The sequence below is a fragment of the Narcine bancroftii genome, chromosome 13 (assembly GCF_036971445.1).
Source record: "Narcine bancroftii isolate sNarBan1 chromosome 13, sNarBan1.hap1, whole genome shotgun sequence".
Taxonomy (NCBI): domain Eukaryota; kingdom Metazoa; phylum Chordata; class Chondrichthyes; order Torpediniformes; family Narcinidae; genus Narcine; species Narcine bancroftii.
This window is the reverse complement of record NC_091481.1, coordinates 336,574-458,469: the sequence shown is the minus strand read 5'-3', so window position 1 is coordinate 458,469 and position 121,896 is coordinate 336,574. Positions and strand designations below refer to the sequence as shown.

Genomic DNA, 121,896 nt, shown 5'->3' with positions numbered 1-121,896 from the left:
CTGAAGCATCTGGAGGTAAAAATAAGTAAAGGTTCCATTATTGTCACATGATATTACATTTAGAATTTAACTTCGTCCAGCATAAGGAAGAAAGAGAGTCACCACTTTGTCAAGCGCCCCTCACAGAAATGAGGCCCCAGCGAGGAATGAACTCGTTTACAAGACCCTTGCTCTAACCACAGCCAGTATTTCCCCTGCCCAGCCCACCATGAGCTTTGTGCTGGGTTTAAGGCCTTGATCCTATCTCTGTATTGCACAATTTTTTTATATTTCTTTATTTGTTTACATGTATATGTTGAGTATAATTTTTTTGCACTGCCAATAAGTGGAATCCCAGGGTTGTATGTAGGTATTGAGGCAATAAATCTGAAATCCTCCCCTCTTCCTAAATGCGGACAATGAGTGAGGTCGATGATCAGGAACACTGTCCATTGCAGAGGTGTTGTTGGTGTCTGGTTGACTGATGGATGCAAGTTACTTCATCAACCATAGGGTCTGGGCCCAAGATGGTGATACCTGTGGTCAGCAGCAACTATGAGGGGATGCAAACTCCGGGGAAGCCAAGGACTGCCAAAGGGCACCAGAAAATGAGGAAACCAGCCCGCACCTCCTCCCCCTTCTGAGAAGGAGAAGCAGAGGAGACTGCCCAGGGGACAGTGGCCATGGCAGTGGACCAGTGAGAGGTTCTGCAGCTGAAGGACCCACCCAGGCAGTGGGCTACTGGAACCCATGCAGGCTGTGGATTGCTGGAGACTGGCTGAAGGGGAACCAGGATGTGAGATGGTGCTGAAGGGTTCCTAATCGTGTCAAAAGTTCAGATCTAGATCTCGGGCTGCTGATGGTTTGAACAGGAGTCTGTGCGGCTGCGGAGGCTGCTGGAGCACTCGAAGTGAATCCACGGACACTCGGAGACTCTGGAGGAGGGGGACATCATGTGATGGTATGCAGCCTCACAACTCCTGTGGGTTAGTAAAAAAAGAGTGCTTATTTAGAAAAGTTTTTTTAAAAGTAAAATAACTTAAAAGTTATTGTAAAGTATCTAACTAAACTTATAAGATTTCACCAAAGAAGGAAAAAACTTCTAAACTCCTAAGAAGTTGGAAGCGAAGAAGAAAAAAGAAACTGGGCCTACATTATCATCGAAGCAGGCCACTGAGGTACTTTCTGGATCTGCCACAAAGACCTAGGAGAGGGATCTTCCTCCAGAGCCCTCTTCGCTTCATCGCAAAGGTGGTGCCGGTGGAAAAAGTGTTTCACGCATGCATGAGAAGTCGGACATGCACGGGGCAATAGAACCGAGGGCTGAGAAAAAAAAATTCTGTCTCTTAAAGGGACAGTCCAGCATGTCAACCTCAGAGCATGAAGGAGTCACAAGCCCAGTGAAGGAAGCTTCAGAAGAGTTGGAAAGTGAACAAAATACTTCAAGTTCAGAAGAGGAACAGACTAGAGGGGGGAAAAAAAGACTTTTAGGAAAGAAAGAAATAAGATTGGATATAAAATTGAGAACTTCAAATTAAAATTAATTTTAAATTGCTATCAGAAGAATGGAGGCAAGATAAAAAAAAGAGCTGACAGTTAAAGTAGATAATGCATTGATGGTGATGAATAATGTTACCCAAAGAATGGATGTTGGAAAATAAGGCTGAAGGTATTCGAGAGGATATGCAGTGTATTGAAGGTAGATCTAATGTATCTGAAGATTTGATGAGTAGCTTCATTTCGATGAATGAAAAATTGTTGGAGCAAGTTGATATTCTGGAAAATTACAGTAGAAGAAATAACGATAAAATGGTGGGATTCTCCAAAGGTAAAGAAGGAGAAGATGTGATTCACTTCTTTCAAGAGTGGATACTGAAAATATTTGGAGAGCAACATTTTGAAGATGAGATGAGCCCAAAGGTGGGTCTGAACCAGAGTCCCTGATCTATCCTGGTGACCAGAATAAAGAGAGGCTTGTGGGTTTGTCAGTGACTCTGAGGAAACCCTCTTTTGCTTCACTTTCTCAAACTGTAAAAGGCATTTCAGGCAGTTTCTGCTGATGGCGAATCTGCCTCACGGCAGATAAAAGGTATTTTCATTTAATATGACACTTTTTTATTACACAACCATAAATTGAATCTTGAGATAGAGTCAAGGAGTGTCACAGGTCAGAACCAGCCCCTTCCCCACACTATATACATGCTGTGCGTATAATACCCAGCCGCATCAATCCCATTGAATAATGTCTGAGCTGTTGACTTTTGTCCTAGATGGCTCTCCTTTTATCCTCCTAAAACATGAAGAGTGACTCCTTCACCCTCCTTCCAGGCAGAGGGTTCCAGAGACAAAACACCTCGATGACCTTCCCACTTTCTCCACCTGTGTTGCCATCTCTTTGGATATCAAAAGATGCAGGAAAATGGGCCTCTGTGAAAACAAGATGTGCGTCCACTCGTCCCTGCCTTCCCTGCTCTCACCAGCTGTTTATGCTGGGAGCTGTTACCCCTCCTGCCTGCTGTGACTTCTTGTTCATCTTGAGATTCCTCGCCAACTGCCCTTGACTGGTTTAGCATTTGAATTAATCCACATTGTTCAAGTTAAAGGATGTTTTAAATATTTGTTGCTGTTTTAGCAAACAGGAAAGGAAACCATGGAGCTTGAAGGATTCCTTGACCCGTCATTTCTCTCCAGCATTTGATAATCAACAATCTTCTTCTCCAAGCCACTGGTCAGTTTTTGCTGATTCTGGGTTTTTTTTTGTCTGTTTTAGCTCATCCTCCCTTCTGGACAATTTCTCATTAGAACTTCCTTCACCAGCCACACAGTTAATTTCAACTTTATGAATGATTTCATTTCTTTTGGCCAGTATTCACTGTCAGGAAATGTCTCCATATCCCTTCTTACTTCTGCAGCAGTGTCCAGGCAGGGGGCAACTGGCCCAGCAGGGAAAGTCAGAATGCAGGAAAATACCTTCTCTCTCCCTCTGCCTCCAGATTTGCTGTGCTCCATATTAGTGAATGAACCACACACAAACTGTTCCAAATGTTTCTGTCCCAGAGAGACAACCACTCACATTACATTCCGAGTCATTTCAGCCAGCCTCAAATCTAGTCCCAACAATGAACATTTTTAATCCACTTAGTACTGTGATGAATATTTACAATTTCCTTTGCATGAAGAAGCAGAGATGAAGTAAGAGAAGACTGTAGGAAATGAGCCCAAGGACATTCCCCAGCCCACCCGCCGAACCTGTGTGCGTCAGCTCTTTGTGAGCACAATCTGATAGCTATCTTACCTCGTGGACCTGTAGCTCCTCTCTTTTCAGATATTTTGCCAAATGAATAACAGTACAGATATACATACAACTGTTTTCTGTGATTACCTGAGACATGCGTTGTCCTCTGTGCCAGTTTAACCACTATCCTGGAACTTGTCCTGAGCCAATCTCAGTAGGACAAGTACCTTTCCCTCATCTCTGACCTCACGCACACTGGCCAGTCTTAACTTGCTTGGACGTGCTTCAGTCAGCACAGAACCACTTTCCCAAATGTTCAGATCATCGTCTTCTCCAGTTCCTTCCACAGAGGAGTATGTTTGGCCTTGATGTTTCTGAGCCCAGGTTCTGTCAATCTCAGTTGAAATAATTTTTCTTTTCAAGTTAAGATGCTTTTGAGATTTTAACAATATTATCTTTCTCTTGGCAATCTTTAAAATGAACTCCTAACCTGTTCAATACAAAAACTTTCAGCAAATAAACCTGATCTTATTGAATGGCAGAGCTGGTCTGATTACCAAGCCACCTCTGTCTGATGTTTTTTAGTCTGTACTTCATGGAAAGTTATTATTAAAACTACAATCAGAATCTCCCCCCCCCCTCACTGGGAAATTCTAATTCACTCATCTGACTGAGGTCTTTTGAGGAGTTAACTGAGAAGACTGTTGAAGGCAGCATGGTGGATATTATCCATGTAGAATTTAGCAAGGCATCTGAGAGGGTCCTGAATGATAGGTTTAGCCACATGAGATCCAAAGTGAACTGGAGAACTCGATCCAAAACTGGCTTGGGGATAGGATGCCAAGTCATGATGGGAGGGTGCTTTTATGATGGGAAGTCGGTGGTCAGCGGTGTACCATGGGAATTGGTGCTGGGACTCTTGTTGATTGCGATACATCAACAGATTGGATGTGAATGTAGGAGGAATGGTGAGTAATTCTGTGGATGATGTGAAAGGTGGGGGGGTTGTGCAGAGTGAAGAAGATTGTCTAAGGCAGGATTTCCCAAATGGGGTTTCATGGAAAGGTGTAGAGGTTCCGCAGAAGAAATGACAGGGAGTAATAACATTTGACCTGTTTTTCTTTAAATCACTATTACATCTATCTTAAATTCAATTTGTTTCTAGGATGGGAAACATTGCTTCCACCCCACAAAAACAAAATAGCATCATGAGGCCTGATGCCAGCAGCAGAGATCAGGGCTGCACATTACCTTCAACCAACGAGAATCCGATTTCTCTTGGCGTGAAGATGTTTCACGTGTGCAATATTAAGAACCATGGATCATTGGATTAAAAAAGAAACTAGGAGACAGGATAATTCTTCTGAAGAAAGGACTAAGTTGCCACTGCTTTTTCATGAAGATTCTTCGATTACACCGATATCGGAAAAAAAATCAAGTGTTATAAAAAAAATGAAGGTATGACAAAATTTATTTGTCACTTGGATTCACCTCAGCCAGGAATAAAGAGGCACCAGGTGCATAAACATTAAGAGGATCTGCGAGGAGAAGAAGCAATTCCCATTAAACTTAAATTAGAGGCGACAAATGATTTCAACGTGGAGACTAGTGAGTTTATTTACTTTCTTACTGTGCTTGTGTAAACACCAGGTATTTTAAACTGTAATTGACAATTGGGGTCCACGATTTCCAAATGTTCCCCAAAAGGGTTCCATGAGCTAAAAGGTTTGGGAAGCCCTGGTCTCAGGCTATTGCAAGATGCAAATCAGATGGAAATTTGGCTGGAACATTGACCAAAGAGGAAAGTGTTCCACTGGACTCCTCCTTTGTATATTTATTTTACATTTTCCTTCTAATTTATTTTGGTTCATGGTAATTTACTGGGCTAAATGTTAATGAAGTAATTTTCCATGCTAAATTTTATCAATGTGGCTTGGCCCAAGATTAGTTTGGACACAAGGCTCAATATAAAATTGGAGGGGTCATCTATCACCTCAGCCAGATGCAGTCCGCAGAGGTGGTTCTGTACTGCAATATCCACCTGGGCTGACGGTAAGTGAGGACCCCAGCCCACACCCTAGCCTGATGGTGGGTGAGGACCCCAGCCCACACTCTAGCCTGATGGTGGTTGAGGACCCCAGCCCACACCCTAGCCTGATGGTGGGTGAGGACCCCAGCCCACACCCTAGCCTGATGGTGGGTGAGGACCCCAGCCCACACTCTAGCCTGATGGTGGGTGAGGACCCCAGCCCACACCCTAGCCTGATGGTGGGTGAGGACCCCAGCCCACACTCTAGCCTGATGGTGGGTGAGGACCCCAGCCCACACTCTAGCCTGATGGTGGGTGAGGACCCCAGCCCACACTCTAGCCTGATGGTGGGTGAGGACCCCAGCCCACACCCTAGCCTGATGGTGGGTGAGGACCCCAGCCCACACCCTAGCCTGATGGTGGGTGAGGACCCCAGCCCACACCCTAGCCTGATGGTGGGTGAGGACCCCAGCCCACACCCTAGCCTGATGGTGGGTGAGGACCCCAGCCCACCCTATCACAATGAGATTGAGATCAGAGACACAGAGATTACAGGTGCTTGAATCTAGAGATTTAAATCAGGCCAAAAAGACTAAAATATCTTTGAAACAATGAATGACAAAACCAAGTGAAAATCTAAGGTGTAACTTTGTGATTTAATGATAAAGACAGAGCAACTCTAATGGGATTGTGTGTTAGCAGTTGAGGGTCTCTAAAAGTGATGTTAGCATGGCATAGTTAGTGTGGCAGTTTGAGCCACACTATCATAGCACCTTCAACCAGGTTCAAATCCAGCCCTGTAACAGCATTGTGCTATCCGCTACCTTCTCCTCGTGTCTGCGCTGAATTCCTCTGGGTGCTCTGGTTTCCTCCCACCCTCCAAAACGTTCCGGGAGCTGTAGGTTAATTGGCTGTAATAGAGCAGCTTGGGCTTATGGACCGGAAGGGCCTGTTACCATGCAGTATGTCTACATTTAAAATTAAATCCAAGGGGATGGAACTGGAGTCCTTGTTGTGCACATCTGTAATTAGCTAAGAGTACAAATGACCAAAACATCATGACTTTAAATTACCCATGTAATATAAATTAAACCTATCCCAATGGCGTTGTAGATAGGTACAATTTGCATGATGTAACACCATACACAGTTGAAGATCCAAGCGAGGACTATTGATGGTGCCACACAGGGGAATTATCCAGACCACTGCCACACCTCAGCAATTGACCTCGTTTTCAGTTATCTGCTTGTTATGAATTTGCAGGGCTCTTGTGATTGTCTCACTGTTACATCGAACATAGGAGTTGGGACGTCATGTTTCAACTGTACAAGACGTTGGAGAGACTATGTCTGGATGATTGTACACAGATCTGGCTGCCTGCTGTTGAAAGATAAAAGGTAAAGGATCTATTATTGTCAGATAATACTACACTTTGAATGTAATATGCATGAAATTCTTTAACTTTGTCTACAGTAAGGAAGACAGAGAGTTGCCACTTTCTCCATCTCCCCTCACAGAAATGAGGCCCCAGTGAGGAACAAATTCACAACTCCTGGTTTACAAGGTCAGTGCTCTATTCCCTGAGCTGTCAGTGTCTCTGGATGTCCAGGGTGCTGGAAACATACATGAAGCTGTTATTGGTTCTGGAGGGTTTGAATTTTAAGTTGGGGCTACAACTTCTTTTTTCCTGAAGCACCAGAGATTGAGAGAGCACCTCACGGGACATAGATAAATTGAATAGTCACAGTAATTTCCCCAAAGTAGGAGCCTAAAACTGGAGGGCATTAGTTTAAAGAGAGAGGGGAAAGATTGAAAGGTGACCTGAGGGGTTAGCTTTTCATACAGAGGGTGGTGGATACGTGGAGCAAGCTGTCAGGGGAAATGGTTGAGGAGGGAACATTTATAAAGTTTAAAGGACTTTAAACTGACGGTGTCAGTTCTGCTCAATTGCTCAGCAAAAGGAGGTGAAAAGAGCTCCTTCCTTCCGATGGCCTACATGTCAGCCTTGGGCAAGGTGTAGGATCTGTTTAGCTTCCCAATCAGGGTCACGTGAAGCCATGGATTGCAGATGGTGGATGGTTTTTACAGGCAGATTCTACAAATTGGAATTTATGGTTGTAAAACAAAAAAACGCTGGGCAGATGACTGCGCCTCAATAGCCAGGGTGACCTGTCCAGTACAAACACTGCAACTGAAGAAGGCAACAGGAAACCACTTCAGTGTTTTTCCTTTGTATAATCATGAACTCAACATCGACTATGGTCTCAGCTAAAAGATGGAGCCTTCACTGAAGGAGAACAAGGGAGGCAACAACTACAATTCAGAGGGTCAGAAATCATGACGGATGGAGAGACAGGATCACCTATGCCAAACGGCAAGGCACCTGAATGATGAGACATGTACAGAGATAGGATAGAGGGATATAGAACAAATACCGATGGGACTCGCACAGATGGGCAATGATCAGCATGGATGAGCTGGGATAGGTTGTACAGCTCTGGGATGTTCCGAGTATGACTTGCTGCATCCCCTGTCATGAGATATGCTTCAGTTGATGAGGGTCAGCCTTTTGGGTAGGGAGACCCCTTCTGAGCATGTGTCAGGCCTGACTTTAAATTTTAAAATATGAATTTTAAATGTAGATTTACAGCATGGTAACAGGCTCTTTCAGCCCAAATTCCCCAATTAACCTACAACCCCCCGGTACGTTTTGAAGTGTGGGAGGAAACCCACGCAGACACAGGGAAAATGTACACTCTTCTCACAGACAGCGAAATGGTGTCCAGCTGTACAGCATACATCAGCTCACATTCACTGCTCCGAAGTTCTGATCACTCAGACAACAGAATTCATGTGGAGTATTTCAGTCTGCACTGAAATTCAATGTTCAGAAGCAGAGATTGGAATTGTTTCTCTCCTGGTGTTCATGTGAATGACTAACACACACACCCTCACACCAGGCAGACACAACTAATGATTGTGAGGTGACCTTTTGCCCTGCCTGCTCCTCTAACCAGGTTGCAAGGTGAAGATTTATAGGGCAGCAATCAGCAGGAGCTCATTACAGAGGCTGCAAGCTGGTGAGCTCATCCTTCACGGGGCTGCTACTCACTCCAACTGTCTCTGCTTGGCCTCTGTCAAAAGCCTTGTCTGAACGGTCACCTTTACCCTTTCACAACTAATTAACTGCTCTGTTCTTCAGTATGAACACTTCAAACTACCGGCAAGTAATCACTGTCCAGAAACTTGCCCATCACTCCATCTGGTAGAGAGTGAAAACTACCTCAGCTCTTGTGTGAGATATATTGATCACAAAAGAGGACAGCACAGGAACAGGCCCTTCAGCCCACATGTCTCTGCTGTACATGATGTTAAAATCAAACTAAAGCTCTGATGCTTGCACCTGATAGATATCCCTCCACCCTCTCCATATTCACGTGTCTATTTACAACCCATTAAATGCTACAATTGTACCAACTTCCACCACTACCACGGCAGCCAACTCCAAGCACCCACCACTCTCTGGGTAAAAAAGAATTTCCCTCTCTCATCTCCTTTAACATTTCTCCCCCTCATGGAATGTATTGGTTTTGCTCTGGGGAAAAGATTCTGATGTCCACTCCATTACTGTCTCTTATAATTTTATAAACCTCTATCATGTACAGACCCCTCATTCTCTCATTCTCTGGCCCTGCAGAGGAAGCAACCTCTCCTTTTGGCCAAATGTATTCAGTGCAGATTTGGGCTAATGGCCTGTTCCAATGTTGTCCTCTTTGAAATTTTATTTTATTTTCTAAAATTTAGACATACACCACAGAAAACAGGCCATTTGGCCCTTCTGGTATGTGCCAACTATTGTTCCAATAAACTGCTCCCATTCATTGACCTCTCCCATCCATGTATCTATCCGATTTATTCTTAAAACTCAAGATCAAGTCTGTATTCACTACATCAGATGGCAGCTCATTCCACACTCCCACCACTCTCTGAGTGAAGAAGTTCCCCAATATGCACTCCAAAACCTCTCCTCTTTCATTCTAAATCCATGTCCTCTCGTATTTATCTCTCCTAATCTAAATGGAAAGAGCCTACTTGCATCCACTCTGTCTCTACCCCTCATAATTTTGTACACCTCCATCAAATCTCCCCTTACTCTTCTTCATTCCAAAGAATAAAGTCCTCACCAGTTTAATCTTTCCCTGTAACTCCTGAAGACCTGGCAACATCCTAGTAAATCTTCTCTGCACTCTTTCAATCTTATTGATATCCTTCCTGTAGCTAGGTGACCAGAACTGCACACAATACTCCAAATTTGGCCTCACCGCTGTCTTATATAACTTCAACATAACATGCCAACTCCTGTACTCGAAACTTTGATTTATAAAGGCCAAGATGCCAAAAACTTTCTTTACAACCCTCTCCACCTGCAACATCACCTTCAGGGAAAAATGTACCTGTATCCCCAGGTCTCTTTGCTCCTCTGCGCTCCTCAGAGCCATACCATTTACCATGTACGTCCTTCCTTGATTAGCTCTTCCAAAATGCATCATCTCACACGTCTGCATTATACTCCATCTGCCATTTACTGGCCCATTCTCCCAGTTGGTCCAGATCCCTCTGCAAGCTTTGAAAATCTTCCTCTCTGTCCATATCTTGGTGTCATCAGCAAATGCTGATCCAATTTACCACATTATCATCCAGATCATTAATATAGAAAACAAACAACAATGGTCCCAACAGAGATCCCTGAGGCACACCACTTGTCACAGGCCTCCAGTCTGATAAGCCACCATCCACTGCCACTCTCTGCTTTCTCCCACACAGCCAATTTCGAATCCAGTTTACAACACCTCTATGTGTACCTAGTGTCTTAACCTTCTGAACTAACCTCCCATGAGGAACCTTGTCAAAGGCTTTACTAAAGTCCACGTAGACAACATCCCCAGCCTTTCCTTCATCTATCTTATAACTTCCTCGAAAAACTCTACAAAATCCATTAAACACTATCTACCACACACAAATCCATGCTGACTGTCCTTAATCAGCCCAAGGCTGTCCAAATACCCACATATCCTATCTCTCAGAACACCTTCCAATAATTTACATCAGGCTCATTGGCCTATAGTCAACTGGTTTACTTTTGGAGCTGTTCTTAAACTGCAGGACAACATGAGCTTCTCTCCAGTCCTCCAGCACCTCACCCATGACTAAGGACATTTTGAATATATCCGTCAGGGACCCTGCAATTTCAACATATGTCTCCCCCAAAGTCCGAGGGAATATCATATCTGGCCCAGGGGATTTGTCTGCCTTTTCTCGCTCTCAGGCAGCAATCACCTCCTCCTCCTTAATCTCCATGTTGCATGACACTTTTATTTGTTTCCCTTCCATCCATTTGCACTATTTGTCAGTTTCCGGAGTAAATACTGATGCAAAAAAAATCTGTTTAAGATCTCCCTCATTTCGTGAGGCTCCACACATAGACGACCACTCTGATCCTCGAGGGGACCAATTTTGTCTCGTTATCCTCTTGCTCTTAAAATACTTGTAGAAACCCTTCAGATTTACCTTCACATTATCTGCCAGAGCCCCCTCATCCCTTCTTTTAACCTTCCTGATTTCCTTCTTTATTATTCTCTTACATTTTCTATACTCTGCAAGAACCTCATTAGCTCTTTGTTGCCTATACCGGTTATGAACCTCTCCTTCTTAATCATATCACCAGTATCCTTTGAAAACTAAGGTTCCCTTTGCCTTTAATCCTGGAGGAACATGCAAACTCTGCACTGTCAAAATCTCACTCTTGAATGGCTTCCACTTGCCAGAAAACAGCTGATTCCAATCAACTCCTCACAATTTCTACAGAATTGGCCTTTCTCCAATTTGGAACCTCAACTCGAGGCCCAGACTTATCCTTATCCATAAGTAACTTGAACCTAATGACATTATGGTCATTGGACCTAAAATGCTCACCTCCAGACTTCTGCCACCTGACCTGCCTGGTTCCCTAACAGATTAAGTATTGCATCCTCTCTCGTTAGTACCTCAACATATTGATATAGAAAACTTTTTCTGTACACAGTTGACAAACTCCAATCCATCCAGTCCTTTTACAGTAAGGGAGTCCCATTCAATATGCGGAAAGATAAAATCCTACTACCACAACTTTCTGTTTCTTACAGTGGTCTGCTATCTCCCAACAGATTTGCACCTCCAATTCTCCTGGACTATTGGGCAGTTTATAATACAAGCCCATTAATGTGCTCACACCTTTCCCGTTCCTTAGCTCCACCCATATGGCCTCTGTAGGTGAGTCCACAGGACTGTCCTGTCTAAGCACAGCTGTGATATTTTCCCTGACTAGCAACGCCACTCCTCCCCCTTTCATCCCTCCCCCTCTATCATGTCTGAAACATCGGAACCCTGGAACATTGAGCTGCCAATCTTGCCCCTCCTGCAGCCAAGTCTCACTCATAGCAATAACGTCCTAATCCCATGTGCAAATCCACGCCCTAAGCTCATCTGCCTTCCCGACAATACTCCTCGCATTGAAATGGACACATCGGAGATTATTTCTATCACGTACAAACCTCTGCTTTCTCTCTTTACGTACAGTCCTCGCATGACCCTGACCCCTCTCCCACCTCACTCTCTGCTCTATCACTCTGCTTCCCCTCCCCCTGAAAATCTAGTTTAAACCCCCTGGAGCAGCACTTGCAAATCTACCCACAAGGATGCTATTCCCCATCCAGTTAAGGTGCAAACTGTCCTGGAACAGGGCCCAATGAACCAGAAACATGAAGCCCTCCCTCCCATACCACCTCATTAGCCACATGTTTAGCTGCATTATCTTCCCATTTCTAGTCTCACCAGCACGTGGCGCGGGTAGTAATCCTGAGATCACCACACTGGAGGTCTTCTGCTTCACTGTTGCACCTAACTCCCTAAACTCTCCCAGCAGGGCCTCCTCACCCTTCCTACCCATGTCATTGCTCCCTACATGGAACAATGACTTATGACCCCCGGTATGTTTTGAATGGTGGGAGGAAACTGGAGCTCTGGGGAAAACCCACTTAGACACGGGGAAAATGTACAAACTCGTTACAGACACCACAGGATTCTAACTCCAGTCCCAATCACTGGTGCTAACCGTGCCGCTCAATGGTCTAGGACCATTCTCTTTCCAACCATCTACTTAAGCAAGCTATGATTACTGTGGATAAGTTGCACTAACATCTACTGTGATTAAATGCTTCGAGTGGTTGGTCATGGCCAGAATTAACATGAACCTCAGTAAAGGTCTGGACCTACTACAATTCGCTTATCATCACAATTGCTCCACAGCAGATAAAATATCACTGGCTCTCCATATAGGTCTGGATCACCTTGAAAACAGCAAAAAAACAGCAACTCGTATATACAGTTGCTCTTCATCGACTACAGCTCGGCCTTCAACACCATTATCCCTTCGAAGCTACAAACTCTGGGGCTCTGCACCCCCCGACTGCAACTGGATCCTTTACTTCCTCATAGAAAGACCAGTCAGTATGAATTGGAATCAACGTCTCCTCACTGACTATCAACACAGGCGCACCCCAAGGATGGGTGCTTAGCTCACTGCTCTCCTCATTATATACCCATGACTGTGGGGCCAGGCACAACTCCAATGCTATTTACAAATTTGCTGATGACACCATGGTTGTTGGCAGAATTACAGAAGGCAATGAGGAAGTAAACAGGAGGGAGATTGATCGGCTCATTGAGTGGTGTCATATCAACAACCTTGTGCTCAATGTGAGCAAAATCTTGGAGATGATTGTGGACCAGGAGGAAGTCAGGAGAACACAATCCAGTCCTCATCAAGGGCTCAGTAGTAAAGAGAGTCAAGAACTTCAAATTCCTGGGTATCAACATCTCTGAGGATCTGTCCTGGAGCCCCCATGTCGATGCAATCACGAAGAAGAACTCAGCGGCACAAGGACAGCTTCTTTCTCTCCGCCATCAGATTCCTGAATGATCAATGAACCCAAGACACTGCCTCACTTTGAGATTTTGTGCCCTATTTTTATTTATTTTGTAATGTGGTTTATAGAAATGTTTCCACTGGTGATGCAGATGCAAAACAACAATTTTGTGACTTGCTCATGACGATAAATTCTGATTCTTATTCATTGTTAGCCCAGTGTATGGGATCATGGATCTGGGTGAGGACAATGAAGGATTGTTCTATCAGGTGAACTTTGACCAGTTCCTACTTTCATCCCTCCTTTCCTGCTTCTTAAATCTTTGCTGAAAAAATTAGTCAGTCATCTGGCATTCATAATATTAGGCCTCAGGGCAAGGAAACCAAACTCGTTAACTGGATAGCATATTCTTTGAATAGTCTATTGTTCAAGCAATATTCTTCAGAGTCGTGCAGAGAAATGACGAATTTAAAACAACATCCAGTTTTCTGGAGTTTGCAGTGGTCAGAGTTCAGTGGAACCACTTACTCTGCAGTCAGAGGCAGAGAAAGTTGAGCCAGCAGAACAAGAATTAAATAGGGCCCCTACTTCATCAGGGTTTGTGGAGCTTCAGATGTTTAGTCGAAAGTGTGCTGACCGACTGCATCATAGACTGGTATGGGGACAACAATACCCCTGAGTGTAAAGCCCTGAGAAAGATAGTGGACACCACAGGCAAAACCCTCCCCACCATCGAGAAGATCTATGGGGAACGCTGCCATTGGAGAGCAGTAGCAATCATCAAGGATCCACACCACCCAGCACATGCTCTGTTCTCACTGCTGCCATCAGGGAAGAGGTATCGGTGCCACGAGACTCGTACCACCAGGTTCAGGAACAGCTGCTCCCCCTCCACCATCAGACTCCTCAACATCAAACTCAATCAGGGGCTCATTTAAGGACTTTTACTTGTCCACTTTATTGATTTTTTTAAAAATTCTCATAGAACATAGAACATCGAACAATTCAGTACAAACTGAATTGAGGGCCATTTGGCCCTCGATGTTATGCCTACCCATATATTCCTTCCTAAAAAAATCCTAAACCCTCCCTACCCCATAACCTTCTATTTTCTTCCATCCTTGTGCCTAAGAGTTTCTTAAAAAGCCCTAATGTTCCAGCCTCCACCACCATCCCCTGCAAGGAATTCCAGGCACTCACAACTTTCTGTGTAAAAAAGACCCCTCCCTTCACTTTGTACCTATGTCCTCTGGTGTTTGCTATTCCTGCCCTGGGAAACAGCTGCTGGCTGTCCACCTTATCTATGCCTCTCATAATCTTGTAGACCTCTATTAAGTCTCCTCTCATCCTTCTTCGCTCCAGAGAGAAAAGTCCCAGCTCTGCTAACCTGGCCTCATAAGACTTGTTTTCCAATCCAGGCAACTTCCTAGTAAATCTCTTCTGCCCCCTCTCCACAAGCTTCCACATCCTTCCTACAATGAGGTGACCAGAACTGAACACAATACTCTAATTGTGGTCTCACCAGAGATTTGTAGAGCTGCAACATGACCCCTCAACTCCTGAACTCTCAATCCCCTTATTAATGAATCCCAACATCCCACAGGCCTTCTTAACTATCCTATCAACCTGTGCTGTGACCTTGAAATTTGTCAATTTGTTTGCATTCGTTATCTGTTTACAGCTCTTTATTTGTGCACGTCTACAGTATTTTTTACATTATCAGTAAGTGGTAATTCTGCCTCACCCACAGGAAAAGGAATCTCAGGGTTGTATTTGATGTCATCTACGTACTCTGACAATAAACCTGAAATCTGAACAATTGGCCCAGTCACATCTCAGGTACCCAAAAGCACCATCTGTAGATGTGCTGTGGCCACTGTGACAGGTGAGGATTGTCTTTTGTCATGTTTCAATGGTTCATGGAGAGGATTCCCTCCACTGGCACAACCCAGGTCTCAGGGGTGAGGATGAGGTCAGCAATGCAGCTTGAGTAGGACAGGCCTCAGCACTGGAAGGCAGCAAAAGTGGGCCAACAGCAGGCAGTGTTGATGATAGTCATCACATTAAAGGTGGACAGGGGAGAGAGAGAGAGAGATGGGAAAGGGAGAGGAAGAGGTGGGGAGAAAGGTATGGAGTGGGAGAGGGAGAGAGAAGAAGGAGGTAGAGAGAAAGAGGAAGGAGAGAAAGAGGTCGGGCAAGCAGGTGAGTGAGGTGGGAGGGAGAGGGGGAAGAAAATATCAAAAGAGGAGAGTGGGAGATGGGATAGATAGAGAGGGGGAGGGAAAGAGAGAGAGGGGAAAGAGACAAAGGGGGAGGGAGAGAGATAGGGAGAAGAGGGAAGGATAGAGGGAGAGGAAAGAGGGGAAAAAGGAGACTGAGAAAAAGGGGGTGGGAGAGAAAAAGAAAATGTGAGCTATTTTGAGATCATAACCCTGGAGATGAGTGTGGGCCTGGGAACGGTTTGTGTGTGATGGATCTGAAATATTTTGGTCCTGACACTGGGATCCAGTGGTGGTGATGTAAGCATGGATATTCTGGGATGAACACTGATAACCATGAGCCTCTGAACGACGTGGACTAATTTCTAGAAGGATGAGTAGTCGACACTATGGTTGAAGTAAAATAAAACCATATATTCCCCTTAGAGTTGACCTCCCAAATTGCAATATCTCACTCGTCTGGATTAAACTCCACCTGCCACTTCTCTGCCCACATCTACATCTGATATACATCCTGTTGTATTCTTTAATAGTCCTCCACACTTTTCACAAGACCATCGATCTTTGTATCACCCTGCAAGCTTACTAACCTACCCACTACTGTTTCATTCAAGTAAAACACACGATTCTGGAGAAACTCAGCAGGTTAAACGGTGTCCTTTATGTAGCAACGGTAAAAATACAGAAACAATAGCTGAGACCCATGCAGGTGCATTTTACTTGATGTCATGATGAGACAGAAATCACAATGTGATTACAAGCAGCATATCCACAGTGAAGCCAAGCATATCCAAAGTTGTCACCATTCAGGTGATTCAATAAGCCTTTATCTCTGATATCTTCATACTGAAACAAACATCGTGGTCCAATCTCATCTCCCTCTGGATGGAGAACCTTGCTGCTTCCTTCCTGAGTGAAACACCAAATTCTGCAGCTCTGTGATGGGAGGAAAAACACAGGAACTCAGCCAATCTCACAGTGTCCATAGGAGGTTAACACTATTTTTTGTGCTAACTGATGGAATGGTTCCTGCGGTTGGCATCGTCCTACTGTTGATCAAGAAAGCTTGCTTTGGGCTGCACCAGAGAGCTGCCTTGTTCTGTCTCAGATGCCTTGATTTTCAGATGAATTCCTTGTCTCTTATTTGAGAGTTTGCTACAAGAAAAAACTTTTCTGTCAGTCAGTAGAACATAGATCTTAGAACTATACGGTACAGGAAAAGGCCCTTTAGCCCCCCTTCACTGTGCTGACCACGATGCCAACTTGAATGTATCCCATCTCCTTGCATGTAGCCAATTGCATCCATTGCCTGCTAACTCTTGTGTCTATGTGGATGCTTTTTGAACAGTTCTATTACATCTCCTTCCACCACTCCCCCACCAGCCAGTTCCAGGCATCCAACACTCTGTGAACAAAACGTATCTCACAAATTACCTTGGTTATGTATAACCGTATAACAATTACAGCACGGAAACAGGCCAATTTGGCCCTTCTAGTCTGCACTGATCCAAGTTCCCTCCTCTAATCCCATTTACCAGCACTCTGCCCATATCCCTCCATCCCCCTCCCATCCATATACTTATCCAACTCTTTCTTTGCCGCCTTTCCTGGAAGCCCATTCCACACAGTAACCACTCTCTGAGTAAAGAAGTTCCCCCTCATGTTACTCCTAAACCTTTCCCTGTCAACTCTCAACCCATGACCTCTTGTATCCATCTCTCCTACTCTCAATGGGAAAAGCCTTTCCACATCAACTCTATCTATCCCTCTCATTATCTTAAACACCTCTATCAAATCCCCTCTCAGCCTTCTACGTTCCAAGGAATAAAGACCTAATTTGCTCAATCTTTCCTTGTATTCCAGATGCTGAAACCCAGGCAACATTTTTGTAAATCTTCTCTGCACTCTCTCTATCTTGTTAATATCCTTCCTATAAATTAGTGACCAGAATTGCACACAGTACTCTAAATGTGGCCTCACCCATCCCTTGTACAGTTTCATCATTACTTCCCAACTCCTATATTCTATGCCCTGATTTATATAGGCAAGCATACTAAAGGCCTTCTTCACCACCCTATCCACATGCACTCCTACCTTCAGGGAACAATGCACTGTTATTCCTAGATCTTTCTGCTCCACTGCATTCTTCAACGCCCTCCCATTTACCACATATGTCTTGCTTTGATTATTCTTTCCAAAATGAAGCACCTCACACTTATCACCATTAAACTCCATCTTCCATCTTTCTGGCCACTCCTCTAAGCAGTTTAAATCCCCCTGCAATCTTTGAAAACCCTCTTTATCATCCACAATTCTCCTTATCTTAGTATCATCTGCATATTTACTGCCCCATCCTCCAGATCATTAATATATATGACAAACAGCAATGGTCCCAATACCGATCCCTGAGATACACCGGCCTCCATCCTGACAAACAATTATTTACTACTACTCTCTGGAACCTTTCTTCCAGCCACTGTTGAATCCATTTAACTAACTCCAAATTAATACCCAAGGACTTAGCCTTCCTAACTAACCTCCCATGTGGAACATTATCGAAGGCATTACTGAAGTCCATATAGACAACATCCACTGCTCTACCCTCATCAACATTCCTAGTCACGTCTTCAAAAAATTCAACAAGATTGGTCAAACACGACCTTCCACACACAAATCTATGTTGAATGTTCCTCATCAGACCCTGTCCCTCCATATACTTATAAATACTATCTCTAAGAACGCTTTCCTTCAATTTATCTACCACAGACATCAAACTTGCATCTTTGCTGTTTAAAGGGCACTGTTTGACCTGCTAAGTTTCTCCAGCTTTATGCTTTTACTTCAATCACGACATCTGCAGACTTTTATGTTTTACTTTGCCTTGTAAATCTCCTTCCAACTTTCCCCTAGACCTTAAATCAATCCCTTCTATTATGTGACATTTCACCGTGAGAAATGATTCTGATTGTCTATCCCATCAGCGCCTCTCATAATTTTACAAACTTCTATCAAGCCTCCCCTCAGCCTCTGACGCTCCAGAGAAACAATCCAGGTTTGTCCAACCTCTCCCCATAACTTGTACCTCTAATCCTGGCCACATCCTGGTGCGTTTCCTATCTAGAGATCACCAGAACGTGAAGCCAAAGAAAACTTCTCAGGTGTGGTCTCTGCATTATTGTTTTGAAATGAAACCACAAATGTTTGCAAACCAAAGCTCCCACAATGAGCAATGTGACAAAATCATATTTGAATGATATTCAAGGGGGACATAAGAACACAAGAAACAGGAGCAGGAGTCAGCCATCTGTCCCTTCAAGACTACTCTGCCATGCACCTACCTTTTCCCCATAACTCAATTCTCCACCATGATAAAATCTATCCAATTGTGCCTTAAATATTTTTCATGAGGCAGCCTCCACTGCTTCCTTGGGCAAAGAATTCCACAGATTCCCTTCTCACTGGGAGAAGCAGTTCCTTCTCACCTTATTTCTCATATTTACTCCCTCACATCTTGAGGTCATGTCCCCAGTTTCTCGTCTTACCTACTAGAGGAAACAACTTTCCTGCTACAATCTCTCCTCACAGGCTCATCCTTTCATGTCCAGAATCAAACTGGTGGGGATCTGGTTCGGAAGAAGAGCGAGGTGTAGAGCAGATATAGGCAACGTGGAGCAAATGAGGAAATTTTTTTTAAAAACCTCAAGAAAGATATCAGGAAGGCAGAAAGAAGACATGAGGTTGCTTTGGCAGATTGTGTGAAGGAAAATCCTAAAAGTTTCTACAGGTATATTAAGAGCAAAAGGATAGTAAGGGACAAAATTTGTCCCTTTGAAGATCAGAGTAGTTGGCTTTGTATGGAACCAAAAGAGATGGGGGAGATCTTAAATGGTTTTTTTTTATCAGTATTCACTCAGGAAATGGGTATAGAGTCATGAGAGGCAAGGAAAACAAACAGTGAGGTCATTTTACATATACAGATTAAAAAGGAGGATGTGCTTGCTGTCTTAAAGCAAACAAGGATGGATAAATCTCTAGAGTCTGATAAGTATTCCCTTGGACCTTGAGGGAGGTTAGTGTAGAAATTGTAGGGGCTCTGGTAGGGGCTTAGCCACGGGTGGAATGCAAGAGGATTGGAGGGTTGTTCGGTTGTTTAAAAAAGGCTCCAAAAATAACCTTGGAAATTATAAGATGGTGAGCCTGACATCAAGAGTAGGTAAATTATTGGAAGGTGTTCTAAGAGGTCGGATATACAAGTAGTTGGATAGCCGGAGACTGATTAGGGACAGTCAACACGGCTTTGTGCACGGTAGGTCATGTTTTTGAGGCGGTTACCAGGAAAGTTGATGAAGGAAAAGCTGTGGATATTGTCGACATGGACTTCAGTAAGGCCTTTGACAAGGACTCTCATGGGAGGTTAGTCAGGAAGATTGAGATACTAGATATTCATGGTAAAGTAAACTGGATTCAACAATGGCTGGATGGGAGAAGCCAGAGAGTGATGGTGGATGATGACTTTTCAGACTGGAGGCCTGTGACTTGTGGGGTGCCCCAGGGATTGGTACTGGGACCATTGTTGTTTGTAATCTATATCAATGATCTGGATGATAATGTGTGGCAATTGGATCAGCAAGTTTATAGAGGACACTAAGATAAGATTGGAGGTGTTGTGGACAGCGAAGAAGGTTTTTAAAGCTAGCAGACCAGCTGCAAAATTGGGCTGAAAAATGGCAGAAGGAATTTAATGCAGACAAGTGTGAGGTGCTGTATTTTGGAAGGACAAACCAAGAACAGTCATACTCAGTGAATGGTCGGGCACTGAGGAGTGCAGTAGAACAGAGGGATCTGGGAATACAGATACATAATTCTCTAAAAGTGGCATCAGAGGTAGATGGAGTTGTAAAGAGAGCTTTTGGCATTTTGGCCTTCATTGCATATAGGAGTTGGGATGTTATGGTAAAGCTGCACAAGACATTGGTGAGGCCATATTTGGATTACTGTGTACCACACATAAGTGTGCCATTTTGGTCACCTAACAACACGAAAGATAGCAATAAGATAGAAAGAGTGCAGAGAAGATTGCTAGGATGTTGTCTGGATTTCAGGAACTGAGTTACAGGGAAAGGTTAAACAGATTAGGACTTTATTCCCTGGAGGGTAGACAAAAGAGGTGAAATTTGATAATTATACAAAATTTGAGGGGGTTCGACAGAGTAAATGTCAGCAGGTTTTTATTTTACTGAGGGGTAGGTGAGGACATGAGTTAAGAGTGAAAGGGGAAAGGTTTAGTGGGAGCTTCTTCACACCGAGAGGGGTGGGAGTGTGGAACCAGCTGCCAGCTGAAATGGTGAATGCGGGCTCAATTTTAACATTTAAGAAAAAATTGGACAGGTACATGGATGGGAGCGGTATGGAGGGCTATGGACTGGATGTATGTCAGTGGGCAGAAGGGAGTGGGGAGGAGGGAAATGCGGGGAGATGAGAGGAGGGAAGGGGAGAGAGAGGAGATGGGATGAGGGAGTGGGGAGGAGGGAGCGGGGAGGAGGGAGCGGGGAGGAGGGAGCGGGGAGGAGGGAGCGGGGAGGAGGGAGCGGGGAGGAGGGAGCGGGGAGGAGGGAGCGGGGAGGAGGGAGCGGGGAGGAGGGAGCGGGGAGGAGGGAGCGGGGAGGAGGGAGCGGGGAGGAGGGAGCGGGGAGGAGGGAGCGGGGAGGAGGGAGCGGGGAGGAGGGAGCGGGGAGGAGGGAGCGGGGAGGAGGGAGCGGGGAGGAGGGAGCGGGGAGGAGGGAGCGGGGAGGAGGGAGCGGGGAGGAGGGAGCGGGGAGGAGGGAGCGGGGAGGAGGGAGCGGGGAGGAGGGAGCGGGGAGGAGGGAGCGGGGAGGAGGGAGCGGGGAGGAGGGAGCGGGGAGGAGGGAGCGGGGAGGAGGGAGCGGGGAGGAGGGAGCGGGGAGGAGGGAGCGGGGAGGAGGGAGCGGGGAGGAGGGAGCGGGGAGGAGGGAGCGGGGAGGAGGGAGCGGGGAGGAGGGAGCGGGGAGGAGGGAGCGGGGAGGAGGGAGCGGGGAGGAGGGAGCGGGGAGGAGGGAGCGGGGAGGAGGGAGCGGGGAGGAGGGAGCGGGGAGGAGGGAGCGGGGAGGAGGGAGCGGGGAGGAGGGAGCGGGGAGGAGGGAGCGGGGAGGAGGGAGCGGGGAGGAGGGAGCGGGGAGGAGGGAGCGGGGAGGAGGGAGCGGGGAGGAGGGAGCGGGGAGGAGGGAGCGGGGAGGAGGGAGCGGGGAGGAGGGAGCGGGGAGGAGGGAGCGGGGAGGAGGGAGGGATCAATCCTGTGCAGTGTGTGCACTAGTTCTGTCGAGAACACTTCATTCCTTAGCTCATCATTCTGCATCACAGGCTTTGCACGTGCCCTTGCAGAGAGTATGTCGAGCCAAGGAGGGCTCTTTGCTTCCAATTAAGAGAGGTGAAAGGTGAACTGAAACCCACTGTTCTGGACCATCAAATCCTCGAAAGTGAAAGAACTGAGAAAACTCCAGGGAGCTGGGTTTAAACTTCCAGCAGAGTCGAATAAGAGAAGATTGAAATCCAAGGCACTGGAGAGTGTCTGACACTGGGATAAGAGCGAGAGAGAGAGAAAAAAAAAGCAGTGAGTGAGAGAGAGAGAGAATGAACATATTTCAAGAGTGAAGGATGAGCTGAGGGACTGACCTGCAGGAGTATGTCACTGCTGGGCACCGTGTGGCTTTTACTTGCACTGAAATTGCAATCTTCCAGCACTGGCGATACCAGCCACCCGAGGCTCCGTCTGTCATACAAAGGTGAGTGCATGTTTACTGTTGTCATCAGCTGGGTTCATGTGAAGAACAACAAAATGTGGTGAAGCTGTGAGATTTTGTTTCTTTCAGTTGTTTCATTTTACTCCAAGTTGTTATCTTGTGGTCACCACAGGACACTGTTGTAAAAGAGCTGGAGTGGATTTGTCATATTTTACAATGCATTGAATTTGAAGGCATTGATGCTAGGAGTGGAGGGGAGGGGAGTTTAGTCTCTCACTGACCAACATGGGAATAACAGCCATTTTATGAAGCAGACTCTTGGGGCTTTTTGCGGATTTGCACAGCTCAATCCTCTGAATGTGTCCCAGCTGTCTTAACCCTGCATTTCCCTGAAGTATTCAAATGAAGACTCTTCAGTATTTTATTGATGGTCTGTCACTGGAGGTGAAAGCTTTAGAGATCGCCTTGTTACAATTCTTTCTTCTCATAAGGGAATTGTTTACATATTTGTAGCTTTGCTGAACAATAGTTTTTGTTTGACAAACATAATGTGATTTTTTTTCCTGAAATTAGTTTATTTATGGGAAGGGGAAGGATGATTTATGTTATTATCTAGAGAAGAAGAGTTCATTTTAACTTTGTAATACTAAAAATCAACTTCTCAGTAAGCTCCGGATGGCTTTCTCTTGCTCCTTTCATACACATTCTCTTGGTTGAGAGAGAGGCACCATTCCCTGCACTTCACACCGGGCAATATTTTACCTGCTCAGTCACTGAGCAGTTTCATTGACACCGGTCGGAACCAATTCACACCAAGTGCTTAGTGTTGGCTGAGACAAGGGGGATTAGCTCAGCGATGGAACATGGTTTAGTCCTCAAATCCCCATCTCTCCCTGAAAATTAGCAATAGCTCAGATATTTGCTGCTTCCAACACCTCTCTCGGTAAATGTAGCTGAACTTTGTTGGACCAGCAGAAGGTTAATTTTTCTGAGTCAAGGACAAACCTGAAATTACCATCCCACAGGACTTTGGATCGGATGAGGATTCCGGAGCCCCTCGGGGAAGCTTTACAGATGCTGGCTGGGGGTCCTCAGGGTCGCTCCCAGGAACTGGAGTGAGCCCCCACTGCAAGCTGCCCTCCTCTCCAGCAGAGTCTGCACAGCAGAGTACACAGGGGGAGCAGAACACAGCAACTGGGAAGGTCAGAATTAGGCCATCATGCATCACAACACTTGACTTCAGGGAAAATCAAACCTGGCCCCAACCCTGTCTGTGTGGAATTTTCCCCATGACTGCATGGGTTTCCCCATTTCCTAGGTGCTTCATTTTCTTCCCACATCTCAGATACATTCAGGTGATAGACTGAATGTCCACCGTAAATTGTCCCAAGTGAGGGGTAGAATCTGGGGGATGGATAGGATTGATATGAATGTGGAATGTGTGTCAATGGATGGTTGATGGTTGACACTGACTTGATGGGCTGAAGGGCCTACTTCTGTGCTGTTTTATTTCCTCTGTAGATGCTGCCTGACCCATTGAGTAGCTCCAACATTTTCTGTACTTTAATTCAGGTTCCCCTCATCTGCTGTGTTTTGCTTTTGATGTTAGGTTTCTATCGTGAACACACACTGTTCCCATTTACCACAGTGCGTTTTCCATTTCACCCTCAGTCTCTGAGTTGTTGCACTTTTTCAGGCCAGATCCGAATGAAATTAATCCTTTATCTTGAATCAAGTAACTAGAATGGTTACATGAAACTCTGGAGTGCAGTCTGCAGACAAGAAGGGCAAATGCAATTTGTGTCATTGTTGTTTCAATCTGGTCCTGATGGATCCCAAATCAAATCCAGGTTCAAACCAATTTCACCAGCAAATCAAATAAATTGGAGGACTTGCTGGAGGCATCTTCACTGAAGGAGGTTTCTATCAATAGATGTGAACTTGCCATAGCATTAATTCGTGATATATTTCTGGAATTATCAGGTTAACCTATTAGCTGCAAGGGTTGCTGGGATTTCAAATCCCCATCAATCGATTCAATCATAAGGAGGGCAAGAAGTAGCACAAATCATTTGGCAGTTCTTCAAGATACTCTGCTGTGTTGATTTACTATGAGTGTCAGAACGTGAACTGCTCAGGACCTGAGACTACTGTCCATCAGTCTGACCCTTTCCCAGCGTACGGAGGGGCTGCCATTCCAGTAACCTTAAGGCTTTGCCAATGCAGAGGTGATGCCCACTGATTATGGACTTCAATTTAGTTAATAATGTAGAACGTAAAAAAAATGCTTCTGGTTCTGTGCTGTCCTCCAGGGAGAGAATTGCACCCTCACCCTGACCCTCTGAGTGGGGTTCATGTGGTCCAAGCTATGCCTTTCCTCTCTGTACATCCTTGATTCTCTGGGAGTACTGTGTAAAGCCTTTCCTGTCTGTACCTCCCTGTATCTCTGGGAGAGATGCTTCTATGAAGCATCAAAATGCAAAAATAAGAGTCTTTAAACGAGTCCCTGATTGAGTTTGTTGTTGAGGAGTCTGATGGTGGAGGGGGAGCAGCTGTTCCTGAACCTGGTGGGGCGAGTCTTGTGGTAATTGTTAATCTTGGGAAAATTTTATCTTTTAAAACATATTTAGATCTTTCCATAGATAGGAAAGGTTGAGAGAAATATGGGGCCAATGCCAGTATCAACATGTTGGGTCAAAGGGCCAGAACCCTATTACCTCTTCCTGTGCTTCCAGAGATTTCATATGGTTGTCAACTCTTACAAATGCTTCCAGGAAACACTTTGTAGTTGTGAATTATTGATTTTTAAAAAGAAATAAATGGATCTGCTCATGTGCAAATGTGGAAGAGATTTTTAAAAAATGTCTCTCCCAATTTGATTTGCATGAATATGTTTCACATGGAAGGCATGTGAAACATCAGTCATTGAAACAGAGCAGAAACATGCTTTACAATCTGTCTCGGATACACTGGAAATCACTACAATCCCTCCCCACTCTCTGAATTAAATCTACCTTCCACTGCAAAAATCCTGAGTCAAGTGATGAAATATTCAGGACGTGACACATGATTGACATTTTAGAATACCTCAGCTTGGATTTTGTTGCCCAATGGAAAGTATTTTCCTTCAGGGATCTGAAATTGACGCATCATGTTTTCATTAATCATTTCTCTCCTGGCTCATCTCCAATATCCCTCCAAACAGCCATGCTCGTTTAGTCAGCAGGAGGGGCTCTGATGTTGATCTTATCCACAGCACAAATCTTCTGCTCTTTGCCCCGGACCTGGTTTTTGGGACCAAGTCCACATCAGCCAACAGCTGTCAGATCCTCATGGCACATATCTGTTTAGCCAACACGCTCATCAAAACCGGATTTATTTTCAGGGCTGGAACCAGTGGAAGTGTAGAGGATGAAGGAAGGGCCAGAGGGGATGTTAGTGGAGGGGGAATTGGGCGTCTGTAAAGTTATGACTCCTGATTAACTTTGCTTGAGGCTACATCTTAATGAGGAGGCTGTGGTCTTGTGGGAGTGTTGGGCACGGAAATGGTGGTTTCTTTTACTTGCAATATAAAATTGGAAATTCATCAGGAAATGGGTAAGGTGAAGAACAATGGATTTCCCTCCCTCTCCTGGGAGATAGCTTGATAGTTTCCAAAATGTTCATGAGTGAGGATTATTGACTGACATGGTCGGTGGGAGAGCAACTTTGTGCTGGTTTCCATCAGCGAACCTCAGTTAAACCCAGTCTGTGCAAGGTCATCATTCCCCACTGCACCCGGAGCTTACACAAGCTAGCAACAAACCTTCAACAATGTGAACTCGATCTGAAAAGTGTCTTTCAACACTAACCCCATGCTCGCGCTCTCTCTCTCTCTCACACACACACACACACACACACACACACACACACACACACACACACACACACACACACACACACACACACACACACACAGAGGCCCCCCGCCACTGCATGGACAGGGACACATGCACACGCACACATACACATACACACATACACACACACACATACAGGCCCCCCCCCCCCACCCCCGCATGGACAGGGACACACACACACGCGCGCGTACTTTTCAGCTAGATGATAATTGATTGAAGATAATGGGAGAAGTTTTGTCTCTTTATGAACAAAGCTTGAGCCTACTTGCTGTCCCACCCAGTGGAAAGAAACAAACAGTTCATCACCAGATTGTGCTCCAGAGTGGGCCAGGGGCAGTGTTAGTGGTATCTCCCCAATGCCATGAGGTTGGAACTTAGTGGGTCAGCCAGTAGGCCCATTCAAAATCCTGTATAAAATGGGATTAACTGGGCTTTTTGCCTGGTTAGCACCCCTGTTAAGCAGCAGTTAGAAAGGGTCCAACCCGGTTAATCCCGTCTGAACCCCGGAGATAGTCAAGGAACCCAGTTAAACTTACCTAGGTCTCGTCCACAGGCAATTTGAACAGGAATATGGCCGACCCGCTTATTCCGGTGATGTCAAGCACTTGTGTGCATGCGTCAGTGGGAAGCCAGCATCTGAACATCTGGCAGTATTTCCAGTGAGGAAATGACATGTCATTGTGGGGGCAGGATCCCCCTTAAATCATCGGATTGGTGACTTAATGGATCGATCCCCTGAAGTTTTTCCAGCACTTTTGCCCCAGGAGGGCGACCAAGTGCTGCAATTTAAAAGAGGCTAGTAACTGTGGAGGCAGTGCGATGGTCAATGTTTCAGGGCAACACCCTGCATCAGACAAAAAACATTAACCATCCCTTTGCTTATTCAGATTCTGCTCGACCTGATGAGTTCTTCAGAGGTTTGGTATTTGCTTCAGATTCCAACATCTTTCTCCAGTTGAAAGAGCAAGACCTGCCCTGAAAGCAGTGCTTAAACCCATCCACTGCTCCAGCTGCTGTGATGTCTTTCAGGAATCTGTTTCCTCACCCGATTACTTCTTGTGGTTAACCAAAGCAGGCATTAGAAATGGAGATTTGGGAAATGCCTATTTTTAGAATGTGTTTGCAAATGACAAGGTCTCTATCACATCCCATAATACTGGCTGAAGTGTTTTTAATGTTAGAGCTCGCTCACATCTTGGTTGTAACTGCACTATGTCCAGTCCATAGATTCCAATTTCTATTAACACCAGGGATAATTAATGGCTGTAATACCCAGGAAATTAATGAGTGCTGTTTCAGAACAGAAACTGAGGGAGGCCCCAAAACATGGAGCATTTGCAAAACCTGCCAGGAATAATGAGGATACTGGGAGTTGTCTGAGAATGGTCTTCAATGCTCGTTCTTGCTGATTATGTTGAATTGATGTTGCTGCCTCTAGACTGGGGCCTGTCATGTCACTCTCAGAGCACTGGGGCCAGAGCATTGCTCCTTCATCTCGACATCAGGATCGGCAAAGTTCTTGCCTTACACTGCTCTCTGTGTGTTCACGGGAGACCCAGTTCTCATTTATCGGTTCCTGGACGTGACTGGCAAGAGCAAGGATGAAGAGACATTAAGACAGGCATATGGGCATGCAGGGAATGGAAGTATATAGATCATGTGCAGACAGGTGTGCAGTTTAAATTGGTGTCATGGTTGGTACAGACATTGCTGCACTCTTCTCTGTTCCGTAGTCTAATGTTTGATTTTAACAAGAAATATATCCAATGAATTAAATGATAAGAGTTGGAGGGGTTTGACAAAGATGGAGCATTGGGACTGAGAGATTGTTGAGATTGAGAGATTAATAAAGAAATAGTGTGTCTGACAGCCTGGGTAATTGTCTGGACCTGCTGAAGCAAAGTGATGGAGAATGAGGAAGGGGAATTGAGGAAGGGTTGAGAGGAAATAGTGGGTCTTGCAGAGGAACCAAGAATGGAAATGGAAAAAGGATTTGACACCAAACATGACACTGTATCAGGGGGATCTGAGATTGTATGTGAGAGGTTGATAATGTGAGAGAGGAGAGAGGAGAGAGGGATGGGAGGTACATAGGAATATAAGAAGTAGGAACAGGAGTAGGTCAAAAATGGCCCATCGAGCCTGCTCCGCCATTCAATACGATCATGGCTGAGATCATGGTGGGAGAGAAGAAATGGCCTGAGAGAAAGAGGAAGGTGAAGTTAAATGTGACAGGTTTTGGGCAACAGTCTTCACACAGGGCAGCACAGTTAACATAGTGTTTAGCGCAAAGCTGTTACAGTGCCAGCTACCTGGGTTTGAATCCCACACACTGTAAGGAGTTTGTACATTCTCCCTGTGTCTGCATTGGTTTTCTCTGGGGGGTTTCAGTTCCCTCACACCCTTCAAAACATACTGGGGAGTTATAGGTCAATTGGGTGGCACAGGGGCTGAAAGGGCCCTATTACTGTGCCATATGTTTAAAATTTAAACACAGTTGAGGGATCTTAATTACATACAATCCCTACTTCAATAAAGAGATGAAATGATACAATTGCAAACTACCATTAGGATTTGTTGCAAACAGTTCATCACCAGATTGTGCTCCAGAGTGGGCCAGGGCCAGTGTTAGTGGTATCTCCCCAATGCCATGAGGTTGGAAGTTGTCCAACTCTCAGGAGTGTGCATGAGGACAGAATTCCTGCTGTCCAGTAAATGATGGGATTTGTCCTTCTCCTATCGGAGAGCTACCATTCTTGGCCCTCTGTCCTCTTCCCCATCACTTGGCATTTTTTCCTTCTGTCCTCCCACCTACATGCGCCTCATCCCATCATTCTGTCCTCCTTCCCTTTCCTCCTTCCTCTCTTCCCCCCACCATTTTAACAGGCATCTACCTACTTTTTTCCTATTCCTAATGAGGGTGCAGGCCCAAAATCTTGGTAACCCTTTACTTTGTCGGGATACCGTGTGTTCTGCTGAGTTTCTCCAGGACATTTGATTATTGGATTTGTCCTGAGCTACGAGATTCTGATTTTCAGCTTGTCTTTTCCTCAGAGAGTTAAAATTTATGCTGGCACGTGAGAAGAGGCAGTGAATTTCATCATCAATGTTTGCCTTCGCTGGGAGATGGCTCCTGAGTCCTGGGACATTTATGTCATGGAGTTTTATTGTCAGAGGAAGGTGTGAGGCCGGCGCTTCAAACACCTCAGTGGATGAGGTGATGATGAGAGGAGCCTGTGAAAGTGCATGCTTCATTCAAACCATTTTATTTACAGCACGGTAGAAGCTGATTGCAGCCATTTAAACTCATGCCACCCAATTACACCCAAATTAATCTACAATCTCTTGTAGGGTGGGAGGAAACTGGAGCCCCCGGGGAAAACCCACACAGCCATTGGGAGAACGTACAAACTCCTAACAGACAGTGCGGGATTCGAACCGGGTTGCTGGTGCAGTAATAGCTTCGTGCTTACTACTAAACTCACAATGACTCTGATTGCCTTCACTGTGTAAGGGAGAAGAGTTGGGTGGTCGGTGACTAAACCTACTCCCCCACCAGGCTTGCCTGGTGTGGAGGGTGGTTTGACACCCTGCAGGACGAAAAACGAGACCTGTCAAAGGGTGGACGAACCCTCTCGTAGGGTCAATGCTCATCCAGCAAACGTGTCATGAAGCACAGAAAGGCCATCCCTTGCATTGAACTTTGGTTGGCCATTCACTGCAACAGAATTTCCCCCCAGCCGTCTTGGACCTCACCATTGCCACTGGATCCGGGAGGGGATGTCGAGAGAGTGGGTCTGGACCTGTGCAACCCCTAGTCACCTCAATCCATTCATGCACACACTGTTCCTTTCTCAGGAGTGGGGTATCCTCGTATCAAACCTATAAAGTATCTGAAAGGAACATCATCATCCAATGGGATGGATGGCCAGAAGAGGGAGAACTAATGGGTAGCAGGTTGGTGTAGTAGTTCGTGCAACTCCATTACAGCCCCAGAAATCAAGACATAGGTTCGAATCCTGTGCTGTCTGTAAGGAGTTTGTATGTTCTCCCCGTGTCTGTGTGGGTTTTCCCTGGGGCTTCAGTTTCTTCCCACCATTCAAAATGTACTGGGGTTGTAGGTTAATTGAGTGTAACTGGGTGGCACGGGCTCGAAAGGGCCTCTTCATGTGCTGAATGTCGAAATTTAAAATCTACATTTAAAATGTAAAAATTTAACATCAATGTGATTGGATTTACAACTGAACAAACGGCTTGGATAAATCAATCAAGTGGGAATGTGAATGGAGAGTTTCTGGTTTGCACTGGGGTCAAGGGAGCTCCGTCTCCTGGGCAGTAAAGAATCTGCTTATTGAGTTAGGACAAACAGTTCAGTGGGACTGGTATCAATGGGCACCCGTATCCCACACCTGATGAAAAGGCCATTTCCTGCTTTATTCCCCTGCAGTGAACAACCTGTTTACTTTAAGAGATTTTATGGTTCAATTAAAATTGCAGACAGGGCAATTATTATAACCCTAATAACCAGGAGTACTGAGGCAATGAAAGGAGGAAATTAAAGTCATCAATATAATAAATCCTGGGCCAAACATAACTTACCCCCGTGAGATAGTTACCAGTTAACTCCATGAAGTGTGATGGACAATGACTTTCTGGGAATACAGCTGACAGCCTCGCCTTCTCTGATATCATGGGAAGGGATCTTCATGTAAATGTGTGTCTGATATCTGCAGTCCTGGTTAAGGTTCATGGTGATTGTCACCAATGGGGACCTCTGTGGGACACATCCAAGTCCACCCTTTTCAGAAATGCCCCAACTTCCTGGTTCAGTCTGAATTGTTCTTGGATTTCAGATTTATTGTCAGTACGTACATGACATCACATACAACCCAGAGATTTTTATTCCTGTGGGTGGCAGAATTACCACTTACTGGTAGTACAAAAAATGTATACCACATACACGTCAACAGATCAAGGAATATAAACAAATGTTCAATACAGAGAGGAAAAAAAATCAATAAAGTGCAAAAGTAAAAGTCCTTAAATGAGATGCTGATTGAGTTTATTGTTGAGGAGTCTGATGGTTGGGTGATGCGAGTTTGACTGATGTAGAGTTGGACTACACTAAAGAAATCCCTATAATTCTGCTCCTGACCATGTGACCCCTCTGAACTCTATAGTTTCTTTCCACTTGGGCCCTCAAAACTCCAGGATCCAGTCAGGATATGCAGTCCCCTTGAGCCGCAACTCTAACCATAGTGCCAGCCTCCTCCCCAGAATTCTCCACTCTGCTCACATTTAACACAGCTCACAACCAAACGGTTTCCTGGGTTTTCAATATGTGCTAATTCAATCTATCCTTTGCACCAAAGTCTTGCAGCAGGTGAATATGCTCTGGTGTTTTTCTCCATCTAATAATTGTCCAATTAAATACTTAAGCTCACTTTTAAATCTATGGGTGCAATGATTTGAATAGGTCTTTGCTGCCCAATCAATTGGAAGGAGGCACCTGGATTCTTCAGGAGAAAAGTCGAGTCACGAGCCAGCATCAACACTCCTGCTACTTCAGGGTAAATCTTCTTCTTATTTTCTAAGATCATTGTTATGGTAGTTTCATAGTTTTGACAAGTGGGAAACACTGTGCCATGTACAACATGAAACTGCAGGAAAGGCAAAGCCCCAGAGAACCCTCCCCACAAACTTCCTTAATTCCATTTTGATGCTTCATAGAAATTTTTAAGTTGTGACTTGTATCTATTTGAATTTATTAATGTCCACGGCCCTGATCTGTTGTTTCGAGGTCTGTTTGTGGCTGAGGTTTGTAATTTGGTTCTCATCTTGCCATGACTGATTACTGCTCATTGATCTTATTCAAAAACCTTTATAGCTTTCAAATTATTTTGGCAACGTCTGACTGGCCGGTGTGGACATCGAACTGGCAGAGTGCAAAGCATGAAACTTTAATTCCTTATGAATGCAACAATGATTCAAAATGTTACTTTCATAATAAAAGGGACAAGATTTGTAATTCACAATTCATTTTGGCTGTTAGATGTGAAAAGTTTCCTCTTCCAGATGAGGTCTGTGATTTTGCAACAACAATTGGTGGTTTATTGAATGCTATTGGAATCCAGTAGAGAATCGATGAGGCAAGGTTTCAGCCAGAATTTTATGGAATTCCTGTGTTTTTTTTGTCTTGTACTCTTGACATTCATGTACAATTATGTCTAAACTGTTAAGCCATGACACTTCCATTTTTGAAATCCTCCCCACCATATTGTTGTTATGGCAATGGCTTGGATTGCATATTGTTTAAAAAGTTATCAAGAAAACATTTACAATAGAAATTTTACTTGCGCAATGTATTAAATTTGATAACCTTTGCATTAGTGAACTTTAGAAATGTTTCTCAAATCTTCAGCTGATGCCTGCTGGTTAAAGTATTAATGTAAACCTCCGGACATCGTGCAGCTGTGACAAGATCTTCTAAACTACCAGTCATTGGACACATTCTGTCTTCAAAAAGGATGATTGATGCTGGTTATTAATCTCTTCCCATTCAGTGTTACCATTTGGGACACAAACTCCTTCATTAACTTGGAGGAAATAACATGCATTGATTGTCTTGTTAAAACCATCACTTCTCAGTGGGAAATGAGGGTGATTTGCCTTTGCGAAAGTAGTGGCACTACAATTCCCAGAAGGCATCGAACCAGCCTTGTGATGTCAGTGTGTGATGATGTCAGCATGTGTTGAGCATGTGATTCTGGCTTTTAAAAGGTTGCGTGGGTGATGAAGAGTAAATCCATTTGATTCACTCTAAAAACGCCTTGTCATGGTCCACTGTGATTACAGTGGCCACACTAATGTCTTTTCAGAATGTAGTCAGAAAACCACTGCTAACAGGGAGAGTGTATCAGGTGCACAGAGAGGAGATAAAATCAGGCTCACCTACTGAGATCAGAAATTCCAATCACTGACGGGGCTATACTAGAAACCTCTCCAAAGCCACTAAGGGTGGAGGAACTACTGTATTAGGGAAAGTTGCAACATGTAGTAGGAGACTTCCATTTCCTCATTATTGTCCTTCGTGCTGAGATGGGGCAGAATTTGTCGAGTGCATCCAGGAGAGTTTCTTGAAGCAGCATGCAGATAACCTAACCAGGAAGTGATCCATACTGGACCTAGTATTGGCTAATTAGCCCAACCAGATGATTGGAGTTTCGTTGGGGGAACGTTGTGGGAATAGTGATCACATTTTAAGTTTCAGTATACTTATGGACAAGGGTAAGCTTTGGGCTTGGTAGAAAGATGCTAAATATAGCAGAAGGCATCAATTTATCTAATTTAGAGTTAGCCCCTTTCCCCTTGCTTACCCCTGTCTCTCTGGTCCCTTTCCTCTCACCCACCCTCTTTACCTGCCTGTCACCCACACCTTCCTCCATCCAGTCCCTCTCCATTCCCTTTCTTCCTCCCATTAGAATGCATTGTCCTCAGCCTTCTGCCTCTTCTTCCTTTCACCTCCTAGCTTCTGATCTTTCCTGTCATCATGTGCCAACCTTTATTTGGCCCATTTCGTTCTTTTTCTAATGAAGCATTTTGGCCCCGAACCTTTGCCTTCCATGGATGCTGCCTCTTCCTCCAGCATTCTGTAGGCTGTTGGTGTTTAAGAGGATTCTAGACGGACATATGGGTGTGAAGGGATATCGATCTGGTGCAAGCAGCAGAGTTTTAATTTGATTTAGACATTAAGATTATGATAGGCATAGAATGAAGTGGACACCCAGTGCCTTTTCTCAGGAAGAATAGCAAACACCAGAGGATGTGTACAAAGTGAAGGGAGGGAAGTTTAGGGGCAACGTCAGGGGTAACAGAGAGTTGTGGAATCCTTGTCAAGGATGGTGGTGGAAGTTAAAACATGATGGGCAATGAAGTGACTCTGTGAGATGTACGTGGAACTAAGAAAGATATGAACTTTTTTTTATATTTAATTGCTGTATATGTCATATTATTTGTTTTTTGAACAAACAAATAAAGTTTAAAAAAAAGAACGAAGAAATATAAGGGTTACGGGGTAGGGAGGGTTTAGTTTTTTTTCAGGAATATATGTGTGGACACAACATTGAGGGCTGAAGGGCCTGTACTCTGCTGTAGTGTTCGATGTTCTGTTATGTCCGTTACAGATACAGGAACTCAAGAGTCTGTTCCTGTACTTTATGTTCTAAGTGGGAACAAATCGCAATTGAAGTACTTTATGGATTTAGAAGGATCACACAGTTTATTTTGAAAAGGGAGTAGGGTGAGGGGTTAACTTCAAATTAAGGACATAATTATCCATTTCTATGACAGCAGAGTGATGAAACTAGAATCACAGCTGCTTCACTTGGTTCTGGTCTCTGAGGCAGGAATCGTTCTATGAGTTCGGATTCTTGCTTGCCTGACGTGACCAGCCTGAGTTAGTCCATAAGACATCATAATAGTAGATAAATTAAGGCTATTTCAGCCCATCAGGTCTGTTCACCATTTTCCCGCTCAGCTCCACTGCTTGGCTTTTGATGCCCTGGCTAATCAATAACCTATCAATCTTTGCCTGAAATGCACCCAATAACCCAGCCTCCACAATTTCCTGTGGCAACAAATTCACCCTCTGGCTGAAAAAGCTTTCCTTCACATCTCTGTTCTAACTGGACACCCTTCAGTCCTGAAGTTGTCATCTCTTGTCGTAGATTCTCCCACTATGGAAAGCAACTTTTTCTACATCTCCTCTGTTTACACCTTTCAAGATTCAAAATGTTTCAATGACACCTCCCCCATTCTTCTAAATTCCAATGAAAACAGGCCAAGAGCTTTCAAACACTCCTCACATGATAACTCTATGTTCTTTCTCCCAGTTCCATTAGGATCTTTGCGCACTGGTGAACACAGTCACACCAATGTCTGTTGAGGAGTCCAGATCCAATGGAAACAGGGTTGCAAATGATCAAGGGGAACAAAGTTGATGCTGAGATTTCCGAGGGTTTGACAAGCATTGGGCTGAAGGCAGCAGAGAGACTGAGTGGTAACGCTGACATTTGTCCCTGGTCCACCCATCCATTTGTTCACACATCCATGTATATGTTTTAAAAAAACTTCAAAGGTTCTCATTTGATGAAGGAAAAATGAAAGGTTGTGGGGATCAATGTGTTGAACACACACCTTGTGGCCCCTGAGTAGAGCTTCATGTGTGATGGAGAGAGCGTGTAATATCAGGTGGGATTGGAATAATGTCTTAACTTGTTCTTCCCTGTAACTCAACTCCTGAAAACTTGTCAACATCCTAGTAAATCTTCTCTGCATTCTTTCAATCTTTCTGATATCCTTCCTCTAGTTAGGTGACCAAATCTGCACACAATGCTCCAAATTTGACTTCACCAATATCTTGTATAACTTTACCATAAGATCCCAACTCCTGTACTCAATACTTTGATTTATGAAGGCCAGTGTGCCAATAGCTTTCTTCACAACCCTGTCTATGCATGACTTTCAGGGAACTATGTATCTGAATTCCCCAGATCCCTTTGATCCTCCACACTCCTCAGTGCCCTGCCATTTACCGTGTACCGTCCTACCTTGGTTTCTCCTTCCAAAATGCAACTCCTCCTACTCTGTGCAGGGCAGATTTTCAGACTAGAGTTCCATGACCAATGGAGTCCCTCATGGTTCAGTATTGGGACACTTGCTTTGGAAATACATAAATTACTTAGCCAAGGGTGTTTGTAGCAAGGTGAGTAAGTTTGCTGATTACACTAAATGATGTGCTATGATGAATAGATTACCTGGCTTTGCAACACATTCCAGGTTAGCTGGGGAACTGGATGAATGGCAGGTTTGTTCAACTTGGAGACATGTGAGGAGCTGCATTTGGGTAAATTGAACCAGGGAAGGACTTCTATAAACAGCAGTGCCCTAAGGGGTGTTAAGGAGCAGAGAGATCTAGGATGCAAGTTCATAGCTCTTCAAAGTTGGCTGCACAGGTTGATAGAATGGTGGAGAAAACATCTGGTATTCTTGTCGCTATCAGTCAGGACATTGCATACAAGTGTTGGACATTGTGTTGAAGTTATACAGACATTGGTGAGACTGCACTTGGAATATTGTGTGCAGTTTTGGGTACCAGCTAGAAGAAATATGTCATCATGTTGGAAAGGGTGCAGAAGAGATTTATTTAGTTGCCAGAATTAGGGAAGTTGAGTAATTGTGAGACATTGGAAAAGAAGACTTGGCCTGCTTTCCTTAGAGTAAAGGGAGAGCTTATTGAGATCTATAACATAATGAGGGTGATAGGATGAATTTAAGGGAAGAGGGGATAACTAAGGTGAGGGGGTACAGGATTTGGAAAGGAAGACAGGACAGTTCTTCACTCAGGGTGGTGGCCATGAGGAACGACCTGCCAAACAATTGGTGGCTGGGATGGGAGTGTGGAACAAAATAGGAGGGCATGTTTGTGCAGACCCACTAGACCTATGGAACTCCAACAACCTGCCGTCATGTATCATGATCCAAGGTTTGAAAGAGTTGGATCCTATTTTGTTTCCATTTGCCAATAGAGCCAATGTTTCTAGCCTTGGAAAGGTGGAACGGAATGAATCTGAAAGATTATGTCCTGATTGAATTGTTTCTTTGAGTGTTGATAGGCAGTTGCTATACTCAAGCTTCTGCTCTGTGTAAACTTAATTCATTCGTGAAGCTTCTGTTTATGACCTCTGCTATAATATTACAAACTTTAAAAACAATGTTAAAGAAATATTCCCATTTGGACCTTGCACAGACTAGCTCTAAAGCACTATTGTAAAATGTCAAGAAATCATTCAAAATTAAGGCAGCAAGACTGAAAGAACCAGATGTGTTCATCAAATTAACTTGCCCCACAATGTGCTTACAGCTGTAAGTAATAAGGGCACCAATGTTTGACGTTGCAAGGTAACTCACTTCCCCAATACTGCAACCTCTCCTCTGGGACACCAGCTTTGAAATGTAGCTTCTTGACAAATGCTGACTGGAAATCCAAATACACAACTGCAACTTTCCCCTCTCGTCCTGCTGTTGCATCCTTGAAGAACTTGAACAACTTTTTTGAGCGTGATTTACTCTTTATTAAAATCATGTTAGCTCTTCTAAATGACCTGTCGATTCTCCATATTAGGTTGTTGAGGAGGTTTATATAGGTTGGCTTAGCATCATGGGCCGAGCGGATTGGACTGTGCTGTAATGTTCTCCGCTTTTGATCAGAGACTCCGCATCTTGCCAATAACAGATGTGAAATTAACAAGCCTATAACGATCCATCTTTGTTCCTTCTTAACCAGTCATGTTTTCACTTTTCCAATCCATTGGGACCTACTAACAACTCAATAAGTTTACACAGGCATTAATCAATGGTTTTATTTCCTCCACAGCTACTTCACGAGTTTTTTGTGCCTTTTCCATTTTTATTTCAGATTTTCACCATCTGCAAACTATTCTTTATTTTCAGGCCTCGTATGCTGCTGGATCATGGTTTGCCCATGTTCTGTGGCTTTGCATGTTTAAGAATAATCAGGGGGAAGGTATCTGCTTGAACCAGCCTCCTGCCAGTGAGCTACAGGCTTCACGCCAATCATGAAGTGAAAAGATTCTTGCTCCAGTCCCTTGACACTCTCGCTCACATCTCTCCTCCAGGCTGACTTCCTCTTCAAGGTGTAAATTGGTACACCTCTGGTAAACCTCTCCTCACTCTCCCATTTCAAAGGTAAGGCCTAATGGTAGGTCTTCCAGGCTGATGAATCTCCCCTACGCACCCTCAGGGGGAGGTCGGGGAACCTGATCAGCAGTGGTGGTAGAGATGGGAGGAGGGTTTCAGTGATGGGGACCTGATGGTGATCTGGGGAAGAGTGGAGGAGTAAAGAGTTAACAGCACATATAAAGGGCCCAACCTGCAGGAGTACCTAGGTACAAGTGCAAGGCTGTTGGCCTGTAGGTTACAATCATAAGGATGATCTTGGGAATATGCCATTGAAGATCAATGTTAAACACTGTGTAAACATGGCGTGAAGACTATCAAGTATCCATGTGGATGTCCTTAGATCTCAGCCCATGACTCACTGAGGGCCCAGCCCAATCCAATGTTCTGTGAGGACCATGCAGTTCACTACATATCATAGAGTTACATAGCGTGAGAGGAGGCCATCACCCCAGCGTCCGCACCTGACATGAAGCACCCATGCACACAGATCTTGTGTGGATGATTTTATTCTCTCTTTGGTGTGGTCCTGGTGCAGCCAGTGTGAGGATAGTTTAAGATGCAGTCAGATTGAAATGATGATTGTGAACCTGATCTTCAGGCAATGCCAACATTAAAATGGCAGCACTGCGGATCTGTAATGACTGTGCTGTCGCTGGTACAGATCCATGGAGAACAAGGAGATTGAATGCTCTCCGCAGGGTCTTAATGCCCAGTCCAACTACTGACGGCTCCACACAGGCTTTAACTGGCCCATTAAAGGAGATGACAGTGGTTTAATATAAAACCCTGTAACTGTGGCATCTGGGCCTGACTTGGTGGCACCTGTGATCAGCTGCAGCCATTAGAGGTTGCAGACTCCAGGGAAGCAGAGAACTGGCACAGGGCACCTGAAAACAGGGAGAACAGCCCATGTTTGGGAGAGTGAAGCAGAGGAGATGACTCTACATGACGGTGACCACAGTGATGGACCAGTGAGGGGCTCTGTGGCTGAAGAACATTGGGCTGTTGGTGACTCAAGGTGAGGAACCCATGCCGGCTGCGGTTTCCTGGAAAGTGGCTGAAGGGGTACCAGGTATCGGAACTGAGACTTGAGAGGGTGATGAGGGCACTGAAAGTTTTCTGATTCTGTCAGAGGTTTGGATCTGGAGCTCAGGCTGCTTATGGTTTGGACTGGACTCTGTGAGGCTGTAGAAACGCTGAAGGTGAATCCACGGACACTCAGTGACTCTGGAGAGACTCTCTTTTGCTTCCCTTTCTCTGACTGTAAGGGGTTTCGGGAAATTTTGGCTGATGGTGAATCTGTCTTCCTTCAGACAGACTAAAGCAAAATCCATGTAATATTGCACTTGTTTTATTACATGACAACCAAAGAATCTTGAAGAATCTTCTAATTGGTGTAATAGCTGTGAAACTAAGGTGGTGATATGGAAACATGCTGCATAAACATTTGAATTCTAAATGCAGATCCAATTTCTCAAGGGAGTTCTGTTGCTGTGTATGAATTTAATGAATATCCACATTCAAAGCCGTAAATTAATGAAAACAATATCTTAGCTGTAATTCACAAAGAGTCAATGAGTCATCATCTCACCGGAGATCTTCAAGGAATGAGCAAAACAAAATCAGGTGACTGAATCAAAAAGTGGGGAGAGTGGAGGGAAGGGGGCAGGACATAGGCCACCTGCAAAAAGTGGGGAGAGAGGAGGGAAGAGGGTGGAACACAGGCCCCCCTGCAAAAAGTGGGGAGAGAGGAGGGAAGGGGGCAAAATACAGGCCCACCTGCAAAAAGTGGGGAGAGAGGAGGGAAGGGGGCGGAACACAGGCCCACCTGCAAAAAGTGGGGAGAGAGGAGGGAAGTGGCGGAACACAGGCCCACCTGCAAAAAGTGGGGAGAGAGGAGGGAAGTGGCGGAACACAGGCCCACCTGCAAAAAGTGGGGAGAGAGGAGGGAAGGGGGCGGAACACAGGCCCACCTCAAAAAGTGGGGAGAAAGGAGGGAAGGGGGCGGAACACAGGCCCACCTGCAAAAAGTGGGGAGAAAGGAGGGAAGGGGGGAGAACACAGGCACACCTGCAAAAAGTGGGGAGAGGGGAGGGAAGTGGCGGAACACAGGCCCACCTGCAAAAAGTGGGGAGAAAGGAGGAAAGGGGGGAGAACACAGGCCCACCTGTAAAAAGTGGGGAGAGAGGAGGGAAGTGGCGGAACACAGGCCCACCTGCAAAAAGTGGGGAGAGAGGAGGGAAGGGGGTGGAACACAGGCCCACCTGCAAAAAGTGGGGAGAGAGGATGGAAGGGGGCGGAACACAGGCCCACCTGCAAAAAGTCACAGCTGGAGATGGATGGGAGGGCAGAAGAGAAAAAAAATCTGAGAAATGTAAGAGGGAGGGGTAGCTCTGTGAATAGAAAGTGGAAAGGGTCAGGGATGGGGAAGAAAGAGAGAGACGGGGAGGGGCCGAATGGATCTTGGCTGTCATTGTTTTCTGCAGATAAATCCAAGCAAGTTGATACTGATGGTCACCTGAATTATATTAATGCAAACTTCATCACTTCATCTTGTCATTTCAAATGAAAACAGATCACGGATCAAAAAATGGAACTGCTTAAGTATAAAAATATTTAATAATAATGCAGTGCGGTTAGCACGACGACGTTACAGAGCTAGCGATCGTGACCGGGCTTCGATTCCCATGTTGTCTGTATGGAGTTTATATGTTCTCTCCCTGTCTGTGTGCATTTTCTCTGGGTGCTCTGGTTTCCTCCCACCCTTCAAAATGTAAAGGGGTGTAGGTCAATTGGGTGGCATGGGCTGGTGGACTGAAGGGACCTGTAAGCATGCTGCATGTCAAAATTTTAAAAAAAATTAAATTTAAAAATAAAATATTTCATAAGGAAATATCACCTTTTACTGTTTCTGACAGTGTCATTTAAAGTGTGAAATGACGTACAAATATTGTATTGTGGGTTGGAGTTCCTTTCAATCGTCTCATCTGTATATGCCGTGCAATGGGATTTAATCATACATTTTTGAAGTCGGGGGGGGGATCTAAAACTTGAGGCCACAGGTTAACGGTGAGAGAGAAAATGTTTAAAAATGGACCTGAGAGATAGGTTTTCACATAGGGCACAATGATCTGATGGTACCAGCTGCAGAGGACGTGGATGAGATGGGAACAATTACAACAGCCCAAAACCATTTGGACAGATACGTGGATGAGAAATGTTTAGAAGAAAATTTCCCACATAAGGAAAATGAGACTAAGTCAGGAAAGCACATTGGTTGGTATTGATGAGAAGGGTTTAATCAACATGAATCTTGAGGTGTGGTCTACAAAAAGACACAGGCAAGCACGAGAATGGGAAACTCTTGTGGATATGTTTTGGTGAGTTGTTGAATTTCCCAAGACCTGGCTGGCCTTGTGCAGCTTCAGATCTCTAAACCATGGACTGTACTCGCCCTCTATTTCTCAGCCTGGGACCCAACAATAATCATGGTCCAAGTGAGCAAAGAGATTGGATTCTTCCCTGACCACCCTCCAACAAAATGTGACCTGTTGCTGATGGGCAAACTAGTTCCCTTTGACTCCATAAACTGACTTTTTGAAATTGTTTGGAAATAGCACAAAGCTATAGTTCGACGGTTAGACGATTTATTCAAACATTCATTACCCTTAGTTCCTGCCTTTTATATCTAAGATCTCTTGCTGTAGCAAAACTTTGTCAGTTCAGATTAACAACCACTTATGAAGCCTCTAGTATCTGCAAATTGACGCCAACATAACTCTGATCAATACTGTACTTGAAAATGGGCTTTTATTGACCCAGTGACTGATGCCTTAAATTATTAATGTCACTAAACAAGTGCTAAGAATAAAAGAACTGAAGGCAGGAGAAGACGATCCGGCCCCTCCTAGCTACTGCATAATTTATCAAGATCTCAGCGAATCCTCCCCAGCTATCCCCTTCATCCCACTAATATCCAGAAATCTATAGATCTTTCACTGAGGTAAACTCGATAACTGAGCCCCACCAGGGCAGAGAATTATGAAGATTCACCACTCTATATGCATCAATCAAAATCTCCTCATCTCCATTCGCAGCAGCCAAGTCCTTATTGTGAGAATGTGGCTCGAGGGAGCAACTTTAATTTTAACCTTGGCCCATCAATAGATAAAACTGGGAAGACTACTAAGAAAGGGTCACGTGATGGAGTCGTGGCTGGTTAGGGAAAACCAGCCCTCCACAGAGAAAGATAGAAAAAAAGTAGAAAAACAAGGCAGAGAAGAAAAACAAAAAAGTCACGATAAAAAGTATGAGGAAGAACATGAGGATGGCTCCAAAGAGGGAAAAGACTACAATGACCAGTAAAGAAGAGAAAGAAATCGCGGGAGTAATCCCTCCCATGAGCAGGGAGCTCTCCCAAAGAGGATGGCCTGAGTGGCGAAGCTAGTAAGCGGGCAGCTGGGTGGCAACATCCCCCAGGGCAGTCTGGAGCATTGGTTTGCAGAGCCTGAAGAAGAAATGCCAGTGCGCATGCGCAAGGAGTCATGCATGCGTGGTACACATTTTAAAGAGAACGCCGTTGGGGACGGACGCCAACAGCAAGATGCTGATTCGGTAATGGGAGAAGCAGCGGAGAAGGCAATGATAGAACCAGGATCAACACGGAGCCAAGAAATGGAGCAAGAGAAAGATAAAGAAATACAAGAAAAAAAACCAGATAAGGAATACTTTGACAGTCAAATAAAGATTCTAATGGAAACAAAAATGGCTGATTCAGTACTATTTTTTAAAAAACATGCAAGAGACAGATATAAAAATACAGAGAATGGAGAATGGTATGGTAGAAATGAGAAAGCGAGGTAATGAAGTGGAAGACAGTGATGGGGGTGGAAATGGAGTTGAATGAGTTAAGAGAGCAATTGGATGATAGAGATAAGGAGATTATGAAGATGCATAGTTACCTCTTGGAGGTAATGAAACAGGTGGAAGAGACCCAGAATTTGCCTGACTCATGAAAAATGGCAATAATTACAGTAATTCCAAAAACGGGAAAAGATCCACTGTCACTGGCTTCATATAGACCAATATCTTTACTAAATACAGATTATAAATTAATAGCAAAATTACTAGTGTATAGATTGTGTACTGAAACTAGTGACATTAGATCAGACAGGATTTGTTAAAAATAGAAGAGTGGCAGATAATATCTGTAAATTTATTAATTTAATCCATACGGCACAAATAAATAAAACACCATCTGTGGCAGTTGCTCTTGATCCAGAGAAAGCTTTTGATAGGATGGAATGAAATTATTATCTATTATAGGAAAGATATTAACAAAATAGAGAGAGTGCAGAGAAGGTTCACGAGAATGTTGACAGGATTTCAAGGTTTGAGTTACAGGGAAAGGTTGTGCAGACTGGGGCTTTTTTCTCTGGAGCGTAGAAGATTGAGGGGGGACTTGATAGAGGTGTTTAAGATTTTAAAAGGGACAGACAGACTAAATGTGGATAGGCTTTTTCAATTAAGAGTCGGGGAGATTCAAACTAGAGGGCATGGTTTAAGATTGAAGGGGGAAAATTATAAGGGGAACATGAGGGGAAATTTCTTTACGCAAAGGGTGGTAGGGATGTGGAATGAGCTTCCGGCAGACGTGGTCGAGGCGGGATCATTGGTTACATTTAAGGAAAGGCTGGATAGTTACATGGAGAGGAGAGGACTGGAGGGGTATGGACCAGGTGCTGGTCAGTGGGACTAGGAGGGTGGGGATTTGTTACAGCATGGACTAGTAGGGCCGAACTGGCCTGTTCTGTGCTGTAAGTGGTTATATGGTTATATTTAAAGTATTACAGAAATTCAAATTACTGAAAAAATGTATTAAATGGGTTAGAGCACTGTATAATGGTCCTTTGACAAAAGTGGTAACAAATAGATAATGCATCAGATCACTTTAAATTAAGTAGGTCAACAAGGCAGTGATGCCCATTATCACCATCCCTGTTTGATTTGGCTATAGAACCATTGGCAGAGCTGGTAAGAAGGGAACCTATGATAAAGGGAATAAAAGAAAAAGAGGAAGAATTTAAAATCAGCTTATTTGCAGATGATATTATAGAATATTTAACAGACCCAGATAAATCAATAAAAAGGTTATATACAAAATTGAAAGAATATGGGGCAATATCAGGAGACAAGGTTAATATTGATTGAAGTGAAGTGATTCCAATGAACAAAATTAATTATACAAAATGTAAAAGGGAACCCCCTTTTAAATGGAAATCACAGGCCATATGTTACCTTGGTATCAGGATATATAATTATTTAAATAATTTGTAAAAATTAAATTACCAACCATTAAGTTAAAAAAAAGTACAAGAAGATTTGGAGAAATGAAAAGATTTACCATTAACTTAAATAGGGAAGAGTAAACGGCATCAAGATGAATGTATTTCCATGGCTACAATATTTGTTCCAAATGCTACTGATTTCCTTGATGGGAATTTTAAAATGAAATTAAATAAATTAATAAGAAAGTTGTTATGGAAGGGTAAAAAATCAAGAGTGGCTTGGGAAAAATTAACGTGGGTGTATAAACAAGGAGGATTACAGCTACCAAATTTGAGAAACTGTTTCAGGGCAGCACAGTTAAAGTATCTATTTTTATCAGATGGGAGAAAAACCAGATTGGCTCAAGATAGAATGATATAAATTAGGAGAAAAGGTCCCTGAACCTATAAATGGGATGAGAAACTGGTGAAACACAATAATCTACCAATCCTACATCACATACTAAAAACATGGAAGGGGATACATCTGGAGTGAAAGATGATAAATAATCAACTACCAAAAATGTTACGAGCGCAAAACCCATTAATTCCTTTTACAATAGACAATTTAGTTTTTAAGGAATGGGCAAGAAAAGGAATTAAAAGAATAAAAGATTGCTTTTTGGGAAATAGTTTATTAACATTTGAACAATTAAAAAATAAATATGGAATATCACATAGTACAATATTTTCATACTATCAGTTCAAAACTTATTTAAAAAGAAAAGTTGGGAACTACTCTAAGATTACCTGAGAGTAGTTGCTACGAATACTTAATTACAGACCCTGCGATAGTAAAAAAAAAATCACTACAAACATGTAGAGCAAATTGAAATACAAGGAAAATGATGAAGGAATATATAAACCCAAACAAGGTTGGGAAAAAGATTTAAATATGTGAATAAAGAATGAAACTTGGAAGGAACAATATGCAGGAACCATGAGTTACACAATAAATACTTGGTTTCATATGATCCAATACATTTGGTTTCATAGATTAAACGTTACACCTCAAAAGTTAAAAGAATGGAATCCAACAAGATGCTTCCATTGTAAACAAGAAATTGGAACAACATTACAAGCAATTTGGACATGTACAAAAGTGAAAAGATTTTGGGAGGATTTAAACCTAATATGAAATAGAATTACAAAATAGAGGATAGCAAAAAATCCAGAAATCTTCCTGTTAAACAACATAAAAGACAAAGAATTAGATCTAAAATTAGACAGGGCTCAAAAAAGATTTTATTATGATTGCATTCGCAGCCGCAAAAAAGTGCAGAATGAGAACTTGGAAAATGGAGGAAAGCTTAAAAGTACAACAATGGTCCATAGAAATGAACAAATGTTTCCATTAGAAAAAATTACCTACAATCTAAAAGACAAATATGCTTTATTTGAACAAATTTGGGAACAACACATGGAGCATATTAGAAACTGCCAATTTCAGACTCCATCTCTTGAAGTGAACAAAAATAATTAAATATGAAATTTTAGACAACATGATTTCTTTTTCTTGTTTCTTCTCCTTCCTTTGAGTTCTTCTATTGTTTGTTTATTTTTCTTCTTTCTCTCTTTTCTTTAAGTTATTTCTTGCTTTAAGTTAATGGGGTGGGGGGAGGAGAAAAATGAAAATGTCACTGTGCATATTTGAAGGATGAATATTTGCATATATTATTGTTAACATGGTTGACGGTGAAGTATTAAATAAAAAATTATAAAAGAAGAATGTGGCTCCTAATTCTGGACTTGTCTACTGATTACTGGGGAGGTAGTGCTGGGATGTTGACCTTTATAGTTTTGATCAGCTACCTTGTTATTCTAAACTACACAGAAACCAATCCTAGTTGACCACTTTTTAAAAATCTAATACTGCATCCTTGGAACTAGACATAACCCACATACGGACAATTTCCATTTAATTTTTTTTAAATTTTGACTGACAGCATGGTTACAGGCCCTTTTGGCCAACGAGCCCGTGCCAGCCAATGACACCCAATTAACCTACATTCCCAGGTACTTTTTTTTGGAAGGGTTGGCAGAAACCAGAACACCTGTGGGAAACCCACACGGACACGGGGAAAACGTACAAACTCCTCACAGTTTGGGATTCGAGCCCCAGTCCCGATTGCTGTGAGATGCTGTAGCAGCAATATCTACACTAACTATACAGAACAAGTGTATAAAAATAAATAAATATTATTTAATAAATAGTAACATCGCAGATGGCTAGTGTGAGCATTCAGCATTCTTACTGCACGTGGGAAGAAACTGTTCCTCAGCCTGGTGGTGCTGGCTCTAATCTTTCTGTACCTCTTTCCTGATGGGAGCAACTGAAATATACTATGTGAGGACAGTTCTCTTCAGTGGTTGGTTTCCTGATGGTATCCAGTCTCATTCTCTGCTTCTTTTCCAGAGCTGCAGGAACTGAACAGAACCAGAGTGTTCTATGGGTCCCAGGGGATGATAGAAATACAAACCATGCTGATGGATGAATACCGGGAGCAGCTGTTCCTTGGAGGCAGAGACCTGCTCTGTTCACTCAAGCTGGACCACATCACGGAGGATTACCGAGAGGTGCGCTGACTCTCTTATACATGGGAGAAGAGACTCTGCAAATACCCTCTTTAATGGTTTTACTGAGATATTGACTTCATTTTTAAATCCCTTCAAGCAGTTTTGACATTTGCAAAAACAGACTGGCATTCAAATTGCCAAGTAGGTCAATAATTGGTCTTGTAAATTTGGGGTTAGATGTGGTCAATATATTGTGGATGTCAACATTTGACTGTACCTTGGTAGGACTACACTCCCCCACACATTTTATGCTGATGCATCATACATTCCAGAAACCTCAACACAAAGCAGCTCTAGAAACTGTTGTATACCTGCCTGGTTCCAGGCATGGAGTGATCCCACTAGATGAGTTTGTAACCTTCATCTGATCATTTGGATTGGCTGCTCTCAAAGGATTCCCAGCTGGATGAAGACCATCCTTCTCTACCCCTTGTGGGAATATGGTCACTCTACAACAGGAGCCCATCCTGTAACTAACTCTACAGGAAGGGCCATGAATGTGTGACAAGGTCACACTGCCCACACAGTCACGTATGTCTAATCTCTTCATAGATGGTGTTTCTGTCTCCGCTGGCTGATCGCAGCCTGGCTGATTCATTCCCATCTGCTGTTTGACTCATCTTGATTGAGGTGAAGGATCTCCCCTGTGGGATGGGGCTTGGCTTGGTGATAGGAAGGTGGTGGTGGGTGGAATCCTGTGACCACTGATGTACCTCAGGAATCAGTGATTCAACTCTTGTCCTTTGAGATATAAATAGTGTGGATGGCATGTTGTAGACAGTGAGGAGGGTTGGCAGAGTTTAGAACAGGACATAAGTCAAGTGCAGAGTTGGGCAGAAGATTGGCAATTTGAAGAGTCAAATACAGGACACATATCATGAATAGCTGGGTGCTTAGGAATGTTGATAAACAGGAGGGCCTTGGGGGTCTGTCCATAGTTCTCTGAAAGTAGCAGTACAGGTAGAGAAAATGGTGAGGGTGACGTGTAGGAGGACTTGGTTATGAGGAGAGATTAGATGAGCTGGGAGAATGAAGCAGCTGGAGGAGTGACCTGATGGAGGCATATAAAATTATAGATAGGGTAGATGGTCAAAACTTTCTCCCATGATATCGCATCAAAATCAATAAAATACAGGTTTAAGGTGAGAGGAAGAAGTTTGAAAGGGGAAATGTTTTTCACACAGAAAATGTCTGGAACTCACTGCCAGAGGAGGTGGTGGAATCAGATACAGTCTGTGAGACATTTATACAAGGACAAAAAGGCAAGACTTAGAAGGATTTGGACCTAATAGGCATTTGGGAGGAGTCATTTGTCAGCATGGATGTGATGGGCAGAAGGGCCTGTTTCTGTGGGATGCCACTCTGTGACTCAATATGTTCAATATGGAAGACCAGGTCCAATATTGTGGAGACAGCATTTCAACAATTGTTCATGCTTGGTTTATTGGTATCGTGAACTTATCATTTCCCATTAGAGACTTCAGCTGTTGACATGGTGATAGTAAGCAGTATGAAGGGAAATGATGTGGTGTCTGTGATGAACAGCTCCCATGATGCCTGAAAAGTCCTTGTGTGATTGTAAGGGTTGAAATGTCTTCATCCACAGTCTCCACAAGTCCGCAGTCACTGCGGTGTGAGCTGGACAATGTCTCCACCCTCCACCCCCCACCCTCACCCCCACTACCACCTCTGCAATACTTGACTGAACCTGCAGGAGGGAATTTCACCCGCACTATGAATCCCATAGTAGCTCGACCTTGTTTAAATCTCGCTGCAAAAATAATGGGTCAAACTCTATTAAACTCAACACACCATGTTGTGCCTTCTCCATTCAAACCTCCCTCTCCTGGTCAACATCACCTCACATCATCCCATTCACTGCCTTGCGTGTGTGACCACCATGCTGTCCCTGCTCTCACCTATCCACCCCACACAGCCACTTTGGACTCCTGAGCATTGCCTCCGGCAAGTCACCAGTGGCAACTGGCCCTGTGCAAAACACACCTGGGCGTGAGATCACAACACGAAATGCCCAGGAGCAGAATGAGAAATACTCAGATGGTTCAAGGAGAGCGACTTCATCAGGGAAGTAGTTGAATAAAATCAAAAGCCCATGCACAGGAAGAAATGGGGGCTGCGAGGAAGGAAGACGATATCTTCACTGACAGAATCCCTGATATAGAAGAGTTTGGCAAAGTAGGGTTAGGGTTAGGGAAGTAGTTTAATAAAATCAAAAGCCCATGCACAGGAAGAAATGGGCTGCGAGGAAGGAAGACGATATCTTCACTGACAGAATACCTGATATAGAAGAGTTTGGCAAAATCTGTGGCATTGTCAGGGTTAACCTCGTTGCACACAAGCTCTCCTCCACCAAATAAGACGTTGAAAGGTGTGAGTAGTAATTTTGCATTTGACATGAGAATTGTTGATGGTCTGATATCCCAGATTACAGAATGGTATAGATGAGCAAAGTTGGGTGGGGAAGATCCAATGTACTCCTGAGAAGTTGGGGTGATATATTTTGCGAGGTCTAATGAGGATAGAAAATGGTAATGTCTTCAAGAGCTTTAAGAATCAAAGGGGCCTTGATGTATATCGGATCTCTAAAGGTGGCAGTAGAGGAAGCGTACAGAATGCTTGCCTTCACTACAGAGGACATGGAGAGGTTAGTGCAGTTCTGGTCATCACATGATAGCCCCTTTTCCACTGGCACCCTGTCTCAGGAATTAACTGGAAACTTACTATGACAGGTCCAGTGCAAAAGGAACATTGTTCAAATACCAGCATCAAGTGACATAATTTCACACTGAGGATTAACTGCCTCGACCCCTACTCATATCCCCGGCATTTGCTGACACCAGCGAGCTGATAAAACCAGTGGAAAAGGGACAGCAGAAAGTCACCTGTTTCCAGTTGAAGGTGGAACACTCTGATCCCCAGGGATGAGTGTATTCAGTGGAAAAGCAATTAGTGTCCCAGTTGAGGGTGGCCCAGAGGAAATTGCACAAAGGGCTGGGATGTCAGTGGAAAAGGGGCTTATGGGAACGATATGATTACAATGGAAACGGTGCTTGGGATGTCACCAGGATGTCACCTGGGGTGGAATGTTTCATCATTAGGAGAGATTAGACAGGCTGGCTTTGTGCTCCTTGGAGCAGAGAAGGCTGAGTGTGGGATGTGAAAGGATTCCAATCAATATTGATTGATGGAGCAACATTACTGGTTAATGGTTATTGTGTTAGATAGAGTTTTGTGAAATAGTGACCATTATAGAATTTTACAATCCATTTTAGAATGAAAAACCGAGTATAAAACTAAAGTCTTGTACACGTACAAAGGCAATTACAGAGTTATGAAGAGCTTAGATTAAAAAGCAGCAGAAGATATTGATTGAAATATTTCATAATTCATAGAAATGTCTGTTCCATTGGGAAATGTACACTCAACAGAGACATGATCTTCTCTGGAAGGTTAAAATTGTGATGAATGTCAATTGCTCTGAGAATTTTAGAAACCAGCAAAGGATGTCTACAAAACAGATCAAGGAAGAGAAAACAGAATTTGAGAAAAACCAGGCAAGAAATATCACAGCAAATGATCAGCATTTCTCCAAGTACCTTTTGGAGAGCGGCTAAGATAGATGTTGAGAAGCTGAGGTAGGTCGGGTAATTGGTCAGGGTGAACAGGAACAGAGAGGCCGAACAAATAATTTCTATTAGATTTCACAGTTGAAGATACACAAGGCAGAATGAAAGGAAGTTCAAGGGAAAGAAGAACAGGAAGAAGTTGAATAATATCCGACATACAATGGCCCAAACCAACGATGACACTTCCCTGCATCAACTTCAGACAGATGCTGAGTTGCAACCTTCTCCCAAAATTCCCTGCATTCTGGAGAGATGTCAGTGGATTAGGAAGCAATGAAATATTCAAGGCAGGAGGGAAGCAGAAAACAGTTAGCCAAGTATTGTCTGTCTATAAAACACCAGCAATGGGGCATTTAGAAAGGCTGAGGTCATTCGGCCAAGTTAGTGTGCTTATGTACTGATCAAACTGATTCACATACCATGTGCATGTAGGGATGAACAAAGGGGACTGTGGCTTGAATGGATTTGGATTAGTGAAAAGTCGCTGAAGGGTTGCGAGTGGAAATGTGGACTGTTAATTTCCTCCCCCCCCCCCCCCCCCTCCCCAACTGATGCTAAGGAGTTTGTACATTCTCAGTGTGACTGTGTGGGTTTTCCTGGGGGCTCCGGTTTCCACTCACCCTTTGGAATGCAACAAAGGTTGTAAGTTAATTGGGTGGCACAGGCTCATGGGCCAAAAGGGCCTGTTACCATACTGTATGTCTGCATTTAAATAAACATAAAATTATTTTCTGCTCCAAGTTCACAAGATTTGGGAGAAGAAGTAGGCCAATCAGCCCATCGAGTCTGGCCTGTTAAAAATAATTCCAGTATCTGCAGTCTCTCACGCCTCCAGGAGACAGGGAAGGACTAATTACTGACGCAGGTCAATGCTGGAGACTTGATTTATCAGCGGACAGTGAAAGGAGTTGGCTAATAATGTGGAAACAATGTTGGGGATATGAGTTATGAAGGGGCCACAGTTTACAAAGGGACTGTTGACCACAGGTTGAATGTGAGGTGAAATGATACCACATCCTGAACTCCACTGGTTCCTCTGTCTGATCAGGACAGACCCCATCCTGTCCCAGCACAACCATTATCTTGACACCAAGACCCATGCAAAGCCCAGAAAACTGACCTGGTCAAAGGAGCTTGACCCTCAAGCTGATTAAAATAAAGTCGCAAGGTTCTGGTCATTTATACACAGATCAGACACTTCATTGAACTGAATCCAACAGAGGATGTTCAGCAACCAAACACTAAGACTATTTGACTGCAGAGAGAACACAGCTGGTTCTGTGTGAAACATGAAAGTCTGCAGATGCTGTGATTGTCATAAAAATGCACAGAAATGTGAGAGGAACTCGGCCAGTCTTTCGGCGTCCAGAGGAGACAAAGATATGTTGCTGATGTTTTGGGCCTCAGTCCTTCTTCAAGGAATGAGCAGGTGGTTCTGCAATAACATTCAGACTAATCCAGACAGCGTGATAGACAGGCTGTGTTTATTAATGACAGGACGTGCTTCTAGAACATTTTCAATGAGGGCCTTGTGGGGCCACAGCACATTTAAGGAGGGGCCATGGATTGAAATCATAAAACATCTTTTATGTCGTCAGTAGGAGAGAAGTATGGAAGAAACCAACTAAACTTGACTGTCTCACAGGGAAGGGGGCCCATAAACTTTGAGCAGAGACCTTGCTGGGGGCCATAGCCACAAAAAGGTTGAGAATGGCTGTCCTAGAACTTGGACATGGAACAATGCAGCATAGAACAGACCATTCAGCTTACGATGTTGTGCTGACCAATATAAATTTATTCCCACATCAATTCTACTCTTAGCCCCGTTGTTCTGATATCCACATGCCTATCAAAGGATCGTTTAAATGTCCCTATTCTACCAAGCTCTACCACCTATCTTCTACTCTCTTTAGTCAATTCTCATCCTTCCTTACTCCAAATAGAAACATCCCAGCTCATTCAACCTTGCTTCATATGACAAGTTTCTCCACTCCAGGCAACATCCTGGTAAATCTCCTCTGTGCCTTCTCCAAAGCTACAACATCATTCTGAAAGTGAGGTGAGTAGAACTGAGCACCATACTCTGAGTATGATCAATACCCAAGAGCCTCGTGGAGCTGTACATTTCCTCATGTCCTTGTGCTGTTCGTCCCTCATGTTTCAGAAGGGACCAGATCCCATTTGGAGGAGATGGGATAGCTGATCTCAATCTGATCTTTTGAAGCTAAACTAAATGCTAAATGATTTGAAAATTCTGTTAAAAATGCCACTTAGAATTGAAATAAACATTTGCCAATGTACATTAGGTATTTTCTTAATTGTACGATAAGCTGGAAATTTGTATATGAGCATTTTGGTCATCTCCAGATGGTTCATTTAAGAGTTCAACCAATGGTACCTGCAAGTGTAATGGAAACAAAGCTCTGGGGAAGCAAAGATTAAGTCAATGGTGAGGAACATTACTGAAGGTTCTTTCTGGAATTGTACTTGTTCTTTTGACCTTAAAATATCCAAGACTCTGTAGAGGCCTTGATATGTAATCAGCAGATCTGGTTCCAAAGCCATGTGACACCACATAGTTACAGACCTTGTTTCTGATGTCATCCACAAACTACCCTGTATAGGCAAGACAGAAACAGCTGAAAGATAGCAATGAGAATTCCCCAGAAAAACCCAAAGGATCCCACCTCACTCAACAGCTTTGATTGCATTTTCACCAAATCCAGTAAAATCTCTGTGATCTGGAATTCAATAGGCAAAAAAATTGTGGAAAATAAATGGGTAAAAAAAATACACAAGTTTAAAATTGACATTCCTCACCATTAGTTCTCCATTCGTGCAACACTCAGTCTCAAGCAAATGGAAAACTCACTTATCCGGCAACTACCAATCCCCACAGGTGCCAGGTACCAGGGGTTTTACTTTACTTTGGAAGGCTGAGTAGAATTTAAAAAGTTAAAAGAGAATGCAGGTCACAATTAAACTCTTCAATAAATTCAACAGAAAGGCTTGAGGGTTAATTTCTCCTCCCTTTTATTCATGAATTCAACATGCTGAGCTGAGAATTGGAACCCCCATCTTCATACTGTGTGTTGAGGAAAGCAGCCTTACCCTGACTGGAGGGCAGTCAGCGCACCTTGTGGGACCTTGCATCAATTCCTGTACCCCACTCATTCTACCCTCCAGACTCTTCCCCTGACCCTTGAATATTAACCCTTTCCAGCTGCCACTTCCCTCCCCCGACACACACACCCCAGTCACCTGTTGACAACGCTTCCTCCCATGTGAAATGGATACAGTCTAGGAGGGCTCCAGTTTCATTACCTGGAGTTCTCATCAGTCCGCGCTGGAACTGCATCTCCTGGCTCAGATGGCCATGTCCAGACTGTGTTTCAGCTCTAATCCTCAATAAGAAAATAATGTTGACTTTGTGCTAACTGTGCATACTGTGTATGGCTTGATTAGCTGGGTTTCTCCGAAAACAAACTTTTTCACAGTTCTTCACATGTGACAGTAAACTTGAACTATTGTTTCAGATTTACTGGCCAAGCACAGAGAGCCAGACAGAGAGCTGTCAGCTGAAGGGCAGAGATTCTATGGTGAGTATCCATTTCTGACATCACATTGAGAAGTTGTATTTTGTTCAGAATTTCTGTCAAAATGTGGCCACATTCTCCAAATATCGAAAAGGATGGCACCAGTTAAAATTGGCGAGGTGGCTACTGAATTAAAAGCACTGTAGTTGGGAGTAGGTTGGTTTTCTTTGGGAATATACGACCTTTCCACTCAGTTTTAAATCTCAAGCCAGGTTGAAACTTTGCACCGATGTCTATCAAACAGTGTCATCTATGTTCATCACAGATGACCAGGATGAAGAGGATGTTCCCAGATTACTGATAAAGGAAATGACACAGAACATCTCACTGCCATAAAGATTTAGATTTATTGCTGTAAGCCAGTGAATAAAATTGACATTTCTACATCTGGATATGATCATTTCCAATCCTTAGTGAACCACTTGATACTCTGGGCACAACAGAACACAATTCCTCCTAATTGCTTAAGAGCAAGAGAACAAAGTGTAAGAACCTTCTGTGAAATTCATCAATATCACCAGTCTCCGACAATCTCCATTTTCCTTCACTATTCTGTGTCCCTTAATTCCCTTAATATCTAGAAATATTTCTATCTCTTTTTTCTATCTCCACAGCTAACCAGGGTTGGGAACTCCAAAGATCTACCAGCTTGGGTGTTGAGAAATGGTTCCTCCCTCAGTCATGTATGGTTAAACTCTTGTCCTGAGAGTCTAGCCTCTGGTCCTCAAATCCTCCTCCAGGGAACATTATCCATTGCCTATACATCCAGCTGTCTGATCCCTGTCTGAACTTTGAAGGCCCTCTCATTCAATTAAACATGAGAAGATACAGATCTAGTCTACTCATTCTTTCCTCATTTCAGGTTTCAGATTCAGATTTCTTGTCAGAGTACAGACGTAAAATCGCATACAAACCTGAGATTCTTTTTCTTGCAGGTGAGGCAGAATTATCACTTATTGCTAGTGCAAAATATAAACTGTCAGCCTGTGTAACCAATTATATTTGTATCATGTTTATTGTATTTCTCATAGCTTTTCTCATCGTTATTGAATGAAGATCTACCGGGACCAATGCCTGAAGAGGGCGCACAAAATCTGTGAACCGGTGCGGACTCGAAAGGCCAACCTGGCCTGTTTCCGCTCCTTAAATGGTTATATGGTTAACGTACACATGTAAACAAATAAACAACTGTGCAATAGGGAGAGGAGAAAAATAACAATCAACAAACGAGTCCCTGATTGAGTTTGTCATTGAGGAGTCTGAGGGTGGAGGGGAAGCAGTTGTTCCTGAACCTGGTGGGGCGAGTCTTGTGGCACCGATACCTCTTTCCTGATGGCAGCAGCGAGAACTGAGCATGTGCTGGATGGGGTGGATCCTTGATGATTCCTGCTGCTCTCCAATGGCAGCGCTCCCTGTAGATGTTTTCGATAGTGGGGAAGGTCTTGCCTGTGATGTCCTGGGCTGTGGACAAGTCAGCGCCTCTACTTCCTCAGATGTCTGTGGAGGTTTAGTATAACATCAGAAACCCTGGCAGATGTGTGGTGGAAAGTGTGCTGATCGGCTGCATCATGGTCTGGTATGGGGACATCAATACCTCTGATCGTAAAGTCCTGCAAAAGCTAGTGGACATAGCCCAGGAGGTCACAGGTTGTCACCCTCCCCACCATCGAGAACATCTACAGGGAATGCTGCTGTCGGAGAACAGCAGCAATCTTCACAGATCCACACCACCCAGCACACACTCTGTTCTCACTGCTGCCATCAGGAAAGTGGTATTGGTGCCATAAGACTCACACCACCAGGTTCAGGAACAGTTGCAACCCCTCTACCATCAGACTCCTCAACGAAAAACTCAATCAGGGACTCATTTAAGACCTTGGACTTGTGCACTTTTTGTATTTTTTCTTCTTCTCTGTATTGCACAGTTGTTTACATTTGTTTATTTGTTTACATGTAGACATTGTGTACAATTTTATTTTGCACTACCAATAGTGGTAATTCTGCCTGGCCTGCAGGGAAAAAGAATCTCAGGGTATTCTGACAATAAATCAGAAATCTGAAGTACCACCTAGAAACCATTCATGTCATGTTGTAAACAAATCTTTTGTGTCCAAATGTTTAGTTTTCTCACTGTCAATGCTGTTTCATTTTGATGTACCTTGACATTAGCATCCTGTTTTCCTCCCCCAGTCTGAATGTGCAAACTTTGTCCGTGTTCTACATTCTTTCAACCGCTCCCACCTGCTGGCCTGTGGAACTGGAGCCTTCGATCCTGTCTGTTCTTTCATTCGAGTGGGACGTTGGACAAAGGTAAGTCAAGCCCAAGTCATGCGTTGAGCTGTGCTGAGGGTGCTATGTCAGCATTGATACTTACACTGTCCCTTCCATGAATGATGTCGTCAAAGGCTGAGGGATGTTTGCTGGAGGCAGTTAGTGCAGAGGAACTTAGTCTATCTGAATTTGCTTGTGAGATTTTGTTTGGATTTACAGAGGTACATTTATTCAAGAATCAGAATTTATTGTCACGAACATGTCACAAAATTCATTGTTTTGTGGCAGCGTCACAGGTACAAGTAATACTATAAATTAAATTTTTTTAAATAGTGCCAAGGAAGAGAAAGGGTGGTCATGTCTGGGGTTCTCTGTCCATTCAGGAATCTGATGTTGGTGGGGAAGATCTGTCCTTGTGCTGCCGAGTGCTCAACTCCAGGCTTCGGTCCCTCCTTCCTGATGGTGGCAGAGTGAAATGGACGTGACCTGGGTAGTCGGGGTCCTTGAGGATAGAAGCTGCTTTGTTAAATTTACATTTTTAAAACTGAGTCAAACAGCATAGTAACGGGCCGTTACAGCCCGTGACCCTGTGCCATCCAGTAACACCAATTGACCTATAACCCCAGTATGTTAGGGTGGGAGGAAACTGGAGCACCCAGAGGAAACCCACAGACAAAGAGAGAACTTATAAACTCCTTACAGACCGTGCTGGATTCAAACCCCCGTCGCTGGCACTGTAACGGTGTTAAGCTAACCACTGCATGAACTGCGTTGTCCCAAGACACCGCCTCTTGTAAATGTTCTCAGTGGAGTGAAGACTGATGCCCATGATGGCACTGGGTGAGTTCACAACCTTCTGTAGCCTTTTTCTATCTTGTTTATTGGCCACTCCATACCAGACGGGAATGCAACTGGTCAGATGCTCTTCTCAGTACACCTACAGAATTTGTTTTAAAAATTTTATTTGTTAAAACCATGATACATATATTAAAAAAAATAACCAATTAATAGACAAAATGAGGGAAAAACCATTCATGGCATATTTAATACAAACTAACCCCCTACAACCGCCCACTCCCCCCCCCACCCAACCCCACTCTCCACTAATCTATCCTCCACAAGAAAGAAAGGAAGAGAAAAGAGGAGATTAACCATAATAACCAAATTCCTCAGTTAATTACCATGGATTAGAGAAACCCCACCACTGTGCAGCCAGGGGGTTAAAAAACTCAAACCCATATAATCCAAATACAGGCTCCAAGTTTTATGATAGAAAAAAGAATGATCATGTAGATCATATGTTATTCAATGGAATGCAGGACCCAATTCTATCTGCCATCTCTGTCTACTCAAGTCGGTCTCATTTTTCCAAGTAATTGTTAAACATTTTCTAGCTACAGCTAATGCTAATCTCAAAAATGCAATTTGAAATCTATTTAATCTTAATTCATACTTTATAGAAATTTGCAAGGGTCTTATTGTGACACCAAATCTCCTCAAACTCTCAACAGAAATAAATAATGCCAAACCAACAGGCACATCCTAACAACAGGAAGAAATGCCAGTGATGAGTTTATTGTCCTAAACATTGTACACATGCACCAAAAAGTTTACTTGCTACAGCCAAACAGGTTCTCATGAAGAAAAACTAATTGTTAACTAACTGAATTAAATTAAAAGAGACAACAAATGCATTAGGGAGATAATAATAAGTAAACCTGGAGCCAAAGAAGTCACTTGAAATAGTGCTGACAGTTGGCTCAGTTGCTGTCCGTGGTCAGTGTGACAAGGGGAGGTTTCAACATATAGAATCAGCAGGGAAAGGGTTGAAATTGCATTGATGGTGAGGGGTCATGGGAGTTTAAAACTGCGCAAGACCATTCAGAATTTCACAGGAATTAAATCATATTTGTACCATAGAATCTCACTGCATAAGCTTTAGCTGTAGATGTTGGAGCCAAGTTGGAAGAAACTGTCAGTGTCCTGAAGCGATGGATTATTGGTCAGATTGTACTGAGAGTATTGTGTGCACTCTTGATCACCATTCTGAAGAAAGGCCTGTGGTTCAACTAGAAAAGGGTGAAAGCATGCTCAATTTTAACATTGAAGGAGAATTTGGACAGGGACATGGGTATGGAGGGCTATGAACTGGGTGAAGGTCAGTGGGACTAGGCAGAAAAAAACTGATTCAGCACAGACTAGAAAGGCCAAAGGGCCCTCTTTCTATGCTGTAGTTATTCTAAAGAGTTCAGAAAAGATTCACAAGAATGTTGCCAGAATTAGGGCCTTGAATTTTAAGGAGGGGCTGGATTGAACCATAGAACATTACAGCACAGAAAACGGCCCTTTGGATTTTGCCTAGTCCCACTGACCTCACCCAGTCCATAGCCCTTCATACCCCTCACATCTGTGTAAATGTACATTTTTCTTAAATGTTAAAATTGAGCCCACATTCACCACTTCAGCTGGCAGCTCGTTCCACACTCCCACCCCTCTCTGTATGAGGAAGTTCCACCCCTCATGTTCCCCCTAAACTTTTACCCTTTCACCCTTAACCCATGTCCTCTGGTTTGTACTCACCTACCTTCAGTAGCAAATAAAACACATAGAAATGCTGGAGGAACTCGGTCAATCTCACAGTATCCATAGGAGGTAAAAATATATTACCGACGTTTTGGGCTTGAGCCCTTCTTCAAAAAAAGTGGCAAAAGCCTACTTGAATTTATTCAATCTATCCCCATCATAATTATGTTTACTGCTGTCAAATTGCCCCTCATTCTTCTATGTTCCAGGGGGAAAAGTCTTAATCTGATGAACCTTTACCTGGAATTTAGTTCCTAAAGTCTCAGCAACATTTTTGTGGGCTTCCTCTGTGGTTTCCAATGTTATTGATATTTTCCATGTAGTTATAGATGACTAAACCTGCTCGCAATTCTCCAAATTTATTTATTCAGGCATCTTCCTGATTTTTGACACTCCTGAGGGCTCAGGGCCTCAGGTCCTTTTGCTTGTCATGGATGCTACATGACCTGCTGACTTTCAGATAAACGCTGAAGCAGGCCATTTAGCCCAATGAGTCAATGCTGACCATCAAACTCTCACTTATACTAATTCCATTTTTATATTCTCGCCACATTTCATCAACCGCCCCAGATTCGACCACTCACCAACACACAGGGCAACTTACAGTGGCTGATTAAGAATATAGAAAAGTACTCCACAGGAACAGGCCCTTTGGTCAACGTGTGTAACAAACATGGTGCCCAAACCAAGACTCTGCCTGCTTGCACAGAATCGCTCCATTCCTCCATATGTTCGTGTACTATCTTATTGGCCTGGACATCTTTGGAATGTGGGAGGAAACCTGTGCTCCTGAGGAAACCCATGTCATCACAGGGAGAGTCTACAGAGGGGATACAGGCTCTTTGGCCCAACTTGTCCATGCTGACCACACTAATTCCATTTGGCGGCATGCATCTTGCTTCCCTCTTACCCTTTCCTACCCATGTATCTGCCAAATGTTACAATTGTCCCCACCTCTGCCTCTTCCTCTGGCCCCTTGTTCTACTGATCCATCTCCCAATGTGTGAAGGATAGGCCCTTCATTTCCCCTTTAAATAATTTCTGTCTCAAATCGATGCTCTCTGGTTTTAGATTTCTCTACCCAGGTGAAAACAAAACCTAAGACTATTTACTTTATCAATGAGATTCATGGTTTTATAAACCTCTGCAAGGTCCCCCGTTAACTTCCAAAACTCTTGGGAGAAAGATCCCAGCCTATCATGTAATTGTGAGGTTGTACATTACATTGTTGAGGTCAGATTTGGGGTATTGCATGCAGTTTTGTTCACCTAGTGACAGAAAAGATATTAATAAGATTGAAAGAGTGCACAGAAGTTTGACAAGAATGTTGCTGGGTCTTAAGAAACTAAATTACAGGGAAAGTTAACTTTATAACTTTATTTAAGGGCAACATTAGACTGACTGTCAAGCAGAGAGTGGTGAGAGACATGTCAGTGTGGCAGTGGAGTGTGGAATTGAAATGCTTGACCACTGAGAGGTTCCCGCTATTGCAGCAGAGAAAGGTACTTGACAAAGTCATCTCCCAGTCTGCATCCAGTCACTCAGCTGGGATGGCCACTTTTATCTTGTCTGTGAAATTCCCCAACTCCCAGCCTTGTTCTTCAGTAGGAGCCCTGTGTACGCACAGAGATGAAAAGTTAGAATGAGTAAGAATTGCTGCATCAATCAGAGTAAATATGATAATATTTCACCCATCATTTTATAGAGAATCATCAGTTAATCTGGGAGATTAACTACTGTTCTTTGCAATGAGTTATGACTCAAGTCTGTTGATTAGATCAGCTGTGAGTTCAAAATATTTTGAATCTATGTCAATTTGCCAGAATTTCTTTGAATTATTCCAGTCTGCTCTACATATCACAGGCTGCAATAAATCAAAGTATTCAGGCAAGTTGAACAGATCCATGTTCAGTGACCCAATGGATTCATTATGGAGCCTCAGCTACTGGATCAGTGTGAACCCACTGCAGGATACATCTGCAAGTGAACACCACGAATACAAGAAATAGGAGGAGCGGGAGTTGGCCATCCAGCCTGTCGAGTCTGCTCTGCCATTCAGTGAGATCATGGCTGATCTAATGAGTGGCCCTTGATTTCACTTCAGTTGGAGCAGGAAAGACGAAAGCTTTCTTATGAGAAGAAAATGTATTTATTTTAAAACAACCCATTGAAGGGCAGTGGTAGGGCAGGTCCCATTGAGAGTGAGCCATGACAACAGCTGACACAATGTTCTGGGCATGAGATCTGTCACTGATTCTGGACATTTTCCAGGTCCTGAGCAATGGGATCCAATGCATTCGGTATCTGAGCCTCAGATTCACAGACCTCAGAGCAGCCCCTTTCATTTGAAGGAGTCCTCGATGGAAACATGCTGAGAGACTCCAGAATTTTCTGGTTTCCAGCAACGGAAGTCTTCTGATTTTTATTTACAAATGAAATATTTTCTATTTACTCTGGGTGAATGTTTGGAAGATTGGAGTTCTTAAATGTAAATAATTTATTTTTAACATTTTGCAAGGAATCAGTATTTTTTAAACTCTCTCCAAAGTTTACCAGTGATAATGGAAGCCTCTTTTCACCTGAGGTTTCAGTATCTGGTGAGAGGCAGCTGAATCCTGGCCTCCCTCATAACAGAAGACACGACGATATCTAGGGTACTGGAGGATGCACACTCCTGCAGAACATGAGGGCAGCCCAGAGTTAGCGTGAATTGTGGACTCCATCCCATGCAAGTTGAACCATTGCCTTCTGTCAATAAACAAGACAAAGCTTAGAGTCCAAAATCACCAAACGTGCCCACAGATGGGACCTTTATACATTCTTACCAATGTAAAACGGATAGCTCCTGTTGAAGTTGCTTTGCACTGGAGAGAGTACAGAGGGATCCACCATGATGCTGCCTGGATTGGATGACTTTCATTCTGGAGAGAGATTGGACAAGTTGGGGCTGTCTTCCCTGAAATGAAGGGGCCAGAAGGTGACCTGATGGAGGTGAAGAAAATGATAAGAGACACAGATAGGATTGATGTTCCAAATCTTTTTCCCATTGTAGAAATATGAAAAACAAGTGGGCAACAGGTTTAAGGAGTTGTAAAGGAGATCTGAATTTACAGAGAGGGTGTTTGATAACTGGAACTCGCTGCCAGAGGAGGTGGCAGAATCCAAGATATGACATTTCCAATGCATTCAGACAGGTATTTGAATAGGCCCGGATAGAAGGATATGGTCCTAATGCGGGCAAATGGGCTGAGTGTAGGTGGGCTGAAGATTATCGTGGGCCTGGGGGTGGTGTGGTGGGGGAGGGGGGGAGAGCTTAAGGACTTATTTTTGTGTCATACAATCCTGTGACTCCAGGAAGAAAATTATCAACTTTTGTGCCAGTATTTGGATCTAAATATCAGCCAGCTGGCATTTTTCATCTGGTGATTAACCTTATAAATGCAAGGTGTCAATGTACAAACCTTCCAGATCAGATTATAACTGAAAATCCACGTTTTGCCTGAGGTGCTCAAACTCTGCTATGGTTAAAACCAAAGGAAAATATATTTCTTTGATTTATTGAGTCACTTTCTATGTACCCTTATCAGAAGGCCACAGAAAGAATTTATGCAACTTTCTGTAAGATGCTTTATGTGAAAACAGATAACATTTCGCAGCCCTTAAACTATACTGGCAAAGAATCAGACATTGTTATTTTAACTTTACATTTTGAAATTGATGGTGAAATAAAATGTTCCAATGAGCTTTAGGAATGGTAAAAAAGAAAGTACGTGAAATATTGTTGTTTTTTAAAGCTGGTATGTGATCCTGGGTCCGTGAAAATGTTTTGAGAAGCAGTGCTTAATTACTCAATGCTTTTTAAAAATGAAATGAAATGTCAATTTAGCACAAATAATGTTCAAATAAAATCTGGGGTTAGAGCTGTAGCTCAGCAACACTCAGGAATATATTCTGGTGATGGTGGGAGATCCCATCTCACCTAACTTTGCACTGGCTTGGAGTTCTGAAAGGGAGGAGGAATCAAAGGTAATTTGTACCTTTAAGGAGCCACGGTTAGTGTCGCAGTTCGTGCCACACTGTTACAGCACCACCAGTTCGAAACCTGTGCTGTCTGTAAGGAATTGGTATGTCCTCCCTGTGTCTGTGTGGGTTTCCTCCCACTGTTCAAAACATACCAGGGGTTGTAGGTTAATTGGGTATAATTAGGTGGCACAGGCTTGTGGGCATAAATGCCCATTACCTCCCATGCTGTATGTCTAAAAGAAATACCGAAGAGATAACAGTGAGGCTGTGACTGGAGAAAATCACCTGACTTGTAATTCACTGCAGAACTGTTTGCGTCCAACTCAATAAAACTCTTGGTTCGATCTCAGCGGGAATACTGCACGTGCTTCCAGTCACCACACTGGAGGCAAGGTGTGAGTGGGTTGCAGAGGGTGCAGCAGGATTTACCACGATGTTGCCTGGGATGTCACATTTCAGTATCAGGCTCTTGAACTTCCCTGTAGTCCCCTCACCATAACACTACTCGAGGGCTACTAAAGATCACAGTTTAGTGGAGCAGTTATCACAACACCGTGCCAGTGGCCTGGGTTCCAATCCACTGCTGTCTGTGAAGAATTTGTTTGTACATGCTTCCTGTGAGCTGCATGGGTTAATCCCAAGTACTCCAGTTTCCTCCCACTTCCAAAAATGTTCAAGGTTGAAAGGATCATCACGTGTAATTGAGCAGCATGGATTTCAATGGACAAATGGCTTTTATTGTATTGTAAATAATTTAAATTACATTAAAATTTAAATCTAAAAATTCTGTTGTACTGCTATGCAAAGCATTTTTGTACAGTCACAACAAAATATTTATTAATCCTTTTATCTTTTTCCCTCTGTACAATTGTGCATTGTATAAATTTAATTCCCACTCATTTTTTGTTGGTGAATTGTGTGTGTGTGTGTAGCTGCAGCAAGAATTTCATTGTATCTGTGTAACCTACTTCTGTATAAGACAATGAAATCTCAACGTCATCAGTTCTGAGAAGAGAATGGACAGACTGGCTGTGTTCTCCCTGCAGCGCAGGAGGCAACACAAGACGGATTTAAGGTTTGTAAAGTTATGAGGGGTTTTAATAGCATGGACTACAGCTCTTCAGAAGAACTTAAAAACAAAGGACATGGATACATGGTAAGGGGGAAGAGGAATCTGAGGGAGACCTTCTCATGCAGAATGATATCTGGAGTACACTGAGAGAGCGGTGGAAGTCAAATCATTTTCCCAGAGTAGGGAAATCCAAGACTGGATGAAAACAGTTAGGAAAGAAACTATCCTTGGGGCTGATGGTGTGAGATTTTATTCTTTTGAGTCTCCTTCCTGATGTGAGGGGAATGAGAGATTGTGGTGAGATAGGGATGAGTCATTGAACTTTATCACCAAGGCAGTGAGAAGTGGAGAAAAAGTAGACCTTAAGCCCAAAGCATTGATTCTGTATCTTTATCTTTGCTATATAAAGGGCACTGTATGACCTGCTAAGTTTCTCCAACATTGTGTTTTTACTCCAACCATCATGTTTTACGTGGTGTAACTTTCCTTGTGTCTACAGGGTCGATCCTTCACATTGGAATCTCAGGTCGGACGAGGTAGAAATAAATGTCCTTATGATCCCTGCACGTCCTGCGCCTCCACATTGGTTGGTACGTCAATCTAAAAACTGTATGTATGAGGTCATCTCATCAGCCAATTGCAAAAGTTGAATTAGAAGAATAGGGAGCATTTGTCTCCAAGAAGTGAAATGGAAGATTGCACAATCGCCAAGAGATCTTGAAGTAAACCCATCAAAATCTCTTTGCAAGGTGTTTTAGGAGTGTCTGTTGTGAGAACACTTGCCCTGATACGTGGGCTTTGATTAACGAAGAAATAGCATCAGTACAAAAACCAAAAACAGGCTGAAATAAAACAAAAATGATGCAAATATTCACCAGGTCAGGCAGCAACTGTGGAGCCAAGAGCACTGAGCCTGTTTCTCTAAAATGCTCTGGTGAGGGTTTTCAGCATCCACTGTTTTATTACCCAGAATGCAATCTATACTGACTGGCATTAAAACCCCCAAAAGTCAGGAAGTCCGCTTGTGGAAGGACGAATTTAAAATATTTTCTTCACTGTGTGTCCTGGCTGACGTCATGGATAAACTGGGCTAGGCATCAGGATTAGATAACACGGCAGCCATTATGGAAGACCCTACAGACTGCCGAACTACTATCCAACCAGAGTTTGGCTTCTGGGCATTTCCACAATTTTCTTTCCCTCCACCTCCCCCCCCCCCCCCCCCATCCCCCTATCCCCCCAATCCTGCTGCCGCATTGCTTATTGTGCCAGAGTTTACTAATTTGTTCGTCACACTTTCTTGCTTCAACAAGATGGTAGACTTGTCTAGATAAACCATAGGAAGGCATTTGACAAGGTCCCAAGTGGTAGGCCAAGATGAAATCCAAGGTGAACCAGCTAAAGGGATCCAAACTTGGCTTAATGATAGGTGGTGCAGTGGTGATGGAAGGATGCTTTTCTGCTAAAACTCTGTGATCTGCAGGGAAGGGTCTGGGATGCTTGTTGATTATATTATATGTTGATGACATGAATGTGACGAGAGTAGCAGTGAGAAAAGGCCATGGCCTGGGGTGGTGACAGTCCTGGAGGATAGAGGCTGCTTTCTTGAGACACCACCTCTTGTGGATCTCCTCAATCGAGTGGAGATCGATGCCCATGATGGTACTGCCTGAGTTTACAAGACTCTGTCAACTTTCATTGCATTTCTGTCATACAGATAGGCACGTGAATGTAAGAAAAATAGAAGGCATTGGGTGTGAGGTAGGGAAAAATTCGATTGTGGTGGAGTAGGTTTCCATAGGTCAGAACAACATTGTGGGCTGAAGGGTCTGTACTGTAATGTTACATATATTTTGACAGCTAGTTAAATAGGTGAGGTAAGGAAAGATACACACAGAATGTGTGTTTATGGGCAACACCATCATGATGTGTTGGACCAAGGCACCTGTTTCTGAGCTCTTCAAGTCTGAAAATGATTGTGAATATTTGTAGCTCGAAGTCCTCTTCCTCATGATCAACTACAATTGCTTTTGCTTCCTTTACTTTTCTCACCACCCCTTACCATTGACTCAACTGGAGAACAGTGAGTGCAAAGTTCTATTGCTCTGCACAGATCAGAAGTTCTCCTGATAGATATTTTCTCATTACTGGTCTTCCCATGAGAGCTCATCAGAAGCACCGGGATTTGGGCACATCTATTCTCCAGTAGTTTTTCAAACAAATTGTCTGTAGCTCATTCCATCTGAATTGAAATGGAGTTATACATAACAACATTAGTATTCATGTCAGGAATCAAACAGCAACAGTTTATAGTTCTTCCACATGAATAGAAACCTAAGTAAACTCTAGTCTGAGTGGAAGAATCCCATGCAATTTATGTTGCACACTACCGATGATTGTCTGTGTTTTTTCATTTCATGTTCCCTTTCTAAAGGGCATTCACTGGCCGAAATCTGAACTTTGAACTTTGCTCCATCTATAGAATGAAAGAATACAAAACATTACCCTTCAAATGTAACAATTCAGCTCGATACCTGATATTGATCAGTATATTGATCAACTTTTGATGGAAAGCCAAAGGATGGATTTTCAGTGGCAAAGATTAATTTCAGGATTCATTTCATACACAGAAATAGTCTCCAGTTATTGATATGGCTGACTCCAGCAAACCACTATGCTCTACTCAAGTCCATGAAGACTGGGGGAAATAAAACTCCCCTTTCATCCTCCCCCATCAAGAAAACATTCTCCAGAATCTCCGACTTGTAGATTTTTAACACTTTGACATGATGTTCCATTACTGTTGCAATTCAGTTCCTTAGGAAAATATATCTGTCCATACTCAGAGAAGGTTAAACTCCCTGCATCTCTGCCACTTCTTTTGCTATGTAACATCATTCATTGAATTACTCGAGAAATGCACATTGCCACTGTCAATAAAGCAAGGAAAGCCATTCCCTTTGCTTAACTTCCCATAAAAACACAAACGTATCCATCCCAGTGTCAACGTGAAGTTCTTGGTGAGGTTCTACTCAATATAAAGGTCATGGACTATGAGGAAATGAGGTAAATGCTGATCATTTAATTTGCATTTTATTATGATGTTCATAACATTTACTATTAAAATATTTCAAAACTTAGAATAAAGAGAGGCGATGTATCTCTCATTTCCCGACTCAATCCCAAGGTCGTTCAAATATTTTGAATGTTGAAAGGCATGGACAGAGTAGATGGAGAAAGATTGTTTCCCATGGTGGGAAAATCTAGGACAAAAGGGCACTACTTCAGGATTGAAGGGCGTCCACTTAAAACAGAGATGGGGAGGAATTTCTTTAGCTGGAGGGGGGCGAATCTCTGGAATTTGTGGCCACAGGCAGTTGTGGAACCAGGTCATTGGGTGTATTTAAGACAGATTGATAGTTTCTTGATTAGCCAGGGCATCAAAGGTTATGGGGAGAAGGCCGGGCAGTGGGGATGAGTGGGGAAATGGATCAGCTCCTGATTAAAGAGCAGGGTAGACTAGATGGGCTGAATGGCCTATTTTTGTTTTATGATATTATAGTCTTACTCTTTTAAAAAAGGTTAATTTATAGAATTTGCTTCAGAAATATTTTCATGCATCTTCTCGCAGAGAATGCAGAGATGTAGGCTTGATCTCCAGATTGTAGAGAAGTTCAGTCCAAGCAAGTGTGAGGGGGCAGACTTTGGGAGGTCAAATTAAGGGCAGGACAATCTGGAAGTCTGTGGCGTCCTGAAAGTGATGAAGCAACTAGCTCGGGTGGTAGAGATGACATATGGCAATCTTGGTTTCATTGGTCAAGGCTTTAAGGTTGAGTAAAGAAGGGCAGATGGAATTTAACTTGGACGGGTATGTACCCTGATCAGTGAGGCCTAAGGCCACACCTTTCTATGTCAGCTAGACACATCATAAATCCTGACAGTAACCCAGCTTCCACCACTTTCAAAGGCAGTGTATTCTGAGTACTCACCACTCTCTGGATGGAAAAGAATCCTTCAGATCCCCTCAGAAACTCTTTCCCCTAACCTTTCATTTTTGCACCCTTGTTTTGTCTACCTCTGGTATGAGGGTGATCAGAGAGCAGCCTCCACTTTACTGCACCATTTTTACATATGGACAGATACTCCTAGTTGGCATCTGAGTTATTCTTTAATAATAAAAAAAAAGTGACATGGTTAGTGCCACACTGTTACAGCACCAGCGGCTGGGGTTAAAATCCCGCTGTAAGGAGTTTGGACGTCTTCCCCATGTCTGTGTGGGTTTCCTCTAAATGCTCCGGTTTCCTCCCTCCCTTCAAAATGTATGGAGGTTGTAGTTCAATTGGGTGTACTTGGGCTGGTGGGCCAAAAGGGCCTGTTTCTGTGCTACATTTAACAGATAATTTAATGGCTGAAGCCAATACTTTGAGATGATTTCTCCCTGAAAATCCAGAGCCTTGCATTTTTATTTTATACTTTCTGCAAAGATCAAGTAACAACCCTCCTTTACCTCCAGTGAGCTCATGATAAGCCACGTTTGTAAATTAATTTTGACAGAGTCCTGCACCAGGTACTTATCTGCTTGCATTCTGCTTCAAGTGCTGAGGGAGGTTGTAGAAATAGTGATTTATGAAGCACGTAATTACTTTTTTTCATTTACTGTCAAATGCAGAAGATGAATAATGATCTTCTCTTTCTGCTGTTCTCCTTGGGTGCATTTTAGAAATCATTCTAAGCTTCTACCTGAAAAATAGTGTATTCCAATTCTATAAAAACGATAGTTCCAGCCATGTTCTGAATTGTAATTGTTACAGTACTGGACAGACCAGGCAGATTTATGGGGAGCTCCAACAACAAGACCTGCTTTGTAATGCAATGTTATCACAGTAAAAGCTCCCAAATCCTTAATGGAAGTTGTATTAAACAATACTTTACAATAAACCATATTTGTAGAACATTTGGATGTGATTTTCATTGAAGATTTGTCTTTTAACAGATACCTTGATGGTAAAGGGAGAGGGAAAGCATTGCTGATCCTCATGAGTCAAGCCACATGAGAACATAACAAACAGGAGCAGGAGTCAGCCATTCAGCCCATCGAGCCTGCTGCTCACCATTCAATGTGATCACGGATGAGCTGATGATGGGCTCATCTCCCTCTCTATCCCTTAATTCCCCAACAATGTAAAAATCTATCCAACCTTGACTTAAATATATTTACTGAGCTTGCCTCCACTGCATCAATGGGCAGTGAGTTCCACAGATTCCCCATCCTCTGGGGAAAAGCAGTTCCTCCTCATCTATTACCCTGGATCTTGAGGCTATGTCCTTGAGTTCTAGTCTCTCCCACCAATGGAAACAATTTACCTACCTCTCCCTTATTTCTTTCATAACTTTCTATATGGTGGAGTAGCAGGCTCAGATGTGTCACACATGTGATGAAGGAGACTGTGGACCCCAACATGTCAGGATTGATCATCTTCCTCATACATTTGACTTCATCTCTCTTGTTGAGTCCATTCCACAAGTCTCCTTGGCCCAGAGATCACTGACTGATAGATATACAGGAGGAAGACTCCTGTCTGGTCCACAAGCTGACTTCCCTATGAAATATTTACACAAAAATGCTGGAGAAACTCAGCAAGTTATGTAGTGTTCTTTATTGTAGCAAAGGTAAAGATCTGTTACCAATGTTTTGGGCATGAGGTATTTTGCCTGTGAAATGTCCTGGCACCAAAGTTTTGCAAGTTATGTGTCTGGGTCTGATGATTCCAGATATTCTTTTAATTTGACATGGCTTTTCACTCCAATCTCTGGAACCTGATTAGTTTCCTTTGAATGTAACACTGCTTTGGAAATGACTGAATTTTCTTTGTGGTTTACATTGTGCATTCCCATAGTTTGAAGCTCTTCAGTAATTTATATTTAATGGAAGGGATGATCTGATTAAGATTCCTTGCTGACATACGAGCCATGAACCTTGGCACTAATTGCACGGCTGGCAAACAGTGACATTGAACCCAATGGAAAGCTCAAGTTGACCACATTGCCACTGAAACACATTGTTATTTGCAGACGTTTGGCTCGAATTGTATGAACTTTGACAGAATGTCATGTGCCAGTATTTTAATCACTTTCCCAAGTGAACAACAGTGCAGAGAGAAAGACAGCTCCTCAGGAACAAGAATGCCAGGGCATTTCAGACAGCAGCACAGTGAAATCTATCAGCTCAGCACTAAGGATATATTAGTGTTGTTAATCCATCAGGCTCCATGGTCAGTTTGTTCATTTTAATTGCAATTGTATTTCATAAGAATTGCTCTGCAATGTCAAGACCACACAGTAGCTGTAATTTGTGCTCTCAGAGAGGTCAATGAATTTGACAGAGATTTGACCTCTTACATCATTAGTGAGGGATCCAAAGCAGCAGGACCATCAAGTCCCTGTCAACTCATCTACCCTAATTCCATGGACCGGCATTTTGGTCTATATTTTAGCATTCCTCAGTGATTTCAACTCTCCTCCAGATGTCTGTGAGATGTTGTGAGAATCTCTGCTTCCACCACAAAGAAAAATACTTGGGCGTTCCAAATTCCAACCACTGTCTAGGTGACAATGTTCTTCCTCAGTCTCTAACTCTTCTCCTCAAATCCATTGGACTCAGTTACTTATCTACTGAGGAATGCTGATCAGCAGAGAACCTTGAGATTCAAGACCACCATCAGAAGGAATATGCAATACCTTCATAAATGATGTTCAAACCTGGAAGGTTAAGTTGCAACTTTACAAAATGATTAGAGCGCACTTGGAGAATTATATAAATTTATGGTCACCACAGTAAAGAAAGCCTGTGGAGAGAGTGCAGAGGAGATTCACCCCGTCATCTGCCCCCTCTCCCCGTCATCTGCCCCCTCTCCCCGTCATCTGCCCCCTCTCCCCGTCATCTGCCACCTCTCCCCGTCATCTGCCACCTCTCCCCGTCATCTGCCACCTCTCCCCGTCATCTGCCCCCTCTCCCCCGTCATCTGCCCCCTCTCCCCGTCATCTGCCCCCTCTCCCCGTCATCTGCCCCCCTCCCCGTCACCTGCCCCCTCTCCCCCGTCATCTGCCCCCTCTCCCCCGTCATCTGCCCCCTCTCCCCCGTCATCTGCCCCCTCTCCCCCGTCATCTGCCCCCTCTCCCCCGTCATCTGCCCCCTCTCCCCCGTCATCTGCCCCCTCTCCCCGTCATCTGCCCCCTCTCCCCCGTCATCTGCCCCCTCTCCCCCGTCATCTGCCCCCTCTCCCCCGTCATCTGTCCCCTCTCTCCCCCTCTCCTTATGATCTGTCCACTCCCACGTCATTTCCTCCTACTCCCAATATTTAAGGGGTATGAAGAAATTTGGCAAATTAACTGTTCACATTGATGGAGGGATCAAAATTGAATGGACATGGAATGAAGATGGTTGAAGTTTCAAGTAAAATTTTACTTTGCATTTAATTAGGGTTTTGAGGACAGGGAGGAGTAGGGGAGAGGGTTCAGGGAGGAGTGGGGTAAAACGTCTGGGGAGGAGCAGGGGATTCGGGGAGGAGAGGGGGAAAGGGTCTGGGGAAGAACAGAGAGAGGGTTCAGGGAGGAGCGGGGGAAAGAGTCTTGGGAGGAGCAGGGGAGCATTCGGGGAGGAGTGAGAAAGAGGGTTTGGGGAGGAGTGGGAGAAAGGATCTGGGGAGGAACGGGAGAAAGGGTCTGGGAAGGAACGGGGAGAGGGTTCGGGGAGGAGCGGGAGAAAGAGTCTTGGGAGGAGCAGGGGAGCATTCGGGGAGGAGTGAGAAAGAGGGTTTGGGGAGGAGTGGGAGAAAGGATCTGGGGAGGAGCGGGAGAAAGGGTCTGGGGAGGAGCGGGAGAAAGGGTCTGGGAAGGAACGGGGAGAGGGTTCGGGGAGGAGCGGGAGAAAGGGTCAAGGGAGGAGCAGGGGGAGAGATCTCGGTGGGGAGGAGCAGAGGGAGAGAGAGATGTGAGGTGAATTTGAACGAATTTCTGAAAGGATAGATACAGGATGTGGGAACAACTGGATTTGTTTTATTGGGCAAATCTAGCATGGATTCTGCAGACTCAATGGCCTCCTTCCTTGTATCCATTCTGTGATTCAGTGGCAGCAGGTATTGGTGATAGGTCACATTGATTAATAAACTTGTTTCTCTTTCACTTGATGGCAGAATGTTGAAAATACTCTGCATTGCTCAGTTACAGACATGTGGTACATGTTATCTATGTTTAAAGAGTCCTTGTGTTCATTGAAAGTAAATACACTGCATGAGAAGAAAGCTTAACTGGAACAATATGGGTGCTAAATGCATGAAACAGGCTGCCTTTGTGAATGCTAGAAAATATTTCTCCTAATCTTTCAGTGAAACAGATCTTTCAGAAAGTATTATTTAAAACATTGCTTCAAATATAAGATAGAATGCAGGGCACAAAAAGTGTGAGTTCAACAATTTTGCGGTGAACTCTTGGAATGACTCCGATTTCCTCTTGGGATAAGGCAGATTCCACTCTGGGACAGTGAAGCAATGGATTAACATGAACATGCTCAAGTCAAGTGGCATTGGTGGTAGGCAAAGAAGTCTACAGATGAGGAACGGTTTGAATAGAGATTAGCATAACTCTGTTACAGCGCCAGCAATCAGGGCCGAGTTAGAATCTGGTGCGTCTTTAATAAGTTTATACATTCTCCCAGTGTCTGTGTGGGTTTTCCTCAGGAGCTCTGGTTTCCTCCCATTGTTCAAAATGTATTAGGTTGCAGATTAATTGGGTGGCATGGGCTTGGGGGCTGGAACAGCTGTATGTCTAATTGAAAAATGTAAGTTTAAAAATTTTAATTTAAAAAAAATGTAAATTTCTGCTAGGAGTCGTGCAGTGCACAAATGTGTTGGAGAAACTCAACAGGTTACACTGCACTTGTAGGAAATAAAAAGGCAGTCAATGTTTTGGGCTTGAGCCCTTTGTCAGGAATGTGGATAACACGGAGCTGTGAGAGAGATTCCGAGGGCTCTGTCCCAATAATTGACTGCCTTTTATGTCCTTTTGATGCAGCATGACCTGCTGAATTTCTCCACCAATTTTGGCATTGATCGCAGCTAATGTCTGTGAAACAAGTGATTCTAATGTGAACATAGAGAGCCTAGAGGGTCAGACAGCATCCGTGGATACTGGTTCAAGTCAGGACCATTTATCAAGAGTGAGCACGATGTCCAAGCCAACAGGAAGAGTGGTTGCAGCTTCATTCTTAGCCAATTTAAGTCCAAACTGAGGTGAGTTTGGTTGGGAGCAATCTTTCCTCAAAGATGGAATTGTCTGCATCGTGTCACACCTGATGCCTGGGCATTTCCCCTCCCCTTTGATGCTTTAGTGGACCCATTGAATCACGGTTCATTAGAAGGAACAAATAAATGTTAAGCAGTCATAAACAGAGAGACCATTGTTGGAGCAGCAAGTGTGAGAGTGATCCAGTGTAAGAGTGGAGAAGCTTTGGAGAGCAGAGGCTGAGGATTTCCTACAGATAAAGAGAAAGTAAGATCTTTTCATCGTAACCTAAAGTAGGCAGTGTGGATGGCGGCTCGGGCAGTGCTATGCTCCAATTGCTGGATGTGGGAAATGTGGGACAGCACACGTGTCCCTGATGACTTCACCTTGCAAGAAGGTGCATCCAGCTGCAGCTCCTTGCTGACCATGTTAGGGAACTGGAGCTAGAACTGGATGAACTCTGGATCACTCAGGAGGCAAAGGGGATGATAGAGCATTAAGGAGCCAGTAACACACAAGAGGCAAGATGCAGGGACGGAGTACCTAGAGGTGCATGACAAGATAGGCCAAAGTTAGCCTTGTTTCTTTAAGGGAAAATCTTGCCTGAAAAACCTACTACAATTTTTTGAGGAAACCACAAGCAGGCTAGACAAAGGAGATGAAGTGGATGTTGTATATTTGGACTTTCAAAAGACTTTTGACGAGGTGCAGTTCATGAGGCTGCTTCACATAATGAGATCCCATGGAATTATAGGTAACCTACTAGCATGGGTAGAGCAATGGCTGATGGCTGGTTGGCTACCAGTCAACAGTGGTGTGCTGGATAGGTCAGTGTTGCAGCTACTTCTTTTTAATTTTGCATTTGGATTGCAGAATAAATGGCTTTGTGGCTAAGTTTGCAGATGATACAAAGATAGTTGGAGGGGCAGGTAGTGAGGAGGAAATGGAGAGCTGAAAAGAGACGTAGATAGAATAGGAGAATGGGCAAAGAAGTGGAAAATGAAATAAAATGTTGGAAGGTGTATGGTCATACACTGGTAGAAGGAATAAAAAGGAAGATTATTATTTGAATGGGAAAAAATTCAAAATTTGGAGGTGCAAATGGACTTCTGAGTTCTCATTTGGGGAACCATGAAGGTTAACCTCCAGGTTGAGTTGGTGAAGAAGGTGAATGCAATGTTGGCGTTCATGTCGAGAGGAATAGCATATAAAGCAGGGATGTGATGAAGAGGCTTTATAAAGTACTGGTGAAGCCTCATGGAGTATGGGGGACAGTTTTGGGCTCTTTGTTTAAGAAAGGATGTGCTGGTGTTGGAGAGGATTTAGAGAAGATTTACAAGAATGATTCCTGGAACGGAGGGATTAGCAGATGAGGAATGTTTGATGGCTCTGAACTGGACAGATTAGATGTGGCAAAGTTGCTTCTCATGGTAAGGGAGTCGAGTGCAAAAGGGCACAACTTCAAAAATTGAAGGATGCCCATTTAAAACAGAGGTAAAAGAATTTAATTAGCCAAATTGGTGAATCTGTGGAATTTCCTACCACGGTTCACTTGCAGAGGGCAGGTCATTGGTGAAGTTAAGGTAGAAATTGACAGCTATCTGAATAGTCAGGGTATCACAGGTCATGGGGAAAATGCAGGGGAGTGGGACTGAGTGTGAGAATGGATCAGCTGCTGGTGGAATGTGGGAGCAGACTCAATGGGCCGATTGGCCTACTTCTGGCCGTATATGTTATGGTGATACTGAACTGCATCCTCTCCAGCACTAACCTCATCCCATCCCACCCCTCCGCTGTTGGGAGTAACGGAACAGGATGCAAGATCATCCACCTGAAAAATAATTCTGCTGCTTTCTTAGCACTCGCTTATTCATTATTTCCAAAATTCTCTTATCCAGAGCAGAAAAATCATGTTTTTATTTGTCTGTCAGTGAATTATATCACATCTAAACCTTGTCTGTGTTAGGTGGCCAGTTGTACATCGGACTCTACACAGACTTTTTTGGAGAAGATCCTGCAATATTTCGCAGCTCAAATTCCCATTCAACGACCAGGACTGAACAGGATGATCGACTGCTGAACGGTAACACTGACACCTGCTGCAACCTATCGTTGAACAGTTGCCAGGTCAATGCAGGGACCTGGCATCAGATTTAGTGGAACACAAAAGTCTGCAGATGCTGAGATTGTAGTAAAAACATACAGAGATGCTGGAGGAACTCAGCTGGTCTCGCAGCGTCTATAAGAGGCAAAGATAACTAATTTAATTTAGATATGTAGCACGGTAATGATCCCTTACGGCCCATGACCCCATGACCTATTACCAATGTTTCAGACCTCTCATTCTCTCCTCATTCACTCCACCCACACCCCAATTAAGATGTTATTTAAAACTAAGCACTTGGTTGAGCTTTGACCCATCACCCCAAACATTACCTGTCCCAGTTTTTCCACTTGTTAACAAATTCGCTCGCTTTTCTAAATTTGGGGAGGGGTACAGATGAGGTACTCCAAAGTGTTGTACATACAGCTGCCAAGTGTTTATTTAAAACATCATATTTGTTCGACAAACTTTACTGATGTTCTCCAAGAGAACACAACTTTGTATTTCCATATTCCATCGTGCCATTCCCAGATGGGAATCAGACTTCCAGGTAACCGCTCTACATTTCCTGGCCACTGCCAATGCAATCTTAATATATTTTTACCTCCTATGGATACTACGTGTCTGGCTGAGTTCTTCCCATTTCTGTTTGATTTTACTTCAATCACAGTGAGTGACTGTCAAGCAGTGACAATGAGTGACCATCGGGAGGAACAACGAGTGACCATTAAGTAGGGACAGCAGGTGGCCGTCGGGCAGGGACAGCGAGTGGCCGTCGGGCAGGGACAGCGAGTGGCCGTCGGGCAGGGACAGCGAGTGGCCGTCGGGCAGGGACAGCGAGTGGCCGTCGGGCAGGGACAGCGAGTGGCCGTCGGGCAGGGACAGCGAGTGGCCGTCGGGCAGGGACAGCGAGTGGCCGTCGGGCAGGGACAGCGAGTGGCCGTCGGGCAGGGACAGCGAGTGGCCGTCGGGCAGGGACAGCGAGTGACTGTCTCACTGCAGTTTGACATGTGTGGTCATTAAGGTGAACATTCTGAATCAGATACAACCATAGAACGTTACAGCACAGAGAAACAGGTCATTCAATCCGACCAATAAAACTAGCTCTTCCCACTGACCTGCTCTCATTCCATAACCTCTTCTAACCTTCATCAAGTCTCTCCCCATCCTTCTTTGTTCCAAGGAGTATAGACCTCACCTGTTTATATTTAGCTCCTTAACATTAAAATGTATTGACCTAGATATCAGCGTGGTTATAACAACAAGCCTTATTTTGGCCTGTGTGTTTAGAAGATAGAATTGAAATATTTGTGATAGACAGAAGGGGAAAGTGTTGTGGAATGGAAGGAATCGTTACCCATTTATCTGGTGCCTGGGCCCATGAGTTCATGCATTGACTGGTGCACTGTGTCTCTAACGTTGATGATCATATTTATCCACAGGACCCAAGTTCATTGCAGCTCAGATGATTGCTGACAACGATGACAGAAATGATGATAAAGTCTATTTTTTCTTCACGGAGAAGGCCTTGGCACCTGAGGGAGGAGATGTGGCGATTCACTCGTGTGTGGCAAGAGTCTGTGCGGTGAGTGAGTCCACTGACATTCATCACAAACACAAACACACACACACACACACACACACACACACACACACACACACACACACACACACACACACACACACACACACACACACACAAAACATGCTCACAGTTCCCAAGTTTATTCTGATTCAACATTGCAAATGAATTTAAAAACAACATACATGAAGAAAAATGTGGTTAGCATGGGAAAGAAGCAACAAATATTGAACCTGACCATACTCAGCGTCTCTCCGTAACGTGCGAAGAATGAAACTTCACAGGCACAACACAAACAGCATTTTGGCCTTCATTGCCAGAGGATTTAAGTGCAAAAATATATATGTCTTTCTCCAATTAGCGCAACACCTTAAGAGTGCCAGTGGTCGGGACCAGACCAGGATTCAAATCCAACGCTGCCGATAGGAGTTTGTATATTCTCCCCTTGTCTGTGTGGGTTTTCTCTGGGGTTCCAGTTTCCACCTACCATTCAAAAACATACCAGGGTTGGAGGTTAAAGGGGAGGAAATTTGGTGGCACAGACTCCTTGGCCAAAATGGCCTGTTACTGTGCTGTATGTCGATATGTCTAAACTCTCATTACTGGAAATCATACAAGCATTGTTGAGGCTGGCAATTGTAACATTGCACACAATCTTCAGAGTTTGATTGTGTGACAAAGTCAATTTCCCCTGTTGGGATATTAAGAAACAAAGGTCATAAATGAGTTGAGACGAAATCTATTCTTTAAATGGGGAGTTCATCTGTGGACTTGTCCATGCAGGAGGGCGGCGGAGGTCCAATCACTGAATATTCTCCTTTAAATTACTGAGGGATGTGGGAGACATGATCAGGAAGTTCAAGGTTCCTTTATTGTCACGTCTACAATTTAACCTAATTTATTCACACCTGTTTGCCAGTAAACAAATGACATGAGGATTGGGGACCTGCTGATAATGCAGAGGATGTGCTTGGACTGCAGAGAGAGATCACTGTTAGTGAAATGGGCTGAAAAATAACAGATGGAGTTTAATCCAGACAAACAGGATACATTTTGGGAGCAGGTAATGAAAGGGGAACATGTACCAATTTAATTCAGACAAGAGTAAAGTGAAGTATTTTGAGAAGTTAAACCAGGGCAAATCATGTACAGTAAACAACAAGGCTCTGGGGACGCAAGAACATTCCAGCATAATACAGGCCTTTCAGCTTACAATGTGTCAATCATTTAAACCTACTCCACAACAATCTAATTTTCCATACCTGAGCACGATGTCCAAGCCAACAGGAAGAGTGGCTGCAGCTTCATTCTTAGCCAATTTAAGTCCAAACTGAGGTGAGTTTGGTTGGGAGCAATCTTTCCTCGAAGATGGAATTGTCTGCATCGTGTCACACCTGATGCCTGGGCATTTCCCCTCCCCTTTGATGCTTTAGTGGACCCATTGAATCACGGTTCAATAGAAGGAACAAATAAATGTTAAGCAGTCATAAACAGAGAGACCATTGTTGGAGCAGCAAGTGTGAGAGTGACCCAGTGTAAGAGTGGAGAAGCTTTGGAGAGCAGAGGCTGAGGATTTCCTACAGATAAAGAGAAAGTAAGATCTTTTCATCGTAACCTAAAGTAGGCAGTGTGGATGGCGGCTCGGGCAGTGCTATGCTCCAATTGCTGGATGTGGGAAATGTGGGACAGCACACGTGTCCCTGATGACTTCACCTTGCAAGAAGGTGCATCCAGCTGCAGCTCCTTGCTGACCATGTCTTTTTCTATTTTCTTAAGTTGGACAGAGAGATCCAGGAGAATGAGTGCAGAGTTCCCTGAATGGTCATTTGGATGCCTGCTGCCTTGCTGTGTTAGTCTGCCTCTCAACTGTTTCCTTGTCAGTTTCCTTTGTTTCCCTTCCGTACTTCCAGCGGGGTTACTGTGTTGGAATACAGGATGGATATAGGAGGGCAGTTCAGGAAATATTTGTAGCCAGGGCCACAGCTTTGCTGTTTATTCCCAGCTTCATTGCCAGTGGTGAGATTGAGTCAGATTTGGTGAGTGCAAGATGTGGATGGAGGCTTTCCTCAGGCTTTGTCAGGAACTGGGAATGTGCAAGAGAGACCGACACTTTGTAAGCAGAAAAGCAATCAGCCTGAGGGTACAGATTGCTTTGATGTGAGAAGGAGGAACAGTACAGGACATCTGAGTGAATAAACCTGGTATTTGAAATCTCTACAATCTGGTACAAACTGTTGGAATGAGGAGGCCAGCTGGGAACTGTATATCATTCTGCATGAACCAAAGGCTTCACATCTTAAACATGCTTCTCGGTAGCTTCCGTCTGACATGGATAACACTAGCTCAGTATAAATTATAAACCCTGCAGAAAAATTTACAGGATAATGAAACAGAAGCAACATTTTGCCCTCACAAAGAGAACCTTTCATTATTTATGAGGATTTTGATTGTAGATCCATTTAAACGTCACCCTTTTTCTCCAAAGATTAAACATAATTTTAAAAAGTCTCAAAATCAATAATCCTCTGACCCAGGAGGATGGTGTGAGCAGAGCTTAGTAATGTTGTTGGAGGTGGGGGGGGGGGGGGTGGCTTAACCAACTACCCCCTCAGTCTATTATGACTTTTCATTCGAGTGAAACACGAATGTCTGCAGATGGCGTGATTGTAGTATATGAACAAAAATGCGGGAGGAACTCAGCCAGTCTCGCAGCGTTGACTGGAGTTGAAGATAGTTAACCAACATTTCAGGCCTGAGCCCTTCTTCAAGGTATGAATAAAAAGCAGACAGGCACCCGAGTAAAAACGCTGGGGAGAAGGGAAGAAAGGGCAGGGGGTGGAGGACAGACCAACAGAGAATAGGCGATAATTGGGCATGGACAGGAGGTCAGAGGAAGAAAGGTGAGAATTGATTGAGGGAGGGGATGGCTTTGTGAATGGAGAGCTGGAGGAAAGGAAACCAGGGGAAAGAGAGAGAGAGAGAGAGAGGAAAAGAGAAATGGGGACAGGGAAGGGAGTAACAGAAAACAGAGAAGTTCATGTTAATGTCATCTGGTTGGAGGGGGTACCCTGTTGGAAGTTGAGGTGACGTTCCTCCAATTTGCAGGTGGTCTCAGACTGGCAGTGCATGAGACCATGGACAGATACATCAGCAATGGAATGGGATGGGGAATTGAAATGGGTGGCTATTGGGAAATCCACATTATTGCAACAGGCAGAGCCGAGGTGCTCAGCAAAGCAATCTCCCAGTCTGACCCCAGTCTCTCCAATGCAGAGGAGAACAAAATGGGAGCACCAGTTGCAGTAGATGACCCCTGCATTATTCACATGAAATGTTGCTTCACTTGGAAGGGTGTTTGGGGCCTGGAATGGTGCTGAGGGAGGAGGTGTGGGTGCAAGTGAAGCATCTCCTGTGTTCACAGGTGTTGGTGCCAAAGAGGACAATTAGTGGCAAGTGAGCAGTGGACAAGGGAATCATGGAGGGAGCGGTCCCTGCAGAAGGCAGAGTGGGAGGAGAGGGGAAGATGTGTCTGGTGGTGGCAAAATGGAGGAGGAGGATATGTTGGACACAGAGGCATGTGGAGTTGTAGGTGAGGATGAGGGGAATCCAGTCCTTGTTGCATGTGAGGGCAGAGGGGCCCAGGGCAATGATGTGTGGGCAATGGAGGATATGTGAGTGAGGACCGAATTGATGGTGGTAGAGGGAAAGCCACATTGTTTGAAGAAGTTAGGTTTCTCAGATGATCTTGCAAGGAAGATAATTCAAGATAATTATGGATTAGGATAGGTCTGGTCCTCGGGTTTTTTTTAATTTGAATTAATTTTTAAAATTTAAACAGGCAGCACAGTTGGTATATAGTGATTAGAGCAACTCCTTTACGGTGCCAGCAATCAGGACTTGGGTCTGAATCCCGTGCTGTCTGGAAGGAGTTTGTACATTCTCCCCATGACTGCATGGGTTTTCTCTGGGGGCTCCGGTTTCTACCCACTGTTCAAAACGTACCGGGGTGTGGTCAGTTGGGTGTAAATTGGCCTGCGTGGGCTGAAATGTCCTGTTACTGTTCTGTATGTCTAAATTTATAATTATGGATTAGGATGGTCTGGTCCTCAGACTGAGAGGCCAATTTTTAAGAAATGAGAAAGGATCCAGAAAGTGTAAATAAGTGGCAAGGATGTGTATAGTAAGTAGAATGGCCTCAAAGGCAAAATTCTGAGAATACAAAATTTGTACTACTGGCCAGGATTAAAGGCTAAATTAACAGGCATAAGGAACCTTGGTTCTCAAAGGATATTAGGAAGGTAGGTTAGGTATTAGGAAGGTTAAGAGGAAGGTAGAAGTACAGAGCAGGTATCGGCCACAAGGAGTGAATGAGGTATTTGAGGAGTATAAAATAATGCAAGAACAACTTGTGAAGGAAATTGAGCTGGCTAAAGAAGACAAGGTTACTCCTTCAGACAAGGTGAAGGAAACATGTCAGGGCTTTTACAGGCATGTTTTGAGCAAAAGGATAGCAAGGGACGGAAATGGTCCTATTGAAAATCAGTGATTGACTACATATGAAAGCAGAAGAGATGGAGAAGACCTTAAATCTTTTTTGTATCAGTATTCCCTCAGGAAACTTGCAGAGAGTTGTGGGAAGAGAGGGAAACAAGCAGTGAGATTATGGAACCAACAAAGATGAAAAAGGAGGAGGCACTTGCTGTCTTAAAGTAACTAAGGATGCATAAATTCTCCAGGCCTGACAAGATATTTACTCTGACCTTGAGGGAGGCTAGTGTAGAAATTTCAGGGGAGCTGGCTGATATATTTAAAATATCTTTAGCCACAGGTGAGGTGCCAGAGGATTGGCGGGTAGCTCATGTTGTTTTGTTGTTTAAATAAGGCTCCAAAAATAACCCAAGATATTATCGACTGGTGAGCCTGATGCAGTAGTAGGTAAAGTTATTGGAAGATGTTCAAAGAGATCAGATATTCAAGTATTTGGATAGTCAACATGGCTTTGTGAATGGTAGGTCATGATTAACAAATCTTATAGAGTTGTTTCAAGTAGGTTGCCAGGAGGGCTGATGAAGGAAAAGCTGTGGATAAGGCCTTTGACAAGGTTCCACATGGGAGGTTAGTCAGGAAGGTTCAATCACTTCGTATTTTTGTTGAGGTAGTAAACTGGATTTGATATTAGCTTTGTGAGAGAAGCCAAAGAGTGGTGTCACTCAGACTGGAGGCTTGTGACTGGTGATACCCCTGGGGTTCAGTGTTGGGTCCATTACACCATAAGACATAGAAACAGAAATAAGCCTTTCAGCCCATCAAATCTGCCCCACAATTTAATCATGAGCTGATCCATTTCCCCACTCAGCCCCACTGCCCGGCCTTCTCCCCATAACCTTTGATGCCCTGGCTCATCAAGAACCTATCAATCTCCGCCTTTGGTATTGTGATTTGTCATCTCTGTTGATGATCTGGTAAATTGGATCAGATGAAATAAAGAGGACAAGGTCATGGACTTGTCTTTCATGTTGTTTCACTCACAACTTGCCACAAAGCCAGTCCGGAAGTTCTGTCCTTGACCCAACATCTCTCAGAGGTGATGCCAGAAAACCAGTCAGAGTGAAGCTCACTGAAAGCCTGACGTCAAGTGCATCTTGTGCTCTTGCTGCCTTAGGTATTGTTCAGTAGAGAGGTCATTTTGGGGTTGTGGAGGTTGTGACGTGGGGTGCCCTAAGGATTAGAGTGGGGGGAACAGCTGTTCACAATCTACCACAATGATTTGGATGTGACACGGAGAATACATTTGAATTTGATGGCAAGGCTCTTTGTGAAGATTTAGAGAGGCTTCAGAGGGGTATATGAGGTGAAGAGAATCAGAGGAGCGTGCAACATCTGTACAAGCAATGGCTGACCCTGCGAAAGAGAGATGAAAGTCTCACTCCCGCATCGATGCCGTCTGAAGACGGCATAAAAATATAATTGAAGGCCCCAACAACCCACACTCCTCTGCTCATCATCTTTCAGCTACTTCCATCGGGGAAGAGATCCAGGAGGATCAAAGCACCACCAGGCTGAGGAACAGCTTCTTCCCACGGGCAGTGAGGACGCTGAACGACCATAGGAACTGGTCACATTAACCAACCGAGACTGTCGGAGATACATGAGACAACCTTTATTTATTTGTACATGAATACTTATCCTGCGTATGTATTGTTTGCGTGTGTGCAATGTCTGGTTTGTGTCTACATGTTTTGCATTGAGGACCGGAGAACACTATTTCATTGGGTTGTTCTTGTACAATCAGAAGATAATAAACTTGACTTGGAATGTGATGTGGAAAAATCTGAATGGTGTTGTTCAATGGGTCTTGAGTGACTTCAGATATGAATTGCTACAAGATAATGTGCAGATTCAAACAATTAGAAAGCAAAAGAGTTTGCTGGTCTTGGTTGCAATTGAACCTGAGTGCAAGGGCAGAAACCATTTGCTGCCATTTTGCAGAGTCCTGGTGAGCCTGCATCTGGAGGGCACGTGGTCTCTTGTCTGTCCATTTTTCAGTCCTGTTCTTTCATCTGATGGGCTGCAATATGTTGGGTGTGAAAGTTCTGTGGACAGTTTAATTTTCATCTCAATCTAGAGTTTGTTATTCAATGAAATTTAGGAAAAAGAGACAAATCCAGTAGCATTTTTTGGTTTATTACAGTCCTGTTAACCTCTCTTGATCTCATTCATGCATTAAAATTCTCTCCTCACCGATCCCTCTTTCTAACCCCGGTTAGACAGCTATGAGTCTAATTACATATACCCCTGAACATTGGCTTGTCCATCAACAACATTTCAACAACTTGGATACAAAGAAACCAACGTGCCTCCTTGCAAAAATTAATGATAAGACAAATTAAGGCTTCCTTTCATATTTCTATATCAAAAAACAAAATGTTTTGCCAATCATTTATTTTGGAAAACCTGAATTCACAAGAAATAGATCTGCAAATAAATATGTTTTGCCAAATGGTCATAAAATGTGTCTGGATTGAGCTGATTACCTTAGTTTAAATAATAAAGAATGTGCCTGCCTGCTTTTTGCTCAACAAGGGCTCAGGTCAAAACATTGGTTATTTATCTTTACCTCTTGCGGCTGCTGTGAGACCGGCTGATTTCCTCCAGCAATTTTGCTTTATAATATAATGACAACATCTGCAGATTTTCGAGTTTTACCCCACCTTTGTTCATGCTGTCAGTTCTGAATGGGTTTGTGCACAGCAGATGCTTTGAAATCAATAACAATTGATGTGGGAACTAATTCAGCTGGATCCAGTGGTATTTAAATCCACCAAATCCACACTTGCTTCTGAGCAACTCCAGAGTCAATTAGTCTTCATATTCACACAATAATGAGCTTCGGAGCAAGAAGGTTGTTGATCTGATGAGTCCACAGATATGTTAATGCACTCTCCAGCCAAATGGCATTAACATCAACTTTTCCAGTTTCTGCTAACCTGCTTTATTTCCCCCTCCCTTCCATCCCCTGTCTTCCATCCCTCAGCTGTCCACCCACCTGCTTCTCTATTCACTCAGCCATCCCCCCTCGCTCTGCTTGGTGCTGTGTTCTCCCTTCTCCTTTTACCTTCTGCCTTTGCAACCACGTTCCTTCCTCTTACCTTTTTATTCAGATGCCTGTTGACATTTTTTCATACTTTGTTGAAGGGCTCAAGCCTGAAACATTAATTATGTATTTTTATCTTTGCTACATAAAGGACACTATTTGCCCTGCTGCATTTCCCCAGCGCCGTGTTTTCACTATGTTAATGTACTGGTATGTTTCTCTTCAGAATGACATTGGAGGACAACGCGTTCTGGTCAATAAGTGGAGCACATTGATAAAGGCGAGACTGATCTGTTCAGTGATGGGACCCAATGGGATTGAGACACATTTTGATGAAATGGGTAATTATTATCCCTCCAGTTATGCCTCGCTGCACACATCCCCCACACCACACACAAATGTCACACATCAGAGAACATATGTTAAAGGTGAGGGGAAGCAAGTTTAAAGGGGATATGTGGATTAGGATTTTTTTAATAGAAAGAGTCCAGTGGGTGTCTGGAAAGCGCTGCCTGGAGAAGCAGTGGAAACAGATAGGATAGTAGCATCTAAGACGCTTTTGGATAGACACATGAATTTGCTTGGAATGGAGGGAGTTAGATAATATACAATCAGACGAGCCCTAGTTTAATCTGGCATTGTGTTCAGATAGAAGGGCCTCTTCCTGTGTTGTTTTGTGTTCAGTTCTGTTGGATTCTGTTTGGGAGCGAGTTTTGATGCAATCATTCCTTGTAAGACACCAGACCTGAATTATCACCCCACTGAATCGTGCATAACGAGAACATTCGGCCCATTGCAATGTTAATGCTTTTAGATCAGCAATTCTACCAACTTGCACTTGATACTGAAGTTAAATTTTGTTAAAGGGTGGGTTGGGCGGTGGGGAGGGGGTCTTGACTGAAATTTGACTTTCAAACTGCAAATTTGGGCTGGATTCCATCAGAACTACCCACTGAATTTTGTAAGTGCATTGCCTTCAGGTAACCATTCAATGATTTCCCTTCATATTCACAGGTCAGATTTGGGTACAGAGAATGTGTGTTTAAGAGTCAGACCAGCAAATAAACTTCCATTGTCAATCATTTTGTCCACTCTCATTATTTGCATTAGGACCATATTCCTTTCGTGCCTTGTTAATGTTAGTATCTCTCTAAACAATAGTATCAGATTCCACCACCTCTTCTGAGAGAGAGTTCCATGGTCTGTGTTTAAAAAAAACCTCATCCTTAAAATCCCGTCAAACCACCTTTGTTCTGTGCCACCTTGTGTTTGATACCCCTTCTAAGGGACAATATTCTAGATATGTTATCTGTGCCTCTCATAATCTTATAACCCTATCTCCCCATAGCTAAAGCCCTCTAATCCAGGAAACACCCTGTTGAATCTCCTCTGCACTCTCTTCAGTGCAACCAATCGTTTCTGGAGTGTGGTGACCAGAACTGCAGCAATAACCTAAGTGCAAACAAACCAGTACATTATAAAATTGTAATATTTCATCCTGACTCTTATATTCTATGCCTTGCCCAATGAAGATGAGCATCAATAAAATATATGCCTTTAGTAAAGTAAAAGCATTATTTAAAATGCCTTCAACCCTTTCACATAGAGGTGTGAGGGCATATGGAACATGTTGACCAAGGAATGTGGAGAGAACGGGACAATGATGGATGTTGACCAGACATTTGGCCATGGGTTTAGAGAGGGATATGGGCCAAAAGAGCAGTTTCATGTTTTTTAACTCCATGACTAACCTCTTAGTCGTTCCATTAATCCCTGTAACCTGCACAGATCCTTACAACCTCTTGCCCTCTGACATTCGTGGGCACCTTGAAGAGAATAAAGTGTGCGGCTTCTTCAGCTCTCACACACCACCTACAGAGAAGGAGCAAAAAACCAGCCCTATCTTCCGATAGACTACTATTTACCCACCACAAATTGAAAAGGTGGTCTGTTTTGCTCTGGTGTGAAGAAAATCAAGCTCATTCAAATTTATTGTCACATTATACCAATTACAGTGAAAAGGGTTCTTCCATGAGTGGTCTAGTAAGTCAACCCTAATATGTATTCACCAATAAAAAAATAGCAAGGCAAGAGCACAGTCAGAGAACATAGGGATACAGTGAGAGAGGTCAATTAGCACAAAGCATGAGAGTACCTTTGTGGGGTTCATACAGGAACCTGATGGCTGCAGGGAAGAAATTGTCTTTGAGAGTGTTACTAAATGATTTCACAGTCTTGAGCCTTGACCCCAATGGGAGGATGGAGAAGAGTGTGTGACTGGGGTGTGATATGGGGTCCAGTGTGTCAATTACCTTTCTTGGGCAGTGGAAGATGTAGGTGTACTGAGCTACATTCACCACCATCTGTGGCTGCTTTTGATCTTGAGAAGAGCAACTTCAATTTGCTTTCAATGGTCTACCTGTTGAAGTTGTTGAGAGATGAGGGGGACAGCCCAAACTTCCTGAGTCTTCATACAAAGTAAACTATCAAGAAATCAAGGACTGATGGTTGAGCAGGTTGAGCAGTGGGAGAATGGTCAATGTTGCTGGCCGGAACCTTTGCCCTCACACCAATACTACTTGACCTGCTGATTTCCTCCAGTGGGTTGTGAGTTGCTCCAGATTCCAGCACCTGCAATGTTTGGGGGAATTTGGGGGTGTTCTGTCATTTCCAACTTAAGCCGCAACCAGCTGGCAGTGGGAAAATGAAGCTTATTTTGATGGTCTAATAATTGGACTAAACTCTCTGTGTTTAATGTATCACGTTCAGGCTGTCTGGCCAAACAATCTGGTCTTGTGGGTCCATTTAAAATGATTTGTTAAATCTCTCCCAGGTCTTGCAGGGTCAAATCATCCTCCTGTTCATTTCGTTCTTCACTATTCTACACAAGACTCTCCATAAAGAGTTGACATGTTTCAATGGCCACAGTATTTAAATTTATAATTTTAGACATAGAGCACGGTAACAAGCCCGTTTAGCCCACGAGCCTGTATCACCCAATTAACCTGCATCCAGCTATGTTTCAAAACTGGAGCTCCCTGGGAAAACCCGTGCAGACACGAGAAGAATGTACAAACTCCTTACAGACAGCACGGTCCCAATCGCTGGCGCTGTAACAGTGTTGTGCTAACGGTTACACCAACCGTGCCACCCTTCAATAAAAACTGTTGCATATTCCAAATACCATGACCACATTCAAGTTATGTTTAAATGTCGCAAGATTTTCACCAGCCTCTAAAATGTTCAGTTTAGTGCCTCCTATGCGAAAAATACATTTTCTCATCTCTCCTCTGAAATTCTGCTTCTGCGGTTTGACATTTGCAGAAGGAGACACCACTTGATGCAAAATTAATTCTACCTGTTTTTCTGTTTTACAGAGGATGTGTTTCTGTTGCAGACCAGAGATCACAGAAACCCAGATGTCTATATCTTGTTCACAACTACAAGGTAAAAAGCCATCTCTTGAATGTAGAATTTGGCCCACTCTGTGCTGAACACAATGGCAAATTAAACTAAATCTTTGCACTTTCATGTGTCTATCTGGAAGCCTCTTACATTTTACTGTCATATCTGCTTCCACCTCTATCCACCTCATTCCAGGCATCCACCACTCTCTCTAGAAAAAAAATTCTTGCTCGACATATACCCAATTCACCTGAAATGCATGTCCCCTCGTATGTGACACTTTTAACACGAGGAACAGATTCTGATTGTCCACTCAATCAATGTCTCCTCATGATTTTATATCCCTCTATTAGGACTCCCCTTAGCCTCCTTTTGATGTCAGGATATCAAATTGAGCAAATCAATTTTTTTTGGATGGCGAGTTTGGTGACCAGAGACGTTTTGCAGGGATAGTTTCTGGGACCCCTGCTCTTGGAGATTTTTTATAAATGACATGAATGAAGAAGGTTGAATTTGAAGGTGGTGTCCATGATTAATGGCAGATTTCTTGAGCTTGAGGTTTCAGAGATCTTGGGGTCCAAGACCATAGATCCCCCAAAGCTGCCAAACAAATTGATAGATGGTCAAGAAAGTATATATGTGTGGCCTTCATTAGTCAGAGGATCGAGTTCAAGAGCCACGAGGTAGTGTTACGGCTCCATAAAGCACTGGTTCAACCACACTTAAGAGATTTGTGTTCATTTCTGTTTGCCTCGTTATAGGAAGAATGTCGCTTTAGAGAGAGTGCAGAAAGGATTTACCAGGATACTGCCTGGATGAATTAACATGCCTTTCTCCTTGTGGCGATGGTCGATGAGACAACTCATCTTATACAGAGTGTATAAGAGGTCTACAAGAGGCAAAGATGGAGTGGGGAGTCAACATCTTTTCCAAGGGTGGCGAGGGCCAATAATAGAAGGCATCCATTTAAGGTGTGTAGAGGAAAGTTCAGGGGAGGTGTAGATTCTTTTCACATGGAGTGGTAATGCCTGGATGCATTGCTGGGGCTGGTGGTCCAGGCTGGAACAATAGGGGCATTTTAAATATTCTTGGATAGACACATGAATGAAAGAAAAATGGAGGGTTATGGGTATGAGGATGGGAAGACTTGTGTGTATTGTCACATTATGGGCTGAAGGGCCTTTGATGTACTACTCTATGTTCTATATTTACATAGTAGTGAAAAAAAAATTAAATGCAATTATAGAGATGGTGGACAAATTTCTCGGCATATAAAGCCTCAAGGGCTTGAGATGTAGGGTCAGCCATGATTATTTTTAATGATTGTGCAAGCTTGAAGGGCTGAATGGTCTCTTCTGATTTCTATTTGATAAGTTTCTCTTTAGTAAAATCCGTGAATTATTGCAAATTGATAATCTGATAATTATCAGATCCCCATCATTTTCCTTGAAAATCCTATGTTGTGTAAATATCTGTATGCAATCCATCCAACAGAACGATTCCTTTAGAACCAACTTTGTGTCAGACCTGGCCAGTTCCAATATACAATCATCCATTTCTACCACTGCTTCTACCTTTTTTGCCTCTCTCTTTATCCCCCCTTGGGGATTTCCAGTATTCCCCTTCCATCCATCTTGTCCCTTTGCTTTTCTCTCTCTCTCTCTCCCTCTCTCTCTCTCTCGTGAAGTTGTTGAGACACTTGGTTGCATCCAGTCCCTTCCACGCTTAGCAACTTAAATGTGTTTGCTTTCTCACCGTTCTGATGAAGGACACAGACATGAAATGTTGACTTTATTTCTCCTCGCATATCTGCTCGACCTGTTAAGTTCTCAGCTCTTCCTGTCATGCTGTCTGTGCGACCTGTTGTTTTAAAAGGGTCCTGCCTGTGCTGTTGGAGTGCTAGACTGGAACCATCCTCTGAGAGGATCCCCTTTGCACAATGTCCTTCACCACCACACCTTACATCCCCACCACTTCACTCCAGAGACTATTTCAACATCCACCTCCCCTTCATCCATCCCTGAGGCTGTCTGTAGTAAACCTTTCCCAATACTGAAGATAACCCCAAACGCTATCCCCTCACCTAGAGAAACCATGCCCCCTCGCTCAACCTCCCAAATTGATGTGCTTTTTAAATATTTATCTAATGGCCTGATATTTAGATCAGTGCATAGTTAAAACTGAGCAAAGGTTTCAATGAAAGGAAAGGAAACAGTTTTACTGAATCTTCATTTCTCTGTGTTCGATCGTCCTTCTAATTGAAACTCCTATGTTACTGCTGCTCAGGGAAACTTGAGCCCTGAAGCACTTTCCATCACTTGGTCCATTGCAGACTCATAACATTCCTGGGATTATTTCTCTTTGCTTCTGACTTTGGTTTCATTTCCCGGCCAATGTCAGGAGTCGGAGCAGAACTGGAAATGTCCTAACCACTTTTTGCAATGTGGGTTGTCACCCACTCTCACGAAAGCCCAGAGCTCACAGCATTTGATTTGACAGTAAAGCCTGTCTTGGCTTCTCACTGATCTTCCCCTCTGGACCCCCGAGATTGTACAATAAATAACGCTGTTAGTTCTGATGTGAATCAGCTGTGAGTCTGTGAGGGTGTTCCCCACGGGAGCGTGACTGCAATCTCAGGAAGCTATCTGCCCGTGGCTCGTTCGGGGAAAATGCATCAAAGGACAATCCATTCTCCTTTTAATCCAGAAGAAAATGGAAAATAAGTTAATGAAGTGGCCTCAGAGCCCTCTGGAACTAACATCCACCCATTGCAAAATGAAGCCATAATGAGATGGCATCGTACAGAAAGTGTCGAGACTCCTGATGTACAAGCAAGAATGAGATTAATTTTAAACTCCACTGACTCAATAGTGCCAAAATAATCATGTAATGGTTGTGACAAGGCACGCCATCCAGCCCGTTGAGTCCCTTTGTTGAACAATCCCATTAGTCCTTGCTCTTTCCCAAGGACCTTGCTCGTGACTTGCCCCCAAGTGTAGATGCTATTCTTTTCCGACAGCCCGAATGACTTATTTCCTGAAGAGTTTTGTATCAAAACCACTTCCTGTGAGAAAGGTGATTGCTTCCCATACACACAAAGCACTGTTTGGTGTCTGTGGGAAGATCTGATCCGAGTGAACAGTTGACCATTAGTTATAATTATTTCAACTCGTGTCCGTGGGAAAAGATAACTCACTAGCTGAAGTTCCTGCTGCAAATAGTTAAGTGATTATTGATTTTTGAAGCTGATTAGTTGTCATCGTTTGGAGCCGTAACCCTGGCCGGTGTCCAATGATAAGGTTGGTCTCACGTCCCAGAATTCCGCAACCCACATTCTGGACTTGAAAATTGCAGCTTTTCCTTTACCAGAATTCATCCTTTTCCCAATTTTCTTTTTGTGTCCATCTGTCTCATCTCAAAAGCAAGAAGAGAAGGTGCTCGAAATTGATGGCATGTCAGGTATCATCCATAGAGGGAGAACATGGGACAGGAACAGGTCCTTTGGCCCATCATATCTTTGCTGACCATGATGCACTTCTCCCTGCTCATGATCCACATTCCTCTATTCCCTGACTTTTTTAAATGTTGTGCTGTATGTGCAAGCATACCTCCCATAGCAGTGTGTTTCAGGAACCTATCACCGTCTGGGTCAAAAGAAAAGAAGTTGCGCATAAACCTCCATTAGACTATCTCCCCTCTTACCTTAAACCTCCACTTTCCCATATTTTGGGTCCAGTGACCATAATATCATTAGTTTCATTAATTATGGAGAAGGACAGGTCTAGTCTTCGAGTTCTGAATTGGAGAAAGGCTCATTTTGAGGAAATGAGGAAGGATCTCGGAAGAATCAATAGGAGTAAGTTATTTTCTGGCAAGGATGCATCCAGCAGGGGGAAGGCCTTCAAGGACAACATTTGGAGAGTGCAAAGATTGCATGTTCCTACTAGCAATAAAGGCAAAATTAACAGGCATAAGGAACTTTGATTTTTAAGGGAGATTGGAGAGCTGGTAAAGAAAAGGAGGGGTCTACATATGCAGTATGGGCAACAAGGAGCAAGTCAGCTACTTACAGAGCATGGAAAATGTAAGAGAATGCTTAAGAAGAAAATTAGGAAGGCAAAAAGAAGATATGAAGGTGTTTTGGCAGATAACTTGAGGGGTAAATCCAAGTATATTAAAAGTAAAGGGATAGCAAGGGACAAAATTTGACCCTTAGAAAATCAGAGTGGTCAACTATGTGTTGAGTCTTGCGAAATGGGAGAAACCTTGAACAATTTTTTTGCGTCAGTATTCACGCAGGAAACTGGCAAAGTGAATAAGGATGGAAGGGAAACAAATTGAAGTGTCATGGAACATAGGGAGTTTAATGTGAAGGAGGTGATAGCTGCCTTCCAATGAATAAAGGTAGCTAAATCCCCTGGACTGGATATGATATCTCCCCCCCCCACCCCCCCCCCCCACCCACCTTGAGGGAGATTTACTGAAATTACAGGGCCCCTGGCGGATATATTCAATATGTCCTTAGTCACAGGGAATTGCCAGAGGATTGGCGGGTGGCTCATGTTGTCCTGTTGTTTAAGGGCTCCAAAAGTAAACCAGGCAATTAAAGGCCAATGAATCTGACGTCGGTAATATGTAAATTATTTGAAGGATTTCTGAGAGATAGGATATATAGATATTTGGACCATCATCAGCTGATTTCGGGAAGTCTGTGTATGGTGTTTTACAAATCTGGTAGAGTTTTCTGAGGAAGTTACCAAGAAGGTTGTGAATGTTGTCTATATGGACTTTACTAAGGCCTTTGACAAGGTTCCACATGAGAGGTTGGTTCAGAAGGTTAGGTCACTAGGTATACATAGAGAGATTGTAAATTGGATTCAAAATTGGCTTGGTGGAAGAAATCAGAGAGTGGTGGTGGATGGTTGCCTCAGGGATCTGTGTTTGACCATTAGTGCTTGTTATCTATATAAATGATCTAGATGATAACATGGTGAATTGGATCAGCAAGTTCATTGATGACACAAAGATAGGAGGCATAGTGGACTGTGAGGAAGATTTTCAAAGCTTGCAGAGGGATCTGGACAACTGGGAAATTGGGCCAGTAAATGGCTGATGGAATTTAATGCAGATAAGTGTGAGGTGTTGCACTTTGGAAAAACAAATCAGGGTAGACTTGTCTCTTCTATTTGACCTCCCATAATGCAATAGCTTACACATCCGGATTGAATTCCATTGCCATTTCTCTGCTCATCTCTCCATGTGTCTACATCCTGCTGAATCAAATGTTGTATCCAATCTATCAAAGCTCTGTGATTCTAATCTTCTGGATAAGGGTCCTTGTCAAAAGGATGTGTTCACTTCCTTGAAGAACTCAATTGCTAATGCTTCAGGCTACATCTGAACTCAAAAGTTCGAAAACTGGAATATTTCATGTTGCAGAGAAGAGGGAGATATGGTAAAGACATGAGGAATGTCTGTGATGGAATGGAGATGGGAGGGTATATGATGCTGGCTGAGCGAGGGGTCAAGGGTTGTTAACCCCAGTGGATCTGCCTGCAGAACATGCAAATCAGAGGGTGAGGTTAGCTACCTGTAATTGTGGCATTCAAGTTGAATGCCAAGGGATGTAACAAACCAAATCAGAAGTTGGAGAATTGTTCCTCGAGTAACATTGGGATTTTCTTGGAAATTACATGAGGTTAAAGATGTATTGGCCAACTAGGAATGAGATGGAGAATTGTGACAGATGATTGGAAGGTCAAGTTCACTGTTGTGGTTAGAATGGAAGTTTTCTCTAAAGCAACTACCCAAACTCTTCATTTGGTTTCTCCCGTACAGCAGAGATCACTATGAATATTGAATAAGTAGACGGAGTTGAAAGTAGGCCCAGTGAACTGTTGCTTCGTCTAGAAGGACCATTTGGATTCCATAACAATCGGAAATGAGAAAGTAAATGGCAGATGGTTGTGTGGGGAAGGGCTGAGAGAAGGAATTATTCATCCTTCAGATGAAAACGAGAAAGAATAGAAAGGAAGATACATGAGTGAGTGGGTAGAAGGTGAATGTGATAGAAATGCTCCATGTGGAGTCTGCTGAGGAGACTTTGTTCTAATTGGGAGAAGTTCAGGAGAGCTCCCAACCTTCGGACAGTGTAATTTGTTCCCAATTAAATGAGTGCACTATGGGTCCCACAGTCTTTGCTGCATGTGGCAGGAGGCCTTTGGGGAGGATAGTGGGCTACTATCTATTTGTTCCAATGGAAAAAATCTCATTCCAAGTGCATTTCCTCAGTTTAGACTGGCAATGAACTAAGAATTTCCACAAGATGGTTGGATTGTTGCAGTTCTCAAGTATTCCATGCTCCCAGTTCATTTTCATTTGAGTGGGTCTGTTACTTTAAGCTGCAAGTTTGGGAGTTTGACTGTGAGCTGGCAGGCTCACAGTCAATGCATTCCTAAATTGGATACATCTGAAGAGAGAGGAAGTACAGAGGCCATGTGACCAGCAGATTAAAGTGACCAGCGTTTGAAACCGTATCTTTTGAAGGGATGCTGTGCTGAATGTGGCCTCGTGTGATAATAGACAATTTGTCAGGGGAATGAGTTGGGCCATTTTAAGGAGACAACACTTGAAGGGATGGAGTGCTGAAGGGCCTCATGCAGTGATGGACAATTTGTCTGATTTCCCCATGTTATAGGGGAAGGAGTGTACCACTCTGTGACCACTGTGGGGGTGAAATACTGCAATGCAGCTAACCCACAAAAGAGTAAATTGGAAGCTTTGTGACAATCCCTTGCTTCATGTCCCCAACACTAATAAAAGGGGAGTTTGGGTTGACACATCTGAAAAGGACATTTCTATGGAAGCATCTTGACGAGGATTTTGCCAATTTATAAACAGATTGTCACCCCAGTCTCGTCCATCTACTTTGTGAACTTCTTGGCCTCAATTTCAAGTCTATGTGTCAACACTGGATTTTCTGAAATTGAACTTGGAACTGTCTTTTGAGAATTGTGCCTGAGCTGTAGAGGCTTGGAGACTATTCCACACACATATTCCCGCATAGTTGGGGGTTAAGTAGTTAGTTTTAGATAAGGTTAGATCAAGTGTTATTATTGGTAATTATTTTAAATATAACACTGTCTGGGCTCATTTCCATTGCTGCTGTCTGGTACATAACATCAGGGAAATGGTAAAACACTTTTTCTCCACCTGATATTTGCCATGATAAAGTTGGTTTGGTTTGGGAGTCTTGCATGTCCTATCAACAGCACTTCCCAAATGTGATTTGGACCATTGCTGGGGATATTAACCTGGGATGTGATGTTCACATTGATTCATTGGTGGACCTGGAGATTTTTATGGATAAATGTTTCCATTGCCTTTGCTTGCTCAGTGTGGCTGTCATACATTATGCTTCATACTGAGTTTGAATCTTGATCCTGAGATAACCAACAGATGAAAAGTGTTTTCGGTGATCCTGGTTTTACAATTTAAGCCTTTGAATGTATGTTGAAACTGGATGATGAATTTTCCCTTTGACTTGTTTGTTGATCTGTGTGTTACAGCAACATATTCCAGGGCTATGCTGTTTGTCTTTACCACATGTCTACAATACGTGAAGTATTTAATGGACCCTATGCACACAAAGCAAGCCCTGAGTATCACTGGGGACCTTATGAGGGCAAGGTGCCTTACCCAAGACCAGGCAGTGTAAGTCAAGTTGCAGGCGATGAGCAGGGTGCAAGACCAGACCATGAGCTTATTGTCTGCTCCCACACTACTAACTTCTGTTAACAATTGTCAGCTTTGTAATCAAGTATCAAAGCATTCTCTCTGCTCCTGGTTGCTTTTACAAATTGGTAACTTGTCACTTTTGTGCTTGTACCTACATTTTGAAAGGTTTCGCTGAGGGCTCACAACTGCCCTTGAAATAGAAATGCAAGAAAATCTTTACTTTAGCCTGCTCCGAGTTTCATGCCACAGAAACTGCTCAGTGAGAGCGCTTCTTCCCATGGATTCCACACAGGCTTCTTGTCTTGAAGTCGTATGCTATGTGTATCTTTATTGTCTCGCAATCCAAAGCCACACTGCATTCTGCACGTGTCCTGTTAGCACCAGTTCCTCACTGCTCAGTGTCTGGTTCAGGCTCAGAATCTAAACTTACAGTTCCATCATTCAGGGTTGCACCAAGACATTGAGCAAACCCCATCATGTCAACTGAAAAAAAGAGGTACTTTAACCATACAAAAACTTGTGTTACACAAAGCAGTGTTTCTGACAGTTGTATGCTCTCAAATCAAATCCATACTGAAATTCCTGCCACAATAGTGACAGACTGAAGGAGCAGCATTGACCTTTTATTTAATGGGTTGATGGATTTACCTGAATGATACATGCCGGCCTGACCTGCAAACCCATTGTCATGTCACACAGACCCAGAACTTGTGTGGTTTGCAACAGCTCATTTCGGAAACAAAGCTGGAGTTTTCTAAAATAAACTCAATTTACTTTAATTGTACATTGAACTGGAGAGAATTTATGGCAAAATAATGAAAAAAAAATTAATTCGTTTGATTTCATGGCCCAGTTGTATGAAAGTGACTGGAATATTGTATTAAAGTACAAATTAAAATGACAAAGCACATTTTCTCAACAACTGAAACGAGTTTATCCTTCGCAGTGTGCCAGCCAGATAAATGTGCCTCCTGGAGGAAAATATCGCACGACCAAGGATTACCCAGATGACGTCCTTCGGTTTGTGCGCAGCCACCCCATGATGTATCAACATGTCCACCCTGTACACAATAGACCAGTGTTCTTGAGATCAAATGGGCAGCACAAGCTGAAGCACATAGTCGTTGACCGTGTTGATGCTGAAGATGGTCAATATGATGTCTTATTTATTGGCACAGGTGAACTGAACCGGGTGACTGTGTTGATGGAATTAGGGTGAAGTGTACATCTGTTCCTTCCCTCAAAGCAATTGTAGAACAAACATCTTTCTGTGATGACCAGTCTTAATCTTGCAGTTGGGAAGACTGTAGACAGAGAACAGAACAGACCCTTCAGCCCACATGTCTATGCTGAACATGATGGCCCAATCAAACTAATAATCTGTTGCTTGTACCTGATTGATATCCCTCCATTCCTTTGATATTCAGGTGTCTTTCTGGATGTTTCTAAAATGCTACTATTGGATCTGCTTGCACCACTAACCCTGGCAGCCCCTTCCAAGGCTATCAATCAAAATATTTCCTCTGCCTATCTTCGTTAAACTTGCCCCTCACCCTAAACCCATGTCCACTGGTGTGTCCACTTTCACCCTGGGAAAAGTATCTGACTGCCCTATCAATGCCTCTCATGATGTTATAAGCTTCTTTCGGGTCTCCGCAAAGCCTCTAGAAACAAACAATTCAAATTTGTCCAATCTCACAAGATAAACCAAGATATAGAATCAGAATTAAGCCCATCAGCCGAGTCTGCTCCGCCATTCCAATCATGAGCTGATCCATGCTCCCACTCAGCCCCACTGTCTGGGCTTCTCTCCTTAACCCTTGATGCCCTGACTAGGCTAATACCTGTCAATCTCTGTCTTAAATATACCCAACAACCTCACTTCCATAGCCGCCTGTGACAAAGTTCCACAGACTCACGAAATTCAAAATGTTTCCGCATCTCTATTTTAAATTAATGCCATTTTACACTGAAGTTATGCCCTCTTGTCCTAGACTCCCCTACTATGGGAAACATCCTTGCCTCATCTACACTGTCCAAGCCCTTCAACATTCAAAATGTCTCTGAGGTCCCCCCTCATCATTTTGTACTCCAACAAGTCGAAGAGCCGATAAACATTCCACATATTGCTAATCCTTTAATTCCTGGCATCATTTCTGAACCCTCTCCAAGGACAGCACATATTTCCTCAAATAAGATGCCTAAAACTGTGCACGGTACTCCACATGAAGTCTCACCAGTTCCTCGGCATTAAAGTCTCAACATCACATCCCTGCTCTTATATACTAATCTTCTAGAAAAGAATCCCAACATTGAATCTCCTTTCTTCACCCCAACTCAAACTGGAGGCTAACCTTTTAGGGTATCTCTGCCCATAAATCATACCCTCAAAACCAAGCAATGTCCTGGTAAACTTTGGTAAATTATGATGGGTTACATTTGATGGGTTTCACTCATTTTGAATTCAATCTCTGCACACAGCCACTGCATAAGATTTATGGAGTCCACGACTCAATGTTTAGTTGATGCTTTTTGACTCTTCCACAGATGCAGGGGAGCTGCTGAAGACTGTTGTAATTTACAAGGAAACAGGAATAATGGAGGAAGTGGTGTTAGAGGAACTGCAGATATTTAAGGTGAGAATATTCAGATTGGACTTTCTCTGCTGGAGTTGTGATCAGACTGGCCTCCAGTAATCAGGATATTTGTCTTGATTTCAGGTACCAACTCCAATTATCAGCATGGAGATTTCCATTAAACGGGTAAGATTGTGCTACTGTAGAGGATGCCCATCCTGTAAAGGGCTGGATGGGTTGGAGTTAGTCAAATATCTTCAGGAAAGTTTTATAAATCAATATGTAGAAGAAGCAACTAGAGAAGGGGCAGTATTAGATCTCCTATTAGGAAACAAGATAGGTCAGGTACAGAGGTTTGTGTTCGGGGACACTTTGGGTCTCGTGATCATAATACTATTAGTTTTAGATTAATAATGGAGTAGGATAGGGCTGGGCCTAAGGTTGAGATTCTTGATTGGAAAAAAGCAAATTTTGAAGAGATGCGAAAGGATTTAGAGGGTGTGGATTGGGATCATTTATTTTCTGGGAAGGATGTGACAAGTAAATGGAGGATATTGAAAGGGGAAATGTTGAGAGTCCAGAGTTGGTCTGTCCCTGTGAGGATTAAAGGTTAGAAAATATAGGGAGCCTTGGTGTTCAAGGGATAGCAGGAACTTTGTTAGGAGGAAGAGGGATGTGGACAATAGATATAGACAGCGGGGAATATGTGAGGTGCTTGAGGAATACAAGGAGTGCAGAAAAAGTCTTAAGAAAAAAATAGAAAGGCTAAAAGGAGATAGGAGACGGCATTGTCAGTAAAAATAAATCCAAAGGGTTTCTACAGGTACATTAAAACTAAAGGAATAGTGAGGGATAAAATTGGGCCCCTTGAGGATCAGACAGATCGGCTCTGTGAGGAGCCAGAAGAGATGGGGGAAATTTTAAATTATTTTTTTTCTTCAGTATTCACTAAGGAAAGAAACATTGAGCCAGGTGAAGTGCGTCAATCTGGTAGTGAGGTCAGGAAAAATATACAGATTATCGAGGAGGTAGTATTTGGCTATTTTAAAGAGAATAAAGGAGGATAAATCTCTGGGTCCTCACAAGATATTCCCTGGGAACTTGGGGGAGGTTAGTGTAGAAATAGTGGGGACTCTGACAGAATATTTAAAATGTCATTGGCCACGGGAGGGGTGGCAGAGGATTGGAAGGTAGCTCATGTTGTTCCACTGTTTAGATTAGGCTCCAAAAGTAAACCTGGTAATTATAGGCCTGGGAGTCTAATGTCGGTGATGGGTAAATTAATGGAGAGTGTTCTTAGAGATGGAATATACAGGGATTGATTAGGAGTAAACACGGTTTTGCACGTGGTAGATCCCGTTTAACAAATCTTATTGAGTTTTTTTTGAGGAGGTTACTAAGAAGGTTAAGAGGGGAAAGCTGTGGATGTTGTCTATATGGACTTCAGTAAGGCCTTTGACAAGGTTCCGCATAAGAGATTGGTTAGGAAGGTTCAAGCATTAGGTATTAATGTTGAAGTAGTGAAATGGATTCAACTATGGTTGGATGATAGATGCCAGAGAGTAGTGGTGGAAAATTGTTTGTCATATTGGAGACCAGTGATTAAAGGGATGCCACAGAGATCAGTACTGGGTCCATTGTTGTTTATCAAATATATATTAATGATCTGGATGATAGGGTGGTAAATTGGAGTAGTATGAATGCAGGTGGTACTGAGATTGGTGGTGGTGGTGTGGACAGTGAAGAAGCTTTTCAAAGCCTGCAGTGGGATATAGGATAGTTAGAAGAGTGGAGTTTAATTCTGATAAGTGTGAGGTGCTACATTTTGGTAGGACTAATCAGCAAAGGTTATGAATATTAAATGGTCGACAATTGAGGAGTGCAGTAGAACAAAGGGATTTAGGAATTCTAGTACATAATTCCCTGAAAGTGGAGTTACATGTAGATAGGTTGGTGAAGAAAGCTTTTGGCATGTTGGCCTTTATAAATAAGAGTATTGAGGGTAGGAGTTGGGATGTCATGTTGAAGTTGTACAAGGCATTGGTGAGGCAAAATTTGGAATATTGTGTTCTGTTTTGGTCGTCAAATTATAGGAAGGATAAAAACAGAACAGAGAGAGTGCAAAGGAGATTTACAAGAATGTTGCCTGTGTTTCAGGGTTTGAGTTGGAGGGAAAGGCTGAGCAGGCTGGGACTTTATTCCCTGGAGCATGGAAGATTGAGGGGTGATTTGATAGTGGTATTTCAAATTCTGAGGGGGCAGATAGATTGGCTTTATACATTGAGAGCAGGGGAGATTCAAACAAGAGGACATGGATTGAGATTGAAGGGAGAAAAGTTAGGGGAAACATGAGGGGGAATTTCTTTACTCAGAAGGGAGTGTGGAATGAGCTTTCATCCAAAGTGGTAATCTGGGTTCGATTTTAATATTTAAGGAAAAGTTGGATAGGTATATGGATAAGAGAAGTGTGGAAGGTTATGGACCAGGTGTGGGTCAATGGGACTAGGTATTCGGCATGGATTAAAAGGACCAAACTGGCCTGTTTCTGTGCTGTAATTCTTATATAGTTATAAAAAGCAGTCACAATTAACAATATTAAATCACCCATTGAATGAAATTCCCTTTTGTGGTGCAATTTGCTGCAGATATTTTTTACAATACAGACTCTCTCATCCATGGAAGTGGAGTCAAAACTCACCCGATTAGACTTTGAGGACACCCCAGGCACTCAAGAGTCTCCCTGGTGGCAAACTCATCTAACACCACTCCCTCCATGTCATGGTAAAGCTCAGCTTACAAAGCCTCACCTTGCAGAGTGCGTGCTTCTGCAGGAGAGCAGAACAGAAGGTGGAAAACAGGTGCACAGGTTCAATCCAAAAAAAGCTTGATTTTCTGCTGGATCTTTGTTCGAGGGATGGAGCTGCCTGTTCTTGAACTGATACTGCTCCTGCTTTGCACACTGCTTCTCCCAAACACAGAGCACCTATTTCAATTATTTTCTCATCAATTCGTCCTGCTCTGCATAGTTACCAACAGCTTCTCTTGACATTTTCAACTTTAAGCAAATGAATCAGCTCTTCAGCAGGCCTGATTACAATTTGTTTCTCATTTTAATTTAGCAAAATTTGTACATTGCATCAAAATCAGCCATTGCTCAGGTGAAAATCCATCAGTGCTCTATGTATGGCTCTGCGTGCATGGACTGCTGCCTTGCCAGAGATCCTTACTGTGCGTGGGATGGAGCGACCTGCACCAGGTATTACCCATATGCAGCAACTATGAAAAGGTAATTGCCTCTGTTTCAGGCATTATTGCAAAGTTTGCTGTGGTGAAACGTGAAGCTGCAGTGCTGGGGATAATTGGGATGAGATCTGTGTCCAGCTGCATAATCTACAGAAAGCATTTGCCAGCTTCACTGTGTTGGTGGCCCATGAGCACAAATTTGAAATGCTGTTTTTTTTTTTAAGTATCATTCTCCATCTATGGATATGACTGTAATTAAATAGAGAACAGAAAGGATGTGTAAAGTAAAACAAAATTTTCTAGATGCCGTGGTTGAAGTTAAAACACATAATGCTGGAGAAACTCAGCAGGTCAAACAGGGTCCTTTACATAGAAAAGGTAATATTAATATCAACTTTTCCAGTTTCTGATAACCTGGTCTCCTCTTTCCCCTCCCCTTTCCAGTTTTCCTCCCTCCCTTCCCCCTCTATTAACCTAGCTGTCCCTCCTCCCCTTGATCCCTGCTGTCCCCTCTCCCCCTTCTCCACCTATCACCTCCTGACTTTGAGACCACACCACCCCCCTTACTCTTTTGATTGGACGTCTGCTGACATTCTTCCATACCTTGTTGAAGGACTCAAGCCTGAATAGTTGGTTATGTATTTTTACCTTAGCTATATAAAGGACATTGTTTGCCCTGCTGAGTTTCTCCAGCGTCATATGATGGTAAAGTAATGCATTTTGGAAGTTAAACTGTGGCAAGAAATGTCCAGGTAGTTAATGTCTGGGCCCAGGAACAGAGAGAATAAGGCAAACAAGAACATTGTTCCCTGATACAGGAACATGGTCCCCTGAGAGGCCCACACAGATATATAAATTTGTGAAGAAGGTGTTGGTCACACTTGCATTCATCAATCGGACCACTAAGCACAGGAATTAAGATGTTGCACTACACATGTATAAAATGTTGATTCTGTTCACTACTCTACAGGAAAGATGTGATTAATCTCGAGAGGGCACAGAAAAGATTTACAAAGATATAGAGTGGACTAGAGGGCTTGATATATCAGGAGAGATTGGATGGTCAGAGCCTGTTTTCCCTGGAATCTAGGAGGCTGAGAGGTGATATGATCGAGCTACACAAAGGAATGAAAGGCATCGATAACATACATAACTAGAGCCTGCTTCCCATTGTAGGTGTCTAAAACTAAAGAGTATTGGGTTAAGTTGAGGGAAAAGATTTTAGAGAATCTGAAGGGAAACTTTTTTATAAACGTATTGGTAACTGGAATGAGTGGCCAGAAGAGGAGGTGTGGGCAGGAACGGGAAGAACGTTTAGGTAACGTATGGACAAGTACTTGAATGATCTGGCCATGAAGGATATGGAATTAATATTGACAACTGGATGAAAGTGGATGGGGATGACGGTCAAGATAAACACAGTGAGCCCAGGGCCTTTTCGTGGACATTTACCCCCTCCATAAATCTTCGTCCGCGAAGCCAAGCCAAAGAAGAACAATGCTAGGACTTGGTACAAGACATAGATGTACTTTGTAACCTGTGAAATATTGAAGAATTCTTGGAAATAGCCTCCCTTTGTTCTGCAATGATGGCAAAAATACTTGGGAAATGAAGATGTTGGAGAGATTTGCAATGTGTGCAAGACTGCAGGAAGTGCTGTCAACCTGCAGGTGGCAACATGAGCCCTTTTCCCAAGGAATAGCACACCTGATCTGATGCTAGGCCAGCTTCAGACACCATGCGCACAGAAATGTCAGCAGTGGGTGACTTCATTCATTGGGAGATCTCAGGATTACTGTTTGGATTTACAAAATTAACCATTTCAGCCTCTTGAAATGAAAATATCCTTTGGGAATTGCAATTAACTGTCCTGCTTTTCTCGTGTTAAGCTGGAATAACCTTGGTACTTTTGGATTGCCTTTGCAGATGGAAAGTTCTGATGTGCATTGAGGAGATTGATGCCACCACCTCATCTCACCCCCCATTTCTGTGCCTTAGATGGAGTTGACAGGCCAAAGCAATTTGCTTATCACCATAGTAACGTTTAAATTTGAGATGATCTTCAAGCCATCATCAGGACTGTTGTAGTGGTATCACAATATTTAGCTGTACAGCAGCCTCAGACTCGAAACCTAGCAAATCCAGTCACACCGGTGCACTGCATCCATCTTCTGTCCCACTCAAATCCTTGCCCACCTCTCATGGTTTCATTCTCCAACTGGTCAGACTGAATTTCCACTGCATTGTTGAAGATCACACATTGCATTGCATCCTCACCACAGATGAGGAACATAATGTTATCCAACATGATCGACAGGGACTTTGTCTGTTCATCCATATCTTCTCAGGCCTCCCCTCCGATAAACTCCACACCCCTTTGAATAAACTTCCAGTTCCGTTTCATAGCTTAATCAATTATTATTTAAGGCACCAATTTGCTTCCCTCAGAAACATGCAATGCACTCCAAGATTATTCAGCTGGTCGTCGAAGCCAGTCCTATTAATTAAGCCAATGACTGCTCTTACTTCAAGCCCAGCACATTTTTCTTCAAATAGTTTTCCAAATCTACTATTATTGGTGATGTAGCCACACAAGCTCCATGGATTAAAGAGGCTGTAATTATTGGATTATGATGGAAGATCTGACAAATTTTGTTTAACTACGATATGATGGGAGTTAATTAATCACAATTAATTTTGGAAAGACAAATCAGAAGGCTGAGTATAGGGTTAATAGTCACCTCTTCGCCTCCTAGATTCCAGGGAAAACAGGCTCTGACCATCCAATCTCTCTTGATATATCAAGCCCTCTTGTCCACTCTGTATCTTTGTGAATCTTTTCTGTGCCCTCTCGAGATTAATCACATCTTTCCTGTCGAGTAGTGAACAGAATCAACATTTTATACATGTGTAGTGCAACATCTTAACTCCTGTACTTAGTGGTCCGATTGATGAAGGCAAGTGTGACAAACACCTTCTTCACAAATTTATATATCTGTGTGGGCCTCTCAGGGGACCATGTTCTTGCAATAGGGAACTGTGTTCCTGTATCAGGGAATAATGTTCCTGTTTGCCTTAGTCTCTCTGTTCCTGGGCCCAGACATTAACTACCTGGACATTTCTTGCCACAGTTTAACTTCCAAAATGCATAGTGTGGATGAACAGAGGGACCTTGGGGTCCAAATCCAAATCAATGCATCCTCAAGGTCACCACGCAGGTTATAGGATAGTTAAGAAGGTCTATGGGATGTTGGGCTTCATTAATGGGGGATTGAGTTCAGGAGCTGAGAGATCATGTTACAACTCTACAAATGTCTGGTGAGACCACACTTCGAGTATTGTGTTCAGTTCTAGTCATCTCATTAAAGGAAGGATGTGGAAGCTATGGAGAGGGGCAGAGGAGATTTACCAGAATATTGCCTGGATTGGGAAACATGAGGCAAGGTTTATTCTCTTTGAAGAGTAGAAGAATGAGAGGAGACAATAGAGGTCAACAAGATTCTGAGAGGCATAGATAGCATGGACAGCCAGCACCTGTTTCCCAGGGCAGGATCAGCAAACACCAGGGGACATGTGTACCAAGCAAAGGGAGGGAAATTTAGGGGAGACAGTAAGAGTAACTTTTTTTCCACAGAAGAGTTGTGGGTCCCTGGCATGCCTTGACTGGAGTAGGGGTGGAGGCTGAAACATTAGGGGTTTTAAATAGTCTCTAAGACAGGCACATGGATGGAAGAAAAATAGAGGGTTATGAGGTAGGGAGGGGTTAGAATATTTTCAAGAAATATATGGATTGACACAACTTTGGGGCTGTAGGGCCTCAAAGAATATGCTGTAATATTCTAATTAGCCAAGACTCTGCAGATTTGGCCAAGAAAAAAAAAACAGGCTCTTTGGCTCACCATGTCTATATCCACCATCTTGTACATATCCATAGTAATGCTACATAGCAACATGGTCCACGGTATTTCATATGTTGACAATTCAAGCCTTTACTTCAGAAAATGTTGCCCTCCCAAGCACTGTATTTCTGACTTTATGCACCTTCTGGGTGAAAAAAGTCTCGACATCCATTTGGATGCTACCCACTTACCCTAAAATCCCAACCCCTTTAATTTTAGATGGGTTGATCATAGGGCCCTATCTGAACCTAATAAGACCCAGTCAGCCATCAAACACCTACTTACACCAATCCCACTTCATTCTCCCCATATTCCCACAAGCTCCTCCCCACCACAAACTCCATATAATTCACCTGTCACTGAGGACAATCAAAGCAGCAATTAACCTCCCATCCCACAGGGCTTTGGAATGTATAGATGGGCTCAGGGATGTAGTATCCCCTTCACCATATATTTGCTTCAATATTCATTATGATTTTCATTTTACAGACATTGTATTTTACTAATCAGTATCAACCCCTGTTTTCTGCACATCTGAATATATCTTATTTATTTTAATTTTTTGAATTTTATATTTTATTTATAGCGTGGTAGGAAGCTGATTGCAGCCATTTAAACCTGCACTGTCCAATTCCACCCAAATTCAACCTGGGTCATAGATGCTGGCCTTGGCCTCATCATGTTGACTGGTCCAATACATGGAAGACCAATGTCCTGCAATATGCCTTGGTGAAAATTATATCAGATGGAGATTTATTGCCTTAAATTCTGAAAGATATGTTGGAGATGACGTGCAGTGGAGGTGTTGGAGGATTTGACCAGGGGATAATTTAGTACCATGTCGGCTTCCTTCTTTCAGGCGGTTCCGCAGGCAAGATATTCGACATGGTGATGTTGCACGGCAATGCTTCGACCTGCAAAATGGTACGTAACGTCGTAAGAGTTGGCAACCCTGATGCTGGTTCTATTATTTTCATAAGCCATGGACATGAGGGCTTTATTGCAGTGGACGCTTAAAATATTATACAGATATTAAATTCATTGTGACAGATGTTTAATTTTCAGATTTTCCAGTGCATAAAAATCTTAGATACTAAATCTTCCAGCTCTACATAATGTCATCATTGTGTTCACCCATCCTCCTTCCTACAACCTTCCTTTCCTCCCATTAATACTCCATTTTCTCTTTGATGTAATCTCCTGATTTTAAAAAAAACTCATTGGGATATCAGATAGAAAATTCTATACTAGATGAAAGGTTCGGACCTGAAACTTTGACCACCCGGCTCGACCTGCTGAATTCAGGTTTGCAGCATCAGCAGGCCTCTCACTTGTCTGCCGAAAACTCCACGCGTCAGACTGAAAAGTTGAAAAAGAAATTATATACTGAAATTACACAAATGGCCATGAGCACTCCAAAAAAAGTTTTAATAAATATTCATTGCTTCTATTTCTCTCTCCATACTTACTATTGGATCTCTCTCAGATATTTGATGCTCTTCTTTCTTTCAATCCAGAACCTTCTCAAAGTTAATATATGCAGGAAGCTGAAGCTGTTGGATGTACAATACAGCCCACAGAATGATGAACATAATGGTAGCATTGTGCACTGTTCAATACTTCTGATATCATTAAGTCTGATATCAGTAGGAGGGAATATGTTGGAATCCACATGAAGGAGAGAATATAGAACAACTCAGTATGTAATAATAAATCCCCTTGAGAATAATATTGGATCGAGCGGAGTAAACACAGATTGATGGAAAGAGTGTCACGATTGACAAATCTGCTGGTGCCCATAAAGGATTCAACATTCCTTTATTGTCATGTAATAATACAGAACATGTAAACTTCCACAAGATTGCCTTCTGCCTGTCATCAAACAGTTATTCAACTAATGGTGAATGTGACCCCATGCCCCCTTAATTTGGAAAGAAAGAGAAGCAACTCCTTCTCAATGGGGAGCGTTCTCCCCGTTTTCTGGTGTCCTCCATCAGTACACTACTCCCTGGAGTCCGCAACCCTCTCAAGGCTGCTACCAAGCACAGGCGCCACCATCTTGGGCACACACCCTGCAGTTGTGTCTGACCTGCAAACATTGTCAGCTCATTTAACAGGTTGTTTCATGCTGGCATTAGGACTAGGCGGTTGAACCCTTCAGAGCAACATTGTGTCTCCCCTGTCCTGGGTCTGCACCAGGCATCAGCGCTGTCTTTATAACATCTCTGGTAGTCAAAGAGATAAGTGGGGACACCTGTGCCTGTATCTCATTTGAATTGTGGGTAAGCCTTTTTTTAGTGAAGGGGAAGCTATTGTGGATGATTCAAAGAGATGAAATTTACTCCTACAATGGAAAACATGGGTGTATTAGAAATAGTCAGCATGGCTTTGTACAGGGCACAGCAATTCTTACAGACTTGACTGAATATTTTGAGGAGGTGACAAAGATGATTGAGGGTAAGGCAATGAATGTTGCTTCTACTACGGACTTCAGTAAAGCATTTGGCAAGGTCCCTCATGGTCGAGTGATCCAGAAGCTGGGTTGGCTATTGAAGATCGAGGTTAGTGGTTGAGGGGAGCTCTTCTGACTGCAGGTCCGTGATCAGTGGAGTTCAGAAGCATTCAATGGTGGGACCTTTGTGTTTATGACATACTGTATATGAATGACATGGACGAAAATGTAGGTAGGCTGACGGGTCAGTCTGCAGACAATACAAGCATTGGTGGAGTTGTGGTGAGTGTAGAAGGTTGTGAAAAGATGCAACAGGATTTTGATCAGTTGGAGAAATGAGCAAAGTTTAACCTGAACAAGTGTGAGGTGCTGCACTTTGGGAGGTCAAATGTAATAAGTAATATACAGTACATGGTAGGATCCTTTTGAGTATTGATCCACAGAGATCTTCGGGTCCAAGTCCAGAGCTTCCTGAAAATGGCCACACAAGTGAATGGGATAGTAAACAAGGTATACGGCCTGCTTGACATTGTCGTTTGGGCCACTGAGCAAAAAGGTTAGAAAGTCACGTGACAGCTGTATAAATCTGTTTTTAATGTCTGCCAGAGCCTCCACAACTGTTTGCAGCATTACAGGAAGGATGTGATGGCTTTGGAGAGGGTGCAGAAGAGCCAAAATGTACACAGGAGTCCTTAGCTACGAGAATATGGAGCAAAAAGCATGCTGTTGGAGGACACGCTGAGTTCCCCTGGCAGATGGCTTTTTGTTTTATTTTCAACAGAATGCTGCCTGGATCAGAGGGTATTGCCTCTCTAAATTAAAATTTCTAAATATATGTTTTAAAATTAGTTTTGCATTTTCTTGTCTGGTCAGATGAGGCAGTGTTAATGCCAGAAGAAAGACATTTGTATGGGATTGAGGGAAATAGTACCCTGCTGGAGTGCACAGTCCGATCACCTCAAGCTCTAGTCCTGTGGTTTGTAGAAAGATCCCCCAACACAGGACAAGAGGAGGTGAGTAACTGAGTGAATTTTGACCATGGGGAATGAAATATCAAACCCATACCCATACATATAGGTTATGTGGCAAAGAAGGATGAACTATTTGATGATGTTGATGAATATGGATAATGTGTAAAGTGCCAGATGACAGACCCCTGCTCCTGTTCTCATGTCATCCTCTTGCCTCCTAATGCTAAAACTTCTCGTGTTTTCAATGTCTGTGCATCATTTCTCCATCCCCTCTGTGGTTCTGCCACAGAGTCATTCTTCAATAATTCAGCCTCCTGTCATTTGCTGCTGGTGAGTCTGTTTTATCTCCCCCAACCAGCATCTATTTTCTTCGAAAAGATACTATTCTCTTTTAAATTTTTTGGTGTTTTAATCTCATTATTTTTATTTCCTTTAATATTGGCTTTTTTGACTTCTCTCCCAAGTGTGATGCCCCTAAATACTGTCAGTCTCCCTTTGCCTTTCTGTCCATTAATAACCACACACAGTGTGCTCCACTTCTAAACTCTGTTTCCCCTCTACTTTTATCCATCCATGAATTCTCACTGGCTTTTTCATCCTGAATATCCTGGTCCTGCCTGTAGATCTGAAGCAGGGACCCTGTTGGTCTTGCCAGAGACACAATGAGCAGCTGGAACCATTGCAGATTTCTCTCTTTCTTTGTCAGATTTCATTGTTTTCCTTTTGGCATGGTTGCTTCCAGTTTTATCCTCTCCTTCATAGAACATTGAACAATTCTGTACAGGCCCTTTGGCCCTCAATGTTGTGCCAAGCCATATATAAAAAAATGTACTAAACCCTCCTTACACCCTAACTCTCGATTTTCCTTTCATCCATGTGGATGTCCAAGAGTCTCTTAAATGCCCCCAATGTTTCAGCTTCCACTACTATCCCCAGCAAGGAATTCCAGGCACCCACAACTCTCTGTGTAAATAAAAAAAAACACCCTGACATCTCCTCTAAACTTCCCTCCCTTCACTTTGAACACATGTCCTCTGGTGTTTGCTGATGTAGTCCTGGGAAACAGGTGCTGGCTGTCTGCCCTATCTATGCTTCTTATATCTTGCAGACATCCATCAAGTCTCTTCTATCCTACTCCTGAATTAAATCCCTTAATTAATGAATCCCAGCATTCCCTAGGCCTTCTTAACTCTCCTGTCAACCTGTGTGGCGATGTATAGATTTGGACCCTCAAGGTCCCTCAGCTTATCCACACTCTTAGGTAACTAACCATTACCCTGTACTCAGCCTTTCTGGTTTGTCCTTCCAAAATGCATCACCTCATATTTATCCAGATTGAACTCCATCTGCCACTTTTCTGCCCAGCTCAACATCTTGCCTATATCCTCCTGTAACCTTCCTTCAACCTTCATGTCATCTGCAAACTTATTGACCCAACCTTCTGCCTCTTCATCCAGGTCATTTATAAAAATTAACAAGAGCAGGGGTCCCAGAAGGTAACACTCCACTAGTCACCGACCTCCAGGCAGAATACATTCCTTCCACCACTACTCTCTGCTCTCTTCCTACAAGCCAATTTTTAAAATCCATTCAGCTAATTTTACTCTTATTCTGTGTTTCGTGACTTTCTGGATGAGTCTGTCTTGGGGGTCCTTGCAAATGCCTTGCTAAAATCCATGTAGACCACATCTACCTCCCTACCCTCATCAATTTCTTTTGTTACCTCCTCAAAGAACACAATTAGATTCATGAGTCACAACTTTCCCTTCACAAAGCCCTGGCCGACTATCCGTGAGTAGACTGGACTTCTCCAAATGCTCAGAGATCCTGTCCTTAAGAATCCTCTTCTTTAGTTTTCATGCCACTGATGTAAGACTATAATTCTCGGATTCTCCCTATTACCTTTTTTTAACCTTTCTGCCATAAATTCTCTTGCTGTTTTTGCTTTCTCATTGTCCATAAGACGCAGGTAACTCCTTTTGTCCCAACTTGTTAATTTGGCTCTTTGGGATAGGCCCATTTAATCAATAGAACTATAGAACATTACAGCACAGAATCAAGCCTTTCAGCCCTTCTATTCTGTGCTGAACCATTATTCTGCCAAGTCCCACTGACCTGCACCCAGTCCATTGCCCTCCATACCCCTCCCATCTATGTACCTGTCCAAACTTTTTTTAAATGTGAAAATTGGCCCACATTCACCACTTCAGCTGATGGCTCGTTCCACATTTCCACCACCCTCTGTGTGAGGAAGTTCCCCCTAATGTTCCCCCAACCTTGTTTCTCCCCATATCCTTCGAAATCTTTTTGCTCTCCTCCTTGTTGGTCTTTGTTTTGTTTCATCTGGATTTTTGCCAGATCAGTCAGAACCAGAATGATGAGTCTTAAGGTTCCTAGTCTAGAGAAAGGGTCCAGTGGAAAGCATATACTATTCTTTGTATCCCACTGACTCTGCTTGACCCAATGAGCTCCTCCAGAAGATTGTGTTTGGCTTCAGATTCTAGCAACTGCAGTCTCTTGTGTGTCTCCCTCTCTCTAATGTTCTTTCAGGTGAAAACAGATGACCGGGTGATTCAAACGGACCTGGGGCTCTTGCTTCTCAACCTTCACAGGAGAGACACTGGAACTTACTTCTGCAAGTCAAGGGAACATGGCTTTGAACAGGCAGTGACCAAGATCAAACTGGACATCTTGCAAGAGGAGCAGATTGATAGGATCTTTGACAAGAATGACGAGGAGCTGCCCGATAAACTGCCCTGTGTGCTGCAGTCGGGGAACCAGCAAGGAGCGAGGCTGTGGTATAAGGAGTTTCTCCAGTTAATAGGCTACAGTAATTTTCAGCAGGTGGAGGAATACTGTCAGAAAATGTGGTGCCCTGAAAGGCGGAGAAAAAAGAGCAGAGCTGCAGGGAGTAAATGGAAATACAGCAAACTGCAGGGGAAGGGGGTAAAAGGCAGAGCCCAACCTGAACTGCGGCGAAGCCCACGGCACACTGTAGACACAAGAAGGCAGCAGATAACAATCTGAGTATTAACAAACAGTCTTAGAAAGATCAAAAATGGTTTAGAGACTATAAATCCTGTTCACATGCAATTCTTGTTTGAGACAGTTAGATTCCTGAGCCCAAATTTTCATTAACTCCAGGAACAGAGAAATGATGTATGTCACTAGTGGTGTTGCAGTGTTCTTCATGTTGAAGCCTCCAATTAGCGTTCTCATTTGTCCTTGCTAAATGTTCATATTTCTCATGTTGTACTTACCCAACTATTCCCACTCAGTTAATCGATCAATATCTCTCTAAGTTGTTTACATCCTTCTCATAACTTGCCTGCCCCCTACTTTTGTATTGTCTGAAAATTTAGGTTACAGTATATTTGCTTCTTCCTTCATAATCAGGTATAAATATATAATGTGTGAGTGCAGAAAAAAATATATAATTTTCTATTTTCACACACACACACACACACACACACACACACACACACACAGAGTGAATCGTGCTAACACTGAACTCTGTGGTAGTCCACTGACCGTTGAAACTGACTCCCTTATCCTTGCTTGTTTGTCAGATTCCCATCGATTCACATATTACCTCTAAAACCGTAAGTTCTTACCTTCGAGGTCCCACCTTCGAGGTCCCACCTTGTCAACAGCATTTTGAAAATTTCAATACTTTGCATCTGCTGGATTTTCTCCAGCTGATACTTCAAGGAACTCGAATATATTTGTAGTTTCCCTTCGTGAAATTCTGCTTGATTACCGATAACTTTCCAGATGTTCTGCTGTTACCTGTTAATATTGAAAGAAATAATTACTATTATGTTATTTTTAAATTATTTTGGTTAAAGCAGTTGTTTCCACACAAGGGCCACAACTAGTTGATTGCAGATCTTAACAGTATTGGTCTTACTTTGTTTTCCAATATCACCTGATTAAAATCTCAACATTTGTCATTTTCAATTAATTCTATTGTGTACTACCAGAACATTCCCATAACACAGGAGTGAGAAAATTGTCCTGATCTCAATCAGAGCCCAGGAATTGAAATGTAAAATGCATCTTTTAATTTGTGATAGGACATTTGAACAATGATTAAACCATTTGATCATTTTGTACAGTCAAATTATACTCTTTCTATCCAAACTCAAGTTATTCACAAGTTGGCTGGCAAGGTACAGCCTTAAAGTGACCCCTGAAAGCTCCTGACACATTCTTCCACAGCACCTAAGAACAAAAGAAATAGGAAATAGGAGCAGGAGTTGGCCATTTGGCCCATCAAGCCTGCTCCACCATTCAATATGATCATGGCTGATCTGATTGTTGATTCAACTCCACCTACTTGCCTTTTCCCCATATACCTTAATTATTTTTTTCATGTAAAAATCTCTCTAATTAAACCTGAAGATACCTCAACTGCTTCCCTGTGTAGAGAATTCCATTATCTGATCACATGCTAAATAAAATGTTCATCAGGACTAGGCCTGCACCTTACAGTTGGCCTTGGCCAGATTCACGCTGGTGTTCTTGGCCTTCAACTTTAGATTCAGGTTCTCCCACTCTGCTTTAACTGAATCCTCACCATTCTATTTATCACACCACACCTTTATCCCAACCATCTCTACACGGGGAGATTGTACAAACTCCTTGCAGACAGTGTGGGATTTGAACCCTGGTCCCGATCACTGCTGCTGTAACAGCGTTGCACTACCCGCTGCACCAACTGTGCCGCTCAAATAGGTAGGTAGGAGCCTCCAGTTTGCCAAGAAACCATCAAATTGTTCTTTGTCATTCGCTACATCCAAGTATATTCATTACACATTCATAATCTCCAATCAATAATTAACTAAATTGTATTATAGGTTCATGTGTTCATCTTGTGGCACTAATATTCCTGTGTAATTCAAATATTCTACAGAAGATCACACAGAAATCAGATAACAAAGTAAGAACTGTATTTTCAGGTCCTCAAAAATAGCTGAAATGACGGAACATGATCCAATTAACAGAACCTAGATCAGAGAGCCAGAACTGTTGGGCTACTCATGGTCACACTCATGTGTGCAGGTTTTGCATGAGAACAGCTTTCTGCTTGAAGGTGAGAAAGTTATTGGAGTGCAAAAATTTTCAAATAGCATTTTGGGGCTGAGAATTGAGACTGACAACAGAACTCATGATCCCCTTCACCAGAAGCTGAAGAAGGATAGTCACCGTCAGCTTGACAATTGGATGGCCGTTTTATTTTAAATCCTGCAACTGTGGGGTCTGCGCCAAAGATGGCGGCACCTCTGCAGACACAAAAGGTTGCAGACTCTGGGGAAGTGGAGGACTACCACAGATCACCAGAAAATGAGGAGACTGCCCTCCCCACTTCTGAGAAAGAGAAGCAGAGGAGATGACCCATGGGATGGTTATTATGGAAGCGAACCAGTGAGGGGTTCTGCATCTGAAGGACTCACACAGGTGATGGGCTGTTGGTGATTTGAGGCAAGGAACCAACGCAGGCGGAGTCTGCAGTCAAGAGGTACCAGGTATCAACTGGGTTGCCAAGAGCTCTGAATGGTCCATAATTGTATCAGAGGTTCAGATCTGGAGCTCGAGTTGCTGATGGTTTGGACTGGACTGTGGCTGCACTGGAAGTGAATCTGGTGGAAACACCTCTTTTTCTCTAATTGAAAGAGGCAGTTCAGGCAATTTCTGCTGACTGCAAATCTGTCTGCCTCACAGCAGATAAAAGCCAATTTCATGTAATATAACACTTTATTATATGACAATAAATTGAATTTTGAAAATTGAATCTTGAAATGGGCAAGTAATGCCAACATTGGTATGAAACTACATCTCATAACAATAAGAAAAAACTTCCAGTTTTGACAGTACCACCAGCAAACTTTACAAAGTTACAAAAGAGAAAAGATTCTCCATTTTGGTTGTTGAGACAGTAAGCTGATGGATACATAGAGTATCTCGACACAATATCAAGACCTAAGGAACATGGTAAGCAATAATCCTTGATTATCCCCGATAATCTGTTCCTGACCTAACAATCTTCTTCTTGGGCTCCACATTAGGTTTTGTTAGGGGTTACTTTGAAGTACCTTTGATCGAAACTTGCTTCTAGCTCACCAACTCCTTTACTATAACACCCTGCCTTTGCTTTTCTATCTCCCCCTCCCCCCACCCCCATCTCCATAATTCTCTCCAGTACTATCACTTCCTGGAATTCAGCCTTTTCCAATTCTAATCCATTAATCCTTCTCAATATTAACCTGCCATCAGTGACAGCCTTGCTTTGAGCTGCATAAGGCCAAAGCTCTGGAATCGTTCCCTCAATGTCGTCTTCAAATCTACTCCACATTTAAGATTCACATCAAAATCTACTCCATCTTTTGTTATCTGTCCTTGTGTTCCCTAACCTGATTCAAATTTGTTTTTCAGTTTGAGAGTACATCTACTTTTGTGGGACTAGAGCTTTGAGAGAAATGGACCTTCCTGTCAGTCAGGGGCTTGTTGGCAACAAATGTTGGTGGTGGCTTGTCACTGGGTTCTTGTTCATGGTGGTGGTAGGTATTTGTTCATGGTGACTGGTTACTAATCTCATTGGGTTGTTGTTGGTTTTCACAGTTCTATAATTAGCTCTGTGTGCGCTGCAGAACCAGGTTAAACTCTTTTAGACACCCTCACCACCTCCTTTAGCTGTCAGTTGTATTGAGGCAATTATCACATGGATCCTCTCCCCCTTCCAGTGTGATCTTGCACCTGCATCTCACTGCTTTATTTGCCAAGATGACGACAAACTAGATAAACCAACCTGGAGGAGGAACACAATCATGGGGCGTATTTAATTGTCGATGTTTCAGATTGAAATCCTTTATCAGTTGAATCCTCAATAATGCCCCCTTCCCCTCCCTACAGATGCTGCTCTACCCAGTTTATCCAGGAGATTATTTATTTGCTCCAGATTTCAGCATCTAAAATCTTTTATAAATGAAAAATATGTGACATCCAAATTCTTTAAACGGAATGAGATCAGAATGTTTTCCTTGGCTGTTGTGCTGGGACTAGTTTTATGAAGTTGCCTCTATTTTTGAAGGAACAACAGGTTGCCATCCTTGTGCATGTTTCAAGAGTATCTTGATTGTCCAGATCCTTGTTGTGGGACAGAGACATTCCATCAATCCTGGAACACCAAAGGGTTTCTCTCCACAGATGCTGCCTCCATCTTCTCTCTTATTTGCTCAAGATTGCAGCTCCTGCATTTCTGGTGATTTGGAAAATATGCCACAATTCCTCAGAATTGCCACTCAGGAAATACTAAGGGAAAGTGAGGAGCTATTCATCCTTGTAATTAGAAAATGTGTCCAGGTTATACAATGCTCTTGGAGCACTCTCGTTAATAGATAAATGATGTCAATTAGACAGATTAGAAAAATGAAGAATCTGCTGCAGCAATGAGGTATTGAACACAGCTGTTGCTGTGATTCCCTAACAGGTTGCATCTGGAAGAAGTGAGCAGGTCAAGCAGTATCCTTGGAGAGAGGAATACATGGATGTTACCAAGGAACAGAGCAGTGCTAATAACAAGGCTGTCAGTTAAAAGAAAGTGTTGCAGTCAGAATTACATGACAGGAGCTGCTCCTTGTCCATGTTGGGTAAGTCCACATTGTGCAAAGTTCTGGTCATCTCATTACAGGGCAGATGTGAAGGCTATGAAGAAGGAGCAGAAGTGATTCAGCAGGGATATTGCCAGGAGTAGGGATGATTAGCTAGAAATAGAGATTGGACAAATTTATGTTGTGTTCTCTGGACCATCAGATGCTGAAGGGAGATTTGATAGGTTTATAAAATCATGAGGTACAGATCAGGTAAACAGTCTTTTTCCTGGGGTAGAAGTGTAAATACCAGAGAGAAATGGTTAAGGGTGAAAGAGGGAAAGCTTGAAGGAGACTGACATGGGGTTTGTTTTAACCCAGAGAGTGGTCGGTGGTTGGAATGCATTCCAGGGGAAGTGATAGAAATAGATTTGCCACCAATGTGTAAGTGTAATGGTACCACATCTCAGTCACATGTTTATTTGTGCCCTCGGTTCACCCACATTACCTGAAAACCCTCTGACACTACAATAGACCCAATTTAAACCAACAGTACTTCATCTCCCTGCCCACTTTCTCTGATTGCCCTCCATATTCTCTTCTAACCCCTCACCTGCCTCTATCCTGCATACGATTCCATTAATACCCTAAGACATAGGAACAGAACAAGGCCATTCAGCCCATTGAGCCTGCCCCAAATTTAATCATGAGCTGATCCATTCTCCTACTCAGCACCATTGCCCGGATTTCTCCCCATAACCTTTGATGCCCTGGCTCAGCAAGAACCTGGCAATCTTAAATACATCTGAGAAATCTGGCCTCCACCACCATCAGTGTCAACAAATTCCACAGATTTACCACACTCTGACTGAAGAAATTCCTCCACATTTTTGTTCTAAGCAGACGACCTTCAATCCTGCCCTTTTGTCCTAGACTCTCCCACCATGGGAAACAACCTTTCAACATCACTTCTGTCCATGCCTTTCAACATTCAAAATGTTTCAATTAGATCTGCCCTCATTCTCCTAAATTCCATTTCCCCTCTGTGATACCTCTCATGCATTCCATCAGTTCAACAAGTTCCGGTTCTCTCAATTTGACTACCTCATCTTTACCATGGACATCCAGTCTCTGCACACCTCTATTCCCCCCCATATGGAAGGCCTCAATGCCCTTCATTTATTTCTCAACAACAGACCCAACTAGTACTCCTCCACAACCACCCTCCTCCAGCCAGTAGCTTAATTTTACCCTTAATAACCTCTCCTTGGACATTCCACTTTCTCCAAATAAAATTGGTAGCCATAGTTACTTGCATGGGGCCCATTGATCTCTGTCTTTTTGTTGGCTCTGTGGAGCAATCCACACTGCAAGCCTACACAAGCAAGGCCCCTAAACTCTTCCTTCACTACCTTGACAGCAACATTGGTGTTGCCTCATGTACCCATAATGAGCTCAATAACTTTATCCACTTTGCTGCCAACTTCCACCATGACCTCAAATTCACTTGGTCCATCTCTAGCAACAGTCCCCTGTTTCTCAATCTCTCTGTTTCCATCTCAGAAGACAAACTCTTGACAAACATTTTTACAAACCCATGAACTCCCACGCTACGTGGACTACACCACTTCACACTCTATCCCCTGTAAGGATTCTGTTCCTTTCTCGCAATTCTTCCATCTTTGTCACTCTGCTCTCAGGACGAGGTCTTCCATGCGAGATGTCTACCTTCAAAGAATTTGGCTTCCCTTCTACCACCATCGACTTGGCCCTCACCCACATCTACTCTATTTCATGCACATCTTTCCCCGGTCCCCACATAAAACAAGGACAGGATTCTCCTTGTCTTTGCCTATCACACTACTTGTCCCTGCATCCAACATTCTATCCTCAGCAATTTCTGCCACCTACAACATGATCCCAGCACCAGACACATCTTCCCCTCCTCCCCTCTCTTCCTTCTGCTTCTTCTGTGACTCCCTCATCCATTCATCTCTTACCACCATCGCCCCCTTGATACCTAGCCCTGTGACTACAATAAATGCTACATTTGTGCCTACACCTCCTCCTTCACTACCATTCAGTGCCCCAAATAGGCATTCCGTAAAAGGCAACACTTGTGTATTTGCAGGGATCATCTACTGCATTCTGTGTTCCCATTGTGGTCTCCTTTATATTGGAGAGACTGGTTGCAGACTGAGAGATTGCTTTGTTGAGCACATTCACTGTTTTAGCAATGGTGGGGATCTTCCAGTTACCACCCACTTCGATTCCCAGCCCCATTCCCTTGCCAAAATATCTAGCCGTAGTCTCATGCACTGCCAGACTGAGACCACCCACAAATTGGAGAAAGATCACCTCACATTCCATCTGGGCATCCTACAACCAGATGGTATTAACACCAGTTTCTGTTTACCTCCACACCGCCCCCCCACCAAAAACATCTTTCTCTTTCCTTATCCCTCTGTCTCTGTTCCTCCCGCTCTGTATTCACAGAGCTACACCCCTCCCCAATCAATTCTCAGCTTGTCTCTCCTGCCCTCCTACCTATATCACCTGTGGTCTCTTGGCTCCTCCCTATGCTCTTTCTTCCTTCCTCCCCACACCTTTTCTTTCAGACACTTGCTTGCTTTTTGCCCATCCCTTGATGAAGGGCTCAGGCCCAACATGTGTATTATATATCTTTGCCTCTTCTGGATGCTGCAGGACCTACTCAGTTGCTCCAGCCTCTTTCTGTGTTAATTGTTTCGCCCATGCCAGTCTTCTTGTCTACATGAACAAAAGAGGAGATGCTTGTTCCTTGTGTAAATGTGGAGGTTCGTTGGAGCTAAATGGGAAGCTGAAGACAGAGAGATCACCTTAGGATTGAGGGAGAATTAAAATGAAGGTGACTGGAAACTTTGGGTCATCCTTTCAGACATTCCCTCTGTTATCTCTCATTCGCTGGTTCTCATAAAGGATTGTTGATCTCGCCATAGAATCTTGCTCCATTATTACCAATATGTCAATGTGCAAGTCATGTCTGTCATTTAGCCATGAACGCTCCCACAGATGTATCACTGGCATTACTTCGAGAAACTTAAAAATTCTGAAGAAAACAATTAATGTTTGTGCTCATCTAAAGATTAAGACCAATTTTGCAAAATATCAGGAGTTGATGAAACTTCAGAGAATGGACATAGTAAGTGCTGGATGGGACTCTAATTGACCTTGTCTTGAGTCACCTATCGATCAGAGTGTGAACTGCACAATGCATCTAAACTATGTATAAAAACACTGACAAATAGCCAGTTTCCTGTCTGTCCACTTCCAGGAGAACTGGAGTAATCTCCTTTCCCATTCATCAAGATCCCAGTAAAATGATTTCCACAACACTCCAGGGCATTAATAAAGATCACAGCACATCCCAGTTGATTTTTCCATCAGTTTAGCAAGACCTTTGCCAAGGTCTGCCATGACTAATCTGGAATCACTTTGAATCCAAGATGAGCTGGTGAATTGGATTCATTAATGGGATGGAAGAGAGAGACAAAGGTGACAGAGGAGGGTTGTTTCTCTGATTGAAGGCCTATGACCAGTGGTGTCCACATTGATGTGTCCACTGTTGTCAACTGTATTAATTTGGATGAGAATAGGTAAAATAATTCATCAATTTGAAGATGGCACCAAAATTTGTGGTGTCGTCAAAATCAGATTTTATTGTTGTGAACATGTACCACAAAGTTCATTGTTTTGTAGCAGTATTACAGGTTCAAAAATGTCCATAAATTACATTTTTTAAAAAAATCATTCAAGAGAAGAGAAAATGTGAGGCAGTGTCTCTGGATCATTGTCCATTCAGAAACCAGATGAAAAGTCGGTTTAAGTTAATAGCCCTGGGCCTATACTCACTGGATGAGGATGACCACAGGGCACAGCCTCAGAGTAAAAGAATAATCTAGAACAGAGGTGAGGAAATGTTTCTTCAGCCAGAGGGTTGTGAATTCATTGCCACAGATGGCTGTGGATGCCAAGTCATTGAGTATACTTAAAGCAGAGGTTAACAGTTGATTGATTAGTAAGGGCGCCAAATGATCTAGAAGAAGGCAAGACAATTCTATTGAAAGTAAAACATATCACAGCTGTTCTCAGGCAGGACAAACCAGAGGGCTCATCTTCTGAGGCTATGAGTGGAGCTGAGGAATGGGAAAGGTATGAACATACTCATAGGATTGCATAATTAGACCATCCAATAGTCAATAAGAATTGGAGGAGCAAATCTGTATACATAGCAGACGGCTGCAGGGAACATAAGGTTGTGATGGTAGGAGATTTTAATTGTCCCCAGACTGCAAAAGGGCTGGATGGCTTGAAATTTGTCAAATGCATTCAGGAAAGTTTTAAAAATCAATATATAGAGGGACCAACTGGATAAAGTGCAATAATGGAATGAGACAGGACAGATGAAAGAAGTATGCCTAGGGGAACATTTTGGGTCCAATGATCATAATGCCATTAGTTTTGAGTTAATTATGGAGAAAGATAGGTCTGGGCCTCAGGTTGAGATTCTTAACTGGAGAAAGGGCAATTTTGAGAGCACAGGATTTGTATGTTCCTGTAACAATTAAAGGCAAGGTTAGCAGACATAGGGAACCTTGGATTTTGAGGGATATTGGGGATCTAGTTCTGAAGAAGAGAGGTGTAGAGCAGGTAAAGGCAATATGGAGAAAAGAGGGAACTTGAGAAGCATAAAAAATGCAAGAAAAATCTTGAAAGAAATCAGGAAGGCTAAAAGAAAACATGAGGTTGCGTTGGCAGAGAATGTGAAGGAAAATCCAAAGCGTTTTTACAGGTATGTTAAGAGCAAAAAGATAGCAAGGGACAAAATTGGTCCCCGTGAAGATCAGAGTGGTTGGCTTTGATTAGAGCCAAAGGAGATGGGGAAGATATTAAATGTTTTTTTTTAAATCAGTATTCACTCAGGAAAAGGTCAGAGTCGTGGGAAGTAAGGAAAACAGTGAGGTCATGGAATGGATATGGATTAAAGAGGAGGAAGTGCTTGCTGCCCTGAAGCAAATAAGGGTGGATAAATCTCCAGGGCTTGAGAAGATATTCCCTCGGATCTTGAAGGAGGATGGTGTAGAAATTGCAGGGGCAGATATTTAATATGTCCTTAGCTTTGAGTGAGGTGCCGGAGGTTTGGAGGGTAGCTCACATTGTTCAGTTGTTTGAAAAAGGCTCCAAAAGTAACCCTGGAAATTATAGGCCAATGAGCCTGATGTCAGTAGTTGGTAGATTATTGGAAGGGATCGGATATACAAGTATTTGAACAGCCACAAACTGATTAGGGACAGTCAACATGGCTTTGTGTGTGGTCAGTCATTTTAAACCAATCTAATCGTTTTTTTGAAGAGCTTACCAAGAAAGTTGATGAAGGAAAGGTTGTGGACGTTTTTCCACATGGGAGGTTAGTCAGTAAGGTTGAGACACTAAGGTATTCATGGTGAAGTAGTGAATTGGATTCAACAATGGCTGGACAGGAAAAGCC

The 121,896-nt window shown here is 43.2% G+C and overlaps 1 protein-coding gene across 3 annotated transcripts; it reads left to right on the top strand.

Moving 5' to 3' along the window:
• The first annotated feature begins 6,598 nt into the window (after window positions 1–6,598).
• LOC138749001 (semaphorin-3E-like) lies at window positions 6,599–114,490 on the top strand. 3 transcript variants are annotated; one of them, XM_069910003.1, is made up of 19 exons: window positions 6,599–6,807; window positions 14,958–15,092; window positions 21,805–22,226; window positions 46,586–46,746; window positions 53,930–53,992; window positions 56,180–56,299; window positions 64,438–64,528; window positions 75,184–75,300; window positions 76,764–76,906; window positions 84,724–84,838; window positions 87,875–87,944; window positions 95,471–95,615; window positions 96,586–96,817; window positions 98,187–98,275; window positions 98,360–98,401; window positions 101,335–101,471; window positions 106,217–106,281; window positions 108,683–108,822; window positions 111,331–114,490. In XM_069910003.1, exons 3-19 carry the CDS (start codon window positions 22,127–22,129, stop codon window positions 111,805–111,807), a joined length of 2,307 nt encoding a protein of 768 aa, XP_069766104.1. In that variant the 5' UTR covers window positions 6,599–6,807; window positions 14,958–15,092; window positions 21,805–22,126; the 3' UTR covers window positions 111,808–114,490. The 3 variants fall into 3 exon arrangements, with proteins under 3 accessions (XP_069766104.1, XP_069766103.1, XP_069766105.1); XM_069910002.1 differs by having other exon boundaries at window positions 101,335–101,501; XM_069910004.1 differs by lacking the exons at window positions 6,599–6,807; window positions 14,958–15,092; window positions 21,805–22,226 and adding an exon at window positions 31,579–31,653 and having other exon boundaries at window positions 101,335–101,501.
• Window positions 114,491–121,896: the final 7,406 nt, after the last annotated feature.

What these genes read in the sequence shown, in the direction of transcription:
- LOC138749001 (XM_069910002.1), top strand. Translation starts at nt 22,127, where the DNA reads ATGTCACTGCTGGGCACCGTGTGGCTTTTACTTGCACTGAAATTGCAA. An exon ending in GTGTGGCAAGAGTCTGTGCG is followed by an intron (nt 76,907 to 84,723) that starts GTGAGTGAGTCC and finishes GTTTCTCTTCAG; the next exon opens with AATGACATTGGAGGACAACG. An exon ending in TGGAGATTTCCATTAAACGG is followed by an intron (nt 98,402 to 101,334) that starts GTAAGATTGTGC and finishes ATTTTAATTTAG; the next exon opens with CAAAATTTGTACATTGCATC.